The sequence below is a fragment of the Magallana gigas genome, chromosome 9, assembly GCF_963853765.1.
Source record: "Magallana gigas chromosome 9, xbMagGiga1.1, whole genome shotgun sequence".
In the NCBI taxonomy this organism is placed as follows: Eukaryota; Metazoa; Mollusca; class Bivalvia; order Ostreida; family Ostreidae; genus Magallana; species Magallana gigas.
Window position 1 is genome coordinate 13,462,714 of NC_088861.1, and position 125,234 is coordinate 13,587,947.

General features: G+C 31.5%; 1 protein-coding gene and 12 long non-coding RNA genes across 14 annotated transcripts in view; all 13 read left to right on the plus strand.

Moving 5' to 3' along the window:
• LOC105323433 (uncharacterized) overlaps positions 1–5,040 on the plus strand; it is a 7,624-nt gene extending 2,584 nt beyond the window's left edge. Inside the window, exons 5-6 of one of the 2 annotated variants that reach the window (XR_010709667.1) lie at positions 55–140; positions 3,805–5,040. This is a non-coding gene — a long non-coding RNA (uncharacterized lncRNA). The remainder of the gene's footprint in view (positions 1–54; positions 141–3,804) is intronic. The other variant, XR_010709666.1, reaches the window with a different exon arrangement.
• Positions 5,041–12,320: 7,280 nt separating this feature from the next.
• Positions 12,321–14,173, plus strand: LOC109620643 (uncharacterized). The gene is made up of 4 exons (XR_002201308.3): positions 12,321–12,562; positions 12,748–12,818; positions 13,257–13,343; positions 13,908–14,173. It is a non-coding gene; the product is annotated as an uncharacterized lncRNA (long non-coding RNA).
• An 18,143-nt stretch (positions 14,174–32,316) lies between these two features.
• Positions 32,317–33,508, plus strand: LOC117692132 (uncharacterized). Its single transcript, XR_004603566.2, has 4 exons — positions 32,317–32,448; positions 32,549–32,596; positions 32,727–32,798; positions 33,303–33,508. It is a non-coding gene; the product is annotated as an uncharacterized lncRNA (long non-coding RNA).
• Positions 33,509–34,199: 691 nt separating this feature from the next.
• LOC136271836 (uncharacterized) lies at positions 34,200–82,949 on the plus strand. Its single transcript, XR_010709829.1, has 8 exons — positions 34,200–34,331; positions 34,432–34,479; positions 34,610–34,681; positions 76,181–76,871; positions 79,578–79,642; positions 79,733–79,873; positions 80,322–82,219; positions 82,311–82,949. It is a non-coding gene; the product is annotated as an uncharacterized lncRNA (long non-coding RNA).
• Positions 35,906–39,635, plus strand: LOC136271637 (uncharacterized). Its single transcript, XR_010709577.1, has 5 exons — positions 35,906–36,040; positions 37,055–37,119; positions 37,217–37,357; positions 37,608–37,685; positions 37,820–39,635. It is a non-coding gene; the product is annotated as an uncharacterized lncRNA (long non-coding RNA).
• LOC136271951 (uncharacterized) lies at positions 53,546–54,871 on the plus strand. Its single transcript, XR_010709875.1, has 4 exons — positions 53,546–53,808; positions 53,927–53,991; positions 54,114–54,239; positions 54,371–54,871. It is a non-coding gene; the product is annotated as an uncharacterized lncRNA (long non-coding RNA).
• Positions 61,784–62,409, plus strand: LOC136271952 (uncharacterized). Its single transcript, XR_010709876.1, has 3 exons — positions 61,784–61,904; positions 62,025–62,150; positions 62,282–62,409. It is a non-coding gene; the product is annotated as an uncharacterized lncRNA (long non-coding RNA).
• Positions 64,943–67,225, plus strand: LOC136271950 (uncharacterized). Its single transcript, XR_010709873.1, has 5 exons — positions 64,943–65,356; positions 65,483–65,547; positions 65,668–65,793; positions 65,925–65,996; positions 66,567–67,225. It is a non-coding gene; the product is annotated as an uncharacterized lncRNA (long non-coding RNA).
• Positions 69,068–71,421, plus strand: LOC136271837 (uncharacterized). Its single transcript, XR_010709830.1, has 4 exons — positions 69,068–69,178; positions 70,221–70,285; positions 70,363–70,503; positions 71,231–71,421. It is a non-coding gene; the product is annotated as an uncharacterized lncRNA (long non-coding RNA).
• Positions 82,950–86,290: 3,341 nt separating the features above from the next.
• On the plus strand, positions 86,291–88,281 carry LOC136271727 (uncharacterized). Its single transcript, XR_010709688.1, has 5 exons — positions 86,291–86,430; positions 86,527–86,591; positions 86,717–86,842; positions 86,975–87,046; positions 87,443–88,281. It is a non-coding gene; the product is annotated as an uncharacterized lncRNA (long non-coding RNA).
• Positions 88,282–90,928: 2,647 nt separating this feature from the next.
• LOC136271162 (uncharacterized) lies at positions 90,929–95,132 on the plus strand. Its single transcript, XR_010709013.1, has 4 exons — positions 90,929–91,063; positions 94,017–94,081; positions 94,163–94,303; positions 94,747–95,132. It is a non-coding gene; the product is annotated as an uncharacterized lncRNA (long non-coding RNA).
• Positions 95,133–98,471: 3,339 nt separating this feature from the next.
• Positions 98,472–100,055, plus strand: LOC105341182 (uncharacterized). The gene is made up of 5 exons (XM_066071527.1): positions 98,472–98,597; positions 98,721–98,785; positions 98,906–99,031; positions 99,163–99,234; positions 99,805–100,055. Exons 1-5 carry the CDS (start codon positions 98,515–98,517, stop codon positions 100,053–100,055), a joined length of 597 nt encoding a protein of 198 aa, XP_065927599.1. The 5' UTR covers positions 98,472–98,514.
• Positions 100,056–114,351: 14,296 nt separating this feature from the next.
• Positions 114,352–116,258, plus strand: LOC136271653 (uncharacterized). Its single transcript, XR_010709587.1, has 4 exons — positions 114,352–114,632; positions 114,926–114,987; positions 115,078–115,215; positions 115,642–116,258. It is a non-coding gene; the product is annotated as an uncharacterized lncRNA (long non-coding RNA).
• Positions 116,259–125,234: the final 8,976 nt, after the last annotated feature.

A 125,234-nucleotide genomic window follows, 5' to 3' on the forward strand; every position in this document is an offset into this window, starting at 1 on the left:
TAGTCTTATCTTTAAATCACACAAACTACTAGACTAAGCTTTTGGTCGTTGCAGCTCCATTAGTCATCATATATGCAGGATTGGTATTATATTATACGATTTCCTAAGTCCAGCAACTTCAAGTCAGGATTAAGGCAAATGTAAGTGTAATTTTAGATTGTAATTTTTACGCAAATCCACGTCTATCTTTTTGACTTTATTTAAAACAAATTGTAATATATTGTTTTAATTAATAAAACACTACTTTCCAGCATATCTTTAACAATTGTATATTATGAACTGTGATTACATTGCATTGGTTTGGAAGAAAATAATAAAATGTTTATTAGCACTGCATACAAATGTTTTGATATTTAACAAATGTTCTCTGTTTATACCAAAATTTTCAGAAAACACTTTGAATAAGCTTACTTCACCAATAAATCTTCAGTTTTAATATTTTGCAATAATGAATGATTCAAATCATCTTTATTAACGAGATTATAATTTTACCCAATAAATACAATTTTATAATGTGAGAAACTTTTGTTTGTATACATGCAGTAATATACCTATATCACTTTATCATTTTAAATGTGACAATTCACTAGTACCGATTTTTAGCTCACCTGAGCTGAAAGCTCAAGTGAGCTATTCTGATCACTTTTTGTCCGTCGTCCGTCCGTCCGTCCGTCTGTCCGTCCGTCTGTCCGTCTGTCCGTCTGTAAACTTTTTACATTTTGAACTTCTTCTCTAAAACCGCTTATCCAATTTCAACCAAATTTGGCACAAAGCATCCTTATGGGAGGGCGAATATAAATTGCAGAAATAAAAGTCCGATCTCTATTCAAAGCGGAGAAAACCTTGAAACTGTAGAAAAAGGGGGGTGCATTTTAAAAAATCTTCTTCTCAAGAACTACTGATTCCAATTCAACGTAGTTTAGCATAAATTATCCTTATGGGAAGGAAAATATAAATTGCAAAAATTAAGGTCTAATTCTGTTTCAAATCTGAGTTATTACGAAAATAATAATAAAGGAAAGGCGTGTTTCAATCAGTTTAATAGCTTCGGATTCGGCATCCGGTAAAATGGGTAGACAAGACTTGGCCTGGGCAAAACAAAAGATTGGCAGTTATTAATCTGCCAATCTCATTAAAATTTCAGGATATTTGATGGACCAGTATATTTGTATTTGCTGTAAATATTGCTGCAAAATAATGCGTATTTGGAATTGACGATTGTCGATCTGCCCCGGCTTTTATTTTGCCACGGCCCGGGTTTGCGTACCCATTTTACCAAGACTCGCATTCCATACTTCTAAAACGAGGTTCTTTGTTTAAAGCAGCCATGACATTATACGAAAAAGGGTCGATCTGACTATGATGAATTTGCTTGTTGTGCAACAGTTCGCGTATGAAGGGAATTTTTTGAAACATGAAAAATATATTGGTGCCTATTTTGTGAAGTAAATTGAGGCTAAATATTTCAATGCGTTGACAGTTTTCACACATGACGTGTATGTTAGCTTGTTCTGATTTTCGTTTCGTTTTCATTATTTATGCTTTGTAACCTGGAAACTGTCGTCTGTATTTCGTGATTTTTACGTATCAAATCAAACAGAGACTTCGGTAAATCAAACAGCTACGTTAACTGTTTACCTGCGCAAATTAAGCAAAATCTGATGTATGAGTACTGAAATACAATTCATTCTATCGGTAATTCGGCATTATCTTTTGCGTAATGGTAGATTAATGCAATAGGTTTTTGTTGAGATGCTCGGCATTTTCTCTAGTTTATTCAGTTTAAAAAGAGTTTGATATCGCTTACGGAAATATGTAGGTATCTATATGTATATATATATGATTCATTTCGAAAAAATAAATTGTGTTCTTTATTTGTTATACATGTAGTGCATGTTTCTTGTGTTTGATTGTTTACAATTTCTATTTACTAACCATATTTGAGTGTTAAGCTTCGAATTATAAGCAAGATACAGAGATTTGCTCACAATTCTATGTTTGTACACAGATCTTAAAAGCTAAAGATTAAATCAAAGTACTGATAGTATTGAAAAGCGCTAACCCAGCTTCTGTATGTATATAACAAATATATGTATATAGCATTTCAGCTTCTGTATACGCACTATATTTCCTCATCACTGCATGACAGTCCCTGCAATGATGTATGTAAGCCCCGTACATTAATTTTACAATAGCCCGTAAATTAGATTCACAATAGCCCGTGCAGTTATGTGCATAAACCCCTGAAACTGGTTCCCTAACCAGTTTAAATGATGTATACTTTTGCTTATAGGTGGCGGTTATTCGATGCACCGGAAGTTGAAGTCTAACGACAATTAAGCGCTGAGCTATGCTTAGCGCTTTAAAAAGTAAAAAAAAATTGTCAATATTTATTACGAAAATTTTCAAAATCTGTTCTTATTGAATTGTAAACTTAACCTTTTTAGCTCACCTGAGGATGGGGCCACAATGGGGGGGGGGTCGAAGTTTAACAAATGAATATATAGAGTAAATCTTTAGAAATCCTCTTCTCAGAAACTAATCGGCCAGGAAAGCTGAAACTTGTGTGGAAGCATCCTCCGGTAGTGTTGATTCAAAGATGTGAAAATCATGACCCCTGGGGGTAGGGTGGGGCCACAATGGAGGGTCGAAGTTTAACATATGAATATAAAAAGTAAATCTTTAAAAATCTTCTTCTCAGAAACTAATTGGCCAGAAAAGCTGACACTTGTGTGGATGCATCCTTATGTAGTGAAGATTCAAATTTGTGAAAATCATGACCCTCGGGGGTAGGGTGGGGCCACAATGGGAGATCGATGTTTTACATAGGAATATACACAGTCAATCTTTAAAAATCTTCTTCTCAGAAACTAATCAGCCAGGAAAGCTGACACTTGTGTGGATGCATCCTCAGGTAGTGTAAATTCAAATTTGTGAAAATCATGACCCCCGGGGGTAGGGTTGGGCCACAATGGGGGATCGAAGTTTAATATAGGAATATATACAGTAAATCTTTAAAAATCTTCTTCTCAGAAACTAATTCGCCGGCAAAGCTGGAACTTGTGTGGAAGCATCCTCAGGTAGTGAAGATTCAAAGTTGTAAAAATCATGACCCCTGGGGGTAGGTTGGGGCCACAATTGGGGATTGAAGTTTAACATATGATTATATACAGTAAATCTTTAAAAATCTTCTTCTCAGAAACTAATTAGCCAGGAAAGCTGGAACTTGTGTGAAAGCATCCTCAGGTAGTGTAGATTCAAAGTTGTGAAAATAATGATTTATTTTAAAATAATAATGGGGGGGGGGGGGGGTCAAAGTTTAACAAAGGAATATATAGGGTAAATCTTTAAAAATCTTCTCAGAAACTAATCAGTTAAATGATTCTTTATAATTGTTAAGACTTTGGCCCCAGGACAATTCTTTGGCCTCACGAGAAGGTTTAGAGTTTGATGTACGTTTTTATCCCATATATAAACTATTGTTAGGGATCTTTTTTAGAACTGCAATACTCAACATATGATATGACTATAAAATCATCCTGTTAGAAAAGGGACTAATGATTATAAACATAAGAATATCCAGGGGAAAATGGATTTTATTTATACAGGATTTACATGAATTATTGTACATTGTCCAGATAGTTTGTATTATGACTCCATTGAGCTGATTTTATCATACCTATTGTTCCTCAGGTGAGCGATGTGGCCCATGGGCCTCTTGTTTAAAAATCAATATCCAGGGTTCTTTTTGTTTTGTTTACTTATATTATGTTACATATATATTGACTCATTGACTGTTTTCAGGGGTTTGATAGAAGGAAAATTTTGTGTGGAAAAGGTCTAAATGAAAGGAAGAGATTTGACCTGTTTGAAAAGGACATCTGGCATGTGTATATGTTGTTACATTTCGAAAAGTTTGCAGCCATATGGAATAACTGTCTTATTTTTACTAAATTATGTTTAAATTTTTTTTCAATCACGTATAGATTTCAAACGTTTTAAAAAAAATATCCATATGTAACGATTTAATAACATTTGTCAAAAGCCTTAAAGAGAAAAAAAATATATATGTATATATAATTTATGAGGTTTGCATAGTTTAATCAATGAAAAACGATGTTAGGGTTATGAGTGCTTTTATTATGTTATTATCCATATAAAAGTATTATTTGACCCTGTCAAAACATTTATCAAGAGTATATATTCGACATAGAATTATAGAACTTTGATGTTCATTTTCTCATTCAATCATGATATCGGAATTGAAGGTATAATAAATCAATTAATAGAGAACTAAGTAAATTGTAGGTCTAAATAAGTCTCAATGAGACTATAAATATATCAAATGAATGTATAAATGTAGTAAAGAAATTGCAGTTATTTAGGAAGCATTCAATGAAATCAAAAGACATATTCAAACATTGACCAGCCTATATATAAAAAAAATTACATGTGATGACTCTTCTGAAAATAAGGCCCATTAGTGAATTCATACATAAAGAGTAAACCAGTAAGTCATTTAGATATATGCCGTCCGAAAATTTATTTTAAAGAAATAAAGATAGTATACTCATATGTACAAGCATTATAACACTAATAAAACTATATATTTTTAATCATAAAATATAAGACTGCTACATGTACATAGTTTTCAAGCCTATCAATGCGTTTCCTTCCTCGAAGGGGAGTTGAACAAGTTGCCTGTCTAATATTATATCAGTTATTTTTATAAATTAATATAGATACAAAACACAAATAGTGTAAAGTCGTGACAGGCTTACATATGTAATTCGAATCACTTTTAGTTTTATTTAATTATTTTTTTAGCGGGATAAGTGCAATGCATTTCAATCATTACTGCTTAATGATTATAGTGAAATCATGGTTTAGTGTTCTTCACTTTCATTTTGATCCAATGATAATATATTTGATAGTTGTTTTACATGTATTGACCAGTTAGATTTTATTTACTCTGAATAGGGAAATTAATGAATTTGTAAAATCATCAAAAAGGTACCATTCAACTTCATTGATATATTTCTTTCATAGTTTCTTTGTTCAGGATTATCGAATAAACTTGTGTAACAAAGCAATAGTTTCTTGTCCTTTAAATTGATGACAAAGAGTTTTTGAAATTTCTGACACAATTCTTTTGCGACTCTCTATTTTATTATTTAATTTCTTGTAATGTAAAACATTATTTTCGTGTTTTTTTTTGTTCAGTATGTTTTTGTAATATGAGTTTTGTCCTCATGATATCTGGTGACAGTAACATCATATAAGCTAGCATTCAAGCGATTAAGAAAGTGCGAAGCCAAACTTTTTTTGGAGAAAATAAATGTAAAAGGAAAATCTTTTTAACAAAACGCAAAATAAAAGTGAATGAAAAAAAACTAAAATATCATGATCATTTCTTTTAGGCATTTTTTTTATTGCTATTACGACTTAAGACACACATTGTTTATTAATACATTAATTTAATATCATTCTTATAGCAGCAAAAAACTTCGTAAAGTGCAGATGAATTCTTATTTTTGTAATAAGGGTTATTGCGGAGTTTAAATAATAAAACGCATTCATTGGTGTTTCGGGTTTGAAGTTAGCTTATAAGCATGTCAGGAAAAATACACAACCCACAGACGTGTTTCGTTTATTTTTATTTAAAAACGCTTTATGTAGCTACTTTTACTGCCCGTATGAAAAACCAAAGAAAGTATTAAAGTGTTAAAATCTTAATGTTTTTATGAGTCATCTTTTTTAAATAATTATCCATAAAAAGTTAATGAAAAAAGTAAATCATCAACATTGTCAACCCGAACCACAAGAGGAACAGCTAATTGTCCATACATGCAAATATTACAAAGATAACTACAACTACTCGGATGTCTTGGGTCTGTCCGTGCAACTATAAATAAAGCCTTGAGGTTTGATCAATAAAGAAAGTCATGCCGTGCACGAAAAGTCAACACCAAAGCTAGAAAAGGACATCAATTTACGATGTGAACATTATTTATAATAACTTCTTGAATTAAAATTTGACATATAAGTAGCAAATGTAAAAAATGCATTTTAATACAGTTAAAATTTGTACGAATGTGTGGGCATCGTTTTAATCAATTACATAAATTTGGCGTGCAAGTTTAGAATTATTAAATTACAATACATTTTCATAAAATGTAGAGGAAAAATACTCCGTGGGTGTAAAAATAATTATATGTATCCTAATCATTGATTGTTGGTATTGAATAACTTTCATATTGCTTAACCATTAACCCCCCCCCCCCCCCCCCCCCCCGAAAAAAATATTATTAATTAAAATTTCCTATATAAGAGGAACTAAATAACACGCACAGTCAATTGTGTTACAGTTATTTGTGATCAAAGGAATTACAGTTATTTGTAATCACGGGAAAATGTAGATGATATGTGAGGAGCGCCTAGTGAGTGCGTTGATGTGATCAAAACTTCCGTTTGAAAAATGAATACCTGGATTATTTTAATGAAAATTTTCTGTTTATCCACGTATGTCGTTATTTTAGCTGCAATACTCTGCACACTGTAAGTAGTCACTATTTAGACTGTCAATCTTAGATTGTTATCATATTCAGTTTTAAAAACAAGTTCATTAAAGAAACTGCATGAACTGTAATGTTGCAAAAAAGTTATATAATATTTTTGTATATGTCTGGGAAATATTTCAGACCCGGTGGAGTCTTGTTGTGCTGCCCAGGCTTTGTTTGGAGCCGAATCGAAAATAGATGCCTAAGTTTGTGATTTTTTATCAATAACAATAACTTTATGCATTACTCTTTTAAAAAGAAATCATATATTGTTTTTAAAAGGTACATGTAAGTCTTTATGGTGTTAATTCTAAACATCCTATGATAGGGATAGTTATATATATATATATAGTTAGTAAGTCCTTATTGTGCTTTGTACTATAGGATTTGAAACATTCTCTCCACACGAATAAAATTAAGCAATACTATTCAGGGAATTGAATGTATAGTGAAAGGCCCTGAAAAGTGACTATATGACGTAGCCATGTCATTCAGTCAACATTCAGTTACATGCCATATTTAGTTTGATTCAAGTCGACTAAATAGTCCAGAATTTTATTCATTGACAGAAAAGAGAATAGCTGCTTTTGTGGCAGCAAACCGGGTTTCTTTTGTGTGAACAGTATCTTAAATCCATTTCTCAACCCTGATCAATTGATAAAAATAGAGAAATGGGGAACTCTATATTCAACATTTTGCCAAATAATTACATCAAGTTCAATAGTTGGTATTTTTTCATGAATGATCAAAAATGAAAATAAAATAATATTCACATCTCTGATCTATGTACAATTGATCTTTAAAACAACAACCTATTTACAAAAATGAAGCACGAATTGGGGTACCATATTTGCAATTTATGCAAAGAATAAATTAAAATGACTAAATACAACAGCTTGCATTTATAAAATTAATTATCAAAGTTCAAAATCAAATTAATGTTAACATCTCTAATATGTGTACAATTGGTCAGCAAAACACCAACTTCCTATCTGGTAAGCCTTTTGGCAGCCGTCCGCCCGTTATTTTCACCATTTCAATAACCAACCTTTTTCTTTGGTAAACCAAGTTAAGAATTATGTTTTACGTTGATGTAACGATACGTGAGATATTACATGATAATAACGCGACATGATTTTTTTCAAAGGAATTATAGATTTCATGTATTACATTTGAAAGGTACTGTTTACTTACTTACACCAAAATGTTTTTATTTGGCGGCTATTGCAATCAACTTTCACGCTTTTGTAATTTTTGTAGAATGGAAAGGTAATGCTTTAATGCCTTCGGGTGATTCTCCAACCCTAAGGGAACAATCGACTTTTCCAAAGAGTATAAATGGTAAGAGTTTGTGTTTCAATGTTTTAAGATATAGACATATCTGGAATGTGTAGTTCTCTAAATGTTTGTACAAGTAGATGTACAAGTCATTTTCGTATAACTAGCACCCAACAGTTTAACTAGAAGTTAGATTTTAACGAGAATGTTGTTTCGGGTTTTTTTTTCTTTCATGTAGTTTATTCATGTAGCCGTTACATAAAAATAGAATGAATGTAAATGTCATATGAATGGAAGTACATTGGCTTTAAACGCATATTCTATATTTAGCTATAATTATCAAACTAATAATTATATCATTATTTATAATTGCATAATTTCTGACATCTAGGAAGTGTTTTGTGGAAGTTTCCCTAATTACAAAAATGACGTCATGACTCGGACTAAAATCATATTTTAACAAACTGCCTTTAAATTTATCTTTTACATTATTGTGTTGATCCGATACTATCAAACTGCTATTTCGTGAATCATTTACTTTTGTTTTTAATTCTCTAATACTCAACTAGTTTTCTTGATCAGTTGCATACTTTGCACCAATCATGAACAATTGTAACTAACTTTTTCAGGCATTTTGTCGACAGTTTATTTAGATTTACCTGAAGATTTCACGGTTACCAGTAGTTATTTTTCGTACAAATGGATTTTTGTCACAATAGTACTACTGTGTTTTATCATTGTGATCATCAGTGGCACAGTTATATTCAAACAGCTTAGACGCAGACAAGAAACAGTGAGTACAGACGATGCAAACTATACACCCATGCAACAAGATGATCTAGCTCATGATTACAATTTAATCGACGAAAATCTTCGTCCCAATATGGAAAGTAGAAGAAACGGATCAAATCAAGTGGAAAAGTTCCCATCTTATACCTAAAAAGACATTTATAGTACTGTTTTGAACGAAAATGACGTTCAATGTTGTATTACTGTTCATCTGCTTAATGTTGCAAATGTGTTTCTTTATTCTTGGACCTAGTTGTTACAAGTTTTTGTTTTTTTTTCAGAATGAAAGACTTTATATTACATACATTAGCAAAATAATTGCATGTTATATTGAAATCAACATTCTTGGTAATCTTATAATTAAAATATGTTATATTAACTTATTTCTGATTTGATATTTACTTTTTACTTCCATAAAAGCACATGCGTTTAACTGCAAATGTTATGAGAATTTAAGACAAACAACATGGCGTAATGGGATGGTGCAAAATGTGCTTGGGTCCGCATATTATATATAAATTGAAAACACAGGGTCACAGACGAGAACTAAATTTACTGTTGAATTATTTGCAATTGCTATACAAAAGCAACAATAATAGTATTTAAGCATTAACACTAACATACATTTATTGCAGTGGAATTATTTTATTTCCCATCTTGGCTGTATATTTGACACCTAATGTTGTTTAGCTGTCTCCGCTAATTATTTCCAAGATGTATTTTCATCGGGTCTTGTTAATATGTATTACGGTGCGACCGTTGGGGCGATCGCAGCATGTGATAAAATAATGAATTGTGATAAAACAATAAAAATAAAAGTAACGATGTAAAGTAAATGAATTTAAATGCAGAATAAAATAAACATGCCTATTTTTTCCTGTAAATTTTCATTATTCATAATTCATAAGATTTTGTTATCTATTTATATATAGAATTTATCTCGGATAAAATGTTGTTGAATAATAAAGATTTTAACATAATGTACATTAGAGTTGATTTCATCTTTTCTTGCAGCAGACATTTTTCTTAAACTTACATTAAAAATTTGACTTATCACAGAGCCCCCCTCCCCCGTTTTAAAAAAAATAAAATTTACGTATAAAAAAGATTTGCTGATCATATAAGGAAAATGGATCACCCTGGAGCATGTAATAAATGGAAGTGAAAATAAAGACACTATTGAGCAGCTAAAGAGCTATAAAGGCGTACTACGCACTCAAAATTCTTCACCCGGATTAAAAATTTCCTGATTTTGAGAATTTCTTGTTCTTTTTGCTTGCGAAATTTTTTGAATGATGTTGCCACGCCCCCTTTTTAAAAAACATTCCTGGAAATTACCGTAAAAATAGTGAATAAAATAAATGTGAGCATTCATCCAAATGAGAGCAAGTTACAGCTGTTTCCTTTCGTTGAAGAAATGTCCCCATTCGTTAGCTCTGCAAGATTTTGAGAAGATTTTGGTATTTATATTTCAGCAGATTTACAATAACTACTGAGAGTTATTTCCCCTTATTGTGACGTCAAAGTTCACGTCGGTCAAGTGTCGTCTGTCTCTTTGAAAACACCCTGAAAAAAAAAAACTACGCGAAATATACTGTTTTGTTTACTTAAAAGCATTATATGTTCTTAAAATTACATAATTTATCTATTTCTCAAAAGTTTTACTTTGATTCTCGCGAGATGGTACCCAGTCTAGTGAGATCGACGGATATTGCATTGTGGGTCGAAATTTACTGACGCCGAAAAATTATGTCAATGTGTAAGAAATCCATTGTGACGTCACTCGAAAGGACGATAACTCCGTTAGTCTTATGTAATGGAATTTACGTTGTGTCAGCAGTATATTTACAATGCATGTACATAGTCTTTTATCTTGTTCTCGTGAGAGTGTGAAATGGAAAACCATAATTACAGGGAACTACTGGGACGATTAAAACAAGGCATTACATGTCCGATTTACTGACGCCAAAAAAATCCGTTGAATGAATGTGCAAGTAGTCCAAATTTTCTCTTCACACACGCCTTGCCGGTAGAGCTGCGCTCGCTACTAGTCACATCATAAAAAGTCACCTCAGTTTTTTCAAAAATAAAATTCAGAACCTTGCCTGCAGCGAAAAGCTGTCGATAGGTCGCAGCGAAAACGGGTTTTCACACTAGCAGTCCCCCCCCCCCCTCCTCCGTGTTACTCCGTTTGACACAATACAGCTTAAGACACTGATTAAGTAATTAGAATTGCCATCTATCAAATAATATAATAAATGACAAAGTACAAAAAACAACACAAAATGCCACAATGTAAACTACCAAAAACACAATACTGTTAATCAAAGGAAAAATTCTGCATATATAAAACATATATAAATAACACTGTATTGTGAGTAAAATAAACAGAGAATATATAAGACAATAAAACATGGCAATTTCTATTTGCAAAATAAGTGTGAAAGATGGGGAATCTTCCGCCACATATTAAAGCTGCAGATTACTGCAGTTTTGATAACCCCCACCCACCAAGCCAGAGCATGGGATTCATTAACTCACTAAAATATTATGCATATAAAACATCTGTAAAAAATATTTTGAGCATTGTTGACCGATTAGGCTTTAATGGTCATAACAACATTAAAATAGAAATTGCTAATGATCAGCAGGTCAATTTATGCAAATAATTGCTGAAAATTTCAGACTCTAACGACGATGCTCAATCATTGACAGTTAGTTATGAAACTGTCCTGATGTATCAACAGTCTAACAATAACTTCAATTCAAATGTAAGTAGATGCCTTTTTAATCTTCGTAAATAATAAAACCAAGAACTTGCCGCCACCGTTTTGAAGTAAATGGGCACTGTTCGCTTGGTGGCATCCAGGTCAAACAATTTTAACTAAGTTGCTTTAAGTGGTTTTAGCATCAAAGAACCCCAATTTGAAAAAAAATGAAACTTCTATCCGCTTCCTGGTTTTCAATACGTCGCGTGGAGGGCGTATCGAAAACTATGGAGCGGATGTAGTTCTAGTTTTAACTAGATTCCAAAGTACAGGATTAAACAATAAGATAACTAGTACATGCTAATCAAATCAATTAATGTATTAAGTACATGTAATCTTGATCTCTAGGTTTCTTTATTTTTTAACTGGTCTAAAAGCAAATTCGTCTCAATCAATGAAGTTATGATAGAAAAAGAAATTGAACACTGTTAAATTAAGATTTGTACATGTAACTTGTTAAAAAATCTAAGACATTTATAACAATAATTTTCAAATAAAACACCCCCTATGTTTTTTTTATTTATACTTGTTTGTTCTGTGCCATAAAAAATATATACCATTGAGCTTAGAGTTGTTGGATGGTTTTGTTTTGTGTTGTTTAGAAAAAATTAAGGAAAAAAAATTCAAACAAATATTTAGAGAAGCAAAGTAAAAAACTGAAAAATGTTCGCAAAACAATATCTTCAATTGTACGTTCGATACATGTACAAGTTTAGCTTTATTTTCACATGCATGAATTAGTCGATTCATCATTATTTCAAGATTGGCAGTAACGTGCGTTGTTCATCATTTTTACCCTTGAGGGTAGTAGAAATATGTAGCAATAATTCAAATGTTCTTTTTCACTCTTCATCAAACAAAAATATAAGTTATTTTAGAAAACAGAATATTCTCCAATACTTTGTAATAATATAATTTTGCATTCACCAATGTCCTGGTTTGTCAAACTTTGTGTGATCTTTTAACTTTGCGAATTTTCAATCAGATTGAACTTGATAGCAAACATACAGGAAAAATTTCATTAAAGTGTGTTAAGGAAGTAAATCGGTGACGTTTGTTAAAACGAGCTCAACATTATTTGTTTTAGAAATCATCAGTCATGATGATGAAAATAATATTGGTCTTATTATTTTATGTTGCTATCATAGATTCAAAAGTATGTACAAGGTAAGATTGTATGATTGTCCACACTGCATATATATTTTTAATATTGTGTTTGATATGCTAGACATAATTAACAGAAATCGAAATTCTAATGTTTCGAAAAATCTCTAATCATGTTGAACAGATTTTCTCCTGTGTATGGTACTATTTATCTACACAATCCTAATGAATTTAAATATGCTTTACAGTCCAAATGGAGTCGTAAATTGCTGTGAAGGGTACGTGTGGGATAAAATAGAAAACAGATGTACCAGTATTCGTAAGTATTTATTTAACTGTATTTTTATTCATTTATTATAAAGTAAATCAATATTCAACCCTATCCGTTTTATTTTTATTTAGTTTAGCATCTCAAAATCAGTGCAACTATTTTTGGCATATTAAATAAAAACTATCCTATTTGGTATCTGGAATGATAGCTATTCTCTACATTAAAGGTCGCTGCATGGGGTTCAAATGATTAATTTTGATCTACAATGTACAATTTCAAGGGGAAAAAATCATTGTCTGTACTAAGGAAATCTATTGATTGATATATCCGCATACAATATCTACACGTACGTTTTGTCGAACATTTCCAGTGGGTAATTTATAGGTAATATCATAAATACTATTAGAGACAAAAGCTGCTTTATGAATATGATTTGTTATCAACGGTTAACGTTATATATGGTGATGTGGGTTGTTGTCATTTTAGAACAAGGTTTTAATCTGTCAACTTTATGGTGGACAATTTACAGTGGCTATTCGTCAACTTCTGTTGTTCATACCGAAAGATCAAATGGTAGATATGATAAACTTTGTAATTTGTAATGTTAACCTGGACTTCATTGTCCAGTTTAAGTTATATTTTGATTATATGCGTTAGATTATATTAACAGTGTTTACAAAAGTATTTTAATTGTCAACCGAAGTTTGAATGTATATAAGTAGTTTCATGCATATACAGAGGCAGCAATTCTTTTAAGAATGCTATATTTTGTAATTAATACCCGACTTTTGTTTTGTATAAGTAGATAATTATATTCAACATTTTTTTTTAATGTAAAAAAAAAACCCACTTAAAACTGTTTTACTGTTTCTATAATTAACAAAAGAAATATGACTTTAGATATGAAAGAACGTTCAAGCATATGTAATATATGCTAATGTAAACAGAACCTTGTTATAACATGACAAAACAATTGTGAGGTAGTGTTACATGTAGGTATTTGACCCTGAATATACATATCACTAGACACTTATCACTATTCTTTCTACAAAAGGTAATAATTGGTTTTTTAAAATAAATTGAAATAAGAATGTGTGATAACAGTGACAATGTCTTAAAGTACCATTTTTGTATTAGTTACAGAAAGTACAGGACGGACAAACATCATGACAAGCAAACGTAATACAAAGAAAAAGCATAATACCTCAACATATTTCAAGTTTATATTCAGTATTCTTGTTGTTGCAGCAGTATTATTTTTCATATTCATAGTAGTGATTATTCGATATGCATAGCAATACAAATCGAAGATTTGTGAATATAATTTCATGTTATATTATATAAATAGTGCCTGTTTGGGAGGGTAACAGTTGAAATTGACACCCCGAGAAAACAATTGTCAACCGACGCGAAGCGGAGGTTGACAATGGTTTTCGAGGGGTGTCAATTTCAACTGTTATCCTACCAAACAGGCACTATTTTTTTTGTTATACTGAATGTCTTAATTTTTAAGAACATTTTACTGCTTTTATATAGGAATAACGTGAAATATACAGCGAACCGTACGCGCATAATTTTCGCGCATGTAACAATTTGTAATGTTACCCGTTGCTAAGTGCGTTGCTAACGCTGAGGGTAATAGAACGGATTATGAACTGGGTCTTAACCAATCAGATTTCAGTATTTAACATGAAAGTATAACAATTATTTTTGTTCTTTACTTTGTTCTAAAATAGTTTTACATTTTTATATATGATTGACTAAGTCATTTGTATGCAAATATTGATCAAACCTGAGAACATAGCCGCAACAAAAAATCGAATACCATTTTATAGGAAAATTCATTGAGGCAACAATTTTTTATACTTGAAATCTATTTGTATTAAATAGTTTAAGTTTCCTATCTACTTGTGTTTTCCCCCAACTTTATGATGATAAATGAGTGTATACGCTAATTTTGGTTTGATATGAACAAGTGTTCTCATTTGTTTAGTTAAGTTGATGTTTTAACAAGGTTCTTGTTAATTTGATCAGTGTTTATTGCTTTGAGTGTTCTTATACTGTTCTGTACTAATTCCAACAGTTGTACGTGTATCCGGAGTTTCCACTGGATAAGGCATACTTTTTTATAATAATATACTAGTATGTATCTCTCAATCAGTAATAGAAAGTAGGTAACTGTATATCAATGTTTTTCATTAAACTCAACTAAGAAGAATTTGTCAATTATTTCGAATATGGCAACTACTAAGTAAACATTCGCTGTAATTGCACGTTAGAAACGCCATTATTTTAAATTAACACATGTATCATTATGTGAACAAAAATATTGTCAGCCAATGTCCTAAAACTTCTATGGATTAGCTATGATGTAGAATGTAGGTTAATTAAAATTGCTTTTATTTATCGTGCATCTAATATTGTAGGTTCAGTTTACATATAATTAAACATAGCCCGAGAATATCTTTCAGACCTAATTAAAAATGTCTATAATTAATTTTGTGTGGAAAACTGCTCATATATTCTTCCTGGAAATTATCAGGAAAATCCAAAAAAAAAAATCATATCATTAAAAGGGTAAATGATGAATATAGGGAAACACTGCAGTATAATTAAATGGAACTTTAACTTCAAAATAGTTTCTTATCAGGCAGTGAAATGTTGTTCATCACCATTAAAACTTTGGCTATATTGTTCACGTAAAGAAAAACATCAATCAATTATTGTGCATTATTCGTTCAAGTTCTTCACATTCAATTCTTTAATTTTTTTCTCTTATCATAACAACGAAAAAATACATTTTCAAGCATTTTAAAAAATGATTTTAACCAATTTAATGATAGAGACATTAATCGATTCGATTGACTTTTGTAAAATGTTGAGGCAACAAGGATGAAGAAAAAATATTAAATATATAGATGTACTTTTATAATGATACGTGAATAGTACAAAAAACCATACACTTTAAATGCACTCTCATTTATTCAATTTTTAATTTTACATCAGAGACTGTTTGCGTATTTTTTAAACGTTGAATTAAATCAAACTTTCTTTCTTTTAAAAAAAATGTTCTTCTAAAGGATAACATTGTCATAACTTTACAATTAATAATTTTATTATATGAACATGTGTATAATCAAACATCGACAATATGTTCCGGAAGTATAAAGTAGAACTGAAAGTATATTTTTAAGAGTTTTGTTTAATAAACTGAGAATGTTTTTTTACTTTCATGTATACATGTAGTATAATGTAGATTGTCGTTTGTGTTTATATATACATTAATTTATAAATCTGGTGTAAATGTTAAGCTCGATTAAACTTATTTAATATTCCGTGGTTTTAAGTTAAAGTTTAAAGAGGACTTCAGATTTTTACTATATACATGTGCCAGGTACCAGCTGGATAAACGTTCAAATTTCTATGTAATTTGTACTTTGTTGATAATTCAGTGTCAAAGTACATTAAACGAGGACATATTCTTTCAAGCAATAATTTTCTTCAATTCAACAATAATAAGACACATGTTCACGTAGAACTACTCAAAATCAAGGTTAAAATCACACATCAAGAACATTATGAGAGAATAAATTCTATTAAGTACGCTTATTGTTTAGTCAACTAATCGCATGTTATTAAGATCTAACAACTTCCATGCACATGGACAATTTGTCTGTACAAACAATTTCTACAATACAGAACAGCTATGTTTTACAATGATGTCATTTATTGCTTACTAAATAGCATTGCTTATACATATGATGGGGCTATAGTATATATTATACAGTCATTAAACATATAATTGCTAAGTATAAAAAAAATTAACCGACATGTTTAAAAAAGCCAACTTGAAGCGCATTTTCCCTTTAAAACTTTATCTCTTTGAGATAGGTTTTCGAGAAGTACTTATAAAAAAAATAAGGTGGACAGGTTATCAAAAAAGGAACACATATTTACAAAGAAAGGTAAGAACACCAATAACGTCACAGTACAATATCAGATATATCATATTGCTAATTCGTTACATGTTATGCTACAGGGAAATATTAAATCTGATTTATTGCATTATGGTAAATTAAAACGTCTGTCCCTTCCGTTTGGCCATTGATGTGCGCTCTAACATACGATAAGAATGATGTTACCATGACATGGATTTCTTCATTTTGAAGGGACAGGTGTGGAATACCCAATATCGTGTTTAATCCTCCACAATTCTGTGATAGTTTCCATGACGACACATCCATTTTCTTGGGCTTGGATGTTTTGGATAAATTGAATGACGTCTCCGCCTAACCAGTTTACAAAGCTGTTTTGTCTCTCATTTAATTCAAATTCCTCATTTGAGTGTAATAGAATGTACTGATTTTGTATTAGCGTTTTATTATGTTTATTTCTTTAAGGAAACGTAGAAAAACATGTGATGTGCTGCGCAGTACAGTTAAGGCAGTCAATAAAAATATGGGCAAATTTTTGTGATGAAAACACGTATACTTTAGTTAAACTGGCATGTCCTTTTTAAAATCAATAACAGTCACTCAAATGCAATATATTTCTAAAATATATATGTAACAGTACAATATTTTATGTTCATAGTGGTCACTCGATATGGCAGTCGCATGGTACAAGCAGATGTATTTGTGGTTTTGAGGTCATTTAAAAATTTCAATATTGCAAGGGCATAATCATGTCAAAATTCACAACTGAATTATGAAATAACTTGATGTTATATCGTAGATTTTGAAAAACGGTGGGAACTTTTTAAGATAAAAATATTTGTTAGTAGAAACCGTAATTTATAATGCATATGTTGAATTATTTTGAAGTCACAGGGTTAATTTCATTAAAAAATAATTAATTTGTAAGATTTTACAAGGATCGTAGAAGTTTTTTAAGTTACATAGCATATTTCAAATTCACATGTAAAAGTTTGTCGGGATCAGGTAAGTGTATGCCCTTGCAATTAAGTGATTTATTTAGGTACTCAGATTTTAGATATACGATATTTTATACAAAACCGAGGTGGCTTCTTTATACAATGCCTACTTTTAACAAAATGAATATGACTATATAGGTAGCATTCTACTACTAATAATTTTAAATAAAATATTCATTTATTCTTTTCCGTTAATGTATGACATTTATTTTTCTTCGCTATAAAACTGCACGATAGCCTTCAATGAATTAACTTAATGCGTCATTTTGAAGCATATGACGTCATATTTTGTAGTACAGCGAGAATGACATCTCGCTTATTTTTCAGTGTGTACGATATAACGGACATCAAAATTGTAAGTAATAGCATTTGTTGTTTTTAATTAAAAGATTAGTATAAGTTAATTTTACTAATAAATAGATTAATAAGTACTTTCGAGGTTTGTAATATACTGTGATGTCATAATGCACATTTCCCGTACTTTTTGTCTGAACGGAGTTTATTGACAGCCTTAACTGTGCTGCGTGAGAATAATATGTAACCAAAAGCAAAAAACAAACAACAACAAATACTAGATGCTGTCATCAGACAGTAATACCCGCACCAAGTGTTTGCCCCTAAATAACACTGTTATGTACCAGTTTAGTTAAAAATGAAGGGCACATACAAGTTCCGGTAATACATTTAAAAATTTTGATTTTTATAACTGAAGGATGAGATCCCTTCCCATATGATGATAACACATGAGCAGCACTTTATGTGCAATTTGGGGTTGAACTGTTTGCATGTGAATTTTAAGTTAATCAATAATTTAAACTTTTCATGTCATAGAAAGTATACTGGTCTATATAATTATTACAAACACAATTCAATTATGCCCGCTCTCCGCGGCGATTGACGGCGGTTGTCGGCTTTAGATTTGCTTCTGTGTGCCTACATGTACATACTCGTGTGCACGGATTTAGAAAAGAGGTGGGGGTGATGGGTCAAGACCCCCCCCCCCCCCCCCAATGAAAATTCATTTATATCAATAGTAAAATTACCAAAAATACACCTCGGACTCCAATGCCCATACAGACATGTAATTGCTCTAACCCGTAAAGAAACATTATTTGGGGGGAAAATATTATATTTATACTTTATTGTTTATTTCAATAGGAAGTATACATCACAATATGCAGGTGTCCTGCACCCCCTTAAAGCTGTTATTTTCCTCATAAAATAGTGCAAGGGGTTTTGAAGAATAGGTCATAAAAATACATACACTGTACAAATAACTGATCTTTGTCTGAAGTTACACAATAATTTAACACAGGTCTACAAGTCTCAATTGCGGATACTAGATTTACCCAGCTCTTCGATTATATGGGTTTAAGGTATACATACATGTTTGTGTTTTTCATATGCAGAAAAGGTTTGGAAGAATATGGCATAAAAATACAAGCATGTTACAAATAACTGATCTTTGTCTGAGCTTAAGTACACAACACAGGTCTACAGGTCTCAATTGCTGGTACTAGTTTTACCCAGCTCTTCGATTAGATGTACATACATGTATACATGTGTTTTTGAAATGCAGAAAATGATTAGTTAACGCGCATAAACATTTCTTTTGTGGTGATCAGCTAAAGGGATTCATATTGTGCTCTAATTGGATTATCATGTTGATGTTGACCAATATAGGTAAGCATAATACATGTAGTCGCAGTAGCACAATATTATGAGACACCGGTATGTATATAAGTACTACTTTCACTCTCTAAATAAGTGATCTCCCTTTGCTAGCATACTGTATCATCATCTTTTAATATTTAGATAACTTTATCGTCGTCACCTACGGTATCCTATCGCATTTGTAAAGTCTATGTCATTTTATTTGCAAAAGTTTTTTTTTTTCATTTGTCAGACTTACAGTATTGAGTTGACCCCATATTGACCCTGTAACATTTTCGTGTTAAATTTGTGTATTACATGTATAAGTAAGTGTACAGACTTATCATTTTTATATGAGTTATAATATGAAGGAAGGGGTCTTTCTTTCTTAATGTATTATAATGCATCAAATACAATGTAGGGCATGACCCTGTGGGATTGTTCTGATCCCATGAAACAGGAAAATACAAAATATCTTCTTATATCATAATGATGCATCAATTGCTGTAAAGTACATGACCCCAGGTGTTGTCTTTAACCCCCCTCCCCCCCCCCCCCTATGAAATAGGAAATGATAATACACTTTATTTTGATAACTTTTGAGATCCTCATCCCTAAACCATATAATTTTATTCTTGCACTTTGTTTCATTGCGCATCAAATTGTATATAGGTCATGCCCCCTTGGAGACACCCTGACATTCTAGACTTAGAAATTATGTATTTTATCTTATTCATATGTAGTGTTAGATCCATGTGGGTAATTCCTAGCCGATGACACTGCTTTGTTTAGGAGACTTAACAATTGCCCCAAATAGGCGAATACACATGCAAATAACATTTTGTTTATAAATTTCAAAAATTAAATTAAGCAATTTCAAAAATGTTAATGTGCATTAGGAGAGAAAATGCAATCAAGAAATGATTTAAAATTTGCTACTGTACACATGTAAGAATGTAAGAAGAATCTTTAGAACCAGGTTTGATTGGAGGGGGTGTGTGTGGATGTGGAGTATAAATATTTATAATTTGAATCATTTATTGTTATCAATTTTAACCTGTTGGTGAATATTAGTTATTGATCCCAAGGTAGAAATATGACTTCAGATCATATCTCAATAGATAATTTGTCAATTATGCAAGTTGTAATGTGGTTTTTTTTTAAGAATAACATTTTTTACCAGTTTATAAAACTTTCATACCCCAAATTATATTTTGATTTTAATAGATCATTCAAAAATGAAGAATAGTGTAAATGTAAGGTAATTTTCATTTTAAGCATAAATAAATGCAAGTTTTTTTTTTAATTTCATTTTATCTATAGTTTGAGGAGGAATACATGCTCGGATACAGACAATTGTCCGGGGAAAAAGGGGGGGGGGCGACAGTTTAAATTTTAGTTTGTTTGGGGGTGGGGGTTCCAAGTCAAATATTTGACATTTTTTTATGTAATTTAAAATAAGTAAGCCATACTACAGTATAACATGAATAGTATAGAACAAAACACAAACTGATACATATATATATACATGTACATAGGAAGTATTACAAAACATGGAGGATAAATCTATGTCCGGGTTCTTAAATTGAATCATATATCATGTACATATATTATTGTTTCTTTGTTCAAGGCATTTCAGATGGTATGTATGTCATGATCCCAAGTGCTCTTCCTGAAATGATCAAATATCATAAAAAACCATAGAGATTTCCACCTTAATCCAAAAATATTATTCCTCCTCTGGTCATGGTGCATCAGATCATTATGGTATGTAAGTCATGGCCCTAAGGGGTCATCCTGACCCCCTTAGAATCAGAAATTGTCAATTATCTTTAAATCATTGATATTTGATGATCCTATCTCTATTTAATCTTTATTATTAAGTCTCCCGAATGAAATTTGGAGACTTATTGTTTTTGTACGGTTCTTATTACATGTATCATTATTCTATTTCTTCTTTCCCGCTCTGAACTTGTTTTTCAGTGATGGCTGAACAGAATTGTTCAAAACCCTAGGATACAATAGGCCTGCATATCTAGTTGTGAACCCAATTTTGATTTTTCTCAATTTGGGGTTAGACAACCACTTTTCGGTGGGGGGGGGGGGGGGGTTCAAAAGAGTGAGGGGTTTAACATTGAACCTTATGGGAAGAAACATAGACTCTATTGAAAACGGACAAAAATAATAATATAGGGTTTTCACAATCGTATATTGACTGTTACTGGCAATATATAAGGTTTATTAGGTCTGACCCCTGGGGTCAATTCCACCTCCCAGGAATTGGAAATTACCATCTATCTCAGAAACTGTTATAATCATGACCCCTTAACCATATATATTCTTGTTCCTTATATCAAGGGGCATCAAATGTTATGTTGGTCATGGACCCTGTGGGTGGTCCTGATCCCCCTCGAACAGCAAGTCCCTTGATATCTTCAAAACAGTAGAGATCCCCACCCTTAAACCATATATATTCTTGTTCCTTGTGTCAAGGAGCATCAAACGGTATGTAGGTCATAGGCCCGGGGAGTGATCGTGACCCCCTCGAACAGGAAGTGCACAAATATCTCGAAAACGGTTGAGATCCCCACCCCTTAACCATATATATTCTTGATCCTTTAAGGTATTAAAGGGCATCAAACGGTATGTAGGTAATGGACCTCAGGGTTAAATTTAATATTTCAAAACCGTAATGCACTATAGAACAGCCCCTATCATATCCCAAGATATGATGTGTCTATCCATTTAATCATAAGAGGAGTTCTGGGATCTATGCTTTTTTTTGGAAGATAAGCGTCAATTTTTTTGGAGTGATAAACGTCAATTTTTTTGGAGTGATAAACGTCAATTTTCTGCTACTATTTGACTTCCTGGATGAAATTTAAATTTTTAAAACCTTACTACACATCTATAGAACAGTCCCTATCATATCACAAGATATGGTGTGTCTATCCATTAAATCGTAAGAGGAGTTCTGGGATCTATGCTTTTTTTGAGTGATAAACGTCATTTTTTTGGAGTGATAAACGTCAACTTTTTGCTACTATTTGACTCCCTGGATATAATTTACATTTTTAAAACCTTATTGCACATCTATAGGACAGCCCCAATTATATCCCAAGAGATGACGTAGCTACTCTAAAAGTTGTAAGAGGAGTTCTCGGAACCATTCTTTTTTGCAAAAATACGTCATTTTTTGTTGCCAACTGATCCTTGTAATAAAAAAAAATAATTCTGGAACCTGATCACACTTCAATATGACACCCCGAATTATATTCTAGAAGATCATTTGGCTACTGTCAAAATAAAATGACGTTTTTGAAACCAGTTTTTTTTGTAAAAAAAAAAAAAAAACACGTCATTTTTCAGCCATTAAATGACCCCCAGGACAAAATTGAAAATTCCGAAACCTTATTGCGCATCTGTAGGATACACTAAAACATATTCCAAGAGGTGATTTGTCTACTGTCGAAAATGTAGGAGGGGTTCAAGGAAGAAGTTTTTTGTGAATAAACGTAATTTTTTATCAATTATTTGACCCCAAGGACTACCAGAGAATTTTTGAAATATATTTACAAAACAACATGACACCCTTAATCAAACTCGAAGAGTTCAATTATCTGGTTTTTAAGATGTAAGAGCAGTTTGAGAAAGTAAAACGTGACAGACGGACGGACGGACGGATGGACGGACGGACGGAACAGGGTAACAACAATATACCCGAAATTTCTTTACAAAGTGCGGGTATAAAAACAAACAAACCAAAAAAAACAAAAAACCTGGCTCAATATTTGTTGATTTCTGTTTCGTATAAATTGATGTTTACAGTACATGTATTACGTAATGATCATATATATAGGAAAGAAGTCCATGTTAATATTATCCATCACTACTGGCGTACATGGCTAAAAACTAAGCAAGAAATATTTTGTAATCACGTGATGCATTATTTATTTAAATAGTTCCCGAAGACACCACCACGTGATATGCAACAACAGATGAAAAGATACCAGCGAGTGATTTTTTTCCTGATAAAAAGAGGTTATAATGTACTTGAAAAAAAAATGTCAAACTGCAACTGTGATTGGAAAAAATGAGGAGTTCCAAGTGAACTTTTCACAAATACTTATGATAAGTAAGAAGTAAGATGGGGGGGGGGGGAGGCTCACAGAATTGTAAAAATACCCAATGGTCAGAACATATAGTTCATTTGTTAGAATTGTAGAACAATGTTTCCCTACTACTAGACAAAAAAAAGCATGCGAACAATTGGCATGGCTAGTTTCAGATGAAATTGTGAAATGCATTGCACTTGTAGATAATGTTTTGATAATCGGGGCTATTTGCTATTAAAAGCAAAACTGTTAAAATGCTTTAAATGTTTTGCACTTTGTTTTTGTATAAAAAAAACCTGATACCTGAAATAGACAGAATGTAAGCATTTTCCCTTATCAGCACAGGTAATTTCAAATGCTAAATACATGTAGGTCGAGAGAAAGAGTCGGTGAAATTTGTACCTAGGATATATCAGTGTTATTCATGGAATAGTCCTATATTTATCTAGATTTCGAGGAATACTTACACCACTCGGTTTCTGAGCTTAAGAATTTTTTAAAAAGTTCTGCTGATAAAATGTATTAAAAGAGGATAATGTACACGGGTTTTTACCGTCTTATACGACTACAATTGGAACACTGAGTGATCGTAACAATACGAGTGACATTTACAAAAGTAACACCTTGTGAAAAAAGCACATGCAACGGGAATCAAACTACAGATTCAAACTGCAGATTATTATTGTGAAGTTACACAGCAAGTTTTAAATCAAATCACTAAACCATAACGAAAAAAAAACCATGGCTATAAAAACAGAGTTGGAATAGAGTGACTGATAGATCGCGTTAAGACAATAATCCTTATCCTGTTTCACCAATAGAGGACTAAAAAGAAAAACAATGCCTCGCGGGCTCATTAAGAGTTTGTGAAATTAATCGGCGGATATTTATTTTTCTTGAATATTTGCATTCCAAAGCAACATATTGTATACAAAAGCGGGTAAACTTTTACGATAATAACCCAGAAATTCTTTTTGACTATACTAAAACTCTATTGGATTTCCATGATTTGCGTTTAAATCATTTAAAAACAAATTAGTTTTAACTTGGAATCAAATAGGATTTATGTGGTCCCCCTTTTAATACACATTGTACATATTAATGCTTCATTTGTACACAGTACACATTAATGTATCATTTTTATACAACCGCTTACTTTATTAAGAACTTATGGGGTTCTTTTGCAGGCATTAATTTTGTTTACCTTGGAAACTTCTTACAGTTCAAATAAAAAAAAAAATGAAAGCAATATTTTTAACAGCACAAGTTTCATTTGATTATGTTTATCAAATCAATTTAATTTTAGATTATTTTAATAACAAATCCTAGAGCAATTTTATCTTTACCCGTATTGAGCTGAATTCAAAACATCTACAAAAAACATATAACAAGAGGACATTGTATAAAAAAAACCGCTTTTTACATACCGAATAACTGTGTCCTTAGTGGTCAATCAATTTTGAAACTTTTCAGCAATTATCCTTAATAAGAAAGCACCAACTTTGAAAACGAGAACTTGTCTCACTTTCGAATGGTTTTCCCGATTGTTCCGACAAGTCAAAAGCGGAAGTATTATTTTAAGGAAAAGTTCCAGATAAATCTTGTTTTTTCCAGGTATACGATTTAAAAACTGCAGGTAAATATAAGTGTCTCTTATTTCACAGCTATCTTGGATTACAAAAGAACAAGCATTATAAATATTGCGTGTAAGTTTTTTTCCAGGAAAAACGGTCTTTATATATGATTTAATCTTTAAAATAGAAATGTTTTCTCATGTATAACTAAACTCTTTAGATGAGTGTCTAAAACTACTGAAGAAATTAAACACCAACAAAACACAGATTCATCATGCATTATGTCTACCTAATTTATTTTAATTGTTAGAAACAAAGAAATTAAATATTCTTTGTTTGTGGAGCAAAACTTTTTAAAGTGTTATCATATTGGTGTTCAACACTGTCAGCAAAACAGAACTATTTCTAATTTTTTGAATCAAAGCAACGAATGTATCTTCTTACTAGCAATTTGTCACTTTATATTTCATATTTAAAACCGTATTAAAATGTGTTTGATTTTAGAAATTGTATAGATGTACATTTATTGCTAGCGTTTAAAGTTGTGTGCCCCACAAGATAACCTTAAAAATATACATGTAGCACCATTTATTTGGTCAAACAAAGGGCATTGTTTGTGTTATTCTTAAGACTTACGTGTTAAACATGAAAACATTAAAACCGATAAAAGTTAAAAAGCTAAGAAGAAATATACAAATACGAAACTATAAAAAACTACAATATTTGATTATCCATTGATACATCGTGTTGTGTTTATGATAAATTTTAAACACTCGTTGGAGAAAATGTGTTACAAATTACAAAATTTATAATTAAAAAAAAACTAAAAGGGAAGCTTACGCTATAGGCTCTAAAGAATCACAAAAAGTTAAGGGACTAAAATTGTGTAACATTCTTGACTTATTTTCGATTCTTTGCTTTCCTGGTTGCTATACTATAGGACATAATATTTTAATATATATATACCAACATAGTAAAACAAAAACATGGGCTCTATTTAAAATCATGTTTTACAAAATGAAAAAGCTTTATCAAAAATTATCTACATTTACGTATAATTGCCAATGTCCACATAAAGGAGGGCAAAGTGTAGTTTATGATATTAGTCAAGGACCAAAATAATCAAATGATTTTGAATGACAATGTCAAATGATTACGTCGACGTCAACTTGGTAAATTCAATTTGCTGATGCAAACTGAGAGGGAAAAGTTGGTGGGAAAAGACACAGAGCGAACATTGACAGCCATTATCATTTATTTTAAGAAGTTTTTTTTTTACATGCCATGGTTATTCTAAGTATCGCAGACTGTGGTCAAAATTTTTCACATTGTGTTTGCGACCATTTTGCTTATCAAAACACATCTGAGTTTTCTAACCACCCGAGTATGATTGAAAAGTATCCGTGTAGTATGATTCTCCACTTATAACACTATACAAATTGATTTCATTAAGTCTTAATATGATTTAGTTGATTTGCGTTGCATTAACTCCAATAATTATATGTCACTATTAATTACCTTGATTTTATATAATCTCTATGCAAAGAGAGACGACTCGGAATGTATAATACGCAAAAAATCTTGTTACAAAATGACGTGATTTTGCGAAAACTTTTGTCTGCATTATGTAATGATATAACGGTACCAATTATGGGCATAATTGCACGTTAGATTGTTCCTGCAATAAAGATCGTCTCAATCCCGCTAACAGTTGTAGAGGTTGATAGCATGTTACAAAAGTATGTTGATTCCATTATTTACTATAATTTTGAAAACCGATAATTCGACGGTGATACAGTGTACAATTAGGTGACTTCTCTATGCAATGGTGTTTGGTAATTTTGACTGGAGGAATGATACAACAACATAGTTTTTCAAGAATATTCACTTTCAAACATTTTCTTTTATCACAAAAAGCAATAAGAAATCGTTCTTCAATTGACCTAAAATACTTTTATTTCAAATCGCTGGCATAGCAATGTAACTTATGAATTAGGAAAGTAAAGTAGGTACCTAATTAACCTGGCCAATATCAAATTTAGTCATAACAAGAGGCCAATTGGCCTTAACGGTCACCTGGGTAGCATATAACCCATACACAAACTTTTCGAGGAGTCTCATATATGTATTTAATTAGGTTTCATTCTGGATTGAAAAAATTATAAATTTGTAATGACGACCACCTCCCTGCTTTAAATCTTTCAAAAAGAACCGTGAAACCTATAATAAACAACAGCTGTTTGTGAAACAATTATGCCCCCTCTCTTGGAAACATCCACAAAGATAATGAACGTACACTCAACATTTTTGGAATTTTTCTAAGTCCAAGGTGCATAACTCTTTCGAAAATTGATCTATCATACCTAATATTGAACTTGACCTAGATATTATTTAGATAAACCTGTATACCAAATTTCATTTCAATATGTTTATCCTCTGCAAAGAAAATGAGCGGAAAATGCAAATAACTGGACTTTTTCTACGTCCAAGGGCCATAACTCTGTTAAAATTGCTCGATCGAACCCAGAATCGAACTTGACCTAAATATTTTCATGATAAACCAGTAATCTTAATGTCATTCCAATATGTTCATCCTCTGCAAAGAAAATGAGCAGAAACTGCAAATAACGGGAATTGTTTTACGTCCAAGGGCCATTACTCTGTCGAAAATTGCTCGATTGTACCCGATATCAAACTTGACCTAGATATTATCATGATAAAACTGTATACCAAATCTCATTCCAATATGTCATCCTCTGCGAAGAAAATGAGCGGAAACTGCAAATAACATGAATTTGTCTACGTCCAAGGGCCATAACTCTGTCGAACATTGCTCGATCCTACATGTACCTAATATCAAACTTGACCTAAATATTATTATGATAAACCTGTATACCAATTTTCATTTCAATATGTTCATCCTCTGCGAAGAAAATGAACGGAAACAGACAGCAGCAAAGCAATATGCCTATCCTTCTTCGAAAGGGGGGGGGGGGGGGGCATAACTATATAAAAACTTAAAGATCTGCTCTAAAAAATCATGAATTCAGTTTTCCTTTCAGGTGTGTGGGAGTAAAAAAGATGCAACTTTTTTTATGCATTAACACCTATACATCCATTTTGGCCCTACCCTAGAGTTAAAACCCATACTCCAGGGGACATGGAAACTAAAATGTTATAGCCATATTGCCCACCCCCCCCCCCTCTACCCATGGGTCATGAATTTCACAATTTAGGTAGAGGAGTTAGTGGACATCATAGCTATGTATTCAGTTTTTTGCCCACAAGTGTGAAAGTAGAGAAGAAGATTTTTTAAGATTTAAAATATTTTTACTATATTATCATATTGGCCCCACTCTAGAGCCTCAACCCCTGACCCAGGTTACCCAAAATTTCACAACTTTGGTAAAGGGCCCATGGACATCATAATCCTGCATTTAGTTTTTAACAAATATATATGGGAGTAGAAAAGTAGATTTTCTAAGATTCAATACATTTTTACTATAAGGCCATATCGGCCTCACCCCAGAGCGAGAACCCCTGACCCAGGGGCCCTGAATTTTACAATTTTTGTAGAGGACTTCATTGACATCATAACCATGCAACCATTTTTTTCCTAAAATGTGTGGTAGTAAGGCAGAGGATTAAAAAAAATTGTCCTTTTTTATATTTGGCCCCACCTGTGGTGCCCCGGAGGTGGTAGAGCCATGAATTTTTCAATTTAGATTTCTCTTACCAGAGAGTACCTCACACCAAAAAAGCAAAAATGGTAACAATCAGCCTTGTAGTTTTTAAGAAGAAGGTAAAATTGTAAAATTGTTAACGCACGACGACGGACGCAAATGGATAGCAATAGGTCACCTAAGTTTAGTTTACTCAGGTGACCTAAAAAATTAGAATCACATTGTTTTCTATGGCAAGTTTCTTGCGAAAGAAGTATGCTTTTTATTGCACACAGATAGAAATTGTCGTTTAAAATATTTTTTTTTTTATAATAAACCGTTCTACATGTAGGCTTATTATTATTTAAAGTTTTTGATATTGAATTTATTCTGTTGAAATGAAAATGCATCACAATTGTTCTATAATGTTTTGAAGAAAATACATTGTTCGTTTACAAAACGAATACTTCAATACGATAACAGTTATATGGAGATAATATGTAATGCTTTATTAATAGAATGTTCCTATTTGTATTTTATTCATGAATACATTTTGATTCAAATGCGTATTGTTAAATATATTGTAGAATCTTTTGATTTCGTGGTGGCTCAATATTTGTGACAGCCCTTCCACATAATTATATACTCGACGAAAACAAATAAATTGTTATTCAGTTTTCTTACCAACACTTCAAATCGACGCATCCACGAAATAAAATCCCAAGGAATAACTAAGAACCCACAATCCACGAAAATTGCATGGTCCCTACGAATTTAAATAATCCCACAGTATGTCACAAACAAACACTACTTTGAGACTTGTAATCGTGTGCATGTTTGTGATCAAAAGAAACTTTAATTTAATGAATGTTATACAGTATAGAAAAATATGTATTTCGTGCAATGTTTATTGACTGGTCATACACCACCTGACATTTGTCATTTTTAGAATAAAGAAAACAAATGATTATTATGTAATGTACTACAATGTCTGACAATATGTTATGTTTTAAGTTATAACACTGACTGTTATTTTTTTAATCTTAAAATTACATAAATACATTTTAAAAGGCAAGAACAATAGTCTATTCATATACCGGTATTTATTACAACACTACTTTATATACGAAACTACAAAACACATATTAAGATTAGTTGGTGTTACTCATTAATATTAAGTATAGTATCCGAGTTTTATTATACATGTACATGTAACCTTGTATGTACTATTTAATCCAATACTTAGAGAATCAATTAAACTTTGGATGCATTTCTCAAAACAACGAATATATATTTCTAAAAGACAGTACTTTCATATTAAAGTTTTCATTATATCAATTTTAACGATCATATTATAGGAGTTGCGTTTGTATAAAATCTGCCGTTAAAACATTTCTCTAAGGATCAAATATTGCTTTCTATAACTAAAATTCGTTAGTTAAGGCATTTTTATTATATATTAGATCTAGAATATATGAATTTTTGAATTTTATAACAAAATGTCGAGGACAGAAAAGGAATCGGAATTTCCTGTAAATATGTACTCTTACAATGCACTTAAACAAAATATTATTTGAACCATGGGAGTTGCGGAAAAACACTTTTTCATAACTTTATTATACTCTTGCTCTAAAGGAGAAGGGGTATACTGTTTTACCCTTATATGCCTGTCTGTGTATTTGCTCGTACTTCTATCTGTCTGTCCGTACCAAATTTTTTGGAATTTAAAACACTGTTTGTTTAAGCGTGTCATATATTGGGATTTATATATTAGTATTTAACGTCAACTTCCCGTTATATAATTTTCAAACTAACTTCATCGAAGATTTCTCAACAACTGTTCATCACAGGTGCTTCAAATTCAAACATACTCTTTGTATAAGCATGGCATACCTTGGGATCTATTTTTGTACCATTAAACGTCAACTTCCCGTTAAATAACGACAGTCACTTTGTTTATTATATATATATATGCAAGGTATACATATACATTTATAGTATTCGTTTGACTGATATATTCAATAGTTTTTAGATATAATGTTTATGTATATTCTTTTTGAAACTAATTTTCGTTAAAGATTTTTCAACAACTTTTCATTGCAGATGCTCGAAATTTTTACACACTCTTTATTTAGGCATCTAATACATTTGATTTATTGTGTATTTATTGGACGACAACTTCCTGTTAAATGTCGACTTTATTTATTCTTTATATTCACATCAGAGCAGATTTATTACTAGTGAGCATTGCCTCACATATATCTTTTTTTGTAACCATTCAACTTGTAAGTTCAAGTATACATGTCAAACACTGACAAACATGTATTAGAAAAAATAACGGAATCAGAATTATGCTCACCTACAATGAGTTTTAATCCAGGAGGATTTTGCGCTGACGAACCGTTAACCGTAATACCAAGAATTATAGAACTATTATCAGAAAGTTTCAGAACAATTGTGAAATCAGACTTTCCTGCATATCTCCCCTTAATTAATATCCGTATAACCTTCGATGTTAAAAGACGGTATCTGTATTGATTTTAGGAGAATTGCAAAAAAGTAGAATTGACTGACCATCCGACTAACTGGCTGACTATAACCGATGGTTGTTTCAAAAACGTATTATCCCTTGCAACTTGTTGCATATCTATCAACAAGGTTAAACAAGTATTGTTGCAGCTGACATGAGACTTCTAACTATATGCATCTCTATCCCGCATAAAACTAATCGTAAATGAATGTTTTTATATTTGTCTTTCCGTTGATTTATAGCAATGCGCATTGACAATGCAATTGAAAATGCACTTGCTTGTCACCGCTGCGACCCGAGTTAGATTCAAATAAATAAAGTTCAGTTAAAAAAAAATACTTATAGCAAGAGAAATTTGGGTTGCCGTGGTTCATTTTTCCACTGTTTTAACTATGATGTCTCACTTGAAGCATTTACCTGTTTCTATCTAGTGCAAGGTAAATTTTCAGAGAAAAGAATCTAAACAGACAGATATAATCCTTCTTTTTAAATATTTAAAGGGGGCTTACTTGGACAAAAAATCCTTTTCACTACATTTTCCATTTCGTACCCTCGCTAGCCCTCGCTAGGATAGGATGCATTGTTAATAGAAAGATAATTGAATTCCCATACATGTTTGATTCCCAAGTTGACTATTGAAAGACACATCTGAAAAAAGCTATGAAACATGTATATGATTTGAATGTATTTATCATCCTTGTCAAATATCTCTATATTTGTTCTAACATCACGTTGTCCTAGATCTAAATACGACCTTTTAATTAGAAAAGGAAGTAATAGGTTCTTTTTTTAATCTAAAAATACTTCATAAAAAGTTATTGTTAACTTGTAATTTGTTGCAGTAGGATTACTTGTTTCACTCTGTCAGAGACAAAACTATGAATTTATCGGCTTTAGTACTCAGAGTAATTCATTTTCTTTACTTATGTATTGGTACATTAGATGCAAATGTTTGCCTAAGGTAAAATATTATATGTTTTAAATTTTAACAAATATTATTAAGACATTACCAACAGAAAATGACCATAAATAATTTAAAAAAAAAAACCCCAGCAACATGGTAATATTACCGAATATAATGCATACAAAAAATGCTTAAACAATTATAATTTGTTAACGATATTTTTTGTTCTTTTACATGTGCATGTAACAGTTATGATGGAAGTGTTGCCCTGGATATTACTGGAATAGAATAGAGAATAGATGTACAAGTAAGTTTAAAAAAAATGCAAGTTTTACTACTTATTTTGGTTTACATGAATAATTTACATGCATATTAATTCTTGTAAAATCCAATGCTTTGCATGATAGAATGTTCCTGCAGCAAAGATGACTGTAAACGCGCTGAAGGTTGTCCAAGTAAGTAAAACTAGTAACACAAGTTTGTTGGTGACTTTAAAAACAGTTTTAATACCTTACATGTAGTGGTTATATAGTATAAAATCAGTGACGACTACATTTTGCATGAGATATTGTTTGATTACTTTAGACTGGACCAGTAAATCGGCAACTTCTTCAGTGATGACCAGCACATTTATGTCATCAGTAAATAAAAATGATGGTAAGCATTTATTAACCCCTTTTATCATTTCAAAATAAACTTCCTAAAATTGCTTTAATTGCGCTATTGCTTTTTCGATTTAGAATTATAATAATACTTTCCAATCCAATGAAAATTATATTCATATGAAACCAAAAGACCGTGACAGTGTGACATTATTTTTCACATATCCAGTCTCCTGTCAATGCAGTAATACAATGTATTGCATAGAAATAAATATTAATTGGTCAAAACAAAAACGATAACATAAGCAACTGAATTGCTTGCTTTTTGAATTTTATTTTTTCATAGATTTTGATATTGAATTCTTTAATTGCAATTTAAATTGTATGATGTAACATAATAAACCATCTAAGTTTCTAAAAAATATACTACCCTGTGTATGGGAAACACTTGTGATTAACAGTAATTTGTTTCACTAATTTCCTCGTTAGTTACATGTGAACATTTATCCAATGTCCTTTTAACAGTATCTAACTACATGTATGTATAATTTCCTTAAAGATCTTGATTCGATCACAAAGGATGCACCTACTTCTAACCCTAACCATGGCGACGACACTTGTCGAGTGGAAGAAACCAAGACACATGTAGACTCTCCGCTTTCGAGGAACATGCGCGATGCGGTTGTCAGTCTCTCCTTTTTGGCAATTTTCATGTTTATTATATACATAGTATTAGTACGTTACAAAACAAAGTACACAATTAGTGGTCCTTTATCAACAAATAAAACTTATTGAATAATTCTGGGCTGCGTTTTACTTACAACTTACGACCAAATTAATGAATGCTTATTTATTAAAAACTAATAAATGTTCGAATTAAAAGCATGTAAAAAATAATTACAGAAATCAAAATAAGGGTAAACTAATGGTTTTATATTAATTTTACAAGTCAAAGAGCATTGCATGGAACTAAAAATATTTTAAACTTTGTCGAAAAGTAATTTGTAAAATGCAGCCCTGTATGATTTTATGCATTTAGGTTTCCACAAGTAAATCTGGATAACATGTTAATTATTCAACAGAGAAGACGATATAATATTGTAAATAACATCCTTAGATACATTTATAAGTGAACAAACAATATGACTCGTTAATATCAAAATTCAGAAAAACATTGTTTAAGAAACCTTTTCCTGTACTCTTGTTTTATATATCTTACCAAAACAATTATCTAAAATACAGGAAGAATACCAATGCGTCATTTGGTTTATCGTGTGCAGCCACTTCCACAAAGCTTTACTTATGTATTGGTACATTAGATGCAAATGTTTGCCTAAGGTAAAATATTATATGTTTTAAATTTTAACAAATATTATTAAGACATTACCAACAGAAAATGACCATAAATAATTTAAAAAAAAAAACCCCAGCAACATGGTAATATTACCGAATATAATGCATACAAAAAATGCTTAAACAATTATAATTTGTTAACGATATTTTTTGTTCTTTTACATGTGCATGTAACAGTTATGATGGAAGTGTTGCCCTGGATATTACTGGAATAGAATAGAGAATAGATGTACAAGTAAGTTTAAAAAAAATGCAAGTTTTACTACTTATTTTGGTTTACATGAATAATTTACATGCATATTAATTCTTGTAAAATCCAATGCTTTGCATGATAGAATGTTCCTGCAGCAAAGATGACTGTAAACGCGCTGAAGGTTGTCCAAGTAAGTAAAACTAGTAACACAAGTTTGTTGGTGACTTTAAAAACAGTTTTAATACCTTACATGTAGTGGTTATATAGTATAAAATCAGTGACGACTACATTTTGCATGAGATATTGTTTGATTACTTTAGACTGGACCAGTAAATCGGCAACTTCTTCAGTGATGACCAGCACATTTATGTCATCAGTAAATAAAAATGATGGTAAGCATTTATTAACCCCTTTTATCATTTCAAAATAAACTTCCTAAAATTGCTTTAATTGCGCTATTGCTTTTTCGATTTAGAATTATAATAATACTTTCCAATCCAATGAAAATTATATTCATATGAAACCAAAAGACCGTGACAGTGTGACATTATTTTTCACATATCCAGTCTCCTGTCAATGCAGTAATACAATGTATTGCATAGAAATAAATATTAATTGGTCAAAACAAAAACGATAACATAAGCAACTGAATTGCTTGCTTTTTGAATTTTATTTTTTCATAGATTTTGATATTGAATTCTTTAATTGCAATTTAAATTGTATGATGTAACATAATAAACCATCTAAGTTTCTAAAAAATATACTACCCTGTGTATGGGAAACACTTGTGATTAACAGTAATTTGTTTCACTAATTTCCTCGTTAGTTACATGTGAACATTTATCCAATGTCCTTTTAACAGTATCTAACTACATGTATGTATAATTTCCTTAAAGATCTTGATTCGATCACAAAGGATGCACCTACTTCTAACCCTAACCATGGCGACGACACTTGTCGAGTGGAAGAAACCAAGACACATGTAGACTCTCCGCTTTCGAGGAACATGCGCGATGCGGTTGTCAGTCTCTCCTTTTTGGCAATTTTCATGTTTATTATATGCATAGTATTAGTACGTTACAAAACAAAGTACACAATTAGTGGTCCTTTATCAACAAATAAAACTTATTGTATTACAGTATAATTGTAGTCATTGTAGATTTATTTATCGATTTGATACTGTATATGTGATATATATATATATATATATATATATATATATATATATATATATATATATATATATATATATATATATATATATATATAATTTCTGACTATGACTGTTTTTTTTTTTTTATTGTGAAGGTTTATACCATATATTTGTTATAAGGCAATAAACCTTTAAAACAACAAGCATTAAGTAGTCCTTCGGTATCACGAAAAACGTGCATTAAAAAGGCATGATGGTCTAACCAATTCTATGTTCTAAAAATAAATAAGAACACGGAAACGCATCATGGATTTTTTTTTAAAAGATTTCACGAAAAACGTGCATTAAAAAGGCATGAAGGTCTAACCAATTCTATGTTCTAAAAATAAATAAGAACACGGAAACGCATCATGGATTATTTTTTAAAAGATTTCCTGTTTGTGGATGACATTTTCATTTTATTACATCATATATACATATCAATTATGAAAATAAGGAAAGAATAGTCCATTATGTATTTGCTACACACGATGATTTGGTTATACTCAGCATTGTTTTCTTTTTGCGTTGTTCCAGCATATTCTGAATTATGTTTAGGGTAAGTAGGTTTTGATACGAATTATAACATTTGTATACTTTTTTTTTTAAAAAATAGAAGGATTTATTTGATAAAGTGGCAGACACGTAGTGCGTGTAAAAAAGATGTCATTTTTTCTCACAGCAAACATTTTTCTTGCATTTACATAGAAAAAAATTAATCCCTTTTTAAAGCATTTAAAAAATTGATATAATTAAATGAAGAGTGAAATTGAAGTTATGGGTATACTTACTTTCTTCCTGCCCCCTCCCATTCCCACGAATTAGGCGTTTCATGATAATCGAATTTTACTTTTTTCATTTTAATTTTTTTTTTTAATCAAATTGTTTTTTGGATGAGCCCCCCCCCCCCCCCCCTCAACACTTTAAAAAACTATGATATAAAATCATATTGCAAAAGGATAAAATGTAGGAAGGTCATTTTTCTTCCGTATTAGGTTTGAAACTTAATTAAACATTTACTCAATGATGCTTATAATTCTTTCTTTTATTCTTTAACAAAGCATTTGGATCATATCTGGTTTTTTGGGGATTATTTTTTCTATAGCCTTGCATGGTAATACCATGCAAATCTAATGAGAATAATTTAGAGCAATAGAAAGCAATGAACATAAAGCCATTAAACTCAGTTAAAAAATTATATGTATATAAAAAAGAACATTTTGATATTATTCAGTTTAAACAGATTTCATATTTATCAACAATTAGTGACATCTCTAAATTACATGTAAAACATACCTAATGAAACACGGAAACATATACATGCACAAATGTAATTTCATAGGAGGGGATTGAGCTTTTGATATATATAAAAAATATATCTAAATTAATGTTTGCCTTTTTTCAAGGTTGTTGATTTGTTAAAAGGACTGTTTGACCGTATATAGAATGAAATCGACGCTGGAGGCTTTCATCAATAGCTCTGAAACAACCCATATTATATATTATAAAAACCTACTTTAATTGTCATTCATTAACAGGAAGTCGTTATAAAAATTAATATTTTTATATTTAGACAAGACAAAACAACAACGTGTTGTCTGGGATATGTTTGGAATGAGACTCTTGGAAAATGTTCAGGTACTACAGTTTAACAAGTTTTTTTTCAACCTTTGATGTAATTAACATTTTTCAAATTAAAGATTTTGATAATGAGATTTATTTTCCGCTTTATAAGCCTGCAATGCTGGTTATATAGGAAAAAACTGTAGTGCAAAGTGTCCTGGACTCCACTTTGGCCAAGGATGTCGACTAAAATGCGATTGTACCACAGATCAATGCAATCATATAGCTGGATGTTCAAAGTCTTCATCAGAAGGTATACTTTTCATTCATTGTGTTTACCTTTTATATTTTGGTACAAATGATATGATGTGGTTTCTGTATTTGTAAAAAAAATAATATTGTCTTAACTGAACAGCTGTAGCGATTTAAATTGGTGGTATTTGTATGACTCTTAAATGTTAAACAACTCGATGATCTTAACAGAAATTAGGATTTTGGTGGGTTTTACAGTAACTGTTTTATTGGTTTAATTCCTTTTGTTTTGAAGTTCCTATATATTTTAGGCGTGATGAGCCTACCTATTTCACCATCGAAAACGATTCAAGTTTTAACCATCAAATCGTCAACATCTAAAGCAATTGGTAAATATTGCTACAGGTTTTTGGTCTTAGAAAAAAGCTATTAATTAAAATGAATAATACAAATATAATCTTAATTATATTATTTCAGGAATCAGTACAAGGAAAGATTAACGAGTTATTTATATATTTTACAGATAATACATCTAACGCTGTTTACACAGAACAGAAAACGAAACAACTTGGTAATTCCTCATCACTACTTGTAATGCATTATGTTAATGTTAGTTTTGTGTTTGTTGCAGCTTTTCTTCTCGCATTGTATATAGTTTTGTTTCTATATTCTAAATATTCAGATTAAACGTACAGATGCTTACATGTATACTTTTATTACATTGATTATTTTCACATGAAAATTAGATTTATAATTGTAATCAACCATTGCTGGAAAAACAAGATATTTTACTTGTAATTTTAAAATCAGTGTATTTAAATACATTTATACAATTAACATCAGAATGTTGCAATGATTTTTAAACTAAACGAGAGACCAAGGGGCCATATCTCTTAATTAGCAACAATAGTAATAACTCCTACTTGTTTCCAGTCAGCTCTATGGAATCAGAATAAAATTTCCTGACAATTTAACACTTTGTAATATTACTTCATTATCCTCTCAGGAGGGAAATAAAGAATGAATGGATGAATGAATGAAAAGATCAAATGCAGAAATACTTTAAAATTGCATCCTCTTATCTGTATGTAAGCATTAGGTACAAATTCAACCAATTCAACTCCCTCTGTGACACCAATTAACTTCCTGGGTGTTGATGTATAATGATGTTTTAAACAAGCTTGAATCTACTCTACATTTTGTACCTAAGCATGATTCCACAAAAAAATTCAGCTTTTCTGGCCGAATAAGCTTAAACTTTTTACAGATTGTACTCATTTTTTTTTGTATGTAAATATACACGCCCCCTCCCTTTTGTTACCACACCCTTGCAAAGTGGATTTGAACGAACTCAGTACCTGAGGTTCCTCTCACACAGATCTCAGCTTGTGGTCCATCACTACCCCTGGAGATCATAATTTGAACAAACATGAATTAATATATACTTTGACACAAGTTTCAGTATTTATTTTTGCCAAATGGATTTGGAAAATATGCGGTTTAAGCTTTTTTTTATCTATTTGTTACTTCTACCTTCTATTTATTATTCCTACCTGCCCTCGGGAACAATGGTTTTAAAATTTAAATCCACCTGCCCGGATCTGGATGCTTCAAATAAGTTTCAGCTTTTCTGGCCAAATTGGAGCTTGAAAAGAAAGTCGTTAAAATTGCCAATAATTTCAATAATTCTACATGTTCTCCCATTGACCGTTGTAAAAAAAAGTTCTTCAAAATATTTGTGTTACCAATATAAATGAGTTTTGCGTCAAAAATATAAATAATCCTGATTGCTTTAGGAGCAGATTACATTATTATACTAAATAACCCTTCTCTCTAAATAGCAATCACATTTTAATTATTTATGCATATCTATATCATCCAAATTTTAGAAAAAAAATATTGAAAGGATAAAGTTTGTTTAAGGAATTATCGGGCTCATGATATATTAAGTAGAATATTAATGAATAAATATATGATGTGGGCTTCAGAAGAGCAAGAGTCAAAAGTATTAATAGGTTAATTGTTTTCCTTCATGCACGTAAACAAAAGCTTATTTTTCAAATCGATTTAATAAATGTATTTCTCCAATAAACTATGACACATAAGTACATATACATGCATGTACTAGTATACATGGTTTATGTAATGTGGTGCAAGAAATTGATGCAAGCGTCAAAAGAACGACCCCAAACCATATTGGAAATTCACAATATCACCTTGTTTTGCATTACATGAAAAATTCAATCACAACAAGACACTTTTTGTAAATTACATCATTACTTACTCAGTAGGTAATCATGATGCAAAAAAAGGAAAATCTTCCTTTATATGTAAATTCTGCATGGTTTTGAAAAAATGTTTAAATGTAAAGAAATACAATTATACCAATATCTTCACAAACATTTTACTTGTTATTAATATAAGAATTAAATGTTCATAACTTTGCCACTCGCCTTTCGGGATAAAGAGTCAAGCCGAACTAGACTTTTGTTATTAATGCTTCCACAGAAACGCATGGCTACATTTTTTAACCGACCGCAATCTGAAGGCCTGAAATCAGCATAATAAAAAACCTGCTTTAATCTGTTTTAAAGTTTTAAGCCATCCGCTGATATGTCTGACGAGCAAACATAAGTAAGAATTGATTAAGGTAGCTCCATACTCGTAAAATTCTCTGAGGAAAGTTGAAAAACCGAACTGATTGCGACTTAATAGACTTAAATGTCATCAATTGTTAGAAAAAATATACATGTCATCACACTTTTTGAGATGGCAGATAAACATAAACTAAAGCATATTTTAGCGTTAGAAAATGTATTTTTTTTGTAGGCAGAAATTTGTTTTTCTTGTTTAATCTTAAAGTCAACTTTATCAGAAAACTAAAATTACAAAAATATTTTAAAATTAATCGTTGGAATAAGAAACACTATGGCATTTAGACATACAACTGAGAGAAAAGTCAGAAAAAGAGTTATTTCCCCTTTGCATAGATTAAATATATAAAAATTTGGAGATTTCGTATAAAATAAAGTGCGAAAATATCTTTAACCTACCAATAATTCTAATTACATCCATGTCGTTATATTCACATAAAATAAATAAAACTATCTTGCACAATTTTTAAAGAATTCAAAGTTTTACAAAAAAGTGTGACGTCACAGAACACTGGATCTACTTTAATTTGGTTTAATTTTATGGCAATACAAATATTTTACTTTACGTTTAATCGCCGCCAAGTGGACACTTTCTTATGGATTTTACGACCAGAGGCTCAGATGTTACTCATTTTGTGCAACTTTAAAAGGTAACACAAACATTATCAAACATCTCTTGTATAGATGGTTTTAAGTATGTTTTTTTTTAAAATTTCGAACAACACAATTTGTTTTAACCGTCTTTATTAATTCAATTGGAATTTGCCACATTAAGTCGACAGTCGATAACATGGATATCTGCTTTCGATTAATGCCGAAATCACACTCATATAATCATTACGTTTAAAATGTGCTACGTTTAGCTAGGCCATGTAGAAAAGAAAAAAAAACTACTAAACGACAGTAGAGCTACGACTTCACGAAATTTTGGAATTTTGCAGAGAAGATCTAAGTTAACTTCTTGGGCATTTTATGCAGTTTTAATGTGTGCTTAAGTTTCTGACTACTCACATCGAGTTCGGTTTCAAAAGTTTCTGCTCTTACTTTATTGAACATTGTATGTTAATGCTGCTCCAGCTATTCTCCTATTTGCTCAATTTTAATTTAAGGATACAGCAGGAAAAGACGAATTTACCCAAAAAAACCAAGTGGTTAGCAAATTCTTGCAAAATGAAATATGTTTAGTTTTTCGTTATACAATGTAACTTCAAATTATGTATTATCCCAAATAATGTTTAAGGTTTAAAATTGATTCGTTTAAATACAGCACTGGTTTCTTCCCAATGCGCTGAGGCGTTATGGAAATTTTTTTTTTTTAATTGGAAAGGAATGGAAGCATGCAACAAATTTGGCGATCTTGAAATGCACATGTAATTGATAGGAGGGTTTACAAATATAACTTTTTTCAGATCGAGTGATATTGATCGACTCTGGCGCCATTACTTTGCATAATTTATCCCTCCCCCTATATGCTTGTCTCATTAGATAGGCACTTGTCAGCTGATTTCGGTATACAACTCAATATGTTCAGGAAATCGTACCATTGACATCAACTTTGACGACCTATGTAGAAAAGGAAGTGAACAGGACGTATTATAAACTTGAAAATGAATTATTGAAAGTTATTCACTTGATATGTTGCAGGAAATTAACTTGTTTTTATCCTGTCTTGTCTTGAACGAAACTATGAAGTCGTCTGCATTGGTAGTGAACGTAGTGCAGTTGATTTTCTTGTATATTGATACCATACATGCGAATGTCTGCAGAAGGTGAGATATATATTTTTGAAATTTCAAATTTGAAACAAGTGTTACTGTTTATGTGCATGCGTGTCCCTATATAAACGGATATGCCATCACTTTTTGCTTTTCTTTTTTTATATCAGTGCATCAGGAATTGTTGAGTGTTGTCCTGGGTATTCCTGGAATAAAATAGAAAGTATATGCATAGGTCAGTTTTATGTAATATATTGAACATAGCTTTTCAAGTCCAAGTTCCAAATGTTGTTTTTAAACAAATGCACCAAAAGTCATGCACCTTCCTACGTGTTGATATCAATCTTAATATTCAGGATGACGTGCTGGTACATTTGGACCTCGTTGTGATATGGCATGTCCGTACCCACAATACGGACACAATTGCTTGTCAAAATGCTCCTGCACGGAGGATCACTGTGATCCCGCAGATGGTTGTCCCGGTGAGTCAGATGTATACATGTAGTCAGTATGTCGATGACTTTTTGAAAGTTTTAATAATTTTACCCAGAATTATAAAACAGTATTAAACCAGCAAACTCTAAATGAAAAATGTTCTTTTCTTACATGTAGATTGGACTAATAAATCAACAACGTCTTCACAGAACATAAACAATTTAAATTCATCAGCAAAGATATACAATGGTAAGCAATATTTATTTTGCCATTTGGAAATATTATCACAGAAATTTAAATCAAAGAGAGTATTACTCCAGGAAATAACAAAATAAATCAAATACGTTTCACATGGTTTGACATACTCAGTACCTCGCCATTGCAACAAAACTTTTTAATTATCGTATCCACTGTACATAGAGTTGATCCCTCACGATAATGAAAGTAACAGAGACATGTGTGTTTTAAATATCACTTTAAAGTTTGATTCATGATTCGTTTTAATGAAGTTTCTATTTCAAGCTCAAACATGATAAACATCCTTGTTTCTAGGTACAATATACCCACCTATATTCTGTTCCGAGTATTTGCTTCCACTACTTTTTGCTTGATATTTCGATTATCATAAATACCTTTGTACTCAAATAACGTTCATCCACTAATATGAAAAATGTCCGGATTATCTGTTTTGAAAAGCCCCCTGTACCGCTTCAAGTTTCAATACACGTCCAAAAAAGAAAGTCTACTGGGATTTTGCATTGTATCAGCCATTAATAAGCCCAGATGATAACGTTTAAAAATTGGGCGAGGTATTCCGAGTACTTCCGAATGGAGAAAAAAGATGTAAACATTTCCCATTCTAAATCTCCGTAAGAAATTTGTTTTCCTTTTTGTGAACTTTCATGAGTGAAAAATGATAATTATTCAATTAATATATCTTGGATAGATTCCCTTTCATCGATTTCAACTATATTTCTTTCACAGATATGTGTATTTTTATTAAAAATCATCAAAAAGTGGTGGAAGCAATAACTCGGAACAGACTATAGTGAGTGTCACTTGTGATCAACAGAAACATATTCCACAATTTTCTTGATATCACATGTGTACATATGTTAAGTGTTACTAAGTGTTAGGTAACATATATCAGTGGAAATTGTATTCCTTTTTATAATTCGTATCACAACCTATCACTGGTTTTTAAAATGAGTTTTAATCAAATTAATCAAAATATGATCGCTTTTAAATATTGAATTGTTTTGGTGAATTCTACATGTATCATTTAAAAATGTACATTTATATTCTTATAGGTCTTGCTTCAATTACAAAAGATGCATCGACTCAATCCCAGATCACGAAATCGAATCTGCCCCGGGGTTTGTTTATACTTAATGAATGCAGTTTTTTAAATATCATTACATTCATTTTTGTTCAAACTTGCGTTTTTTACACATATGTGACCTTTATACTTCTAACGCATCACTGCTATCTATCATAGTCAAGTAATTTTCTCCTGATTTGAGAAATTATTTTGAGGTATAGTAAGCCACCTAACAACATAGAAGTTTACATTTTGAGCCACTATTACGGGGTAGATTTACTGTTTATTACAACAATAAAATTCGTTCGGCTCAGATGTCATCTATAGCTATTTTCCTCACAATCTTAAGTTAATTAAGTAAAATTAAGCTTTTAATTTATACCACACATTTATATTAAAATAGGTGTGCGAGCTAATTTTTGTGATTTGTCAATTTTAAAATAGGACCGTAGGGGTGACATTTTGTTAATTCGGCACATATACTTAACACAAGGTCTTGTAAAACATACATGACAATGCTGCAACTTTCAGTTATGTTATTTCGTGGTCAATATGGAACATCCATGAAAACCCTTCAAATATCTGTAAGACATTCCACAAAAAAAAATTGGTAAAAATATAATAGAATTTGAACTTTTCTTTAATTTTTTTCAGCTTTCCTAGCCAAATAGCCTTAATAAAACTTAATAAGACTAATTTTAAAAGAGTTATCTAAATTTACCCACATCCTTCAAACATTTTTGCCTAACCTTATGCACGTACCCATGAGGATCTATCTGAAAATGCTTCCACAGAAGTTTCAATATTTTTGGCCCCATGGTTTTTTTTTAAAAATGTCAATTTAATACATTGTAAAATTTCAACCCCCTATTTAGATTTCAACAAACTTGCAAAATTATAATTATATCTCTTTCAAATGAAAATGAGTCTTTATTTTCAACAACTTTGTAGAATTCCCTCTACAAAAGATTGCTTTGTGCAAAGTTTGGTTTAAAGCCGATTAGCTTTTAAAAAAAAGGGAAGGGGGCGTGTATGACAGTTGAAAGACACGCAGAGAGACAAATATATAGACGAAGTGATTGATTCTACCCCTTCTAAACTTCGTTTTCTGTCAATAATGAAATTATGGTATGTGTTTAAAATATCGTTATCTATAAATCAAAGTCAGACTAACACATATACTAAACCCAATAACATCTGCATTTCTATGATTTTAAAAAGCTACATGTAGTTTTATAAAATCAAATAATTTTAAATGATAAAAAGTATCATAATACGACAAATTATATCAGCCTTAATTTCTTGTTAATTAACTTGAATGTGTCTTAGAAAACAAATGGATGCAAGTGCGAGTCGTCCGTAATATTCTGTTTACCTGAAAATATCTACCACATTCGTCGAAGCTACATACAATACCGAGTAATGCTCTGGTTTCGGCCTTGATGGAACGAATATGGAATTGATTCATTGGAATTATAAACTGATACTGAATTATAATTATAAACTGAAACTGATACTGACTAGTAATGTATGCCAGTAGACAAATTACGTCGTAGTGAGAAATTATATGCATATCTAATAGATTGCAAGTTCGATCACTAAAATCTTAATGTAATTTTATGGGCTTTATTGAATAATAATGATTCCCCTCTGAAATTAAAAAAAAATATATTAACAAATTTATCATATGTTGACGTTTACATTGATGTCTTTTGAAAAAAAAATGCATTTTTAAAGTATTTTAGTACAAATAGTTTCTCCACATTACTCTTGGTAAACGTTGCAAAATGTTCCCCCTTCTTTGAATATATTAAAATGATTCATAATTTACCATACATATTTTCAAAATATTAATTTTCAAAAAAAAAATGTTTAGAGCAGACAACTCTTTAAAAAAGTTTAACGTGCAAAAAGTTCAATGAATTGACTACATACATACACCCGAGTTTGATTTATGTCAGCCTTATAATAACATCAAAATATGTATTTGATGTAATATTAATCAATCAAAATTGTTAAATTCGCATTAGTTATGGATGGACGACCTTAAACGTAAGTAATAATGTTCTTGAAGCTTTGTACCACAACTGTTAAGTCAATGGTCCCTAGATCAGGGGTCAGTGATTTGGCTATGGTCAATCCGACAACATAATGAAATTGTGTATTTTTTAAAAAAAATTCTTCAGTATTTCTACGATTGTGGAAGATTAACTGAATTATGTTTATGTCCATCATGTCCTTTTCGTAGAATGTGAAATTAACTGCTCATTTGGCAAGCTCAGACTGTGTATGGAGAGGGTGGGGATGACAAATATGGCAAAATAGTAAGCATATGTTTTTTTTTAGGTCAATTTAGTCATGGAAAAATGGTAATAAAGGACATACATAGGCCTAATTTAGTCATGTAGATTTTTTTAAATTAAATAATAAACAACTAAAACTCTAAATCTGAAATTAATTTTAATTCATTTATATTTATAGTAAACATTATAATTTCAACATTATTTATAAAAGATATTCAATATATAATTATCCTTAATTAAGGGGGAACAGGGGGTTGCAGTGTATGATTATTTGTCATTTTTTCTCTTTTTTTTTTCTTTTTACTTTTTTTAAACCATTTACATTATAATATCCACTACACTGTATGACTACTTTCTTACCTTGCAAGGGAATTATCTCCATTTTTGGGCATCATGAATGAAACTCAAAAGATTTTCAAAATCACATGAATAGTATAAAAGTTACAAATTAGGGGCTGTTTTTATTTTCGGCCCCCTCAAAATCCTGAATTTTTTGCAGTTTTATTCCCAAGACCCTTTCTAGGTCTGCGCATTATGTTAATCATTATATAAATGAAATATCGAAAGCTTCACTTTTAAACTGTACGAGAAAACGAAGAACGCGTGAATTCATACTGTTTCTAATAAAGGAAGACCTTATTGTTTTCGAACTGTTTATTTTTTTCCCCCAAATTTTGTGCACTCGATTTCTCAAAAACTACCCAACCGATCTCGACAATTTTTTCACAGATGATGCGACATTATCTGAATTTTATATGTTTTTGAAACTGTTGTCGTCATCACTTCCGGTCCGGATTTACGGTCGATTTTGTAATTTTTTACGACCAATTTTTTGCAGAGCTGATCTAAGAAACTATTAGAGATATGACTTTGAAATTTTCAGGATAGGTAGACCATGGTTTGAAGTTGTGCACTATATAGTTGTTTTGCACCAGTGGCGCTTAATCTTGGAGCTCGCTAAGGCACGAAAATGGGGTACAGATTTTGAAACAAAATGTTCATACGTTTTGATCAGTATCTTTTTATCGGTTGATATATATTTTGTTAAGACATATAGGGCAAAAGTAGTAGAGAATCAAAAGTTCTATCCACCAAAATCAAGAAAAAGGGGGCTGGCCTCTTTATTTAGGGATCAAGAGACTCGTAATGTCTATTACGAGTAACTTGAAAACGATAAATATGTTGTTATGCATTATCGAATCAAAGTTGTTGATCGCTACAATATCTGTTTGAAAAAGTCATCGTCAGGCCCATGTTTGACGTAATTAGGGATTTTGATTCATCATCTAAATTTTTTTATGACTGATCTCAACTATTTTTTCACAGATATTTGGGCGTGATATAAACTTCATACATTTTTCTTATTTTTTTCGTAGTCACTTCCGGTACCGTATTGTCGGCAATTTTGTAATTTTTGACGACTCATTTTGTGCAACTATAAACTCGGAAACCATAAGAGATATGAATATGAAATTTTCAGGATAGGTAGACTATAGTTTGATGTTGTGCAGCATGTAGTTGTTGAATGCCTGTTGCGCCATTTCTTGGAGCTCGCCTGGGCACGAAAATTGGGTACGAATTTTCATTCAAAATTTTCACACGTTTTGATTTATATTCATTTGATTATATTTATGTGATTTATTATCAGTTGATATTTTGTTAAAACATATATAACAAAAGTGGTAGAGAATCAAAAGTTCTTTCCAACAAAATCAAGATCAAAGTACTGAAGTACTGTCGGGAGTTGATTTTATTGATTATTATCAATTTTAAAATTAACGATATGTTATTTTGCCTGGCAAGTAGTTTCTAATCTGTATTTGAATTTCGCACATTTTTATAATATGAATTCTCGAACTCCTTCGACAAGAATATCGAGAAAACCCCGAATGAATCATATTGTGTAATATTTAAAGATAAAATTATTTACATCAAACTGTTTATCAGTAATCAAAATGTTTCTAAAAATTGTACACGTCCATGCAATATTGAACTCTAGCCTCGTTCAACCAGACACTCGGCTGTCTCCGTTAATATCCGACAACCAAGAGACTCTCTGCTTGTCAGAGATTTGCGGAAACAGACGAGCGTCTGGTTGAACGAGACTATATTTAACTCTGGCGTAGGAATACACGCAACTACAAAAAACAACTAAATTGTGCGCACTTTATAAAATCTGACTATTGTTAAGGTATTTATAAATACGTTTCTTTTGAAAAACAATGGTACAGCATACAGTACACCGAATCTATCTATTATTTTCAAGATCTACGTCTTGTCAGCGGTGATGATTTGTGTTTAGGTCCAAACACTGTTTCACTTTCGGTTTGCCAGAGTAACTGCATAGGAGAGTTGATTAAAATCAACTCTCCAAAAAGGGGATGGCCCCCTTTTTTAGGGGCCAAGAGACTCCTTTATTACGTAATAAGGGATTTTTTGTGCCAAAGTACCTAAACGTGGACGCAATATATCTAGAGAAGGAGACATATTTTGTTAAGCATTGCAGAAGAGAAAATATTTGCATTGATAATTTTAATCGATTCCATTAATCAAAACACCAATGTATGTCCCCATTTAAGATCTAGAGGGCTGGCCCCTAAAATATTCAATCATTTGTATCTCAAAAATGATCAACAATTTTAGATAGGTGTAAGAACAAAAAATGTTAGTAAATTTAAGACCTTTTTAAAGACATCGTGAAAACGGTTGGCCCCTTAAATTAGGGGTCAAGCTACTCGTGAACTCTGTTAACTTTAAAACAAAAAAGATCTTGTAATGCATTATAAAAGCAAGGTTGTTGATCGTAACAATATCCATCAGGTAAAATCAATGCCATGCCCATTTATTACATAATTAGGGATTTTGAGGGGCAAAAGTACCTAACCTTGACGCAATATATCTAGAGTAGGAGACATATTTTGTTAAGCACTGTAAAACAGTGATGCTGATCGATTCCACTAATTGTAACACCAATTAAATGTCCCCATTAAGGATCTAAAGGGTTGCCCCCTAAAATATTCAATCATTTGTAACTACAAAATGATCAACAATTTAAGATAGGTGTAAGATCAAAAATGTTTGTGGTTGTGAGACCTTTTGAATGAACTCAAGCAAAAGGGACTGGCCCCTTACATTATAGGGGCCAAGACAATCGTAAAATCTCTTACACATAACTAAAAAACGATCAATATTGTGTAATACATTATAGAGGCAAAGTTGATCGTAACAATATCAGTTTGTAAAAGTCATTGCCACACCCTTTGACGACATAATTAGGGATTTTAGGGAACTAAAATCTTTAATCTTTCATGTGCTGTATGTGAAAAAGCAAAACACTTTGTTAAACATTGTTAAGGATATTGACAATCGTATACATTATCTAAAAGGGAGGGGTTGAGAGGAAAATCTGAAATTTCATTGATATTTTAATCGTATCGTTTAAAAAATTGAACGGAAGACCTACTCGTTACTCGTAACGAGATCGTATCTAGTCTTTATTATATATTTGTGTATATATCAATTAAGAAATTTAGAGTTTCGTGAATGTTGCAGAATAACCTCCGAGAGGAAATATTCACCTTTATGACTAAAACTAGGACGTGAAATCAACGTCGTTTTCAAAAATACGTTTTGAAGCTATTTTCTTAAGTTACATGCCTATAGAAGAAAAAAAATGCTTTTTTGGGGTGATCCATGCAAGTTATGAAGGTAGCGATCAATACCATAAAAAATAAATATATTATACGGTATAACCTACTAAAGCAGTTATGTATTTTTACTGCAATTTCGCTACCTTTATATTCCAAATGAATGACCAAAAAAGCATTTTGTCATTTCAATAATGTAACGGTTTAATAAACTATGGCCATTAACGTGTTTAACAATTCGTAAAAACAATCGCATTTTGTATATGTTTTCAGTTTAATAAATTATTTGTATAAATATTTTAATTTGAATAAATTTCACAGGAAAAACTAAAAATTTCCGAGAGTGATTCATTGAACCAACTTTTGTTCCTTATAATACTAGAGGAATCGGGGTAAAAATGACTAATTTACTTTTTCAATTTTGGACCTAATAATGATCAATAAAAACCGTAACGGTTATAATGTACAAAGTCTAAACAAGTGTTACATACTGTTAATTTCAAAATAGTTCAAATTATATTTGTATATATTATGCCTATAAGGAAACTAATATGCTTTAGCTTTTATTTTATTTTAAGCGTTGCATTCGCTATATCTGGCAATGAAAGTTTTATTGTTAATTTCTCTTTGTATTGTTTCATCATATTCTAAGCGATGTGGCAGGTATGATTGTTTTATATCTTTTAACAAAACAGACTGTTTTTGTAAGACATCAATGTAATGTATATGTAATGCAAATTCGTAATAAAAACGCTAAAATATATACTGTACAAATTCATTTCCATCAAAATTGATTTTTAATTAAAGTATTATATACGTTCTATGATTTTTTCTACGAAAAAATAGTTGTTGTTTTGGATTTAACTGGAATGACATTATTGTAAAATGAACAGGTATTAATATGATATCATTTTTTGAAAACATTAATGTGCTATTTATATGAAAGCTTATTATACTTTATATGATAGTCTCCTAGTGGGTCCAGGTGTTGTGCTGGATCTATCAGGAATGATACCATAGGAGACTGTACAGGTACATGTACTACATGAAATGTTTTCTTGAAACAATGGACATTATAAAATATAACAATTATGCTACATCATAATCGTAATTTGTTTTCATGTTACATGTGCAAAGCTTGCAAAGAGTCTTTGGAGATAACTGCTCTACAAAGTATCCTGCAATGTATTTTGGTCCTGGCTGTTTATTACAGTGTAATTGTACCACAGAACAATGTCACCACGTTATCGGATGTTTGCAATCTTCTTCTTAAGGTGCATGGTGAACTCTCTTAACTGTTCCACTTACTACATACGAATACATTTTAAGAATGTTTATGTCATGCATGAAATTTTACACAACCTATCATAAAAACATAATGAATATAAATGAAAACAATATTGACAAAGCAATGCATGTCCCCTGCAACACCCTAAATTTTAAAACAATTCTTGCTGTTTAATGGGCTAAATATGTATGGAAAAAATCGGAGCTAGATTTGTAATGGACGAATCCGACTAGCTTAAAACATTTTGCATTATTTTTGGGCTCATTCGGGTTCCTTTGGGCAGATCAACGCATCGCCGTAGCACATTTCCGATCATGCATGTATGTATATACGTAAATACCTGTAAATTAAAAGTAAATGAATTTAAACTTTATATGCACACCATTATGAAGTTGCACAGGAAGTTTGAAATCAATTCGTTATAACATAACAAAACATGACTGACATATTGCTATTCAAACTATAAATTCACCCACCCACCCTCACAACTTCCGGTTTCACTGTTAGAGGACTTAAAATAAACTCTTATTGTGTCAGTTTAGTACATTTAAAAACATCAGTGTTTTACAAATATGTTAATATTTCTAGCCGGTGAAGACAAGCTTCTTACAGCCACAAAATGTCGAAAATGTATCAACAGATAAATCTTCATCATCTAAAGTATCAACTTAGATTGCAACTGAAACTTATTGCGAAACAGGATCAGTAAGAATTACTATATATACATTTGGCTGTTTCACGTGACCTAACAACTATCACCATTTTCACAGATAGTTACATATGCACTAAGAAGAAAACAAAACATATAGTGTTAATAGTGTAATGATTGTCGTAGCTGTTTCAAAATTGGTTTTAATTATGTATAGTAAACAAACCAATTGTACTGCGGAGGTTGCGAAACAATTAGCTGATCTATGAAAAAACATATGTTAAAGAATAAAATTAAATTCATTATTTCACTACCATAATAAAATAATGTTTCTTTTAAACATTTTTGACAGTTTTAATCGTTGTAAATAAAATTCTTCAAAATAGGTGTGTTGTCAATATAAATGAATTTTTTGTCAAATGATTATAAACATTCCTGTTTGGTTTAGGCGCAGGTTTTGTAATTAAACTAAATACCCCTCCCAGATTTGGGAGAAAAATATTGAAAGGAATTGTCACGTTCTTGATTGAAGTAGAATATTAATGAAATAAAAAAAATGATATGGAATTTAGAAGAAGAGAAAACGTCAAATGTTTTAATAGGTATATAGTTTTTCTACATGTATGTAAATTAAACCTTTTTTTTTTTCAAATCGATTCCACAACTGCATTTCTCCAATAAACTATAACACATAGGGAAATACTAGTATGTATAATTCATGTAACCTTCTGTTAGAAGTTGACGCGAGCGTCAAAAGAACGACTGCAAGCCATTTGGTTTTCTTAAGAAAATAAAATATTGGAAAGTCAAAATATCAAGTTGTTTTTCATTACATTGAAAATCCAATCACATGACACTTTTGTAAATTACATGATTACTTACTCAATATGTATTGCAAGATAAGGAAAATTTTCCTTAATTAGTGAGTTCTGGTTTTAAAAACACTTAAATGCAAAGAATCACCAATACCTTTACTAAACAGTTAATCTTTTTTATTTTTCTTTAATAAAATGTTCATAATTTAACCACACGCTCTCTCTAGGCAAGGCTGCGTTGCCTAAACAAAGCGTCAAACTAAACTAGACTTTCGTAATCAATGCCGCCAATGAAAAGCACAGCTACTTTTTTTAACCGACCGTTATCTTGCAGCCAGTGATGGGCATATTCAATAACCATCTTAAATTTGTTTCAAAGTTTTAAGCAAATCGTTGATGTGTATGACGAGGAAACTGTAATAAGGAGTGATTTATTTGGTTAATTTTATAGGAATAAAAATATTTTACTTTACGTTTAATCGCCGCCGAGGTGACAGTTTCTTGTGGATTTTACGAACCTATGCCTTGATGCTACTCATTTTGTGCAATTTTAAAAGGTAACACTAGCATTATCAAACATCTCTTGTATACATTGAATTTAGGTGTTGTTGGTTTTTTTTTAATTTCGAACAAGACATTTCGTATAAAGCTGTCTTTATTGATTTAATTTGAATTTGCCACATTGAGTCGAGAGTCGTTTACATGCATATCTGCTTGCGATTAATGTCGAAATCACACTCATACATGTATAATCATTACGTTTGAAAGGTTTTTCGTTTAGCTGGACCATGTTAAAAAGAAAAAAAAAATACTTCATGACAGTACAACAACGACTTAACAACTTTTCGGAATTTTGCAGATTAGATCTAAGTTAATTTCTTGGGCGCTTTCTTTGCTTTCCACATTTAGTTTTAATGTGTGCTCAAGTTCCTGACTACTCTGATCGAGTTCGGTTTCAAACGTTTCTGGTTTTACTTTATTTGATATGGTATGTTAATACTGCTCCAGCAATTTTCCTATTTGCTCAACTTTAATATTAGGATAAAGCAGGAAAAGACGAATTTACCCACAAAAAACCGAATGGTTAGCAAACTAATATGTTTTGTTTTTCGTTATACAATGTAACTTCAAATCATGTAATTTCCCATATGAATGTTTAAGGTTTCAAATTGATTCGTTTTAATAAAGTGCTGGTTTCTTTCTAATGCGCTGAGACGCTATGGAATTTTCTTCAATTGATTGGAAAGGAATGGGAAGTATGCAACAACTTTAGCAAACTTGAAATGTACCTGTAATTGATAGGATTGTTTACAAATATAACATTTTTCAGATCGAGTGATTTTATCAATTCTGGCGCCAGTAATTTGCATAATTTGTTCCCCCAAATATGCTTGTCTTGTTAGATAGGCACTTGTCAGCTGATTCCGGTGTAAAACTCAAAATGTTCAGGAAAGCGTATCATTGACATCAACTTTGACGATCTATGTAGAAAAGGAAGTGAACAGGACGTATGAAAAACTTGAAAATAAATGATAGAAAGTTATTCACTTGATAACGTGTTGCAGGAAATTAGCTTGTTATTATCTTTTCAGGAACGAAACTATGAAGTCATCTCCATTGGTAGTGAAAGTAGTGCAGTTGATTTTCTTGTGTATTGATACCTTACATGCAAATCTCTGCAGAAGGTGAGAAATATTATATTTTTTAAATTTTGAATTGTAATTGAAACAAGTGTTACTGGATGAATGCATGCATGAACATATTTCAACATACATGCCAACACTTTTTATTTTTTTATATCAGTACGGGAGGAATAGTTGGGTGCTGTCCTGGATATTTCTGGAATAAAATAGAAAATAGATGCATAGGTCAGTTTAATGCAATATATTGAACATATCATTTCAAGTCCAAGTTCCAAATGTTGTTTTTAAACAAATGAACATAAAAATCATGCATCTTTCCTCGTGCAAATATCAATCTTAATAATCAGGATGCCGTGCCGGTACATTTGGACCACGTTGTGATATGCCATGTCTGTACCCACAATACGGACACAACTGCTTGTCAAAATGTTCCTGCACGGAGGATCATTGTGATCCCGCTGACGGTTGTCCTGGTAAGTCACCTGTATAATAAGTATAATAAGTATGTCAATGACTTTTTGAAAATTTTAATAATTTTACCAAGATTCATAAAACAGTATTAAACCAGCGAGATCTAAATGAAATACTGCTTTATTATTTTTAGATTGGACTAATAATTCAACAACGTTTCCACATACCACAAACATTTTAATTTCATATGTGAAGATGAAAAATGGTATGCATTATTTTTGTTGTTGTTGTTGTTATTTTGAAATATTTATCACAGAAATATAATTCAAAAAGAGTAATGACACAATCAAATAATAAATTAAAACGAATATATTCCACATTGTTTGACATACTCAGTACCTCGCCATTGCAACAATACCTCTGAATTATCGTATACACTGTACATAGATTTGGACGGTCAAAAAACGGTAATAAAATTAACAGAAACATACACTACTGAATTCAAAATCCACTGATATTCCCAAAAATTGACTGACATTGTCTGACATCTACTGTATAACCACTGTACCCTACTGTAAATACACTGTACACCCACTGTACAGAGCTACTGTACCACACTGTATCCCACTGTACCCCACTGTACAGAGCCACTGTACTCCACTGTACTCAACTGGACAGCACAGTAACTACCCACTGACCAGCATTGCACCTCACTGTTTACCACTGTACGGGGCATTGACCAGCACTGTACCCCACTGTTCACCACTGTACAGGGTACTGATAAATACTGTACACCACTGTAACCCACTGTACCTAGTATGTTTTTATAAGTTATTATGTTTAAACAATGAATTGAATATTTACTTTATTTGAGACCAAAATCTGGATTTGTTTTGATTCTTTCCTATTGCTTACAAGAGAGAAAATGGGCTTCTATTTCTTTAAGTTCATATATAATTACATGCGCGGTCAGAATTCTTTCCAGGGAAAGGGCAGGGATACTTGTTTTCTGGGGGAGCTTAGACATATTTTGGATAGTTGTACATGTACTATGTAAGTTAAAAATTTAAATTATCCTCTGACCCCCCCCCCCCCCCCCCCAAGCTCCGATCATACAAAATATAGCATCTTATTCAATAAAAAGGGGAAAATATTTTTATATATTTTAAAATCAATGTTTTAGTAACTAAATATCTAGTTGGTTTTTTAATTACAATGATTTTCATTTAATCAATATTGTCAAATAAATATTAGTATATATGTTACATTAAAGTTTAAAAATTAAAAGAATTTAAAACTATGAATTACAATTTATAGATACATGTAGTTTTAAATTATCTGAATTTTAAAACTTTAATGTAACATATATGTGGAGGAGGGACAACGTTTTAACGATAAAAAAATTCCACCATATTGCTCAACATACTGATTTTTTTTTTCAAAAGAGAGAAGGTAATTGGTCTGGACTTTAAAATGTCTTTGAAGTTTAACTTCACAGGAAAATCAGCGAGTCAGTATCTGTGTATAGTATACATACTTTCAGTAGATCAAAAGGTGTGAATGTCCCAATATTCAACCTTGTAAATTGTCAGTCTGACACCTTGTTCAAGATATTACGTAATTCCCTTATAAGGGTATTTGTGGTCTTTAGATTATGAAATCCATTTGAAATATATTTTTTTAAAAACATAACATGCATTAAAAAACGAAATACTCTTTATATTAATCATTTTAGATGCGTTTATTTATTATTTAAATCAAGTCGGATAATAAACATGTTAAACATTTATAAATCCTCACACCCCCCCCCCCCCCCCACCAGTCGCTGATATCAAAATAAGTATTGTGTTAAATTAAAAATGAAAAATGGTGATAACAAACAGTTTTCAAATAATATTTCACCCTATTACGGTACTTTAGTTATATACTTTTGAATTTGAACACTGTTCATTATCAACACATGTAATACATCTACATGTTTCTTCTCTTGCACAGTTAAGAATGTTGCCATGATATACATGTAGTAACATTTTTAATAAGAAAAAATATACCCCCTACTTCCCTCCCTCCTCTCTCTCTCTCGTGTTGTAACTATTCTCCTCCAAAGTCAGGAAGGCATACATAACCCCCCCCCCCCCCCCGCGCAATATTTTTGCTGCACCACAATTCAATTTTAGCATCTCTTCAATTATAAGCAGCACTTTAATTAATGGGCAAACATGTTTATTTTCTCTTTCCGTAATAAGTGAATTGTGTAAAGGTCGGATAAATGAGAAAAATATCTTTATTATTCAGTAAATGAAAATAGGCAATTTATTTTTTAATCATGTTGAATGTATATCAGCTAATAAATTTCACGACGATGAATGAGCATGCAGCCCAAAACATGCATACAAAATTTTCTTTTTTAAAACAAACTTATGAGCTATTAAAGCTGTATTTACTGATTATACACTCAATTGGAACTTGTTGCAATTGTGTTTAACAATTAGAAAAAAAAATCGCATTTTTTATATGTTTTCAGTTCAAGAAATTATTTTGATAAATATTTTGATTTGAATAAATTTCACAGGAAACACTAAAAATTTCTGAGAGTGATTCATTGAAATAACTTTCGTTCCTTAGTATACTAGAGGAATCGGGGTAAACATGACTAATTTACTTTTTCAACTTTGGACCTAATAATGATCAATTAAAACCTTTATAGTGTACAAAGTCTAAACCAGTGTTACAAACTGTAATTTTCAAAATAGTTCATATTTGTATATATTATGCCTATAAGGAAATTAATGTGCTTTTGCTTTTTTTATTTTAAAGAGACAGTACAGCTGAAAACATATGTGTCAGTAATTTCAGATTTACCTATTGTATAGTTAGGAAATAAGAAATAACGTGTATTGTAATAGTTGTCATACATGAAAATCCCTTTCACATACTTAATTAACATAATTATGAGCTTCCGGAAATTTAAGGGTCGTACAAACCGGAATAATCTTATATCGTTTATTTGTATCATGTGGACTTTGATTGACAGTAATTGACACGTGCTGGAAACTACAAGATCTTCGTCCCACTACGGTCATCAAGGAAAAAGAGGTTAAGGCGATTCTCTAAATGAAACACATCCTTACTTACTCGATGATTCATAAACGGTTTACCAATTTAGGTTCATTTTAAAATGAATAGACATAAATATGTCAAATAACCCCTCAAGGGGCCTCATTTATAAAAATAAATTTAGGTTGTAGAACTCCTATGATAAACACGAAAAATACATGCTTACAAAATAATAATTGTGGTTATTTTAAAAACTTTGAACAGTTATATATGAGAAGTAGAAAAGACATATTTTCATCAACAAACCTGTCCAGGAGATTCTTCGCGAGCCCTGCATGTGTTTTGTTTACAGTGAATACGCATGCGTAATAGTATAGAAGGCTGAACCCCGAACACGTTGCAATGTATTTATGTGATAGGTTATACGTAATTATTAATTTCAATGAAACAATTAGATTTATTGCATGGAGAACTTTGTAATTTTCTGAAAGTTTATACATTCATGAGTAGTACAAAACTACCAAACCCGATCGGAAAAATTTTTCAAGTCAGTTTTTTGATAACATGTGCCGTACTGTCTCTTTAAGTGTTGCATTCGATATATCTGGCAATAAAAGTTTTCTTGTTAATTTCTTTTTGTATTGTTTCATCATATTCTAAGCGATGTGGCAGGTATGATTTGTTTTATATCTTTTAACAGATGTATCAAAACAGACTGTTCCTGTAAGACATTAATGTAATGTATATGTAATGCAAATTCGTAGTGGAAACGCGAAAATATTTACTATACGAATGATTGCCCATCAAAATTGATTTTTAATTAAAGTATTATATACTTTCTGTGATATTTTCTACGAAAAAAAAAATAGTTGTTGTTTTGGATATAACTGGAATGACATCATTGTAAATTGAACAGGCATTAATATGATATCATGTTTTGAAAACATAATAGTGATATTTATATGAAAGCTTATCATACCTTATATGATATTTTCTTAGTGGATCAAGGTGTTGTACTGGATCTATCTGGAATGATACCATAGGAGACTGTACAGGTACATGTTCTACGTGAAATGTTTTCTGGAAACAATGGACGTTATAGAATTTAACAATTGTGCTACATCATGATCGTTATTATTTCTTCATATTACATGCGCAAAATTTGCAAAAATAGATTCTTTGGAGATAACTGCTCTACAAAGTATCCTGCAATGTATTTTGGTCCTGGCTGTTTATTACAGTGTGATTGTACCAAAGAACAATGTCACCACGTTATCGGATGTTTGCAATCTTCTTCTAAAGGTGCATGGTGAACTCTCTTAACTGTTCCACTTGCTATATACGAATACATTTTAAGAATGTTTATGTCATGCATGAAATTTTACACAACCTATCATAAAAACATAATGAATACAAATGAAAACAATATTGACAAAACGATGCATGTCCCCTGCAACACCCTAAATTTTAAAACAATTCTTGTTGTTTAATGGGCTAAATATGTATGGAAAAAATCGGAGCTAGATTCTTAATGGACGAATCCGACTAGCTTAAAACATTTTGCATTATTTTTGGGCTCATTCGGGTTCCTTTGGAAAGATCAACGCATCGCCGTAGCACATTTCCGATCATGCATGTATGTATATACGTAAATACCTGTAAATTAAAAGTAAATGAATTTAAACTTTATATGCACACCATTATGAAGTTGCACAGGAAGTTTGAAATCAATTCGTTATAACATAACAAAACATGACTGACATATTGCTATTAAAACTATAAATTCACCCACCCACCCTCACCACTTCCGGTTTCACTGTTAGAGGACTTAAAATAAACTCTTATTGTGTCAGTTTAGTACATTTAAAAACATCAGTGTTTTACAAATATATTAATATTTCTAGCCGGTGAAGACACGCTTCTTACCGCCACAAAATGTCGAAAATGTATCAACAGATAAATCTTCATCATCTAAAGTATTAACTTAGATTGCAACTACTGAAACTTATTGCGAGACAGGATCAGTAAGAATTATTACATATACATTTGGCTGTTTCGCGTGACCTAACAACTATTACCATTTTCACAGATAGTTACATATGCACTAAGAAGAAAACAAACATAAGGATTATTCGTCATAATGGTTTGACAACTATTATAGTGTTAATAGTGTAATGATTGTCGTAGCTGTTTCAAAATTGGTTTTAATTATGTATAGTAAAAAAAACAATTGTACCGCGGAGTTTGCAAAACAATTAGCTGATCTATGAAAATACATATGTTAAAGAATAAAATTAAATTCATTATTTCACTACCATAATAAAATAATGTTTCTTTTAAACATTTTTGACAGTTTTAATCGTTGTAAATAAAATTCTTCAAAATAGGTGTGTTGTCAATATAAATGAATTTTTTGTCAAATGATTATAAACATTACTGTTCGGTTTAGGCGCAGGTTATGTAATTAAACTAAATACCCCTCCCAGATTTGGGAGAAAAATATTGAAAGGAATTGTCACGTTCTTGATTGAAGTAGAATATTATTGAAATAAAAACAATGATATGGAATTTAGAAGAAGAGAAAACGTCAAATGTTTTAATAGGTATATTGTTTTGCTGCATGTATGTTAATTAAACCTTTTTTTCAAATCGATTCCACAACTGCATTTCTCCAATAAACTATAACACGTAGGGAAATACTAGTATGTATAATTTATGTAACCTTCTGTTAGAAATTGACGCGAGCGTCAAAAGAACGACTGCAAGCCATTTGGTTTTCTTAAGAAAATATAATATGGGAAAGTCAAAATATCAAGTTGTTTTTCATTACATTGAAAATCCAATCACATGACACTTTTGTAAATTACATGATTACTTACTTAATATGTATTGCAAGATAAGGAAAATTTTCCTTAATTAGTGAGTTCTGGTATGCAAAGAATCACCAATACCTTTACTAAACAGTTAATTTTTTTATTTTTCTTTAATAAAATGTTCATAATTTAACCACACGCCATCTCTAGGCAAGGCTGCGTTTCCTAAACAAAGCGTCAAGCTAAACTAGACTTTCGTAATCAATGCCGCCACAGAAACGCACAGCTACTTTTTTTAACCGACCGTTATCTTTCGGCCAATGCTGGGCATATTCAATAACCAGCTTAAATTTGTTTCAGAGTTTTAAGCAAACTGTTGATGTGTATGACGAGGAAACTGTAATAAGGAGTGATTTATTTGGTTAAGTTTATAGGAATACAAATATTTTACTTTACGTTTAATCGCCGCCGAGGCGACTGTTTCTTTTGGATTTTACGAACCTATGCCTAGATGCTACTTATTTTGTGCAATTTTAAAAGGCAACACAAGGATTATCAAACATCTCTTGTATACATTGAATTTAGGTGTTGTTTGTTTTTTAAATTTCGAACAAGCCAATTTGTTTTAAGCTTTTTTTATTGATTTAATTTGAATTTGCCACATTGAGTAGAGAGTCGTTTACATGCATATCTGCTTGCGATTAATGTCAAAACTACACTCATACATGTATAATCATTACGTTTAAAAGGTTTTACGTTTAGCTGGACCATGTAAAAAAAAATACTAAATGACAGTACAACTACGACTTAACAACATTTCGGAATTTTGCAGATAAGATCTAAGTTAATTTCTTGGGCGCTTTCTTTGCTTTCCACATTTAGTTTTAATGTGTGCTTAAGTTCCTGACTACTCAGATCGAGTTCGGTTTCAAAGGTTTCTGCTTTTACTTTATTTCATATGGTATGTTAATACTGCTCCAGAAATCTTCCTATTTGCTCAACTTTAATTTTAGGATAAAGTAGGAAAAGACGAATTTACCCACAAAAGACCAAATGGTTAGCAAACTCTTACCAACTGAAATATGTTTTGTTTTTCGTTATACAATGTTACTTCAAATCATGTAATTTCCCATATAAATGTTCAAGGTTTCAAATTGATTTTGATTTGTTTTAATAAAGTGCTGGTTTCTTTCTAATGCGCTGAGACGTTCTTCAATTGATTGGAAAGGAATGGGAAGAATGCAACAACTTTCGCAAACTTGAAATGTACCTGTAATTGATATGATCGTTTACAAATTAAAAAAATTTCAGATCAAGTGATTTTATCAATTCTGGCGCCAGTAATCTGCATAATTTGTTCCCCCAAATATGCTTGTCATATTAGATAGGCACTCGTCAGCTGATTCCGGTATAAAACTCAAAATGTTCAGGAAAGCGTACCATTGACATCAACTTTGACGATCTATGTAGAAAAGGAAGTGAACAGGACGTATTAAAAACTTCAAAATAAATGATAGAAAGTTATTCACTTGATAACGTGTTGCAGGAAATTAACTTTTTATTATCTTGTTATGAACGAAACTATGAAGACATCTCAATTGGTAGTGAAAGTAGTGCAGTTGATTTTCTTGTGTATTGATACCTTACATGCGAATGTCTGCAGAAGGTGAGAAATATTATTATTTTTTTTAAATTTCAAATTGTAATTGAAACAAGTGTTACTGGATATATGCATGCATGAACATATATCAACAGATATGCCAACACTTTTTAATTTTTTTTTTTATATCAGTACGGGAGGAGTAGTTGAGTGTTGTCCTGGATATTTCTGGAATACAATAGAATATAGATGCATTGGTCAGTTTTATGTAATATATTGAACATAGCTTTTAAAACCAAATTCCAAATGTTATTTTTAAACAAATGCACAAAAAGTCATGAATCTTTCCTATTGTAAATATCAATCTTAATATTCAGGATGCCGTGCTGGTACATCTGGACCACGTTGTGATATGCCATGTCCGTACCCACAATACGGACACAACTGCTTATCAAAATGTTCCTGCACGGAGGATCATTGTGATCCCGCTGACGGTTGTCCCGGTAAGTCAGGTGTATGATAAGTATAATGAGTATGTCAATGACGTTTTGAAATTTTTAATAATTTTACCTAGAATCATAAAATAGTATTAAACCAGCACGCTCTAATTGAAATACTGCTCTATTATTTTTAGATTGGACTAATAAGTCAACAACGTTTCCACAGAGCACAAACATTTTCATTTCATCTGTGAAGATGAAAAATGGTATGCATTATTTTTGTAGTTGTTGTTATTTTGAAATATTCATCACAGAAATATAATTTAAAGAGAGTAACGACACTATCAAATAATAAATTAAAACGAATATATTGCACATTGTTGAAATACTCAGTACCTCGCCATTGCAACAATACTTCTAAATTATCGTTTACACTGTACATAGATTTTGACGGTCATAACACGGTAATAAAAGTAACAGAAACATTTGTTTTGAATTTAACTTTATGAAGTTTGATTCATTTTAATATTGTAAGCTAAAATTTTATAAACATCCTTGTTTCTAGATAAAATATACCCACCTATAGCTAATGGGGGGCACTTGTGATCAACAGCAAAACATTCCATGATTTTTCTGTTATTACATGAATTGTGTATATATATCAAGTGTTTGGCTAACAGTGAAAATTGTATTCCTTTTTTATTCGTATAAAAACCTATCACTGGTTTTTTTAAATAATTTTCATTCAAATCAAAATATGATCATTTGTAAATATCGAGTTCCCTTGTGTAAATATTACAAGTATCATTTAAAAATGTACATTTATTTTCTTATAGATCTTGATTCAATTACAAAAAATGTATCGACTCAATTCATCCACCGTAATGACACTCACACTTGTCAAGGAATCAAAACACAGAAGCATGGGGGCGCTCCTCTTTTCCGGAACATGCTTAATAGTGTAATGATTGTCGTAGCTGTTTCAAAATTGGTTTTAATTATGTATAGTAAAAAAAACAATTGTACCGCGGAGTTTGCAAAACAATTAGCTGATCTATGAAAATACATATGTTAAAGAATAAAATTAAATTCATTATTTCACTACCATAATAAAATAATGTTTCTTTTAAACATTTTTGACAGTTTTAATCGTTGTAAATAAAATTCTTCAAAATAGGTGTGTTGTCAATATAAATGAATTTTTTGTCAAATGATTATAAACATTACTGTTCGGTTTAGGCGCAGGTTATGTAATTAAACTAAATACCCCTCCCAGATTTGGGAGAAAAATATTGAAAGGAATTGTCACGTTCTTGATTGAAGTAGAATATTATTGAAATAAAAACAATGATATGGAATTTAGAAGAAGAGAAAACGTCAAATGTTTTAATAGGTATATTGTTTTGCTGCATGTATGTTAATTAAACCTTTTTTTCAAATCGATTCCACAACTGCATTTCTCCAATAAACTATAACACGTAGGGAAATACTAGTATGTATAATTTATGTAACCTTCTGTTAGAAATTGACGCGAGCGTCAAAAGAACGACTGCAAGCCATTTGGTTTTCTTAAGAAAATATAATATGGGAAAGTCAAAATATCAAGTTGTTTTTCATTACATTGAAAATCCAATCACATGACACTTTTGTAAATTACATGATTACTTACTTAATATGTATTGCAAGATAAGGAAAATTTTCCTTAATTAGTGAGTTCTGGTATGCAAAGAATCACCAATACCTTTACTAAACAGTTAATTTTTTTATTTTTCTTTAATAAAATGTTCATAATTTAACCACACGCCATCTCTAGGCAAGGCTGCGTTTCCTAAACAAAGCGTCAAGCTAAACTAGACTTTCGTAATCAATGCCGCCACAGAAACGCACAGCTACTTTTTTTAACCGACCGTTATCTTTCGGCCAATGCTGGGCATATTCAATAACCAGCTTAAATTTGTTTCAGAGTTTTAAGCAAACTGTTGATGTGTATGACGAGGAAACTGTAATAAGGAGTGATTTATTTGGTTAAGTTTATAGGAATACAAATATTTTACTTTACGTTTAATCGCCGCCGAGGCGACTGTTTCTTTTGGATTTTACGAACCTATGCCTAGATGCTACTTATTTTGTGCAATTTTAAAAGGCAACACAAGGATTATCAAACATCTCTTGTATACATTGAATTTAGGTGTTGTTTGTTTTTTAAATTTCGAACAAGCCAATTTGTTTTAAGCTTTTTTTATTGATTTAATTTGAATTTGCCACATTGAGTAGAGAGTCGTTTACATGCATATCTGCTTGCGATTAATGTCAAAACTACACTCATACATGTATAATCATTACGTTTAAAAGGTTTTACGTTTAGCTGGACCATGTAAAAAAAAATACTAAATGACAGTACAACTACGACTTAACAACATTTCGGAATTTTGCAGATAAGATCTAAGTTAATTTCTTGGGCGCTTTCTTTGCTTTCCACATTTAGTTTTAATGTGTGCTTAAGTTCCTGACTACTCAGATCGAGTTCGGTTTCAAAGGTTTCTGCTTTTACTTTATTTCATATGGTATGTTAATACTGCTCCAGAAATCTTCCTATTTGCTCAACTTTAATTTTAGGATAAAGTAGGAAAAGACGAATTTACCCACAAAAGACCAAATGGTTAGCAAACTCTTACCAACTGAAATATGTTTTGTTTTTCGTTATACAATGTTACTTCAAATCATGTAATTTCCCATATAAATGTTCAAGGTTTCAAATTGATTTTGATTTGTTTTAATAAAGTGCTGGTTTCTTTCTAATGCGCTGAGACGTTCTTCAATTGATTGGAAAGGAATGGGAAGAATGCAACAACTTTCGCAAACTTGAAATGTACCTGTAATTGATATGATCGTTTACAAATTAAAAAAATTTCAGATCAAGTGATTTTATCAATTCTGGCGCCAGTAATCTGCATAATTTGTTCCCCCAAATATGCTTGTCATATTAGATAGGCACTCGTCAGCTGATTCCGGTATAAAACTCAAAATGTTCAGGAAAGCGTACCATTGACATCAACTTTGACGATCTATGTAGAAAAGGAAGTGAACAGGACGTATTAAAAACTTCAAAATAAATGATAGAAAGTTATTCACTTGATAACGTGTTGCAGGAAATTAACTTTTTATTATCTTGTTATGAACGAAACTATGAAGACATCTCAATTGGTAGTGAAAGTAGTGCAGTTGATTTTCTTGTGTATTGATACCTTACATGCGAATGTCTGCAGAAGGTGAGAAATATTATTATTTTTTTTAAATTTCAAATTGTAATTGAAACAAGTGTTACTGGATATATGCATGCATGAACATATATCAACAGATATGCCAACACTTTTTAATTTTTTTTTTTATATCAGTACGGGAGGAGTAGTTGAGTGTTGTCCTGGATATTTCTGGAATACAATAGAATATAGATGCATTGGTCAGTTTTATGTAATATATTGAACATAGCTTTTAAAACCAAATTCCAAATGTTATTTTTAAACAAATGCACAAAAAGTCATGAATCTTTCCTATTGTAAATATCAATCTTAATATTCAGGATGCCGTGCTGGTACATCTGGACCACGTTGTGATATGCCATGTCCGTACCCACAATACGGACACAACTGCTTATCAAAATGTTCCTGCACGGAGGATCATTGTGATCCCGCTGACGGTTGTCCCGGTAAGTCAGGTGTATGATAAGTATAATGAGTATGTCAATGACGTTTTGAAATTTTTAATAATTTTACCTAGAATCATAAAATAGTATTAAACCAGCACGCTCTAATTGAAATACTGCTCTATTATTTTTAGATTGGACTAATAAGTCAACAACGTTTCCACAGAGCACAAACATTTTCATTTCATCTGTGAAGATGAAAAATGGTATGCATTATTTTTGTAGTTGTTGTTATTTTGAAATATTCATCACAGAAATATAATTTAAAGAGAGTAACGACACTATCAAATAATAAATTAAAACGAATATATTGCACATTGTTGAAATACTCAGTACCTCGCCATTGCAACAATACTTCTAAATTATCGTTTACACTGTACATAGATTTTGACGGTCATAACACGGTAATAAAAGTAACAGAAACATTTGTTTTGAATTTAACTTTATGAAGTTTGATTCATTTTAATATTGTAAGCTAAAATTTTATAAACATCCTTGTTTCTAGATAAAATATACCCACCTATAGCTAATGGGGGGCACTTGTGATCAACAGCAAAACATTCCATGATTTTTCTGTTATTACATGAATTGTGTATATATATCAAGTGTTTGGCTAACAGTGAAAATTGTATTCCTTTTTTATTCGTATAAAAACCTATCACTGGTTTTTTTAAATAATTTTCATTCAAATCAAAATATGATCATTTGTAAATATCGAGTTCCCTTGTGTAAATATTACAAGTATCATTTAAAAATGTACATTTATTTTCTTATAGATCTTGATTCAATTACAAAAAATGTATCGACTCAATTCATCCACCGTAATGACACTCACACTTGTCAAGGAATCAAAACACAGAAGCATGGGGGCGCTCCTCTTTTCCGGAACATGCTAACGGCGATTGTAACTCTCTTTTCTCTGGCTGTCTTCATGCTTATATTATACACAGGATTAGTTCGTTACAAATCAAAGAACACACTTCATGGCCCTTTATCAAAAAACATTATGTGTTATAATTCAGTATAATTGTAGCCATTGTTGATTAATCACTTGTGTTAAGATCAAAATTCACTTTATTTGATTTGTACATCCAATTTGAAGCTATGTGCCTCAAAGTAACATTAGTCTAAAACCAGTCACAAGACTTTGATATCATGGAAAAACATTCTAAGTGGATATATTTTTCGTTCAAGAAAACTTCGTTCATCAAATAAATTTGAAGGTGTGAATACTATTTTATTTCACGTTATGTGTTTACATGTAAGTTACATGTAATATTTGTGTATAGTATAATTGTTACAGGCATAACTGCTTATCATGAACCATAATTACAGGGTACAATTACGGTTTCTTACAACTCATTAAGCACATATGTCTTTTATTGCTAGATTTCTCACAATCCTCAAATATTAATAATTATATAAATCTTAAGTACATGTATAGAACAAATGGAAAAAAGGATCTATCATATACTAGTAGTAAATTTTGAAGTAAATAGATATAAATGATTTGAACATTTCGATGCACAATATAGCCTACAAAGGTACTTTGCGTAACAACTCACATTTTACTGCGTATTCACTTAACTTTAATTATCAATTTAAGTAGTAAATGATTATTTTTTTTACATTTCTGTCTTCCTTTTGATTTTGTTAGCAGAAATCAAACTAAATACAAACAAAATATACCATGAAGGACACAATTGTGCTATTGAGGAAACTAAAAATTATAAATATTTCCTATTTTGTTTACACACGCTCTATGTGAAAATTTGTATCATGTGCTTCGCAGCTTTTCTAAATATCATAAACACAGTACAAACTCTACATTTATATGCACTAACAAACCATAAAGATCGCCAATTTATCATATAGAAAGATTTTTTTAAGAATACAATCAGTTTATATAAAAATAATTGCTCAATTTTTGGAATGTACTTAAAAATGTATGTTCGTCTGTGCGCAATCATGTAAATTTGTACGATTCCTTCCGATTAAAAATGATAAAATTATTTTTAAACGCTTTTCAAAGATACATGTCAGCTTAGTATTGGAACAGCATGTGTCCAACTACATGATTTGTCTTGATGTAAACTTCAATAACATTTTCATACTTTTGGACAACAATACAGTAAAACACGGTTATAGCGAACACGCTTATTATGAATTGACGCTTACAGCGAAGTGAATTTCATTCCCCAAGTCTGTATTTAATGTTGTAAACTTGACGGATATAACGAATTACGCTTATAACGAAGTTAAATTGTCCGTCCCTGGGACTTCGTTATAAGCGTGTTTTACTGTACACAGATACAACGATTGACTTGATTAAACATTACAAAAAATACATTCTTGGAGAGGCTTTATTTTTTTTTAACTAAAGGTCATGGTCTTGATATTTAAACATTTGCTCTATTGTGTTAATAGTGTACTTCATTAGCAATTTTTAAAGCATTTTAAATATAATTATTAGTTGTTTGTATACAGCGTATACTTTACTTCATTTTTTGGTGAAGTTCATATTAGATTAGTGAACATGTAATTCTTTTATGCTTATTTTGGAGAATAAAAGCAATCAACGCAATTGGTATGTATACGCGTAGGTCGTTTAATTAAGCGAAAATATGTCGAGATTAGTTAGTATTTCTTTGAAGAAGATTTCAAAAATAATTTTAAAAAATTCTAAACTAGAAGAATTCTTAACAAAATAAAGGACAGCAGATGGATATAATTACACGTAAGTAAAAAAAAAGCTTTTGGTTCATGTTATAGAGCAATAAAACTTGTGTCGGCAAATCGTTATGAATAATTATTTTTTGAAGAAAATAAATTGTAGGGATGATATTTCGCGGATTCGCCACACATAATAAAAACGGTTTCGTGTAAAATATACATGACAATGTTGCAACTTGTTAAGGACTACCATTTCGTGTTTAATATGAGCAACCCACGATAACCCTTCAAATACATTTATCTGTAATCCAGCTGTTCATGTTCTCAATATATTATAAAAATCCACTAGAATTGGAATTAACAACAATAAGTAACAACGTAAACATTAATGAGATATAATACATAAAATGTTTACATAATATATTTATTATTTTCCGTACAAGTCAATATTCCCTAATCATTCGTTTTTTCAACCAAAATAAAGTGAAAACGAGGAAACGTATCACGTCTTTCCAAAATATACAACTTTAGTGACATTTCCGTTGTGAACGTGTCATAAACATGTTAGTGTACTATATGTAAAATATAATAATAAGGAAATAATTTAATAATATTTTCAAAGAATTGAAAGGGCAACGCTGCAAACGATGATTTTGTTATGTTCATTGTTGTTTTCTTATTGTGGTGTATCAACTTGTATTCAGATATGTAAAGGGTAGGTTTGTCTTGATGTATACTTAAATAACATTGTCATACTTTCGTTAAGAAAATACTTGATTATAGCAATCGACTTGTGTGAGTTTAATCCTAAAATAAGAAATAATTTTAATAAGCCACTTTTTTTTCATCTGAACGGTTTAGGATTGTCACTCATTTATTTGCAATACAGTGTACTTCATTACCTTAATCTTACTTTTACAGCATTTTTGTCAGTACATGTATTTTAACTTGACTACATACATGTACTTCCTTTACCATGCAGTTTATGTATTATTGACCATGAACATGTAATGCTAATTAGAATCGATTATTAGGTAAAAAACAACCAATGCAATTGCAATTTTTAAGTCAACAAATTCAGCACAAAAGTATAAAGCGATGATATCAATATTCGTATTTATCCGTTCTTCAGATTTCAAATATCAACAACAAGTGATATTTTAAAGCTAGGCAATTCCATTAAAGAAACGCGGAACAACAGGCGATTTTCAGTCCAGGAAAGTCAAATTAAGCATTCCATTGACATCGTGGGCACACGTTTATATAGATTTTTTTGGCTATTTTTTGTAAAGTGTCAATTTTAAATGGGCTGTTGGAATGACATTTTTTTTTGGATTTGCAACACACACTAAAAACGGGGCCTTGTAAAATATACATGACAATGTTGCAACATTCAGTGAAAGAGGTATTCACGAAAAGCCTTCAAATATCTTAAGACATTCAACAAAATCTACTAGAATTTAAGCAACACTTTTAAAAGTGTTACTTCTACATAAAAATATGATGATCTTGTCTTTTGGGGTTACTTATCCAAAATATTTTAGCATTCATTATGTACGTTAATTCTAAATATTACTGTAATAAGAAGGCTTCAACATTTATTACAGTGTATTATATCGTTAATACTATAAGAATTTCACCAAATGCCCCCATCAAATCTCTGTACGAAATTCCATATCATAAATGATTAAGTCCACCTAAACGGACATTGATTAATTGAAAGCTTTATTTATATAAACAAATATTTTTAAATTTAGACAAGACGAAAAAACAAAATGTTGCCTGGGATATGTTTGGAATGAGACTCTAGGAAGTTGTTCAGGTACTTACAAGTTTTCTTTTAATTTCTGACGTAAGGACATTTTCTAAATAATGAGCGTTTGTTTTCATTTTTGTAAGCCTGCAATGATGGTTATATTGGGGAAAACTGTAGAACAACTTGTCCTGAATTGTACTTTGGTCGGGATTGTCGACTAAAATGCAATTGTACCAAAGATCAATGCAATCATATAGCAGGATGTTCAAAGTCTGCATCAGAAGGTATTCATTTTTAATAATGTATAACAATTTTTTGGCACGAATGATAAAATACATGTATATGGTATTTGTAATTGTTAAGACATATGGACGACGTAATCAGGTAAATAATACAGCGATTTTTTTTTTCTGATCACTTTTTTTTGCTTGACAAAAGCACACACACCGAATGCCGAATGCCGACATAGGTGTGTGGGTGTGGGTGTGGGTATGTGGGTGTGGGTGTGGGTGTGTGTGTGTTTCGGATACTTTGTTAAAATGGAAACTTGTTTCATTTTGGTGTCGCTAGGATTTGAATAACTTTGAATCCTTTATTAATCCCCTATTAATTTGTACGTATTATGTATGTATTATTTGAACAGATGCACCGATCATAGTTGTAAAAATGACTTTAAAATATAAACAACTCGATATTGCATTAGTATGTGCCTGACATAAATAAATAATTTTGCTGGTTTTACTTTTTATTACTTTAATTCGTTTTGATTGGAATTTCTATTTGATTTAAGGAAATTCGAGCATTTTAATTTCATCGTCGAAAACTATTCGAGTTTCAACTATCAAATAATCAACACCCAAAGTCATTGCTAAATATTCCGAAGTTTGGTATAAGAAAAAATATTTAAAGTTATAAGTTATACCAATGATACAATTATAATCCTACTAATATTTTTCAGAGCCAATATGCAAGCAGATCAACGAGTTTTTCTAAATACATTTTTTTTTACAGATAATACATCAACTACCCTTTTAGCAGAACGAAACCCTTGCATAAGAATGAAAACAGAAGCACTTGATAATCCATCGTTACTACTTGGCATGTACTATGCTGTTGTTAGTCTTGTGATTTTTTCAGCTGTTATGATCGTGTTATATATAGCTTTGTTTATATTCGCTAAACGTTGAAAGTCAACATTGATTAATTTCACATGAAAATTCAAATTATTGAAATAAACAATTGTTGGAAAGCAGATTCTTTATATTGATTTTTTGTACATCAGTATGAGTTTATATGCATTTATATTTTCACCTTCAGAATTGATGCATTGTTTTTTAAACAAACAAAAAATGCCCAGGAGCCACTTCCGTCATTTGAGTAACAATTGTATAATATAAGATTTTACTTATGATGGACAGTTCTGACTAGTTCGGCCCATTTACGACGATCATGGGTGAACATTTAGTGTTCAAATTTAAGATTAATATTTTATTTCTAAATAAAGTAACAAAACTGTCAAAACTGCCAATCAGAGAGTCTGGATGCAGGATTTGAGTCTCCGAGTCCTGGGTCTCGGAGTCCCCCACCTAGTATGAGGCATCACTTACTCATATTACGTTCATTCATACACGGCATAAAAGGTTACAAAGATTAATATATAGAATACACAATACATGACTCAATATAGAGTACCATAGCTATCGTTGCAGACACAGAATCGCCAAATATGACACTTGCTTTTAAACTCTCAATTTGGATATTATAATGCCCGTATTATTCGCCTGGTTTTATAACATCATTTAGGAATACTACGAATACTACGCATTGCTATGAGAGTCACAGAGTTCATTCTATTAATTATCATTATCACTATTCAGTGCGAAGCACCTAAGTACACATAAGTATCATAGTGACCAATATGTAATTCTAGCAATTGAAGGTCATAGCATGGATATCTGTTTACATACGTCCCCGAAACAAAAGAAATATCCCGAAAGGAGATTTCTCATGCTTGGCGCCCGGAATAGGAAAGCGTCCTTGATCTACCCTTGATCAGATGAACTTCTTAGTGACATACCAGTCAGAACATCTATGTTAAGAGATAGTAACAAGTGACATGTTTCCACCTCCGGCCTGGAACATCATTCATCTACAAAAACAAATCTATAGCCAGGATGTATACATGTACATAAAATCATATAGCTTGATTATATCGCATTCCAATCATGAAAACAATAATGAATAAAGTATGACAATAATGACCAAGATGAAGTAACCATAGTTGAATATAATCGTAACTCATCATCAAAGTAATACTAAGTATGGTTAAGCTTAATGTCACATATATATATACAAAGTCAAGGCATGCTTGTAAGTTCACAAAATATCTCTTCCTTCTTAGGGGTGAGGTTTGCGTCATAGGTTCGGAGTCCATCGGTTTCTTCCTGAAGTTTTCCAGAGTGAATCACCAGATACAAGATTTATACTAAGATAACGCACATTTCTACTTTAACACATTTTACACAATTCACATTTTTAATTTTCACTAACTTTAACAATTCCTTTATAAGGAATATACAACTTCTTCACGGCTGCAGCTTAATTATTCATCCATCATCGGCACCCGTGGATAGAGGGTCGGCGTGGATGGCGAGGCGACTTCTCGCGGAGCGTCTCCTGCGTTCCTCTGTTGTGTCTGCCAGCTCTGGGTCCGGTCTATAGTATTTGGTCCATGGAGAGTCTTCATTGTTCTCCTCTTCAAGTAATTGTTGTGCTAGTTTGGTCGAAATTGTCCCCGTTTTACTGGTCAATTTGCGAGTTTCGAGTCTTCCGCTCCATCAGGGTTTCTCTTGGATCCTAGTGTCTTTCGGGATTGGTTCAAGTTCAATTATATCACTAGAGGTCCATTGAACACTTAAACCCAGTATTATGATTTGTGGCAATTCCCTTGAGTGATTTCTCACACATATTTCAAAAAAACAATCACTGATATTGAAAATTGATCTTTTTTTGCTAAGTGGATGATTTGTAGCATTTTTATTCACAAAAAGACATGCCGCCATACATGTGATTTCTTGTTTTCATGAAAAAGTAAGCTCATAATCATATTAAGTGAATATCTTATCAATTCTGGTTTCTAGTCTCAATTTAACTTCGCTAAAATAGTAAGACCTACAAGTGTGTAATCTGCTCTTAATCAAAATGAAATTCAAACACACCCGGGTACCTGGGGACGGATGAGAAATCCATGAGAAATGTTCAAATTTTACATGTTTTTCTACATTTTTGATGCATATATACAATAAAAGGGTAAAAATATGTTGTTTCTTGTTCATTTCAAGAGTAATTATCATAGCAGATGTTTTTTCAAGGTCAAATGTACATTTACATATTCTACATGGAATGGTTAAGGAGACAAATGGAAAGAGGGGTCACCGTGGCTTTTTGAATTTTGTAACTTTATCTTAAATATCACTTTTGGATAGGAGTTAGCAAAAGCTTGAGTTTTTTGACGTATTGTATACTTTGATAACTGTATTTGTCTACATGTAAATTTTATTTGAAAGAAAAATATGCTGTTTTAAAAAAAATGGGTTATATAAGTCAGGTTGCTTAATTTTATTTCATGAAATCATACAGCAAAATTGATGCCAAATTATAATTTAAATCATTCGATTGATCACAACTGTTTAAAAGAATTAATTTTTATCTCAGTAATGTGTAATGTGTAAAATTGATGCAAAATTATAATTTAAATCATTCGATTGATCAAAACTGTTTTAAAGTATTAATTTTTATCTCAGTAATTAACATAAGCCTATTAGTTGTCATCAGGATGGGAAATACATACTTTCTAAGCTAATTTACTCTAGTGGTGGTCATTCTACACATTTATATTATAGCTAATAAATCATGCATACATATATAACCAACAAAATCACCAATTTTTACAAAATATACTATTCATAGTACAAAATCCACTTAAAATTACAGTTAAATGAGAAATCTGAAAATACCATGTAGTCTTGAAGCTTAAGCTGGCACGGGACAGTTTTTGATACATTTCATTGTAGCCAGGGGATGTGTGTCTTCGGAACTCTGTAACAAGAATTTCCTCAGTTCCCTTTCAGCACAAATACCTTTAATTCACTCTTTATAAGTCCAATCACCAGTTTCTGAAGAAAATTACCGGTCAAAACCTGTAAAATTTTCTACACACTGGTTTTCATGAGATTTTGACCCATTCATAATTTGTTCATTTTTCATGATTTTTCAGCTTTAGCCCTCCCCCAGCCAATTCCCTGCAAAGAGTTGACCTTCCGTACCGTGTGCATGTTGCACCATTATATGTCAGAAACTTACCGGTGTATAATTTACAATGCCACATCCACCTACTTTTCGTGTTATTTACCCTCCCGTCTGTAATTTGCAATTTCACTGTGTAAAGTCAAAACATCAGTCATAGCCGCAGGTTTCGCATTTTACTTCTGATTCTTATGTACCTTACATATGGGGCCTACATATTGCATATTAATTTCAACAAGAGACATCCCTCTAATGATAATCATTAAAAATCATTTCATGAATTTTAGCAACACTCAGAAGCCTTCAAGTACAGCAATTCTCAATATATATAATTTATATAAAGAGAATAGCGTATCGTCGAATTGTAAATTTGTTATTTTCGTGTTAAAATGTTTCATTTTTTTCGTCCGACCGTTAAAAAATGTAAACATGTAAATCTCAAGAATAAATATGAATAAAAATGTAAATTTTGGGTTAAATAAATCTAAGTTATCAATTCGTTAATTTGTGCTTATTTGCTGTTGAATTTTGAACCGGGTTCATGATCAAAATTCAACGATGTGTGTCAATTTTCAACGGAACAGGGTCTATATTCAACACTTTTGGTCTCAATATGCAATGCTGAAAAAATACCCCCGGATCAGTTTTCAACCCAGGTCAAAATTCTTCGTTACACCGCCTTTAAGGACCTAGCAGCCATTTTTAAGCCACCTTTAAGACATCTTTAAGCCACCTTTAAGCCACATTGAAACTTAAAGGTAGCTTAAAGGTGGCTTTAAGACCGTGTAGATACCTTTAAGCATCTTTAAGCCACCTTTAAGGAGAACTTAAAGATTGTCATTCATCCTCGGTAATTTACATACCTATTTCTTCTTGTAAATTCCAATTTTTTGCATGTTAGAATGTTCCTGCAGCAAAGCTGACTGTGAACCCACTGAAGGTTGTCCCAGTAAGTAAAACTAGTTACACAAGTTTGTTCGTGACTTTAATTACAGTTTCAATACCTTATCTGTAGTGGTTATATAGTATAAAATCAGTGACGTCTACATTGCACAAGAAATATTGTTTGATTACCTAAGACTGGACCAGTAAATCGGCAACTTCTTCAGTGACGACCAGCACATTCATGTCATCAGTAAATTAAAATAATGGTAGGCATTTATTTATATCTTTTGTCATTTTAAAATAAACTTCCTAAAATTGCTTTGATTGCGCTATTGCTATTTCGATTTAGAATAATGTTAGTACTTTCCAATCCAATCAAAATTATATTCATATGAAACCAAAAGACTATGACAATGTGACATTATTTTTTTTACAAATCAAGTCTCCTGTCAATTCCGTCGTTTAATGTATTGCATACAAATGAATATTGGTCTGTCATAACAAAAACGATAACATAAGCAAACGAATTACTTGCTTTTTAATTTTAATTTTTTAAAGATTTTGACATTGAATTATTTAATGGCAATTTAAATTGTATGCTGTAACATAAAAAACCATCCAAGTTTCTTGAAAAAATACGACCTTGTTTATGGAAAACACTTGTAATTAAACGTAATTTGTTTCACTAGTTTCCTCGTTAGTTAAATGTGAACTTTTATCCAATGTCCTGTTAACAATATATAACTACATATATCTATAATTTCCTTAAAGATCTTGATTCTATCACAAAGGATGCACCTACTTCTAACCCTAACCATATTGACGACACTTGTCGAGTGTAGCAAACCAAGGAGCATGTGGACTCCCCGCCTTCGCGGAACATGCGCGATGCGATTGTCAGTCTCTTCTTTCTTGGAGTCTTCATTTTGATTATATACGTAGTATTAGTTCGTTACAAAACAAAGTACACAATTAGTGGTCCGTTATCAACAAATAACACTTATTGTATTACAGTTTGATTGTAGTCATTGTAAAGTTTATTTTTCAATTGACACTGTTTATGATAATTAATTATAAAAAATATATATATACGATTATGACTGTTATTTTTGTGTAATGTGAAGGTTTATACCACAAATTTGTCTTAAGGCAATAAACCTTTAAAACTAGCATTAAGCAGTCCTTCTGTGTCAAGGAAAACATGTGCATTAAAAAGGCATGATGATCTAACCCATTGTATGTTTTATAAATAAATAAAAATACGGAAACGCATCGTAGATATTTTTAAAAAATTATTTCCTGTTTGTGGATGACATTTACATGTTATTACATCATATCTACATGTAAATTATGAAGATAAAGAAAGAATAATTCATTTTTTTTTGCTACACACGATGATTCTGTTATACTCAGTATTGTTTTCTTTTTGCGTTGTTCCAGCATATTCTAAATTATGCTCAGGGTAAGTAAGTTTTGATACGAATTATAGCGAGCGCAGCTCGCCGGCGCGCAGCGCCGGCGCGAAGCGAGCTCTACCGGCAAGGCGTGTGTGAATAGAAAATTCGGACTATTTGCACATTCATTCAACGGATTTTTTGGGCGTCAGTAAAACGGACCAGTAATGCCTTGTTTTAATCGTCCCAGTAGTTCCTTGTAATTATGGTTTCCCATTTCACACTCTCACGAGAACAAGATAAAAGACTAAGTACATGCATTGTAAATAACAACGCCAATTTCCATTACTTTTAAGACTAACAGAGTTATCGTCCTTTCGAGTGACGTCACAATGGATTTCTTACACATTGATCCGACAGAATTTTTCGGAGTCAGTAAATTTCGACCCACAATGCAATTCCTCAATGTCGGCCGATCTCACTAGACTGGATACCATCTCGCGAGAATCAAAGTAAAACTTTTGAGAAACAGATAAATTGTGTAATTTCCAGAACATCATGCTTTTTAAGTAAACAAAACAGTATATTTCGCGTAGTTTTTTTTTTTAAAGAGACAGACAACACTTGACTGACGTGAACTTTGACGTCACAATAAGGGGAAATTACTCTAAGTAGTAATTGTAAATCTGCTGAAATATAAATACCAATATCTTCTCAAAATCTTGCAGAGCTAACGAATCGGGACATTTCTTCAGAGATAGGAAACAGCTGTAACTTGCTCTCATTTGGATGAATGCTCACAATTATTTTATTCACTTAATTTCCAGGAACGTTTTTTAAATTGGGCGTGGCAACATCAATTAAAAAATCTTCACAATCAAAAAGAAAAATAAAATTATCAAAATCAGGAATATTCTAATCGGGGTGGGGAATGGGGAGTGCGTGGTATGCCTTTAGCTCTTTAGCTGCTCAAAGGTGTCTTTATTTCCACTACTATTTACGGTATTACATGCTCCCGGGGGATCCATTTTCCTTATGTGATCAACAAATTTTTTTTATACGTAAATTTGATTTTTTTTAAACGGGGGAGGGGGGAATCTGTGATATGTCAATTTTTATTTGTAAGTTTAAGAAAAATGTCTGCTGCAAGAAAAGAGGATATAAACTGCAATGTACATTATGTTAAAATCTTTATTATTCAACAACATTTTATCTGAGATAAATTCTATACTGGCGTGCGACCAGTATATAAACAATTAGCTGCAGGTCTGTAGCTCCCGGTCTCAAAAAATTCGGATGGACGACCTGGGAGCTACAGTGCCTCCCATAGTAAAAAACTGCAATTTACGGCGCACAAAAAAATGCGCTAGTTTTGGACTAATAAAGCTAATAAACAATCTGATTAAAATCAGATCTTTGATCCGCTCCGACAAATTCTGATGTCGCTCACTTTGTTCAGCGACAATCAGAATTTCGGAGCGTTACAAAGATCTGATTTTAGTCAGATTGGTATATAAATAAATAAAAAATCTTATGAATTATGAATAATGAAAATTTACTGGAAAAATAGGTATATTTATTTTATTTTGCATTCAAATTCATTTCCTTTACGTCACTACTTTTATTTTTATTGATTTATCACAATTCATTTTTGATCACCTGCTGCGCTCGCCCCAACGGTCGCACCGTAAAACATATTAACATTTGTATACTTTTTAGATATTATTCAGTTTAAGCAGATTTAATATTTAATCAACAATGAGTGGCATTTCTAGATTAGAACATATCTAATGAAACACGTAAACATATACATGCACAAATGTAACTTCATAGGAGAGGATTCAGCTTATGATATATTTTACAGATATATTTAAATTAATGTTGGCCTTTTTTCAAGGTTGTTGATTATTTAAAAGACTGTTTGATAGTATATGTAATAAAATCGACGCGGGAGCATGCATATATAAGGTATAAATGACGTTGTCTCAACGTTTAATATATATATATATATATATATATATATATATATATATAAAGCACAGAGAAATTCACTTTTGTTGGAGCTCCACCTTCCGCCCCGACCGAGGCTTGAACTCACGACCTCTGGAACCCATTCCCCTAGCAGGGAGCGGCCACCGCGCTCCCCACTCGGCTATCTCGGCAAGACAAAAATCTTGCTTTCGATAACGAACGGAACCTAGCGCGCTGGCCGCGCACCACACAGTCGCTTGAGATACAGGTGGAATACAGTTAAACGACAATTTGAAAGGATCGGAACGACACACATTGCATAGATACAAATATATATAGAAGCACAAACATTGCAATAACTCTCAAATTGACATGTATCTGCCCATAGTGAATGATATAGATATATATAAAGCACAGAGAAATTCACTTTTGTTGGAGCTCCACCTTCCGCCCCGACCGAGGCTTGAACTCACGACCTCTGGAACCCATTCTCCTAGCAGTGAGCGGCCACCGCGCTCCCCACTCGGCTATCTAGGCAAGACAAAAATCTTGCTTTCGATAACGAACGGAACCTAGCGCGGAACGGAACCTATATATATATATATATATATATATATATATATATATATATATATATATATATATATATATATATATATATATATATATATATATATATATATATATATCAACAATCAAAGGCTTTCACCAATATCTCTGAAACAATCCAAATTATAAATGATAAAAACCCACTTTAAATGCCATTCATTAGTCGTTGTAAAAATTCATATTTTTATATTTAGACCAGACAAAACAAGAACGTGTTGTCTGGGATATGTTTGGAATGAGACTCTTGGAAAATGTTCAGGTACTCACAAGTTTTTTTCAACCTTTGTTGTAATCAACATTTTTCAAATTAAAGATATTGATAATGAGAATTTATTCTCCGTTTTATAAGCCTGCAATGATGGTTATATAGGAAAAAACTGTAGTACAAAGTGTCCTGCACTGTACTATGGTCAAGGATGTCAACTAAAATGCGACTGTTCCAAAGATCAATGCAATCATATAGCTGGATGTTCAAAGTCTTCATCAGAAGGTATGATTTTTATTCATTGTGTATACCTTTTATATTTTGTTACAACTGATAGGACATGATTTCTGTATTTGTAAAAATAAATATTGTCTTAACTGAACAGCTGTAGCGATTTAAATTGCTGGTATTTGGATGATTCTTAAATGTTAAACAACTCGATGATCTTAACAGAGATTAGGATTTGTGATGGGTTTTACAGTAACTGTTTTATTGGTTAAATTCCTTTTGTTTTGAAGTCTACCTATTTTACCATCGATAACGATTCGAGTTTTAACCATCAAATCGTCAACATCTAAAGTAATTGGTAAATATTGCTACAGGTTTTTGGTCTTAGAAAAAAAAAACCTTTAAAGCTATAAATTAAATTGAATAATACAAATATAATCTTAAGTATATTATTTCAGGAATCAGTACAAAAGAAGATTAAAGAGTTTTTCTATGTATTTTACAGATAATACATCCAACACTGTTTCCACAGAAAAGAAAAGAAAACAACTTGGTAATTCCTCGTCACTACTTGTCATGTATTATGTTATTGTTAGTCTTGTGTTTGTTGCAGCTTTTCTTCTCGCATTGTATATAGTTTTGTTTTTATATTCTAAATGTTAAGATTAAACGTACAGATGCTTACATGTGTACATTGATTATTTTCACATGTAAGTTTTAGACATAAGTATATTAAAAAAAAGTATATATAATTAACATGTTACACGTCACATACTTACATGTACTCAAAAAGTAATTATGATGCAAAAAGGGAAAATCTTCCTTTTTATGCGATTTCTGCATGGTTTTAAAAATGTTTTAATATAAAGAAATACAATATACCAGCCCGTACGAAAATGTTGGCGGTTTTCCGGCTTGACTCAGGGTGAACTTAGACGTATTCCGGTTAAAATGTAGCCGTACTTAGGAGTATCAAAGGCGTACCTGGAAAACGCTATGAATGTTAGACGGATTCCATCTTATTCATAACCGGACCTAGCCTCAAACCTTAGCCGTATTTTCAGCATCTAGCCGTTTTCTGTCAAAGTTAACCGTATTATTTCTCACTGCCCGTTTCCCCCCTTACCATCATTAAATATTCCGCCTTAACCTAGCTATTTGGCAATTCTTTGCAAGTTATAATATAAAATGTACGGCTAAAACTTGGCCAAATCGTATTAAAGGCGCACAACAGTTCATTTTCCGTTCTATAAATAGCTCATTCTAATAAACTGTCTGTTGCTTTTACTCAAAAAACTTTACTTCTTTCTTCAAATTATTTAATTTTGTAACCTTAAATTCAAATTGATAATCCGATGAAACTATCAAACAAGTTATATATGTATGTTCTACACAGGCTGGTTAATTTTATCTTGACCCCAATACACAGGCTGCCATTTGTAAACAGGCAAGAGCCACAGCCTCTACCTGTATTGCAAAGGGGCGTCAACAGGGAAAATCTTTCTTTCTATCATAATTTTAAACATGTACATACTATTTTAGCCGCATTGTTTAATCAATATAAAGACAGGAATGAGTTATGAACACGCTAGCGTATTTATTGTACTTTTAAACTGCTACTAAAAATTGTTTGACTATGGTCATCAAGCACTTGTAAACATAAAATCAGCGTATCCCCTTATCATATTTCTGGCCTCAGAGGCTCGCGCTTTGTGAGTTTTGAATTTGGCAACAACGGTCATTCCTAACTTTCCTGATCATCCTTGTGTTACAAAATTTAGACATGTGTAAACCGTTATAAGGATTATTTTGGGGGGAAATACAGTGAAACTTATTTACAGCTATTTTATGTAAACCAAGCCTTATGGAGTTAAGCAAAGTGGACTAAGGGCATGAACACAGGAACCTTAATGTTAATATCGAAAGTAAGTCAATATAAATTTTAATTATGATCATGACTTTATCAATAATAGTACTAAAGTACAATTAAAATTGTGCTAATTGTATGTAAAGAAAATATAAGTTTAAACTATTCTTCATTTAAAAGATATTAGACTGTGCGTAAATGTCACACAATGTATATTCAACTATAGAAATCCCTTCATTCCTTTAGATTTGAAAGCTGTTGAAAACAACTGACATTATGCTGTAACAAACTAAAATTCGTTGTGTATAATCATAATTCCCCTTGGTTCAACCTTCCGGTTTATCCTTTGGAGAGCCCCTTGTTTTAATACTTTGACCCTTGGTTACCGTGGTAACATATCAATCTTGTGGGGAGCCCCTCGTTGATACCTTAAATAGTTGGTAAAAGTATGCACGGGTAGTTCCCTGGAACATCAGGCGATAGACGTGGTCGTCATCCCGTCTAGTGCTCAGGGGCCTGTTTTAGAAAAACATCAGGTATTTAAACAACCCATTTTTGTACGTTTTAACCACACGTGTTTGAATAGGTTTTCGGTAGTATGTTTTTCCTTTTTGTTTATTTTAGCAGGGTCTTTTCTGCCTTGTTTTGCTGTAAATTTCCCCGTCCCTACAGAACGTCAATACCTGTCAGGGAAGGAGGGTTCTTGGGTGCTGAAATATTTCTGGCTCCTGTATTTATGAGTAGCCGTTTCCATTTTCATGGGATAATTTATGGAGACCGCTGTTCTTCAGTGAGTGAGTGAACTACGGTGGCCCTTTCGACACATCTCTAAAACTATTTATGAATTTATACCTGAGGGTGATCCTCGCAGTTTTACCAATTTATTATCGTCAATGCAGATACGTGCTTTAACTAAACATTGTTAAATTTTGATATTTATATAATTTGTGTCATTTGACAACTTATATTCTGCATATTGAGTTTACTGAAAGAAACCTCCAATCCGCGTGGACGAGGTCATGGGTCATTTACATTACCAAAGAAAACTGTCGTCTAATGCAGCCTCGATAGACCCGTGCAGCATATGAACTTTCTACTTCAACTTAGTTCTGGTGGTTGCCGATATACCTATACCTGACTGTAACCACGTGTTCACCTGAGGGTTCTTCAATACCACGTGCGCCGGAAACGGGCTGACCAAATATACTTTATTTCTTCATTTCATTATTTAATTTGTATATTTTTGTTTGATTTGTTTTTTTTTTCTTGTTGAATTTTCTTTTTAATTAAATTTAATTTTGTTATTAAATATTTTGTTAAAAATTTCATACTTGTTCTGTTGATTTATGTAAGTTCATCAGGATGCATAATCACACATCCTCACATATGCTAAACAATTTAAAAACAAGGAATGCAACAATACCAACAAGTCATTGGGAGGGTGGCAAGCTGCCTTCTTATATGTAAGCTGTCATAGTATGAGCATTGGGAAACAGCCTGATAAAAATAAAAACTAGCTCAAAAGCAGAAGGACATTGGACATGGGAGACAAAAATATAGAATGTCAGTCATACCATTTACATGAACCCTACCAAAATCAAAGTTTAGAAAGGTAAGGATTGGATCTCTTTTTATTTGTTCACATTGTTGAAAGGTATTCTTTATAATCATGATAATAACAAAAAGGTATATATGTATATTGATATATTTATATTTGATCGAGTGTTTTGTTATAAGTAATACTTTATCAAATTACATTTATTTTTTTTCAGAATATGTGAGAGAAGTATTTTTAGTGATGCAGTTACCGAAAAGATTCGAGGAAGATCTGAGCTACTCTAGAAACTTTTCAAGGAACTACCTGTACAAAAGAGTGAAAACGTGGACTGTAAATCAAAAAGTTCAACTTATTATATTAAGTGGAAGACAAACATTAGGAAAATATAAAGATATTCTGGATGTGATATCTGTATTATGATGTGTTTAAAAAAGGAAATACACAGGAATTATAGATGGTTATATGTTTTAAGTCTGGCCACTGATTTATAAAAAAAATGAAGGCAATGATTCCACCCCATCCGGTGCTAATTTACAAGGATTTAGTCACCGGATTCAAAAGCATTAATCAAAGGAAGTCTTTCTGTCCACTGTAAAAAGTGTTCATCTTTACTCTAAGGCGGATTCGGACGCACATTTTATTAAGGCGGATTCCACCTTATATTTAGGTGGATTCCACCTTATTTTAGGGCGGAATCTTGCGTATTCCACCTTATATTAAGGGGGATTCCAATTTATCATTAAGGCAGATTCCCGTTTGTTTTAATTTTATTACCTGGAATACGCTTAATCTCATTTAAATAGTTCGAGCCATATACCGCCCGGACTCCACCCTGAGTCTATGATATTAGTTATACATTCAGAGGAATGAAAGACGGAATCCGCCTACATTTCGCCACAAGTCAGGGTGGAATTTTTCATACGGGCAATATCTTCACAAACATTTTACTTTTTATTAATTTTTAGAAGAAAATGTTCATAATTTTACCACACGCTTCTCGGGGCAATAAGTCAAGACGATATCATAACGACACCAGTACTGTATTCTATAAAAGTCCACTAGGGGTTATATGGAGTGTTATGATTTCTAAATGTATATAAATGTAGATCCTCGAGATCTTTGTTCCATCATGCCCACTCATGGCGTGTGCCTTAGCCAAAGTGTTTCCATAATGTCTCCTCTACATGGGGAGTAGCCCGTGTCCCAGTCTGTATAAAAGAAGGAGGCCGAAAGACAGCTTCCGGATGACTACACTTTCATTTAGATATAACAATTTAATATGACATTTTAACAATAAATATCAGTATTAATTCAATGAAATTTATCAACATTAATATTTACTACAGAAAGCTCAGAAAATATCTTTTTTTAACCCTTTAAATCTAATAAACTTACTTTTAAGAATGTGTGCAAGCGTTATAATTTATCTTACCTGTATAAAAAGAGGAGGCAGGAAGATAACTTCCAGATTACTATCGGAGAGGTATGTTTCCCGCACCCCAATTTTATGCGCACGGACACTGTGCTACAACATTCTCCTCCTAATTAGTAAATGCAATCAAGGGCATACTAATGATCTGACGCACCTTGGTCAGTAGTAGCATTTTACCTATACTTCTGACCCGGCGTCGACAGGCTCATCACTAGATTTAATAACACATTTCTCCATGAACATAAACACACGCTATTTACGAATATAACGCATGTACTTTAATCATTTTCTATAGAATTTCCGTTATGATACTGACCTAGACTTTCGTAATCAATTCCTCTACAGAAACGCACCGCTAATTTTTTTTAACCGACCACCATCTAGAGGCCAGTAATGAGCAAAATCAACAACCAGCTTTCATCTGTTTCCAAGTTTTAAGCAAACCGCTGATATGTTTGACGAGCAAACTGTAATGAGGAGCGATTAATTTGGTTAAATTTTATGTGAATACAAATATTTTACTTTACAATTAATCGCTTCCGAGCCGATATTTCTTATGGATTTTACGAACCTAGGCTCAGATGTTACACATTTTGTGCAAATATAAAATGTAACACTAGCATTATAAAACACATCTCTTGTATACATTGTTTTATGTTTGTTTTTCTTTTTTATTTCGAACAACACACTTTGTTTTAAGCTGTCTTTTTTTAATTAATTCAAATTTGCCACATTGAGTCGACAGTCGATTACATGCATATCTGCTTGCGATTAATGTCGAAATCACACTCATATAATTATTATGTTTGAAATGTTTTACGTTTAGTTAGACCATGTAGAAAAGAAAGAACTTTGATCTACTAAACGACAGTAGAACCACGATTTTACGATATTTCGGAATTTTGCAGAGAAGAAGAAGTTAACTCCTCGTCACTTTCTTCGCTTTCCATATATAGTTTTAATGTGTGCTTAAGTTCCTGATTACTCTGATCAAGTTCTGCTTCAAACATTTCTGCTGTTACTTTACTTAACATGGTACGCTTTTACTGCTCAGCAATTTTCCTATTTGCTCAACTTTCATTCTGGTATACAACAGGAAAAAAAGATTTTACCGACAAAAAACAAATGGTTAGAAAACTTTTACAAAATGAAATATGTTTTGTTTTTCATTATACAATTAAACTTGAAATTATGTAATATCCCATATAAATGCTCAAGGTTTCAAATTGATCCGTTTAAATAAAGCGCTGGTTACTTTCTAATGCGCTAAGGCGTTATGGAAATTTCCTTAATTGACTGGAACGGAATGGGAAGTATGCAACAAATTTGGCGAACTTGAAATGTACCCGTAATTGATAGGAGCGTTTACAAATATAACTTTTTTTTCAGATCGACCTGGATTTTGATCGACCTGTAATTTGCAAATTTTAACCCCCCCCCCCACCCCCACACAATATGCTTATCTTTATTAGATAGGCACTTGCCAGCTGATTCCGGTATGTTACTCAATATGTTCAGGAAATCGTATCATTGACATCAACTTTGACGATCTATGTAGAAAAGGAAGTGTATGAACACTGCGTATTAAAAACTTGAAAATAAATTATTGAAAGTTATTCACTTGATAACGTGTTGCAGGAAATTAACTTTTTTTATCTTGTCTTGAACGAAACCATCAAGTTGTCTGCATTGGAGGTGAAAGTAGCGCAGTTGATTTTCTTTTGTATTGATGCCTTACATGCGAATGTCTGCAGAAGGTGATATATATATTTTTGAAATAAGTGTTACTGAATATGCGCATGCGTGTACACATATGAACAAATATGCCAACTCTTTTTTTTTTTTTATATTAGTACGGAAGGAATTGTTGAGTGCTGTCCTGGATATTCATGGAATAAAATAGAAAATAGATGCATAGGTCAGTTTTATGTAATATACTCTGTATATATCTTTTCAAGTCTAAGTTCCATACGATGTTTTTAAACAATTAGGCACAAAAAGTCATGCATCTTTCCTATTTTGAATATCAATCGTAAAATTCAGGATGCCGTGCTGGTACATTTGGACCACGTTGTGATATGCCATGTCCGTATCCACAATACGGACGCAACTGCTTGTCAAAATGTTCCTGCACGGAGGATCACTGCGATCCTACTGACGGTTGTCCCGGTAAGTCACATGCATAATACGTATAATGAGTATGTCAATGACGTTTTGAAATTTTTAATAATTTTACCTAGAATAATAAAACAGTATTTAAACCAGCAAGCTCTAAATGAAATACTGCTCTTTTATTTTTAGATTGGACTAATAATTCAAAAACGTTTCCACAGAGCACAAACATTTTCATTTCATCTGTGGAGATGAAGAATGGTATGCATAAATAATAAAATTAACAGAAACATGTGTGATTTTAATTTAACTTTATAAAGTTTGATTCATGATTCGTTTTGATTAAGTCTGTATTTTAAGCTAAAAATGATAAACATCCTTGTTTCTACATAAAACATATTCAACTACTGGGAGGCACTTGTGATCAACAGCAAATCATTACACGATTTTTCAGTTATTACATGTGTACATAAATCAAGTGTTTGATTATCAGTGAAAATTGTGTTCCTTTGTTTATTCGTATCATAACCAAACACTGTTTTTATTAAATAAATTTCATTCAAATTACGAGAATAAAATATGATTGCTTTAAAATATTGAATTCATTGGGTAAATTCTACATGTATCATTTAAAAATGTACATTTATTTTCTTATAGATCTTGATTCAATTACAAAAGATGTATCGACTCAATTCAGCCCTCAAAATGACACTCACACTTGTCAAGGAATCAACACGCAGAAGCATGGGAGCGCTCCTCTTTTCCGGAACATGCTAACGGCGATTGTCATTCTTTTTTCTCTGGCTCTCTTTATGTTTATATTATACACAGGATTAGTTTGTTACAAATCAAAGAACACACTTAAGGGTGTTGTTTACTCAGGGTTTGAGATCTCAAATTCGGATTATTATGAAGTTTAAAATAATCAGTAAAATTTGTTCGAAACACAAAAAGTATTTATGAAATGAATTATCATTGGCTAATCATTCGATATTTTTTCTTTATTATGGAATTAGGCTCAAACAAAAATTGACTATTAGCCAAACAGAGGAAATTCGGACTAAATTTTGAAGATTTTGTTTTTAGCTAAAATTTTGTTGGCAGTACTCTAATATTAAAAGATAGGATGTTATATTTTAGCATATGTAATTTTGCATATTTTCTGTTGGTTTTACCCCACTTATTCATTAAAATAATCTTTTGGCACGAATTGCAATAATATTGAAAAATGCTTAAAAATGATAAAAGACACTATATCTCAAAATTTTGATAATTGACCTTATATAAATTTTATGCTAACAGAATAAGGTTAATATAAGTAGTTTAATACCATATATGTTTTTGAATTATCATCATTCAATTTTTTGTAAAATTGGATTAAAAATGGGTAGGGATTTGAAAACTGATAGAGGAAATTCGGACTGAAATAGTTTCTAAATTGTCGTAGAAATATTAATGCTTTGTGCTTATTTAGTACATGTACCACTACCATTCATAAACTGTATTTTATTTTTTAAAGTGTTTTATTATTTGTAGTATTTTTACAATTAAAGTAGATCCAGTGTTCTGTGATGTCATACTTTTTTGAAAACTTTGAATTCTTTAAAATTTGTGCAAGATAGTTTTATTTATCTTTGTGAATATAACCATATTGGATGTAATTAGAATTATTGGTAGGTTCAAGATATTTTTGCAGCTTTATTTTATCCTAAATTTCCACTTTTTTATACATCTTATCTATGCAAAGGGGAAATAACTCTTTTTCTGAATTTTCTCTCAGTTGTATGTCTAAATGCTATAGTTTTTCTTATTCTAACGATTAATTTAAAAATATTTTTGTAGTTTTAGTTTTCTGATAAAGTTGACATTAAAATTAAACAAGAAAAACAAATTTCTTCCTACAAGATTTTACTTTTAAGAAAAAAAAATAGAGTTTTCTGATGCTAAAATATGCTTTAGTTTATGTTTATCTGGAATCTTAAAAAGTGCGATGACATGTATATTTTTTCTAACAATTGATGACATTTGAGTCTATTAAGTTGAAATCAGTTCAGTTTTTTTAACTTTCCTCAGAGAATTTTACGAGTATGGAGTTACCTTAAGAAATTCTCAATCGTAGTGTAAAAATTTTATGGGATTTTTCTTGATTTTACAAAAAATACGCAATGGCCATTAACTCGAAAAGTAGGTCATTGACCTCCTTTTCTGAAAGTGAAAAATAAAACTACAAGCAAAGGTCTATAACACACAATAGATGGTTTTTCATTATCATCAGTGTATTTTTTTTCATTTTGAGTAAACGTCATCCTTAATGGCCCAGTATCAAAAAACATCATTTGTTATAATTCAGTATGATTGTAGTCTTTATTGATTAATCAATATTGTTGAGATCGAAATTGTCTATATTTAATTTGTATATCCAATTTGAAGCTTTCTGCCTCAAATAAACATTAGAACATAGATATCTTTTTGTTCAAGAAAGCGGCGTAAATCAAATGAATTTGTGAAGTGCGAATAATATTTTTTTGCTATTTTGTTTACACATGTTCTCTGTGAATTTTTGTTTCACATGCTTTTCTGAACATCATAAACATAGGAATAACTCTACATGTACATGCACACAAGAACCATAGATATCGCTCATTAATCATATAAACATATTTTTTGAGAATGCAGTAAGATAATATAATAATGATTGCATAATCTTCTGAATATCCTAAAAATGTATAATCGCCTTCGCGCATTAAAACATGTATATTTGTACGCTCCTTCCAATTTAAAATGATAAAATTGTTTTTAAACGATTTTTAACGTTTTCATGTAAGCTTAGCATTTGAACAACATGTGTTTATCAACATGATTTGCCTTGATATAAACTTTAATAATATTTTCATACATTTGGACCAAAAGAGATTGATCGATTAAGTAAACATTACAAAAAATATATTTTAAAGAGGCTTAATTTTTATACTTACATTTTCCAGTGTCTTTGCCTTTGATAACACTATGAGTTGATTTTGTACTACATGTATATAACCCAAAACTTCAATTGACGCTAAATTTAGGCGCCAGCCAAGTTTGCTTATTTATTTTTAAATATGTAATCGTACGATGGCTTAAAATTATATAAATACAATTTATACGTAATGAGAAATCATTCTTTAAATATTATGAGGTGATAATTTCGGTTGGGGCGTGATCGAATCTAGCATAGACCCCTTCGGGCTTTATTGGATTTGATCATGCCCCGACCAAAAATATCTCCTCATGTTACTATCTCAAGGTTTGCTCTGTTGTGTTCATAGTGTACTACATTCGCTAGTTTTTACAGGATTTTGAATAATTTTAGTTGTTTGTAGACAGTGTATACTGTACTTTTTTCGTGAAGTTCAGAGATTAGTGAACAATCATGTAATGCTATAATAATTATGCTTATTTTGAAGAATAAAAGCAACCGACGCAATTGGTATGTTTAAGCGTAGGTTGTCAACTTTAGCTGAAATAAATGTGGACAGTTAATAAGTATTCCTTTGAAGATTTCAAAATTCAACAAAAAGTATTTTCCCTAAACAAAAACAAAAAAAACAAATTATAACAAATCACGGAACAAGTGAGGTATATAATTACACGGAAGTGAAAAAAGCTTTTTTTTCATGTTGTAGACCAATTATGTTTTGAGTAGGCCAATTGTTTGGAATTATTAATTTTTTAAAAAGGGTTATTTTGTTGATATTTCGTGGATACGCTTGTACATATGATAACAACGACGTGGTGTAGAACATACATAACAATGTTGCAATTTTTGTTTGGGATAATATGGGGCGCCCACGAAAACCCTTCAAATGTATGTATCTGTAAGTCATCCATTGGCAATAAATGATTAAAAATCCCCTTGATTCGGAATTTAAAAATCCAAAAACTAGTAAAATATTAACGTAAAACAATGTACTACTTTTGAGATATAATACAATAAATTATTTACATAATTCATTGATTCAATTTCCTTACAAGTCATTATTTCCTAAAGTTTTGGTTTTCTGAAAATTAAGTGAAAACAAGGAAAAATGTCTTGTATTTCTGAAATATATAGCCGTAGTTGTTTCCACTTTGAACGCGTCATATACATGTTAGTGCAATATATTTAAAATGTTAAAATAAGGAAAGAATAAAATATTCGTTCCATATAATTGATAGTCAATTGTTGCAAACAATGTTTCTGTTATGTTCAATAGTCTTTTCTTATTGTGGTGTTTCATCTTGTTCGGAGATATGTAAAGGGTAAGTTCGTTTTGATGTTAACTTTAATAACATTTCATACGTATATGTAAAGATATATAATAACAACAATCGACCTGAGAAAGTTTAAACGTACAGTACCGATCAGACCCAACCTAACACCAGAGTAAACCCCAATTAAACTCCAGGTTATCTTTCAGGCTTTACTTGGGGTTTACTTTTTTGAAAATTTAAGTCCAGTTGGGGTTAACTTCGAGTCCACTTTGGGTCTACTCGCAGCTTACTTTTGTGGTCCTCATTCAACATTGAAATGTGAAGTAGACCCGTCTTTTACATAGTTATCATACTGTCATTCGGGCAAGTTCAAGGTCACTGGCAGAAAAAATGCAAAATTCATGTCCGGTCCATATCTTTCTTATCGAGAAACATTGGAAGTTGTTTCTTCACACAAAGATTGCTTATGACCAAAGGGTGTGTGTCATGACCTTGAGCCAAGGTCATTTGATTAAGGTTAAGGGCACTGGCTGAAAGTACAAAATTTATGTCCACTCCATATCTTTCTTATGGACAAACATTGAAGTTCTTAATTCACATAAAGATTGCTTATAACCTGAGGGTGTGTCATGACCTTCACCCTAGATCAATTGAGGAAGTTCATGGTCATTGTTTCAAAAATGCCTAATTCCTATCTGTATCATGTCTTGTTTTAATAGAAATATTAGAAGCTAAAATTTAACACAAAGCTTCTCGTCTCAGGCCACATAAAATTAATTTTAGATTCTCATCCCTGTCTCTCTGAAAATGGCCTGGCCCGATGAAATTTTTTTCTGGAAAAAAATGTGTGGACATTTTTTTTCGTGAAAAACGGTCTCAGTATACCAATAATTCAAAAGGTTTAAATATTAAATGGCTGCTTAACATGTGGATTTCGTTTGATTCGAGTCATAGTTGTTATCGTATGGATGCAGATGTCCTCATGCATTAACAGTTAACTTAAAAAACATAGAATTAAAGGATAGAATTTGGTTTGCTTACTCATATAAGCATTAAAAGTTTTAAACAAGTATTCCTTTTAAAGGAATGATCGGCAATAATGATATATTGATAGCTAGAAGCAATCAACATGATCAGTTTGATATAAAATAATTAAAAAAGTACTTTATTTTTACAAAATATAGAATATTTTGAATCTGTACGCCATCATTATAAACCGTCAACAAATTTAATTTTAAAATGAATTTGGGGAAAGCCGTTCGTAAACTCCTTTTCTAGTTTTATATTTATAACGTAATTATCAAATGTTACATATGTAATGTATTTTCTTCTTCTTCAGAATACTGAGTAGGGCTCCTCAAAGAGCATTAACACTTATACAAAGAAGGAGTTGTTTTAAAATAATTTAATGCGACTGAAAAACATTGATTGCCATCATAACTTGCTATTGAGGTCGCATTATAACGTAACATTGTTTATAAATCAAGCCGCATTCCTAGCTACTAGTACGCAACATCAATAGATCGAGGTCAGTTCATGGAGCATCTTCTTATGATTGAGGTCAGTTCATCGAGGTCAACTGCATTACCGAATGAATCATTCGAATGAAATTCTTACGCGTGAGACAAAATGTGTATTCTTGAATTAACTGGTCGAACTGTATTTTATGTATGTTTGCATCTCTTAAGGTAAATGAATTGAAATACAACTTTGTGAAATGTTATATAAATACTAAACCAATCTTTAAGTTTTTATAAGAACTCCTTATGCAAGCGGAATGTGTGCGCACGTTGAATCATTTACCGGATGCCTCATATGGACACAACAGTGATCGGCCAAAGCCGATCGCAAAAATAGAGCAGTTGTTATTTATAGAAAATGGACAGTGAAATAGATTCATCTAATATTTTCTATAATAGCAAAAATACATGCGTTATGATTTTTTCTTAGCGGGGGGTATCAATTGTGAGCTTGCTCAGAGTGCCTCTTGTTTCTGTTAGGTTTAGTGTGACCGGTACTGTAAAATGAGATAAAATTTTAATAAGACGCATTTTATTTTCATCTCAACGGTTAAGGCTTGTAATTTATTTATTTGCAATATGGTGTACTTTATTCGTTATTTCTTAATTTTGCACCATTCGTGTAAGTACAAGTTTAATTGATTATGTACTTTATTTATCATGTAGTTTATATATTACTGACCACGTTGATGTAATGCGAATGAGAATTGTTCAAGAGAATAAAAACAACCAACACAATTGGTATTTTTAAGTATTCAAATACAGCACAAAATTAAAGCGAGATAATTTTAATTTCCGTATTTATCCGTTGATGAAGATTTCAAATATCAACAAAAGTGATGCCTTTAAACTAGGCAATTGAATGAGAAAACACGGAACAACATATGGTTATAAGTACACGGAAGAATATTTACTCTTCATTTATAATGTACGAAATTTGTGCGGGATGAATTTTTTATAAATTGTCAATTCTTAAATGGCCTGTTCGGATGACATTTTGTAAATTCGCCACATGTACGAAACACGGGGTCTTGAAAAATATACAATACAATGATGCAATTCTCAGTTGAAATGTTATTTCGTAGACAATATTGGACACCAAAGAAAACCTTCTACATATCTGTAAAAACATTCCACATAAAAGAAATGATAAAATTCACTAACATTTTTATTTTATTTTAAAAATTGTAACTTTTTAGTAAAAGCATAATCTTATGATCGTGTTTGAGGATTACTTTAATATCAAGACATTATCCAAATAAAAATATATTTAGCATTCTCCATGTATGTAAATTTTAAATATTATTTTAATCAGCAGGCTTCAACATATATTGGGGATATTATATCGTAAATACTATAAGGAAATCCAATCCAATACTCCATCAAATCTCTGTTTGATATTTCCAACCATATATAATACATTAAAACAAATTTTCATTTAATGAAATACTCTTTAATATAAACAAATATTCTACATTTAGACATGGCGAAACAACAAAATGTTGCCTGGGATATATTTGGAATGAGACTCTTGGAGAATGCTTAGGTACTTACAAGCTTTCTTTTTACTTTTGACATATTTAACATTTTCATTTTTTTTTAAATGAACGTTTAATTCATTTTTTAGCCTGCAAAGATGGTTATATTGGGGAAAACTGTAGTGCAACGTGTCCTGAACTCTACTATGGTCAAGAATGTCGATTTAAATGCAATTGTACCAAAGATCAATGCAATCATGTAGCTGGATGTTCAAAATCTGTATCAAAAGGTTTATTTAATTTTATTAAAGCTTAACTTTATTATTTTGGTACGAATGACATTAAATATAATATAGTAATAGTAAAATAAGATTGACGACATAATCGCTGAAATTGTATCGCAATCCGATTTTTTTTCTTTTTGCAATCAGTTTTACATGTATATAGCTTTCCATAAAAACACAAATAGTATGACGGGTAGTATGTGATTTAAATACATTGTTAAATTGAATATAATGTTCAGTGTTTTTTTGTATTTGTAGTATTACGCTATACATTTTTTTCCCTAAAAACTCGGTTTCTGGAGTAAAAATCTTTATCAAACAGCTGGAGGAAAAAAAAAAAACACCTTGCATTCCTCTTAAATTTTCACAACTTGTTGTTTTTAAGTTTCGGTATTTTTTATTGCTATGCTGTATAACTCATTTTGTTTTTGGGTTATTATTTTATGTAGGGACGATGAGCAATGTCACTTCACCATCGAAAACAAATCGAACGTTCAACATCAAATCATCAACATTTAAAGTGACAGGTAATATATCTACCACCATTTCCACAGAATTTAACCTTTGCAAAGGAAAAAAAACTAAAGAACTTGGTTATTCATCACTGATTTACAGCATGTACTATGCTGTTATTAGTCTTGTGAGTGTTACATCTGTTTTTGCCGTGTTATATATAACTTTGTTCTATTTAGCTAAACGTTGAAGTTAACTGTGCTGAAGTTTTTACATTGATCAATCAAAATCCAAGTTCTCAATTCAATCATGAACTCCTCCTGGGCAACAGATCCCATCTCTATCTTTTTAGAGGTCCGGATTTGCTCTGCTTTAAATTTCTATTTTGCTATATATATTTTTGAGACGGTTCACAGTTTGTTATTGTCATTTTTCATTGTAATAAATCATTTTTTTAAAAGCAAGATACTCTTTTGCAATTGTTATTCAATAATCAATATAATTAATATCAGAATTGTTGCATTCAAATTTACACTAAGCAAGAGGTCAAAAGGTCACTTCATTTCAATCAAATCAGGGATTCTAAAGGTTTCAATAATAAAATGACGGTTTGTGTTTTAAATGTCAATATTTAAAAATCAAAGTCAGACTCGCACATTTTGATAGCCAAATGACATCTGCGTTTCTATGATTTTAAAAAGTAAGTTTTATGAAACAACAAATATATTTAAACAACAAGTAAATGGACATACCGCTAACTTCAAATTAAATCAGCCTTAAATAGTAGGTTTTCTTCTTAATAAAGGTGTCTTAAAATACAAATGCATGCAAGTGCCAGTCTTTCGTAATATTCTGTGTACCTGAACGTGCAGATGTATCTACGACATCCATCGAAGCTACATACAGTACCGATTGGTGCCCTGTTTCGGCCGTGATAAAACGAAAATGGGTTCGGTGCATACTTTAAACTGAGAGTGAAGGAACAGTATTAGTAATGCACATGTAAGCTAGTAGAAAACTACAACATAGTGAGAAGTTATATGCAGTGAATTGTTAATCAGTAGTAAATGTATTGGAAAACATAATTATTACTGTAGATTCCTAATTAAACGCGAGGAATTAATTTCCGCGTAAAATCGAGAGTAGCAACTCTTACAGATTTTAAAATCTCGCTTTCATTTTTCAGACAGTTTTGAACTATAGGAAATTATAACAAAAATGCTGATCGCGATTTCATATTCTCACGGTTTGATACAAAACACCGGAATTGCTGAATTAGGTGTTTGCGTAATATAAAGAATTTGCAGTATATTCCATCGGCACTTGCATGGAGGAATATTAAGCCTCAAGAGAGACTATCAACCCTCATCATAGACAAATACAAGGGAACAACGAGAACGATACGACAGATTCAATTAAATTTCAGTGGACAAGCTAAGGTTTGTAGTTAGTCATTTTATAAACAGGTTAAGAAAATCATAGTTTTGTAAGAATGTTGGTATAACTGTAGTTTTATCAAGTGATTGCAGAACATTAAGGACATTTTGTAATTTTAAAAGTCATATTGTATAATAATTATATACTTCAAATTTTAGGTGTGTAACAATCACTTGCATACCAATACCAGGCTAGAGCCGTGGTCCTTTTATTCTTTTGTATGGTCATCCATAATGCTTTCAATTGTACAGTCAATTGGAACACTTCCTGTGTCGGCTACTGTGTGCCGAGATCCCTTTTCGTCCGTCGTCGTGCGTTTACCTTTGAACATTTTCAGCTACATCTATGATATTGCTATGTATATCTTTAAAAAATTGTGTAGACCATCTGTAGAGAAAATGATATATGAAATGTGACATTCATTAACCCCACCTCCCAAGAGCCACACATTTTGAGTAAAAACTGTAAAACGTTATGCAAGTTTAACAACAAATCTTCTCTACCATTTGAAATGCAGCAGAAAAACTAAGCACATGGTAATCCGAAATGTGAAATCCATGGCCCCTTGGCCATGCATTTAGGTCCTAGGCATAGGCGCCGGAACCGGATGGGGTGGCTAGCGGGCTAAGTTTATTTTTGCATAGTTAGACACAACTATAACAAAAACCTTTTTCGTTTTGATTGTCAAGATTTCTGATAGGTCTACCCCCCCCCACCTTCTTTCATTTTTAACGCTACTGCTAGAGCGGGGGAAAATTATAGCCATATAATGAAAATGTATTCATTCGTAGAGATTCGTCTCCTCTCAATCCATGACCTTTTGAAAACAAAACTTATTACATGATTATCAAATCCAGGAAACACCTGCCGACATTGTAAAATGCATGGTCCCTTATTATGGAACGCCATGGCTGCCTTATAGCATTAGACTATAGGTACATCATGTCAAATTACCATTACATTATGTCAAAGTCCATTACGTGGTGTGAATATATCTTTACATTTGTTCAAATCGTTATTACGTGATGTCATAAGCACGTTAGGTGAAGTAAACATGTTTTTACATTATGTCAACTTTTTACGTTGTGATGTAAAATCATCCATACGTTATGCCAACATTGTACAACCAAAGGTCAATACATCATGACATTATTTCGACACTGTATTACATGGGGCGAATGTATCCTTACATTATGTCAACATTTTATTACATGATATCAATATATCCTTACATTATATCAACACCGCAGTACGTATCGCGATTATTTAAAAGGTAACACTGGCATTATCAAACATCTCTTTGATACATATTTTCAGTTAGTTTTTTTTTATTTCGAACAACACAATTTGTTTTAAGCTGTTTTTATTGATTTAATTTGAATTTGCCACATTGAGTCGACAGCGATTACATGCATATCTGCTTGAATTAATGTCGAAGTCACACAAATATAATCATTACGTTTGAAATGTTTTACGTTTAGTTGGACTATGTAGAAAAAAATAACGTTGATCTACTAAACGACAGTAGAACAACCTACGACTTAACGAAATTTCGGAATTTTGCAGATAATACATTATTAGTTAATTCCTTGGGCACTTTCTTCACTTATCATATCTTGTTATATGTATGCTTAAGTTCCTGATTACTCTGATCGAGTTCGGCTTCAAACATTTCTGCTGTTACTTTACTTAACATGGTATGCTATTATTGCTCGGCAATTTTCCTATTTGCTTAACTTTCATTCTGGTATACAACAGAAAAAGACGATTTTACTCACAAAAAACCAAATGGTTAGAAAACTCTTACAAAATGAAATATGTTTTGTTTTCGTTATACAATGTAACTTGAAATTATGTGATATCCCATATAAATGTTCAAGGTTTCAAATTGATCTGGTTAAATAAAGCGCTGGTTTCTTTCTAATGCACTAAGGTGTTATGGAAGTTTCTTTAATTGATTGGAACGGAATGGGAAGTATGCAAAAAATGTGGCGAACTTGAAATGTACCCGTAATTGATAGAAGCGTTAACAAATATAACTTTTTTCAGATCGAGGGATTTTGATCGACTCTGGTGCCTGTAATTTGCATAATTTACCCCCCCCCCCCCCCCCAATATGATTGTCTTATTACATAGGCACTTGTCAGCTGATTCTGGTATGCAACTCAATATGTTCAGGAAATCGTACCATTGACATCAACTTTGACGATCTATGTAGAAAAGGAAGTGAACAGCGCGTATTAAAAACTTGAAAATAAATTATTGAAAGTTATTCACTTGATATGTTGCAGGAAATTAACTTATTTTATCTTGTCTTGAACGAATCTATGAAGTCGTCTGCATTGGTAGTGAAAGTAGTGCAGTTTATTTTCTTGTGTATTGATACCTTACATGCGAATGTCTGCAGAAGGTGAGATATATATTTTTGAAATTTCAAATTGTAATTTAAACAACTGTTACTGAATATATGCATGCATGTACATATATGAAAAGATATGCCAACACTTTTTTTTTCATTTTTTTTTTATATCAGTACGGGAGGAATTGTTGAGTGTTGTCCTGGATATTTCTGGAATAAAATAGAAAATAGATGCATTGGTCAGTTTTATGTAATATATTGAACATAGCTTTTAAAACCAAATTCCAAATGTTGTTTTTAAACAAATGCACAAAAAGTCATGAATCTTTCCTATTGTAAATATCAATCTTAATATTCAGGATGCCGTGCTGGTATATCTGGACCACGTTGTGATATGCCATGTCCGTACCCACAATACGGACACAACTGCTTATCAAAATGTTCCTGCACGGAGGATCATTGTGATCCCGCTGACGGTTGTCCCGGTAAGTCAGGTGTATGATAAGTATAATGAGTATGTCAATGACGTTTTGAAATTTTTAATAATTTTACCTAGAATTGTAAAACAGTATTAAACCAGCACGCTCTAATTGAAATACTGCTCTATTATTTTTAGATTGGACTAATAAGTCAACAACGTTTCCACAGAGCACAAACATTTTCATTTCATCTGTGAAGATGAAAAATGGTATGTATTATTTTTGTAGTTGTTGTTATTTTGAAATATTCATCACAGAAATATAATTTAAAGAGAGTAACGACACTATCAAATAATAAATTAAAACGAATATATTGCACATTGTTGAAATACTCAGTACCTCGCCATTGCAACAATACTTCTAAATTATCGTTTACACTGTACATAGATTTTGACGGTTATAACACGGTAATAAAAGTAACAGAAACATTTGTTTTGAATTTAACTTTATGAAGTTTGATTCATTTTAATATTGTAAGCTAAAAATTTATAAACATCCTTGTTTCTAGATAAAATATACCCACCTATAGCTAATGGGAGGCACTTGTGATCAACAGCAAAACATTCCATGATTTTTCTGTTATTACATGAATTGTGAATATATATCAAGTGTTTGGCTAACAGTGAAAATTGTATTCCTTTTTTATTCGTATAGAAACCTATCACTGGTTTTTTTAAAGAATTTTCATTCAAATCAAAATATGATCGCTTGTAAATATTGAGTTCCCTTGTGTAAATATTACAAGTATCATTTAAAAATGTACATTTATTTTCTTATAGATCTTGATTCAATTACAAAAGATGTATCGACTCAATTCATCCACCGTAATGACACTCACACTTGTCAAGGAATCAAAACACTGAAGCATGGGGGCGCTCCTCTTTTCCGGAACATGCTAACGGCGATTGTAACTTTCTTTTCTCTGGCTGTCTTCATGCTTATATTATACACAGGATTAGTTCGTTACAAATCAAAGAACACACTTCATGGCCCTTTATCAAAAAACATTATGTGTTATAATTCAGTATAATTGTAGCCATTGTTGATTAATCACTTGTGTTAAGATCAAAATTCACTTTATTTGATTTGTACATCCAATTTGAAGCTATGTGCCTCAAAGTAACATTAGTCTAAAACCAGTCACAAGACTTTGATATCATGGAAAAACATTCTAAGTGGATATATTTTTCGTTCAAGAAAACTTCGTTCATCAAATAAATTTGAAGGTGTGAATACTATTTTATTTCACGTTATGTGTTTACATGTAAGTTACATGTAATATTTGTGTATAGTATAATTCTTACAGGCATAACCGCTTATCATGAACCATAATTACAGGGTACAATTACGGTTTCTTACAACTCATTAAGCACATATGTCTTTTATTGCTAGATTTCTCACAATCCTCAAATATTATTAATTATATAAATCTTAAGTACATGTATAGAACAAATGGAAAAAAGGATCTATCATATACTAGTAGTAAATTTTGAAGTAAATAGATATAAATGATTTGAACATTTTGATGCACAATATAGCCTACAAAGGTACTTTGCGTAACAACTCACATTTTACTGCGTATTCACTTAACTTTAATTATTAATTTAAGTAGTAAATGATTTTTTTTTTTACATTTCTGTCTTCCTTTTGACTTTGTTAGCAGAAATCAAACTAAATACAAACAAAATATACCATGAAGGACACAATTGTGCTATTGAGGAAACTAAAAATTATAAATATTTCCTATTTTGTTTACACACGCTCTATGTGAAAATTTGTATCATGTGCTTCGCAGCTTTTCTAAATATCATAAACACAGTACAAACTCTACATTTATATGCACTAACAAACCATAAAGATTGCCAATTTATCATATAGAAAGATTTTTTTAAGAATACAATCAGTTTATATAAAAATAATTGCTCAATTTTTGGAATGTACTTAAAAATGTATGTTCGTCTGTGCGCAATCATGTAAATTTGTACGATTCCTTCCGATTAAAAATGATAAAATTATTTTGAAACGCTTTTCAAAGATACATGTCAGCTTAGTATTGGAACAGCATGTGTCCAACTACATGATTTGTCTTGATGTAAACTTCAATAACATTTTCATACTTTTGGACAACAATACACAGATACAACGATTGACTTGATTAAACATTACAAAAAATACATTTTTGGAGAGGCTTTATTTTTTTAACTAAAGGTCATGGTCTTGATATTTAAACATTTGCTCTATTGTGTTAATAGTGTACTTCATTAGCAATTTTTAAAGCATTTTAGATATAATTATTAGTTGTTTGTATACAGCGTATACTTTACTTCATTTTTTGGTGAAGTTCATATTAGATTAGTGAACATGTAATTCTTTTATGCTTATTTTGGAGAATAAAAGCAATCAACGCAATTGGTATGTATACGCGTAGGTCGTTTAATTAAGCGAAAATATGTCGAGAGTTAGTTAGTATTTCTTTGAAGAAGATTTCAAAAATAATTTTAAAAAATTCTAAACTAGAAGATTTCTTAATAAAACAAAGGACAGCAGATGGATATAATTACACGTAAGTAAAAAAAAAAGCTTTTGGTTCATGTTATAGAGCAATAAAATTTGTGTAGGCAAATCGTTATGAATAATTAATTTTTGAAGAAAATAAATTGTAGGGATGATATTTCGCGGATTCGCCACACATAATAAAAACGGGTTTGTGTAAAATATACATGACAATGTTGCAACTTGTTAAGGACTACCATTTCGTGTTTAATATGAGCCACCCACGATAACCCTTCAAATACATTTATCTGTAATCCAGCTGTTCATGTTCTCAATATATTATAAAAATCCACTAGAATTGGAATTAACAACAATAAGTAACAACGTAAAAATTAATGAGATATAATACATAAAATGTTTACATAATATATTTATTAATTTCCGTACAAGTCAATATTCCCTAATCATTCGTTTTTTCAACCAAAAAAAAGTGAAAACGAGGAAACGTATCACGTCTTTCCAAAATATACAGCTTTAGTGACATTTCCGGTGTGAACGTGTCATACACATGTTAGTGTACTATATGTAAAATATAATAATAAGGAAATAATTTAATAATAGCTCCAAATAATTGAAAGGGCAACGCTGCAAACGATGATTTTGTTATGTTCATTGTTGTTTTCTTATTGTGGTGTATCAGCTTGTATTCAGATATGTAAAGGGTAGGTTTGTCTTGATGTATACTTAAATAACATGTTCATACTTTCGTTAAAAAAATACTTGATTATAGCAATCGACATGTGTGAGTTTAATCCTAAAATACGAAATAATTTTAATAAGCCACTTTTTTTTTTCATCTGAACGGTTTAGGATTGTCACTCATTTATTTGCAATACAGTGTACTTCATTATCTTAATCTTAATTTTACAGCATTCTTGTCAGTACATGTATGTTCAGTTGACTACATACTTCCTTTACCATGCAGTTTATATATTATTGACCACGTAAATTTAATGCTAATTAGGATCGTTTAATAGATAAAAAGCAACCAATGCAATTGTAATTCTTAAGTTATCAAATTCAGCACCAAAGTATAAAACGATAATATTATTATTCGTATTTCTCCGTTATTCAGATTTCAAATATCAACAAAAAGTTATATTTAAAAGGTCGGCAATTCCATTAAAAAACGCGGAACAGACGATTTTCAGTGCAGGAAAGTCAAATTAAGCTTTTCATTGACATCGTAGGCACTCGTTTTGATACAATTTTTGGGCTATTTTTTGTAAAGTGTGAATTTCAAATGGGCTGTTGGAATGACATTTCTTGAATTTGCCACACGCACTAAAAACGGGGCCTTGTAAAATATACATGACAATGTTGAAACATTCAGTGAAAGAGGTACCCGCGAAAATCCTTCAAATATCTAACGACATTCAACAAAATCTACTAGAATTTAAATTTTACTTTAAAAAGTCTTACTTCTACATAAAAATATGATGATCTTGTCTTTTTGGGTTACTTATCGAAACTATTTTAGCATTCATTGTAATTTCTAAATATTACTGTAATAAGAAGGCTTCAACATTTATTACAGTGTATTATATTGTGAATACTATAAAAAAAAATCACCAAATGCCGCCATCAAATCTCTGTACGAAATTCCATATCATAAATGATTTAGTCCACCTTAACAGACATTGATTTATTGAAAGCTTTATTTATATAAACGAATATTTCTAAATTTAGACAGGACGACAAAAACAAAATGTTGCCTGGGATATATATGGAATGAGACTCTTGGAAGTTGTTCAGGTATTCACAATTTTTCTTTTAATTTCTGACGTAAGGACATTTTCTTAATAATGAGCGTTTATTTTCATTTTTGTAAGCCTGCAGTGATGGTTATATTGGGGAAAACTGTACAACAACTTGTCCTGAACTGTACTATGGTCGGGAATGTCGACTTAAATGCAACTGTACCAAAGATCAATGCAATCATATAGCAGGATGTTCAAAGTTTGCATCAGAAGGTATTCTTTTTTAAGTATTGTGTAAGTTTATTTTTTTGGCATAAATGATAAAATACATGTATATGGTATGTGTAATTGTTAAGACATATTGACGACGTAATCAGGTAACTAATACTACGATTTATTATTTTTTTTGTTATAATTTTTTTTTGACAAAAGCACACAAACCGAATGCCGACATGTGTGTGTGTGTGTGTGTGTGTGTGTGTGTGTGTGTGTGTGTGTGTGTGTGTGTGTGTGTGTGTGTGTGTGTGTGTGTGTGTGTGTGTGTGTGTGTGTGTGTGTGTGTGTGTGTGTGTGTGTGTGTGTGTGTGTGTGTGTGTGTGTGTGTGTTTCGGATACTTTGTTAAAATAAATAAAATAGCTTGTTTCATTTTGCGTCGCAGCTGTCGCTAGGATTTGAATCACCGTGAAACCCTTGTTAATATGTACGTATTATGTATGTATTGTTTGCACAGATGTACCGATCGTAGTCGCTAGCATGACTTAAAAATATTAAACAACTCGAAGTTGCATTATGATTTGAATCACCTTGAAACCCTTATTAATATGTACATGTACGTATTACATGTATGTACGTATTGTTTGCACATAGTTGTTGGTATGACTTTTAAATATTAAACAACTTGATGTTGCATTAGTATGTGCCTGACATAGATAAATAGTTTTGCTGATTTTACTTTTTATTACTTTAATATGTTTTGATTGAGATTTTTATTTGATTTAAGAAAATTTGAGCATTTTAATTCCAACGTCGAAAACTATTCGAGTTTCAACTATTAAATAATCAACACCCAAAGTCATTGCTAAGTATTCCAAAGTTTGGTATAAGAAAAATATTTAAAGTTATGTTATACCTGTAATACAATTACTATCCAACTAATATTTTTCGGAGCCAATATGCAAGCCGATGAGCTAGTTTTCTAAATATTTTTTTTTTTACAGATAATACATCCACTACCCTTTTGGCAGAACAAAACCCTTGCACAAGGAAGAAAGCAGAAGCACTTGGTAATCCATCGTTACTACTTGGCATGTACTATGCTGTTGTTAGTCTTGTGATTTTTTCAGCTGTTATGATCATATTATATATAGCTTTGTTTCTATTCGCTAAACGTTGAAAGTCAACATTGATTATTTTCACACGAAATTCAAATTTTTGGAATAAACAATGTTGGAAAGGCGATTCTTTATATTAATGTTTTAAACATCATTATGAGTTTATATGCATTTATATTTTCACCTTTAGAATTGATGCATTGTTTTTTAAACAAAGAAAAATGCCCAGGAGCCACTTCTGTCATTTGATAAACAATAGTCATAACTCCAATCAAATAAACTTTTTAGTATCACATACAAATGTAAACTATCTTCTCAATTAAGTACAGTATATCATATTTAGTTGGATCTCATTTTTTTTTTAATTTTTATGTTAACATTATTTAAAAATTCTATGTAAGCTGCTTGCCAGATCCTACTACTCCCAAAGTTGATGTTTTTAACAAACCTGAACCCACTTTTTCCTAACGATGATTCCACAAAAGTAATAGCTTTTCTGGCCATATTAATTTTGAAAAAAAAATAAACGTACTAAAGATATTGTACTAATGTTTTCCTATGTTAAGATTCCCCTATCGAGTCCACACTCTTACCAAGTAATTTGAATAAGCTCAGTTCCTGAGAATGCTCTCACACTTCCTGGTCGAATAGTTTTTTGAATAGAATATCTTTTAAAAAATTTTTCTCAAATTTAATGTTGAAACTTTTACACCCCCACCATTGCGGCCCATCTGTGCCTCTGAGGATTATAATCATAATTTGAACAAAATTACATAGTCATACTATCTCAGGAGGTTCCACATTTTTTTAGTTTATCTGGTGAATAAAAGTTTTTCAATATTTAATAATATTTAATGATTTGTAAAAAAAAAAAAAAAAAAAAACCGAAAAAAAAAGTTACCAAAAGTTTAGCACACACCTACCCTCAATAATAATGATTTGAACTTATATCTACATGACCAGAACTTGATGCTTCCAACCAGTTTAACAAGATTAAAATATTCGGACCTAATGACTTTAAAAAAGAAGATTATTTAAAATGCTAATAGATTTTTTATAGTTATAATCATCTCTCTTTGAAAAATAGTGACTATTCAATTTTACAAACTTGAATTGTCTTCAAAAAATGCTTTCTGCCAAGTATCGTGAAAGTTAACCCATTGGCTTTGGACGAAAGGCAAACGTTTGAAGTGATTCGAATATACCAGTACCCCTCCAGCAAAGGGTACATGTATAAGAGTGTGATATTGTAAAATGACAGTATGTGTTCAAAATGTCGATGCCGATGATCAAGATCAAAGAAATGATAAATCAGAGCATTTACTGATAATTCAAAGCCGATCTGTGTCTCTCTAAAAGTTGGTTTTATAAAACAGCAAATATGTTTTATAAACGAGTAAAGGAACATAACGCTAAAAACAAATCTCAGCCTAAAATAGTGGGTTTCTTCTTACAAAAAGGTGTCTTAATTTCAAATGCATGCAGTTGCCAGTCTTCTGTATTAATTATGTGTATCTGAAGGTATCTACGACGTTCATCAAAGATGCATACAATACCGGTGTAGCTCTTGTTTAAAACGGTTGTGGAATTGGTGCATACTTTAACCTGAAAGTGCAGAAAATTACCAGCAATGTATGCTAGTAGAAAACTACAACTCAAGAGAAATGTTATGCTTGGATATGAACAAATGTCTGTCAGTAGTATTTGGTATACTTATATTTCATCTGTACTTGCATAAAGATAATATAATTTTCAGGTTATCTACCTTCACTTTACCAGACAAATACAAAGGAACAGCAAGAACGATGCGGCAGACTCAATCATATATCAGTCAACCAGCTAATTGTTGTTGTTAGTCCTTTTGTAAATTATAATCATACAGTTTTGTACGGGTTTTGGCACATGTGTTTTATGTACTTATACGAACTGATTGCAGATTTTAAAAAAAAATGTCTTTCTCTTAGAGACAAGTATACTTCAAATATGAGGTGTTTGACAATCACTTGTAAACTTGTACCAGGCTTGAGTTGTGGTCTTTTAAGTTTTGGGAGTTAATTTTAATCAACTCTCCTACGCAGTTACTCTGGCAAAGCGGAATTGAAACAGTATTTGGACCTAACCACGATATCCGCTTTTGTTCGTCATCATGTGTTAACTTTTGAGCATTTTGGTTTCTTCTCTGAAACTGCAAAGGATATCTTTACAATATTTGGTGTGTAGCATCTGCTGAAAAATGAATTTATTTAATACTTTCTGATCTGACTAGAAGCTTACAAGATGAGACAACACATGTATTACGAATTTAGTCATATTATTAAATGACTAGAAATTAACCAAGATAAGGGGAGATTATTTTACATCAACTTGCATAAAATTTACGACAAAAATCTTAACACTTTAGCTAATAATCTCCCCTGTTAATACTGAGTATGAAATACCAGTTTAATACAAATAAAACTTTGGCGTTATATTAAACAAAAAATAATAATTCTGAAGATAAATTCTGTTCGTTTACACTGAACACTAAAGTCCGCCAAATTGACGCTGAAACTTGTCACGCGTACAGGCCCACAAATTTGATTGGTCAACAAGCATTGCGGGTAACCCCTGATGCTGAACCCCAGAAGGCACTATACATACTAATAAATCACATTAAAAGAAATCTCATTAAGTTTACATAAATGTTATTATTTAACAATAATGATGAATGATATGAATTTTGAAATTCATGACCCCAACCTCCGAAGGACCATAAATCATAATGATAGGTAAAAACTGTAAAAAAAAAAGATGCAAGTTTCAAAATGTATTACCTACCATTGAACATGCAGCAAAGACACATAGTTTATGGTAAGCAGGGAAACTGAATTTTTTTTTTAGAAAAATATGAAAAAAAAGCGTTCTACCAAAATTGTATGTACATGGTCCCTTTGTCAGGGGATCAGGTGCAAGGGTTGGGTGATTGTACACGTATCAATACAGCGCATTTTTTAAAATCAAATATTAGAAAATGGTATTTTCTACTTCTACAGCAAGGGGGATATAATGAATTAATGGCTATGATGTCCACGAAGCGTTCTGCCAAAATTGTGAAATCAATGGCTCCCTGGATCAGAAATGCAGGCCTTTGGGTAGGGACAATATGACTTCAGAATAATAATGCATACAAAGTTAGAATTTTCACAAATTACCTATTTTTATTGCGGATTATATTTTTCTTAAATTGTGAAATCCAATGCGCAAAGTGTGGATTTAGACATTTTTGGGAATGGGGGAACAGATAAGGCCATATAGCTGGTGGACATATATTTTTAAGTTGAGTTACTCTGATAACATCTTATGTTGGTTTAAAGTTTCGTCCGTTCAAGATTTGTTTATCTTCGTTTGAAAAATACAAGGTAAGTCATCACCTGGCAATATTAAATTAATAAATGTGTTCTGTTTTTAGGAAATATATTTTTTTTAAAATTCGGTGCATGGTATGCTTGTAACAATAATATGTATGCATAGTGTAAGCATTATAGATAAAATTGTGACTTTGTTTTAAAGGAGTGACCATAATCATTTTTACCAAAAGTTTACAATCTACATATTTATAATTTAAAGAAGGTATTAAACATTTACGAGCCTTGCCCCTCTCCCCATCATAAATTGATGTTTACAACGTCAAATAATAACATGCAGGAGTAAAAGCCAGTGGAGTCTCGGAAAAGGGTTTAGACCCCACAATGAAGCAGAAAAATGATCACCGTACAGGCCCACACCCGGACTATGTTCCTTTAGTGACCGCCAAGACCTGAGGGACTTTAAGGTGATTTTTTTCCAAAATTATTCACGGCGTAATATCCTACATTTAAAACATCGGCTGATGCAGTAGTAAATGTATAGATATAAATATGGGCCAGGATTCATAAAGAATTTAAGATTTTTTTTACACTGCACATTAATTTATGCTTAATAAATTGTCAGTTAAGGAAGGAGTGTTTTTTTAATGGGCCTACTTATTATAATAAGAAATTTATGAAATGTTGACACAGTTCAACCGATCATACATGTATAACCAAACGATTTAATCAGTTTAATCAAATTTGATTATCATAATTCGCATCAAGGTCAGGTAAAGGTCACTACTTTTTTTTGAACTTAAAGGATGATAAAAATAAATATGGTAATCTGCAGTCATGTAGACATCTGTTTAAGATATTAGATTTCTATTATTCAATGAAAAGATGTGATATCAGAATGTCTATCGGCTAATACTACTAAATTGGAAAAAAAAATATTTAAACTAAAATCAATATCGCTTAGCCCGCATTACCTGTATTTTTTCTTAAAGTTTATAGATTTTTATTATTATTTTTTATGCTTCCAATATCAAAATATTCCTGATTTTTACATATTATGAAGACCTTATATAAAGATATATATTCGCAGAAACGGTACTGTATTGACCATTTAATAAGAGGAAAAATCCGATTCTGAATTGCAAAAAACATGTTTACTAATTTTTCTTACGCCAATGTTCGGCCAAAAACATAGTCCTTTTTAGATTCTGCACTTTGATTACCATTTCTATGTCAAGTTGTATGATAGTAAAAAAAATGATATTTTATTTAATTTTTATCTTGATTTTATCTTGATTTTATGTAATTTTGTTTATTTTGATGTCAACAAATTCACGTTTGACAAGTCGTAAACCAGAAAAGACTCCTTACATAAGGAAAAAATATATTCATCAAAATACTCAGCATCGTTCTTAGCTAAGTATTAATATTAAGTTCGGCGTCATAGTAACAAAGAGCGCTCTTTTGGAAAGGAGGTCAATTTTGTTGTGTTACGTACATGTAACACTGCAGACGGGTGTAAACAAAGTCGTTTGGCAGTGTCAAAGTGAAAGGGAAACAGACAAGTATTCCTTTTAAAGGAATTATTGGCATGTAATATTGTATCATTGGTCAGCTCTGTTAATGTAATGCAAAACATTATTTATGGTAAATGCAATCAACATGATATAAAAGCTATATTGCACCGTTTTGTTGATTTCTGAAATTTAGCGAGGCATGAATAAACTTTTAGTAGGCGAATGGTGTTTCCAAGTAATATTTCTACGCATGTACGGTCAGTTAAAGCATATCTTTTACAACATACAACACAGCATAGCATAGCATTGAAATCTCATACCATAGCATCGGAATCTCATACCATAGCATACAATCTCACAGAATCTCATTCGTAATAGCATAGCATTCAACATGATTTTTAATTTGTTTTTATTTGAAATAATAAATGTTCACAGTGCTTATTAGTAATAAACTTCGGCTTCTTATCATTTTACTTCGAAATATGTGGAACTCTTATGTGTATGGAGACGTTTTTGATTAAATTTCATATTAGCATACCATAGCATAGCATAGCATACCATATCATTAGGCCCTTCATTTCAATTTCTCATAGCATAGCCTACAAATATCATAGTATTGCATTAAAATGACTGTAACTGAATAAATGTTTACTCTTAAGTCAATCGCATTGGAATAACGTTTTGAGTTCTCTACATGCAATTTAAGGTTTACATTAAGCTGTCATTCCATAGTAAATAAAGTACTACAAGGCACAATGCGTGTGCAAGTAGTAATATTTGCCGGAAGCCTCATATGGACACAACCGATCACAAAAAGGGAGCCAAACTGGAACGGACGAATTTCTTGCATAAGCATTGCTTGTTGATGATTATAAACATAATATACTGGGAAAATATAGTCATGCGCTAACGTCGATATAAAGACTAAAGCATGGAAGGAGGTAGCACAGAAGATGGGCCCGAGGGTAGTAGGCCCAGCAGAAGTAAAGCAAAAATGGCCCAACATCTTTTCAAACATCAGAAGCGAAATATCGACCTAATGGAGGACAGTTTCTGGCACAGGTCAGTTGGTCATTGTTCTCAACAGTGCTATACATTTGATCGGTTATATAAAGCTTACAGTAGATTAAACAGACGTTCCAAACTATTTTACTAAGCCTTACATTTGTTGGAATGTAAAGGATCACAAATATATATATTCCAAATTGCTTAATTTTCATAACAAACAGAGCAAACCTTCTTATCAATCTGAGTGGCGGTGGTATCTCATTTAACTTTCAAAATCAAGGTAATTCTCCCTATGCCTCTTCTGCAATTTGTACATTTTCATAATTGTCATATAGTGTTAATGCATTCAATGTTTAAAAATCACTTTAAGTTCTTTACTTTTGCTGATACTGAACATAAACTGACTGCATATATATAAAAAAGCAAAAGCCGTCTATCATAATTTCACATTTCATGTCTACCAATACAAGGATTTGAATCCGGGGCGGGGTCGAAACACTCATATAGTGCTTAGGGCAGGGTGTAGCCAAAATGGTCATTTAGTGTTAGTGTATATATTGTTTAAAATTCAGAATAAAAACTGACTGCATTTTTAGAAAAAAACATTCAGCCATCATCTTTGATAATTTTTCATATCATCTTCATGTAAAGCAAGGGTTATGACTTGGAAGGGGGTATATATTTGTCTTACTATATTGTTCTGCTCAGGAATTTCAATGAAATAAATCAGTAAATGCACATGCACATATTTAGAAAAGAGCGGTTTCTCAAATTTAGTATATCGTGAAAGCACAAAAAGTCCAAAGGGGAGGGGATGGGGGGTGGGGGGGGGGGGTTACAGTTAATAGAGTTATCTTCCCGTGTTTCTTCATAATAAAGTTATCGTCATTTGCTTGGTCATATTTAGTAACTAATGAATATAATATACTAAAGTAAGATGTATCATAAGAATAGTTATGCAAGTTTCTTTTTTTCATTTGAAACAAAACCAGTTCATGAACTTTCTAAATAAACAAATATATTTGTTAATAATAAAGTAACAATAAGATTATCCACATCTGATAAGCAGTACCTGTAGAATGGTTTTGTATAAATGCCAGATGGTGAATTCAAATTCTGGAAAAGGAGAAGTAAGTAACTCATGATGGTTTTTAAGCTGTTTTTGTTTGTTTGTTTGTTTATTTATTTATTTATTTTTTGCTTTAATGCCCACAGGTAGAGTTACTCTCCGCCCTGGGGAGATAGGAGGTTGTTATAAATAGCCCACGCATGCCAGCCACCTTGTATTAGTTTATCTATGAAAACATATACACATTAAATCTATCTTGAGAGTTAACAAATATAAGAACATTATTTTCTATCAGAGTATTGCACATTTTCAATATCAGGTTATGCACTGTATAATGATCTTTAAGTTTTTCGCTAAAAGTATAGGTTTTCTAGTCCTCTCTTAAACGATTTCAGGCAGGGGGTGGTCGTCATTATAATATTATGATTTTTCTACTCCGTAATTGAACTTAATTCACTGCGTATATAAGACTCCTTGACAATTTTGTGTATAGGCTTTCTATGGTACTCAGGTGACCGTTAAGACCCATCTTGTTACTTCAATGGTATTATTCAAAGAAACATACATGTAAGTAGAGATAGTGTTTTTGTGAGTAGGTTGATAAATTCATGACAAGACAGTGATCTCGAAGTTACCTTATTTTATCCGTTATAAATATGGCTAACTTTTTCAACTGAAAATACATTGGATTGAGAGCACACATGTTGTCATATACTTGTATCTGTTTTTTAAGGTGTAATATCCCTCTGCTATTAATTTTGCCATAAATTTTTAAAAAAATGTTATATTGATTTTCATCAAAGTCAATATCAATCGATTCATATGAAACAAATTTTAAGTGATGAAGCGCTGCTAGATTTTTCAAAAATTGATAAACTGTCTAATCATGATATGAAGAAAACTAGACATAGTGATTAGAAAAAGCAAAATTTTACCATCGCAGCATAAAATTAAAAATCCAAAATGTATATGAAAATAATATATAGTTATATACATTTTCAATTCATATTACAAAACAATTTGAAGCGCTGCATTTTAGTTCAGAATAGCACTTTGTTGTATAGGTTTGTAATAAAATGAAGGTTTTACATACATGTTTTACATACAGTGCAAGAAAAATTGCCACAGTTTCTTAAATTTCAGAAAAGGTTTTCTTTAAATTTGGATAAGATAATAGTTAATGGATATATATATATATATATATAGAGAGAGAGAGAGAGAGAGAGAGAGAGAGAGAGAGAGAGAGAGAGAGAGAGAGAGAGAGAGATAAAAATTAAATAAGAAAACACGAAAAACGTTCAATATAGCTTCTGAAGATTTTAAAATGAAAGCGCTTAAGCTATATTGAACGTTTTTCGTGTTTTCTTATTTAATTTTTATCTATAACTCGCCGACCACTGTGGATTTTATTGTGTTTCAATATATATATATATATATATATATATATATATATATATATATATATATATATATATATATATATATATATATATATATATATATATATATATATATATATATATTTAAGAAATCCTATAAATGTGAACCAGAGCATTTTGTTATGTAACACAAAAAGGGGATCAAGTGAATAATCTTCCAGTAATTGGTATGATATCAATACAGGGATATACTGTCTTGAATCAAATGAGCTGAGATATTAGGGTTTTTTTTCAATTCGTTTTCCCATATCTGCTCCCTCAGAATAGAAAAGCTTTATTCAATTTTAAACATTTGAAATGTTATAAGTTTTAATTGAACGATTTCAACTAAGTCTAGAATTTGTAATTGTCTTGGTCACATTTTCCCCAATTATAATTCATTCAGCTCTGTGAACGAGCTATAGATAGAGAATTAAAAATATTCAATCCAAATATTCTCTGGCCTAAAACATCAAACATGTACCGTACATGTACTGAACAAGTACATAAAATTTAGTTATATTTAAAAAAAAGAATAAATCCATCGGGAGGGGGAGGGGAGAGGGGGAGGAATAGTCACGTAGATATTGCCTAATAAATACTTTATCATTATGATACATTTTTTGTAATATTTTGTAAAGGTTTTCTTTACTTTTTTGCCCCCTGCTTCAAAAGAGCCATGGGGTTCAGTTCTAATTTTCTTTTTCTATCTTTGAATTCAAATAAGTGTATCGCCTTCCAACATAAATTGGGACCATGCACCACCCCCCTTGTTGTTACATGCATTAATAATTGTGAGTTAACAGAAACAAAGTGATATTATTTTCTACAGAAGTTTTCTCTCTTATCAGAGGGACATTCCACCTTAAGCCATCCACTAGTCTGGTCAGTTCCGACTGGTAAAAATTGTCCATCCATATAGGAATTAATTTTTGTTTCTCTTTTGTTTCTCTCTAAATATTTGTTCAATCCAGCTTAACTTTGTTGTAGCTGGTTTTATCTTGAGATTTTTGGATATGCTCATATTGGTATATGTGATTCCTGTTTTATGATACATGTCCATGTTATTTTTATTGGAGATAAGACATACAGTGGCACCTCTTGATAGAGTAGCTGAATAGAAATGTGATATAATCGCTTTATGTACATCGAGATAAAGCCATGTCAGTCTCTGGTAAGTTGACTGAATGACAGAAATTATTTCTGTGTACGGTTATTTATTGATAACATTTGATCAATGAATTTTGGTGGAACTGGAAATATCAAGTTGATGAGTTATGATACGTGCTAGTAACTGTTGGTTAAACTGATTACACTGTGATTTAAAGTTTTTTCAAGATTTATAAATGTGTAGACTTTGAAATAAAAAAAGTGTTCAATAACAAAGCGATATAGAAATAATGACGTGCTAAATGAACTTCATTGTCATGTTCCTCTTCACCGGAAAGAGACAATTAATATTTTTTCACGAGAAAAAGTCAGTGTAATATGTCTATCAGACGGGAAGTAGACTCTACAAGCTAAATTACTTTAAATATAACTCGTGATGAAAATTTTATTTAATACATTTGATAAGAATTCTCAAAATGTATAGAGAAAGTATGGACATAACCATGATTATATTCATTTTTTACCTTGGATTTTCCAATTCAAAGTTTTGTGAAAGGTAGTATTAATTTATTATCGTCTTGTTTTCTGTCTGGCTATATGTCTGTGAAAAACAGTTATATAATTTAATATAAAAAATACGCACATTTCATTTAACCGAATTAGCATTAATGTGTTTTTTTTTTATTTTTATGCAAATCTCACTTGTATTTCGTGACATTATAAATGCATTTGACATGTAATGTACATAATCACAACTGTTTATCTAAACGATCAATATATTACGTTTGGTTTTATACGTTGTCGAGTTTTCTAACATATAAATATAAAGTGAAAAATAATTTCATTAAGATCCGGAGTTCTGGAATGCTGTCTTGGATATATTTGGAACAAGATAGAGAACAGATGTATTCGTAAGTTTAAAATCAAAAGGACTTTGGCCGTTCATTAATTATTTGTATGTATTTTTGCCGGTGCTCATCGTTATTTGTTTTAATGGACAGCATGTGGCAAAGGCTATATTGGTCAAAACTGTAGTATTCCCTGCCCTTCTCCGCATTATGGTCAGGAATGTATGTCACTGTGCAACTGTGCTGATAACCAGTATTGTAACCACGTTCATGGATGTATAAAACCACAAGGTAAATGTCTCGAAATAATATGTTTCCTCCTTTTTTACATACTAAAATTGTTTCACTAATTTTGGTGGAGATTCATTTTCGTGGAAAAAATTAAAATCAGTTTTAAGAATCACAGTTTTAAAGAGGTTTAGTCGATAATTTCAACAATGCATATTTTATTAGAAATTGCACTTCAAAATTCACTGACATCTAATTCTGTGGATCAATTCAAAAACGAAATCCACGAAAGTTGTATTCTACAAATATTGATGAAAACACAGTATTAGAAATAGTACGTGTATACATTTTGTAATTTCAACATTACGTCGGTCATTCACTAAAACATTTTGCACTGCGTAATTCATTGTCGTTCTGTAATTTTAAAATCATAACTTTTTTTCCTGATTGACATAATAAACAAACAGTTCAAAAATATTCATCTTGCAGGGGATGCCTGTCAAAATCCAATGCTAAAGCCAGAGGAACACATGAACATCACGTCTCTTATGTGGACTGTTATAGTTTGTCTGTTTGTCATATCTATAACTTTTTTCACTACATACTTGTACCTCAAACTCAGAAAGAAAGCAAACGTTAATGTGCCAGAGACTTTGTAAAGCTAATAAATTGTTTTATTTACAGTTATGATTAATGGTGTATTTTCCATTAATTTTATCTTTATATATTTGCAAATAAAAGCAATAATTGTGGTCAAAAAAAAAGAAATATCTCAGATTTTAAATATCATCAACATACGTTTTCCGCATTATTTGACAGCAAGTTTTCCGCTATTGTTTTATTGGGAAACGGTTATTTCCTCCTTTCTATTAAAGTTAAGAGAGTATGTTTGTTATTTCAGTGATAGATCTTGACATGTTGCAAGTCATAGCAGATGTTCGTCCATTGCTGGGGCTTAGATTGTGTTTATCATTTAAACTGTTTTCTTAAGTAAAAGCAATAGATATATATCATGTTTAGTAAACTCATAAAGTAAATATTTTGACCAAATGATCATATTTAAGTCAAATAGCGATGACTGATCAAATGTCAGCACTATGTAATACCTACATCTGGTATATACAATGTATCTCCGATTCAAACAACGCATAAGCTTTTCTGCTATTAAAGAAATTAATAAATTGTTTTTATGATACATTAAAGTATAAAATTATATACATTATACGATTTAATTATCCCCAGGATATTATTCGAACCATTGGCTGATGTTTTACGTCTACTTTAGGAGTTCCAGTATATGCCCCTAATGGATAGCATAAGAATTTTGTATATTTTCCAGTATTATTTGGTTTATGGGAAAGTTCCATATTTTAACAATTAGAGTCACTTGGCCCTGTCGTCAACAACATTGACATTAAAAAACTCAATTCAAATGTCAACTCAAATTCTTTAAAAAGGAAAAAAAGGAAAAAAAAAACATGTCCATTAAGGAAATTTGGTGACGGCGGATTGTTTCTTTTCTATCTATTAAAACTTCAAAAGTATTGTACCCTATATGCATGTACATGCAGTTATAATTTTCTTAAATCAATAGTATAAAAGCCAAGGGACCGCACTGCTCACCTGAGTAGCATTTGCCATAAAATTATCAACTGGCAAGCAAAGCGGATAAATCTAATCAAAACCGATTTATGAACTCAAATATAGATATTTAAGACAGTTTTGTTCCATTTGTTGTTTTGTCAAGAATCAAGAGAGCTGGATCCTTTTAAATAATCATTTAAAAAATTGTATCAATGCAATTCTAAATAAGAATATTTTTCAAAAATGTTTACTGACAAATTCGTATATACTGACTAAACCTCTCCTTATACCCATTACAACTTTGGAGGGGGTGGTGATTTTAAACAAATTCTAAATTACATTTCTATAGCTATAAAATTGGTTTTTCCAACGGTTTCTCGACTAAAAAACATTAAGCGCATGCTTGTTCAAATACCATTTTTAACTAGGATGTGTATAATTACATGTGAATTAACAAAATGTTGTCTTAATAACGTCTAATAATTGATAATGGCAAGCCATCGTTTAAAAGATCGAACTGTAAAAAGGTTATTGATTCCTGGTATTTAGTGGGCTGTGTATCAGCCAAAAAACAGAAAACAAGTCACTGGCATATGAAGCGATAAACTGTATACTATTAGTTAATACCAGCAAAAAATAAAACGATCGAAATGAAGGAAGATTGTTACATTATGTATATACGTAGCTGTACAGTTTTTCTTAAAATATCGTCAATATAAGGATAAACGAATTTTGTAACCTTACTGATTAGGGAAATTATTTTTCTATGATAATGATGCAATGACTGGCATAATAAACATGATCATATAAAACAAATTTGTGGTCGTAACATTCAATATCAATAGAAGTTAATAAATAAAGCACTTGAATAAATTAAACAACCTAAAATGAATATCAAAGAAAATATTATATTGAAGGTTTTACTTTTAAAAATGATTCAGTAGCGCACATTGGGGTACAGTGGTTATCAGTGCTCTGCACAGTGGCGTACAGTCGGATACAGTGGAAGTCAGTAGTGGGGTACAGTGCTGTTCAGTAGAATTGTACAAAAGGGTACAGCGGGGTACAGTGGAAGTAAATAAAATGTACAGTGAGGTACAGACAATGTACAGAATATGTCAGCCAAGGTACAAAAGATTTCAGCCAATGTCAGTCAATTTTTTTGAGTATCAGTAAATTTGAATTCGGTAGTAATTACTACATACAAATATATTTTATTAATAAGTAGATTTAGTTCATGACATAAAATTTCACTATTATAAAAATATTTCTGGTAGATTTATAGAATAGAAATAAGAACAATATTGAAAAAGCAATAAGTGTCCAATGCGACACCCTAAATGTTATAGCAATTCTTGTATAATATGCTAAATACGAGGTTCAATCAAAAAATACGAAGACTTTTGTCATAGCTATGTTACTTAACGTCATATCATTACTAATTTTGGTAGACATAATTTAACAACAGTTTCAAACAATTTGCAAGAAAAAAAGTTAATAAATTCCTTTATTTCTAAGAATTATTTAGAATCTACTCCTGCAAAAATGAGGTCACGGCGCACGGTCAAAATGTGTGTTATGTCAACAATAAACCATATAATGTTGAAAGTAATATCTCTATAAATTGGGCTTAAAATCAAATAATATTGAAACCTTAAATTAAGTTTTGTCTCGGTATTCTATGTTCCAAATAAAGACGGGATATATTGTTTTGTCGAACAGATATTAGTAACTAATGACAGATAGCCCTCTTTAGAATTGACTAAAAACATCGACGTCGCCGGACGTCACGGCGCAACGAGAGGTACAAACAAAATGGATTTAACCCAGGAAAAAGCCGACACAAGCTGTGAAAATGCTCAATGGTGCAAAAAATAAGTCAACAATTATTTGCAAGTTTGTGTTTAACTGTAAAAATTTTGTGGGAGTCGTGGTAATTGTATTTTGAATATAAAACAGTCCGAAAGAGAGTAGAATATCTGTAAATATTTGTTAAAAAAATAAGTAACGTCAACCGACGTTCAGGGTTATCGTTACAGTAAACCAAGATATAGACTGTTAGAAAATGAAAACTTTGAAGAACTAACTTATGATTCTCGAACAAATGTGTGCAAATAAGATGTTAAGTGGTTCAGTGCAATTTTAAATTGTAAGAAGAGAGGCACAAGAGACTAAGCGTGATATAAAGATGGGGTTTATCTATAAACTGTGTGTGTTTAATATTGACGTCATGTTTTGAACGTTACCCTGCGCCGTGGTGACAAAACATGTTGCTTTTAAAAAGGGGTAACAAAAATACCGTTTCATCAAATGGACTAAAACTTCGCACATCAATAACATAAGTGTTGGTGCACAGATTAATCTGATAGTGTTGACTTTAATGAAAAATATATGATTGACAGCCACATTCACTACTGAATTCAAAATCCACTGATATTCCCAAAAACTGACTGACATTGTCTGAAATCCACTGTATAACCACTGTACCCTACTGTAAATCCACTGTACACCCACTGTACAGAGCTACTGTACCACACTGTACCCCACTGTACAGAGTCACTGTACTCCACTGTACTCCACTGGACAGCACAGTACCTACCCACTGACCAGCACTGTACCTCACTGTACACCACTGTACGGGGCACTGACCAGCACTGTACCCCACTGTACACCACTGTACAGGGTACTGACAAACACTCTACACCACTGTAACCCACTGTACCTATGTTTTTATAAGTTATTAATATGTTTGAACAATGAATTGAATATTAACTTTATTTGAGACCAAAATCTGGATTTGTTTTGATTCTTTCCTATTGCTTACAAGAGAGAAAATGGGCTTCTATTTCTTTTAGTTCATATATAATTAGATGCACGGTCAGGGAAAAGGCAGGGATATCATCGATTTCTCGGGGAGCTTAGACATATTTTGGAAAGTTGTACAATGTAAGTTTTAAAAAATTGAATTATCCTCTGACCCCCCCCCCCCCCCGATCCTCCGATCCGTGCATGTATTAAAAACTCAGAATCCAATTATCATACGAAATATAGCAACTCATCCAATTAAAAGGGGGAATTATTTATATATATTTCAATATCAATGTTTTAGTAACTAAATGTTTAATTAGGTTTTTTTTTTACAATGAATTTAATTTTATCAATATTATCTAATAAATATTAGTTAACATGTTACATTAAAGTTTTAAAATTCAGAGAATTTAAAACAATGTATAATTACAATTTATAGATATAAAAATGCTCAGCATACTGAATTTTTTTCAAAAGAGAGAAGATAACCAACTGGTCTGGACTTTAAAATGTCTTTGAAGTTTTACTTCACATGAAGATCAGTGAGGCAGTGTCTGTGTATAGTATACACACTTTCAGTAGATCAAAAGGTGTGAGTGTCGCAATATACAACCTTGTAAATTGTCAGTCTGACACCTTGTTCAAGATATTATGCAATTCCCTTATAGGGGTATATGTGGTCTTGAGAGTATTAAATCCAGTTGAAATATGTATTTTTAAAAATATAACATTAATGAATAAACAAAATAATCTTTATATTCATCATTTTAGACGCGTTTTTTATCATTTAAATCAAGTCGGATATTATACATGTTAAATATTTATAAATCCTCCCCCCTCCCCCAGCAGTCGCTGATATCAAAATAAGTACATTGTATAGTGTTAAATTAAAAATGGAATGTGGTGATAACGAACACTGTTCAAATAATATTTCACTCTGTTACGGTACTTTAAATTATATACTTTTGAATTTTAACACTGTTCGTTATCACCAGTGTCATACGAATGCTGGAGAAAACGTACCCAGGAGAAAACGTACCCAATTTATAGGGTACGTTTTCTCCTGGGTACGTTTTCTCCAGGAGAAAACGTACCCGGGTACGTTTTCTCCAAGAGAAAACGTACCCTATGAAAATAATAAATAATGGTTTTCATGGATATTCTTAAATGAAACAAAATAAAATATACAATGAACATTTGTAGCATTTGTTGCTGTTGTTTTTAAATGCATAGTCACGTACTTAAATTATTAAGACAATAATTTGTAACATATGTGTATACACGAAGATGGCCTGAGCAGTTTAATTGGTCGACAATACATACACCATAAACGAGACCGTTAAATAATTAGTTTTTATTGCAATCTCATTTGGAGAACTAAATGATGAGTATCTCAAGAAGTCGATATCGCGTTATTTTTTTTTTTTTTGCATTTTTTGAAATTTATCTATAAAACAAAGTTGCTTAATAAAACCAAGTTCACATGGAAACTACTACGAAATGTAACATTCAACAGTCAATTTGCTTCTGACGCTACTGACATGCTGCTCAGGTATTTAATTGATTATCACTATAATTAAAATCAGGGGATCTCGCATGGAGAAACTCAAATCGGTAAGGCTACCGATAAATGGATAATTAGAAGAAGTAGTCAGATAACACTTTATGACAGGTCATTATTAAATTCGTACTAAAATAAAAGTTAATTGCTACAATTATTATAAAGATATTATTCATAAAATTAATATATTTCTATACATCTATGCATTGAAATATGCATTAAAGTAGCATTTGAAAATTATTTAATATGTCCAACCCCTTTAAAATTATAAAGTATTAAATTCATATATCTATAAAACTCTTACATTTCTGTATATTTATTATGCAAAATAGTATTTAAAACTATTAAGTAGTATAATTATGATTTTCATAGGGTACGTTTTCTCTTGGAGAAAACGTACCCGGGTATGTTTTCTCCTGGAGAAAACGTACCCTAAAGATTGAGTACGTTTTCTCTTGGGTACGTTTTCTCCTGATACCAGTCATACATCTACATGTACCTTCTCTTGCACGGCTTAGAATGTTGTCATGATATAGTTACATAGTTTTAATAAGAAAAAAATATGTCACCCCTCTCTCTCTCTCTCTCTCTCTCTCTCTCTCTCTCTCTCTCTCTCTCTCTCTCTCTTATGTTGTAACTATCTTCCCAAATGTTTATGGAACAAGGTCAGGAAGGCATAAACACCCCCTGCATCACAATTTAATTTTAGCATCTCTTCAATTATAAGCGACATTTCAATTAATAGGCAAACATATTTATTTTCCCTTTCCGTAATAGGTAAATTGTGTACAGGTCGGATAAATAAGAAAAATATTTCTATTATTCAGTAATTGAAAATACGCAATTTATATATGAATCATGTTAAATGTTTGTGACCTAATAAATTCCACGAAGATGAATGAGCATGCAACCCAAATGAAATCATGCGTATAAAATTTTCTTTTTAAAACAAACTTATGAGCTATGAAAACTGTATTTACTGGTTATACAGACAATTGGAACTTGTTGCACGAAAACGTCACTCCATTGAGAACGAACTCCATTAGTTGTCATCGTATAATGGCTGCCTTTACATTCAACATTTTAACTGATCGTATGATTTTTTTTTTACACAATTATATTTGTTAAAATTAACGTCTTAAATAATGTCGAGTGCTAAATACAATGTACCGAGTTAAATTTGGGGGGGGGGGCAGAATTACATGTAGTTTACCAACTTTTGCTTTACACACTTAGAAAAAATCCGGACGACACGTAATCGCTTCGTGTTGTCTTTAGAACAATAAGATATTCAAACAAAGACCAATTCTGACTACTCATTTATATCTTGTGTAATATTTGCTTCCTGTGTATAGTGATTAGCAGCGTTCACGACCGCTTGCAGGTAGACTTTCCAGCCCCGGAGGCTTTCACACTTCTAGAAATTAAGCCCCCCCCCCCTCCTCACCTGAGATTTACCACCCGGTAAAAATGTTCGGCCTTTAAATTGATTTTTTCGTTTTTTCTTCTTCTTTATTTACTGAAACCAGTATATTGGTATATTGTATCATAGCAAACAAGATAATCTCTCTCTCTCTCTCTCTCTCTCTCTCTCTCTCTCTCTCTCTCTCTCTCTCTCTCTCTCTCTCTCTCTCTCCATGCTTACGTACAAATATTTTAGTATTTGAATAAAGTACTACCGGTAACATGTATAGTAATGTTGACAGCGGCTAAATGTAAATGTTGGCATAAAAAATTATTTCTTGTTACGGGATAATGTCCATGGATTCAAATGATTTGAATTGAAGTTCGTTATTGAATGATTGTCATTTAAATTCTTAATGAATGAAAGTCACCGCTAAAAATTAATTTTTAATATCGACGATGTATTGTCTCCTTCTTTGTGTATGTCTACAGATAAAAATCTTTTGTCTGTCTTGGAACAATGAAAAACTCGGAACAAACAGAAAAAGGCGCAGACTATACACACGACCGGCTGACTGCGTCGAGGTGTGAAAACTGACCACCTGTGTATATATGTTGTAGCCTAGGTATAAATAGATGTAAACGTCAGGGAAATACACTGTTGAAACAAAAATCTGAATTTTCACTTTTGATTAAAAAACCCATTACGGTTGCCGTGTGCTTTAGGATCATAATCATTTAGAATCTGTCTTAAAAGATTTTTTTTATTTACTTACAACTAGGTCTACTTGCATGTAATGCTTACAAAAGTGGGATTAATGATATCTATTTAATAGTTATTCCACACCGAGGTCAAAAATAAACAAAAATGCATTAATTTTATTAACATAATATTCATGCTTAACATGAATCGTTTCGACATAGCACAGTACTGCAAGGGGTATCAATTTGCAAGTGGATGAGGAAAAAAAGGGGGGGATGTATTATCCGTACTACATTCTATTTTTCGATTTAAAGTTTGCAGATTTTTTTTAACCCAGGAGTTAGTTGGCAGAGATAAACTTGAGACTTAAGAAAAAGAATCGGTATGTAAAAGAAGCACATTAATAGACAATCAATTTCTTACCCCAATCGATTTTTGATTTATCTCTCTCTCTCTCTCTCTCTCTCTCTCTCTCTCTCTCTCTCTCTCTCTCTCATGAATTTACAAGTGCTAAAAATTGAGGCCAGGAGTCAGAAAGGAATAAGCATGTTAAAATTCCCCTACGGCATCACAACCACCAGTTCCAGCATAGATTTTATAATGAACTTTTCTACGACTACATATTATACCAATACAATACAGTCAGAAAGTGATATACATGCAAGGGGTATCAATTTGCAAGTGGATGAGGAAAAATAGGGTGGGGGATGTATTATCCGTACTACATTATATTTTTCGTCTTAAAGTTCGCAGATTTTTTTTTAACCCGGGAGTTAGTTGGCAGAGATAAACTTGAGACTTAAGAAAAAGAATCGGTATGTAAAAGAAGCAGATTAATAGACAATCAGTTTCTTACCCAAATCGATTTTTGATTAATCTCTCTCTCTCTCTCTCTCTCTCTCTCTCTCTCTCTCTGTGATTAAAATTAAAAATGCATTCTGCATTATATGTTATTTTGCAAAATTAAAACCCAACATTTGCAATGAATTTTTAAATATAATTTTAAAAAAAAATCAACATATGAGCTAGAAACTCGCACGCTTTCTTCAAATTGTACCTGTGTAGTGAAGCGCGCAGTCATGATACACGGACATGTGTACACGAACAAGCATGAATATATTTTGTGGATTCAGTGTTTAATTGACTGTTTTTCAGTGGGTTAAAGCGACTCATGAGAGACAGAGAATTAAGAACCCGATCATTTAAACAAGGGCTTGTCGTATATCATCAATAAGGAATGATAATGCACCTTGCTGGTTGGGGGGGGGGTGTTATTTTCCAATGACTGGCAGAATAAACATATTGACATGCACTTTTTTGATAATCAGATTCAACATGTAAAATTCAGAACATTCATCTGATAGCTATGGACATTATAATAATTTTGTGATCGTAACATTCAATAACAATAGACGTTAATAAATAAAACATACTAAATAAATTTAACGACCTGTTGCATTCTTCTGTCAGGTTGTATCTATGCATAATGTGAATGCTATATACAGCATAATAAAAATAAGTATTGAAGAAAAAAAAATATCCTGAAGATTTAAAAATCCGATATTTTCTCAAATTAATAGTACAGTGGCGTACAGTGGGGTACAGTGATGGTCAGTGCCCGGTACAGTGGCGTACAGTGGGGTACAGTGCTGGTCAGTGCCCTGTACAGTGGCGTACAGTGGGGTACAGTGGAATGTCAGTAGGAATGTACAGTGGTGTACAGTGGGATACAGTGTTGTTCAGTAGAAATGTACTGTGGGGTACAGAGGGGTACAGTGGAAGTCAGTGAAATGTACAGTGAGGTACAGTCAATGTACAGTGGATGTCAGACAATGTCAGTCAATTTTTGGGAATATCAGTGGATTTTGAATTCAGTAGTGATTGTTTTCGTATTTTTTGATTGACCCTCGTATGTATGAAAATATCGGAGATAGATTTTTTTAATGGACAATTCCAACTAGTTTAAAACACATTCTGCATTAAATGTGTGTTCGCTTCGATTCTTTTGGGTAGTTTGACGCA

Coding starts and splice junctions, on each gene's coding strand:
- LOC105341182 (XM_066071527.1), top strand. CDS start 98,515: ATGAAGTCGTCTGCATTGGTAGTGAAAGTAGTGCAGTTTATTTTCTTG. Junction 98,598..98,720: donor CATGCGAATGTCTGCAGAAG/GTGAGATATATA, acceptor TTTTTATATCAG/TACGGGAGGAATTGTTGAGT. Junction 99,235..99,804: donor ATCTGTGAAGATGAAAAATG/GTATGTATTATT, acceptor ATTTTCTTATAG/ATCTTGATTCAATTACAAAA.